This window comes from Euleptes europaea, chromosome 18, assembly GCF_029931775.1.
Source record: "Euleptes europaea isolate rEulEur1 chromosome 18, rEulEur1.hap1, whole genome shotgun sequence".
In the NCBI taxonomy this organism is placed as follows: Eukaryota; Metazoa; Chordata; class Lepidosauria; order Squamata; family Sphaerodactylidae; genus Euleptes; species Euleptes europaea.
The window spans coordinates 24268962-24411840 of NC_079329.1; the positions used below are offsets into that span (position 1 = coordinate 24268962).

Sequence of the window (142879 nt, forward strand, 5' to 3'; positions counted from 1 at the left end):
GTGACCTTTAACTAAGTGCTGCTGTTCATATTTGCGAAATCGAGAATGTGATTTCTGTCTTTGCCCCTGCAGTTTAACTCGTTTTGTAGCCCACACCATAGGGTTGCCAGGTACCTCTTTGCTATTGGTGAGAGGTTTTGGGGGCGGAGCCTGAAGAGGGTGGGGTTTGGGGAGGGGAGGGACTTCGATGCCATAGAGTCCAATTGCCAAAGGTGAGCTGATCTCTATCGGCTGGAGATCAGTTGTAATAGCAGGAGATCGGCAACCCTTCCACACCATCTAGACTAATCCAACTGAGCCTGCAGCACATCCTGTTTTCCGTTTCAAGACTGCAGTTGCAGACTTTGCCACTGTTGTGACCCAATTATCTATAATAAGTCCAATTAAGACAATAAGGAGGAGGTTGGATAAACTACAGCTCTTTATTTTGGCCAAAGTAATAGAAGCTGGGTGCACAGCCTCCAAACCAACAGAGTCGGGAGAATGCCACACCCCAGCAAGGGGCAAGCAGTACTCTTTATAGCCTAAAGGCGTTAACATTCCATTACAAAGATACATTCATTACGATACAAATTCAGTAGCTTCTTATGCGCAAGCGCGTCTAGCCGGCGTTTTGCTATATCGGAGAACAATGCAATCTCTATAACAGGGGTGTCAGTCTGGGCTGGCGAGGCATCACTCGGCCCGAGCAAGTGACATTTATGCCATATCCGGCCCTTGTAACAATTCAGTTTGACATCCCTGCTCTATAAAGTTCAGTGAGTTCTTTGTATGTGTGGACGAGAACGGAGGGAGGGAGTTCCCGTCCTTGAGCAGGATCTGTTTAATCGGGTGATATGTGTGCGTCTTGTGTGTTTCTGCTTTCAGGCACTGTGGTGAATAAGGGTCGGTGGGTGGGTGCTTATTCATACACGTGTATGTATGAATGCTGGGGTTTTTCCATGGGTACACCACCACCATGCCTTGAAACAACTTATTTTATCTTGGTTTTTTGGAGGGGGGGAGGGGAGGACTGAAGAGTTCCAGAGAACCCGAAAGTTTCCACACTTTTTTTGCAATGCAGTTTTCTGGTGTTTTGGGTGGCCTTCATAAGAAGTTATTACACGCTTTCTGTTTTGGGGATTAATCTGTGGCTCAGCCGTCTTTTGCAATGTTCATGAAGCGTCGTTTGTAAAGGCTTATTGTCTTGTCTTTTTTTATATTTCAGAATGAAATGGTCTGTATTATTGTATTAATTTCCAATGACAATAACACAGTAGGAGGTTGAGAGTTTAAAGCAGTTGTTTAATAGGCCCCAATATACATACTGGGTGAGAACTGCCCCAAATGCGCAGGACAATTCACATACAGAACAAAGGATTACAACAACGTTTATAACTTTGGGTCAGGGGTGTTACTATAACGTAGATTCACCGCACATTGGTTGTCTATTTCACTTTAATTAGCATAGCGTATAGATATTGGTCAAAAGCTGTCTCTAAGCAAGCATTAGGTCTTGTGATCTAGAGACCACATTCCTAAGGATGAAGGTAAGACACTGTTTTTCTCTACTGGTGAAAGGCCGTACCAGGCAAGCAATGCAGCTCATAATGGCGTCTGCCAGACTCATGCTAACCCTAATGATTACACATTAGGGTATCTGTTCCAAGGATCAATACTTCGCCCCTTATACCTGGGGCTGCTTGTCAATTACATACATGTGCTCTCACATGGTATTGTGCTAGATGCAAACTCTTATATTTTGGGCTTAGCATCTTTATAAGTGCGAGTATGCAGACTGAGCATAGAAGCATACATTTCCAATACATTTCCCATAGCATATAATGATTCTAGGCATTACAAGAATAATTTTAAAATGAGTCTTCGACATTCCCCAATCCATTCATTTGTTTATATAATACGCAGTCAATGCATGGAAACATGGATCTGGACACTCCTACGGAAGCCGAAACGGCTCATTTGAGGTCAAGGCACGCGACACTCTCCCCGAGCGCCCCGCCCATTTCCCTCCTCGCCTCCATTCGAAGTCCGCGGCGCCGCGTTTTTTTTTCCCGCCGTTCCCGCCCGCCGCCGCGGACTTTGTACGACGCATGCGCAGCGCTTCCACCACCCTTGAGCGAAGGGTGCGTCGTTACGACGTCACGGGAGAGTCCCGGATGTGTCAGGTCAGGGCGCTATGAGGAGACCACAAGGGGATGGCCGCGGCCACTGCGTATCACTATCAGGTGAGGCGGAAGGGCTGATGGATGGTGCTCGCCATATCGCGGGGGGAAAGGGAGGCGCATATAAGGCCAGCGGGCGAAAAGCGGCATAATAATGAGCCAGAAGGCCTGACGCAGGGGGAAGGGGCGGGGCAGAGGAAAAAAGCCTCGGACGAGATGTGCGCATGCGCGGAGTGGTCCCCCCCGGTTGCAGCTAAAGCGCATGTGCCGTCATTCTAGAGACTGCGCAGGCGCCCTGTGTTGGAAGGCGTGTGTAAGGGAGGGACAGGTGAAGTCCGGGGCACGCATGCGATGCAAAAAAGTTTTCTTGCATGCTCACCGTTTGCGCCTGCGCAGAAGCTTCAGCAACAGTCACATCCTGCAGCTTCCTGGCTTCTTTCTCAACCTCCCACCCCTTTCCTGTTGCGCCTGCGCATAACGTTGCTGCAGGGGCCTTGCGGAATAATGATCCTCTGCAGCTGCGCAAGGGGGAAAGGGATGGGAAGAGGGAGACATGCTGCCAAATAGTGAGCTGTGAGTGCTGTGGCCGCTGGGCACAAGGGGACAGGAAGAGGAGGAGGGGACCAGGCATGGTGGTGGAGTGGGGAGGGGCAATTTTTTTAAAAAAATTATCCCCACCCAGTGCACCTGCTTGGGTACCCGGCTTACTCCCCCCTGTCCCGTTAGAGAATAAAGTGGCAGAAGTTACTTGCTGAGGCCAACAGGTAAGATTTACTCCCCCCTCAAACCGACTTCCTTCCTGGAAGGTGATGAAAGTGGGTGGGAGAAATAGGCCTGTATTCACTACAGTAACAACAAAATTGTGGGGTGGTTGCCTGTAAACCTTAAAAGCATAACTGAGGCTAACAGACTAGTGCATAGAGGCTTGAGTTTGGGTCTGAGAGACATGGTGTCAATGGGGAGATGGCTGGGCACCCCTTGGGCTTAGAAACAAAGGCTTTGGCGTCTGTTTCTGTCATCTGTATGCTGGCATTCACCTGTGTTTGTAATGATACACAACATAAGGTCAGGGGGCTGGTAATGGAATGGTTGTGCCTTGTAATGGAGGTTGGGAGGGTAGAATGCTTTTGGGTTTCTTCCAACCACTGTGGTACTAAAACTTTATCCCTAGCAAAGTTTATTCCGGTTGTGGAATATATATTCCTTTTAATTTATATTGGAACGTTTAAAGCATTTGAGATGGTTCTGGTTAGGAATTTAGTTGGTCTAGAATAGAAACCCAGTTTCTCTCTCCTTGCTGTTTCATCAAGTGTTTCTGTAAAGATTGTGGAATGTAGAAATCATTCCCTGTGAAGAGAGAATTGAGTGGGATGCCCCAAGTCTGATTTTGAGAGAGAAGGAGAATTGAAGGTGTCAGGCACTCTGCTGTTTGCTCTGCCACATACTTAGCAATGGTCCACACTGAAGTATAGGTGGAACGACTTGATTCAATTTATGATGGGGCTGTTGTATAGGAAGGAGAATTTTTCTCAGGTGCAGCTTCACTGGTCATGAAGCACTACAGTAATGGGAAAAGACATATCTGCTGATTCTCTGCTTTGCCGTACAATTATTGAAGGCATAGGAGCCTCTTCTGAATAGAATCTGATAATATCTTCAAATATAGGAGGAGATCACTCTTGTCACTGATGCATTTGTGAATACATATTTCTAGGTAATGGCTTGGTAGCATATGTGCAGATTAACCATATCACTGAACCATAGGGCGGAAGCACTGGTAAGAATCCAGTCCACCGGTGGGAGGGGAATGGAGTTGGCTCTGACAATTAAGAGGCTTTATCTGGCTTCTTAACTCAGCTCATTCCTGGAGGCTCAGATGTACAACAATTTAAAACCAGTAAATTGTTATTTAGAGTGTAACACAACAGAATACTGCTAAAAGAACATCCCTTACTTACCCATGACCAATCGTCTAAACAGAACTGTGTGTCACTTCCTAAGTATATCGAGGCTTGAACTGTGGTGTGTATTGTGAGTGGGGAAGAAGTCTTTTAGGGGAGTGAAACCTTCCTGAATACTCTTGTTGTTAGTTCTGTGGCACAGAGTGATCATAATAACTATAGGGAAAGAGGTCAGAGGTTCAGGGAGCTCTGCTAGGCCAATTGTTAATCAGTATTTTCAGTAAATACATGTACTGGAAGTTGATGGGCAGGTGAGAAAATTAGGAAGGAAGCATAGAAAGGAAGCATTGCAAGGATTGGAACAGTAATGGTGGGCTAGCGACATGTCATATCACCCTCTCAGTTGTTTCACTGGGCTGGGAGGAAACTACTAGGTGACTCTCCACTACATCCGGTGGGTACTAGGGGGCCATGGCTCAGTGGTAGAGCATCTTCTTGGCATGCAGATGGTCCCAGATTCAATCCCCGGCATCTCCAGTTAAAGGGACTAGGCAGGTAGGTGATGTGAAAGACCCCTGCCTGAGATCCTGGACAGCCGCTCCAGTCTGAGTAGACAATGCTGACTTTGATAGGCCAAGGGTCTGATTCAGTATAAGGCAGCTTTATGTGTTGGTGTATGTGTTCAAAACATGTAGGGTGAAGGTGGTAGTGACAGGCCAAGGGTCTGATTCAGTATAAGGCAGCTTTATGTGTTGGTGTATGTGTTCAAAACATGTAGGGTGAAGGTGGTAGTGACAGACTAAAAGCGAGCTTGTAAATGTCTTCTCACTTGGTTACCTGTGGCAAGTGACTAGTGGGGAAGTTTTTGCCACTTTTTTTCCTTGCTAAAACAACCGGTCATCTATCAAGCAGCCAGTCTTGAGGTTGTGGAATTTTCTTCCATTGAAATCTGAGGTGAATGCCAAGTGGGATGCTGCAACCCGCGACTTCCAGCAGCTACTCCAGGTCTGCCAGAAGATTGTGGGCCACTTTTCGTGCATTGTGAAAGGAACCTTCAGACTGCATGCAAAGCAGGTGCAGTGAGAAAAGGGGGTGACTTTCAGGGAAGCTTTAACTTGGGGTTGTGGATTGTATTGTTATCAGCTGTTTGGATGATCCTAAGTGTAATAGAGCATGATGTAATGAAAGCCACTTGGTTTGGTGAGGACCTCTCATCATCCAGAAACTCTGAAAGAGAAGAATGGGAACAGAGCAAGTTTTGAGCTGCCTGGAGTAGATACAGTTTCCCCTTTAACATGTGATAGCAAGAGTTGAAACAGACATATGATGTAGTACTTCTGTCTCTTGTGGGGCTATGCCATTTAAGATTGCGGATAGGGATCAAATGTGTGAATTCTTTCCTATCTAAAATGCTTACTGCACCGTCAAACAGTATGCTGTGAGGAAATATCCTCCCTGCTCTCTTTGTTTGGGATGTGCATGGAGAACATTTGATCTTCACGTGCAGTCTAACGCAGTACAGATTGAGTATTCCTTATGCAGACATCCAATATCCAGACTGATCTGAAAACCGGACATCCAATATCCAGACTGATCTGAAAACCAGACCTTTTGAGCTGACATGCAGGCCTTACTCACTGCGCCACTGATGGTTCAGTGTACACAAAATTATTAAAAAATATTGTTTCAAATTACATTCAGACTATGTGTATAAAGTATATATAAAACATAAATGAATTTCGTGTTTAGACTTGGGTCCCATCCCCAAGATATCTCATTACGTATATGCAAAAAATCCAAAATATTCCAAAATACGGAAAGATCCAAAATGTGGACGTCTTCTGGTTCCAAGCAGTTCGGATAAGGGATTCTCAACCTTAGTCCAACAGCAGATGCATCAAGTGAGGCTTCTGCCTATCTATTTTAACTCTGATGATTGTATAAGGAGCAAAGCATTCTCCTTTACAGAAAGTAGGATGTGGAAAGGCTTCTTTCTAGTCTGATCAGAACATTCTAAAGAGATTTGGAGAGGCACCTGCATTTGCAAGAAGTTGTGCCTCCCAAGAAAGGTCTGCCTCACAGTCTGAGAACTACTGTTTCAGTTGCCTTGGTTTAAAGATCCTTTACTTTGTTCCACAGAGTCCACTAGAATCTAAACTGATCACACTTTGAGTTACCCTCCTCATTCATCTCGAATGTTTATGAATGTTGTGTGCACCACAGTGCTTTGTGCAATTGCTAGAGGCAGTTTGTAGGCAGTTGAGTCTTCAAATGCACAGTAACATGTATGACATGGAAGAGACTTTGATTTTGCTCTCAAACCATTAATGTGGCAGAAATGATGTGAGAAATGTGGTTAAACATTTTGATGAGCTCCCAGTGTACTTACAAGTACAAGCCTTGCAGATAACACATTTCCTTTTTACTTTGGTGCTTTTATCTAAATCTCCAGTGGATGTTGGGCCTGTTATTTAAAACATTCATCCTTTCTGTTATATCAATAGATCTAATTCTCACCATGGCCCCATCTGTGGAATCTTAAAGCTAGAGATTGGAGTCATGAACAGGCAAGACTGAAAAAAGCCCAAGGTTTGCAGAAAACTCTAAAAAAAAGTACACTGGGGGGTTAACCCCTCCCCCCAAATAATAGAAGCTGCACCTGTGCTTTTAAGAAGGGAGAGGTCAGTGGCAGGGGGAGGTTTAAGCTCAAAGCCAGTGTGGTGTAGTGGTTAGAGCGTTGATCTAGGATTTGGGAAATCCAGGTTCAAATCCCCATTCTTCCATGGATGCTTTCTGGGTAGCTGTTGGCCAGTCGCACCCTCTTAGCTTAACCTACTTCACAAGGTTGTTGATGAGGATAAAAGGTAAGAGAGGAGAATAAAAGGAGAATGATGTGCACTGCTTTGGGTCCCTAGGTAGGGTATAAGTAAATAAATATTTCAGGCTGATTCTCGGTGCCCCTTTAAATTTGGAAAACATTACCCTAGACTACTGCAGCATCTCTAAGGCAGTCTTGTCTCACTGGAAAAGCAGAATGCATGCTCTTTCAATCATCTGGGGGGAGGGGAATCTTCATCAGGTGTTTGTGTGTGTGTGGGGGTCTGTTGTGACTGTCTTTAGCCCCTCCCCAGCATAACAGTGATTCCGTGGCAGAGGCCAGCATGCCTAGGGATTATATGTATTCCCACCCCTAAATATGCCACATTGAAGCGATCTAATAACTAGTATTGCTCATAATGAATTTGTAAAATAATAATAAAATGTGGGGCTTGTAATTGTTTTTTTGAGAGTAAATTAGGACCCCTGTGAAGTACAAACAGTAAATAGATTTGGTATAAATTAATGACCTTTTAGAGCTAGCAGCTTCTAACGTTTTGAAAAACAGCTTTGGTAAGTTGGTTTAATCATTGTATAATGGACAGAGGTGTGGGGTGGAAAACTTTCAAAATCAAAAATTGTCTTGTACTGTAGTTTTCTATGGAAATTTTTTCCATTTCTAAAGATTTGTTTCATAAACAATGAATGTATGCCAATACAATATTAGGCAAGTCTGGCTGTTGATAGCTGTAATTAATGATTTTCAGGTTATTATCCCTGGAAATTGTGTAAGAGTTGTGTAAGTATGTTTCGCTGGCTTGTAAATGGGCAGTGGTTTTTTTTTATGGCACATACATATCATAATCCAAATTAAAAAATAAAGTTATGAGTTCACCTAACTAGGTGTGTTGGTCTAATCAAAGCCAAAGCTAAAATTCTTATTCCCGTGTCTCCTCTCACCATGGTGGAATATTTATATTTATTTCAAATATTTGCGTGCCTGCTTTTCTTCTGACTGAGACAGGACTCAAGGCAGTCTCACCAGTCTGATATGGAACAAATAAGTAATATCATGAAGAGTGATGGTGAAACGGAGAAGCTCCTGTGACCTCTGTGGACGAGAGTTAAATTCCGTTCAAATAGTTGAGTTGACAAAAGCATCCTTTGCATATCGCACACAGTTCTTAATGTTCAAGTATTAGTTGCTGTGTGTGTGTGTAAAATACCACCAAGTCTCAACCGACTTATAGCGACCCCCTGGCGCGGTTTTCAAGGGAAGTGATTAAGCAGAGGTGGTTTGGCATTGACTTTCTCTGTTGCTATTGGAGCATAGTCTTAATACAAGATACTCTTAGAATTTGTTTACTAGGTATGTCAAAATAAACATGCTAAATCGATCCACACATTCGTCGCCAAATAGTTTTTGGGGAAATGTTTTTATTCTGATTTACCTGGAAACTCTGTATTGCTGCTGATGGAACCAGAGGCACAAGAGCAGTGGTGTATGTCTCCCCTCCTAGAGATGGCCCCATCCAGGACTAAGTAAATATCTTTAGATGGCTGTTAGTTACATTTGTCATGGTCTACAAATAAGGCAACATACAAGGCTTCTAAATGGTAGGCACGTTTCAGAACTGTTTGTTATGCTTTCCTTTTGCCTTCCTGTTCTAGTTCGAATAAACATAGAGCATGCCCTTAGATATCCCACCCTTGAACTCATATGTACCTGTGTGTGTGTTACAGTTGCATCTTGCTGTTGGAGTGGTCCTTAGTGCAGACAGAGGGTGGAACTAATCACACGTGCGTATATGCATTAGCAGAATGGGCTGATCAGAAAGCGTGGTGGTTATCATAGCGTGACACTGATGCACCTGAAGTAAAACCCATCCACATTTTTGAGTATAACCTCTATCATCTCCATATGGGGCTATAGCATTCTTTACCTGTCGTCTGTTGCCTGGGACAGATAACGTTATTCCTTCATGGCAAGTCAAACACACAAGCCACCCTTTGACGTGGGTACGTGTGTGTGTGGAGACTGGTATACATCTGATAGGCCACAGTTGGGTTGGTATTTTAAGGTGCACCATTTCTGCTACTCTCAGCTCTCAAATTCACATCTTCAGGCTTTGTTGGTGGCATATGCTTCTGCTCCCTGATTTTAACCAGCAGCAGTTTACCACTTCACCATTTAGCTGATAACCCAATAGCTTCCCATTTCCAATTTGACCCAGGAATGCTATAGGCCAGTGGGACTTACTCTCCTTCTTGCGGAGAGCTGCATGCGCAGTTGCCATCAACCAAAAGAGCCATATTTACTTCCATCCCTGGCATGAGGCCTACGCCTCAGGGAGGCTTGCAGCTTACCCATTCCTCTGGCGACTCTTTAAAGGAGGTAGGAACCACCTGCCAACCACAAGCCCCTCTAGGCAAGAGCCTTACCAGCTTTCCAGAAACATGGGAACAAGTGCTGCATTGGGCAACAGTGCTCAGAAGAGCCATTGGTAGCATGTCAAAGAGCCACTGACTACCAGTGCCCTAGGCATAGCCTGTGAGAAGAAGCTGTGTTACATTTTGTTTTCTTCTCAAACTAGGGGAGGGAAATGTATAGCAGGAGCTTGAAATGGCTGGCTATGTAATTTTGTACTGCAGGGGGAAATGCTTTTGTTGGCCTAGGCCTCTTACAGTCACAGAGTTATGTAGGATCGCTTTATAGTTCTCCCAGATTTGAATTTCCATGTGCAGGTTGCTAGATGGAAAGAGACTCAGAGGGTGGGGGAGATGTACGGGAGAAATAATCTGGATACCAAGTTTGCGATCTCATTAGCTGCTTAATTGTTCACTCATAATACTACCAGTAAATTGTATGCTTGAGGATATGATATGAAATTGAGCAGTGTGTGGCCCTGTGTGGAATTTTTTATGCGTCCTTGAGGCAGTTGTTGGAATTTTGACACTCTGAGCTTTCAGTTAAGGTATTTTTAGCTGTTAGAGCGGCTGGATGTAACTTTTGAAAATATAAAGGTAACAAGTGTTAAAGGGTATGAAAGGTGAAGGCAAATTCAGAAAAGCCTGAAGTATGCTTTTTAACTCTGGGTTTTTCTATCCCAAGAATTTCCACTTTCCACTCCTCAGTACAGTCTGTACCTTGAGTATGAACCGTTCTAATGGAAGAACCCTGTAGGGTTCTTAAACATCATGTAATTTTACCCTTCTGAATGTAAGAACATAAGAAAGAGGCCTACTGGATCAGACCAGTGGTTCATCTAGCCCATCATTCTGTTTCGCACGGCTGCCAAACCAGTTGTGCTGGAAGGCCACATAACTCACAAGTTTTTCCGTGTTGGTCTTGCACTAGAGCCTCACTGGATATTCCTTCCTTGCTCTTTATTCCTTCCTTGCTCTTTGAGAGCCAGCATGGTGTAGTGGTTAAGAGCTTTGGTTTGGAGCGGTGGACTCTGATCCGGAGAACCCGGTTTGATTCCCCACTCCTCCTCATGAGCGGCGGACGCTGATCTGGTGAACTGGATTAGTTTCCCCACTCCTCCACACATGAAGCCAGCTGGGTGACCTTGGGCTAGTCACACTCTCTCAGCCCCACCTACCTCTCAGGATGTCTGTTGTGGGGAGAGGAGGGAAGGTGATTGTAAGCCGGTTTGATTCTTGCTTAAGGAACTACTTCATCATCTCCCACCGAGCACCTGTAGCCGTGAGAATGCAAACGTTTCTGCTGCATTCTCTTCTCTCTTTTCGCATCAAGACTGAAGTAAACGAGGTTCACTCAGATTCTACATTTTCCTTGCAACAAGCCTTGCTGTGTAACTCCTGCTTTCGGAAGGCCTAAACTTTGAATGTTTGTGTAGCTTTGTTCCAGCAATTACTTGCAAAACTGTGCAAAACACTGTTTGGGGTGGGGACTGTAGAAGAACATTGGCTGATGTTCACTTGACTTTTGCCTTTGGCAGTTTTGTCAAGAGTTGTGTTCATTTTGTCAAGAGTTGTGTTCATAATAATGATAATAATAATAATTGGCATTCATTTAGCATCTTTACAGTGTTCCAGGCATTTCACATACATCTGTAATCCTTAACCGCACCCTAAGGCTTGCCTGTCTTATCATGTCCATACGATGCATAGTCACGGACATGAAGGATATACTGAGGGCGTGTAATATAACGGAGGAAAAGCTAAGCAGGGTTGAGCTTTATAAGTGCCTGGATGGGACAGTGCCTGATAGCCCAATATAAGTTGCTTGAAATGGTATAGAAGTCAGGCATTAATGAATTGAATAGAAGCTATTGGCCCTTTAGGCTAGGCCTTGACAAACTTTCTCCAGGTTTGGGAGTCATTCCAAAAATTTAGGAGTTACTTATTTTTCAGCCTTCAGTGTTTTTATATTTTAATGACCATACTTTCTAATTATTGCTACCACTAAACCTAAAACTGAACTCTTCACAGTTGTTTGGGATTTTTTTAAAAAGCTATAAGAAGAGTTTTGTAGCATATAATAAATATGCAGTAATCCTGGTTGTCACCGCAACAAAAAGTTAACGTCTGTCCCTCACCTAAATAAGCTTTGTACTTTTACTGAGAATCACCAAGAGGCCCTTAAAATAAATGTTGAAAATACTAGGCATCATGATGAAACTTCTAGGCTCCTTGGCGCCCTGGCATCTGGGATTTGTCGAGCCCTGCTCTAGACTGTGATGGCAAATAACTCTTCCCTGCTCAGAAAAGCTCATATTTTTGGGATTCTAAGAGGCCCATGCGAAGCATCCAGCTGTGCCAATGGGAATGGGTTGAAGGTCCGTTTCTGACTTTTATTCGCTAAATTCAGTGTTGCTGGTTCTCAGAAGCTTCTGGTGAACTCTCAGTGGCAGTTGCTCACCAAGTGGAGAATATTTCTCTTGTTGATCCTAATTTTGCATGATACATTTGTCCAGTAGCGTGGCAAGTCTGGACAGAAATCCAGTGGAACGGTCAACGCGGAAGCCTTCTTACAGAGCAAGGCAAAATATCCTTGTGTTCCTTTTGAAAACACTGGCTAGCTGTGATGCCTGTCCTAACTCATACTGGTTTCATCCTGGCTAGAAAGCTGGCTGTAAAGAGTGCATGATGAATTCCTACTCTCCTCTTGTTCTGTATTTAGATGCTTCAAATGTTAAAGAGTTTGCTCAAGTTTAGTTTCAAAAGTTTTATAACTGGCATTGGGAGAATCCAGCACGCAATACTTGATTGTTTGGATGTATGGCTCGCCCTGTTCCAAGGACTTGAGCTAGTTGCTGCAACGTTGCACAATATAAAATGAATTTTTGTGTTCTGAAAACTCGCTTTCTAAACTAGAGCCAGGTCTCCCAAGCTCTTGGCAGTGGCTCTACTGTAAATAACTGTCTCACGTCTTAAGTTGGCCCTCCCCGGTTCCACTCCTTCCTGCTAGAATATAAAAAGTGATAAAAGCCCATTTCGTTATCTCTTAATTGTGGTGATAATCCAGAGTGAGAACTGTGATAATGTTTCTTCCCTGGGATGCCAAAGTGGATAGTCCCTTGGTAAGTACCAGTTAGCAGTCAGCCGGAACAAATGCTATTTAATTTAGATTAACTTATTCAACTGTGAGGGCTTAAGCTCAGGTAATGGCACTTAAAGTAAAGCCCAGACATAAAATAAAGTCCCCTCTCATCTAGCCAGCTGTAGACTCCTAGTTGGCCTTCCTTCCTGCTGTATTTTCCTTTCCTCCAGTCAATTTAGAATGTTTCTCTTAAATTCAGCTTTCTCTTTTTGCCGTGATTTATGTATCCATTTAAAACGTAAACCTGTAAACATGACAATCCATATCACAAATAAAAATACTAGCCAATGCTATTTATTTATTGTTTCATTTATTGTTTCATGGCCTTTTCTCCCCATGGTGATCCAAAGCAGCCGCCGTTGTTCTCTTCTCCATTTTATCCTTAAAGCAGCTCTGTGAGGCTGAGAATGTGTGACTGGCCCAAGGTCACCCAACGAGTTCTCCTTGGCCGAGTGGCGATTCACACCTGAGGAGCATTCCTGTGATAGTAGGTGCTGTGGATCACAGGCAGGATGCCGCTGCAGTTGTCTTGTTTGTAGGCTTCCTAGAGGCACCGGTTGGCCACTGCGTGAACAGACCGCTGTAGTTGACAGGTTTTGGTCTGATCCTGCATGGCTTCTCTTATGTTCTTATGAGTCTTCCAGATCATAGTCTAGCCCCTTCACTGGCTCTCCATGCAATGAAAACAGCTGCATCACAAAAAGGACTCCACAAATGAACACATGAAGCTGCCTTATACCGAATCAGACCCTTGGTCCATCAGAGTCAGTATTGTCTACTCAGACTGGCAGCGGCTCTCCAGGGTGTCAGGCAGGGATCTTTCCCATTGCCTACCTGCCCGGTCCTTTTAACTGTAGTTGCCGGGGATTGAATGTGGGACTTTCTGCATGCCGAGCAGAGGCTCTACCACTGAGCCACGGCCTTCTTAAAAACTCTTGCCCCAAGTTGCCCAATAACAAACCGTCTGAGCCTACTGTATTCTGTGCCCTCTTGCACAGCCCCAAATGCCTTCCTGTGCAAACAAAAAAAAAGGACATCAAGATGAGCCCCTTCCTCTATTAGAATGCTGTTCCTCAGTGGAAGTGCAGCTACTGAAAATGACTGCAAAGGAGCAGCAGTGGATTACACACAACTTTGTGTGTGTGTGGAGGGGTGGCATAGAAAAAAGGCATTGCTGAGCAGAGCTGCAACACCGGTACCTAAAGGGAGAGGAAGTCCTTCAGATATGGGGGTCGAAGGCCATGAAAGATAAAGATAAGCCCCACTTTAAATTGGACCCAGAAACAAATTGGTAATTAATGCCAGGATTGCCAAATGGGATTCATACGCTCCTGGCAGCCAGCCTTATAACAAGCCCTTTCTGTTGTGTCTTTGTACCAACTGAAATTGATCTTGCCCCTCTTCCAAGGAGCTTGGGGTGGCATATTCTTGCTTCTTCCTGCCTCCTCCATTGTATCCATGCAGCCACCCTGTGAGGTAGCTCAGGCCAGCAAGCTTCATGGCCGAGTGGGGATTTGACCCCCGGTTTATTCAATCCTAGTGCGGCACTCTAACCACTATCCCATACAGGCTGTAAGTGTGCCGCGCACCCTCTTGGTTCTTCTTCCCGTGGTTCTTCACGTGCTTGAAAATCATCTGCCATTTCTTTCAGTCTGCTTCTGCCTTCCCCTTCATCCGCTTCTTTACCAAAATCTTTTTTTAACAACTTGAGCCTTGCCTTAATTTTCTTCCTCCGCTGCCCCCCTGAATCTTCTCCCCCAGCCTTTTCTACACTCTTATCTGTCTGTGATTTCTCCCATCTGCCTCTCCCTTGTCTGACATAATAGATTGTAAGCTCTTTTGTCAAGGACTGTGTTCCCTATACTAAGGAGCCGCCTGTCTCTGAATAAATCTGTAGTAGTAGTAATAGGTTATAACATCTCTGCATTCTCCGCAGATAGACAAGTGGCAATTTTGCACTATTCGTTTTGCAACATGCGAAGAGCATGCAAATGATCTCTTTCCACCACCTTTTTCTTCCACCCCTTCCCTTACGTAAGCCTCGACAGCGGGACCTGTCTTTATTTATGTGCAGCACCTGCCACCACAATTGTATATCGAATTTTAAGCTGCTCTGGGAGGCAAGTTGTGCTTGAAGAATAGGCTAAAAATATAGTGAGAATGAATTGACTACATTCAGCCAAGCAGGTTAGCCCTGCGTTGAAATGTATATGAGGGCACAGGTTAAAACCTACCCTACCGGTGCGGTCATCTTCAGGGCTGTTTCCAGCATGGTGAGAGCTGGTGTGATGTAGTGGTTAAGAGCAGTGGACTCTAATCTGGAGAACTGGGCTTGATTCCCCACTCCTCCACATGAGCGGTAGACTCTAAGCTGGTGAACCGGGTTGGTTTCTCCACTCTTCCACATGAAGCCAGCTGGGTGACCTTGGGCTACTCACAGTTCTCTGAACTCTCTCAGCCCCACCAACCTCACAAGGTGTCTGTTGTGGGGAGAGGAAGGGAAGGAGATTGTGAACCGGTTTGATTCTCCTCAAAAGGTAGAGAAAGTCAGCTTATAAAAACCAACTCTTCTTCTTCTTCCCACTCCATCTGGCGCTTGATGGGTGGCAACTTGAGAACAGGCCATCTGAGGCTAGATGAGTGGCAGCCTTTCTTGGTCATGGCACCCAATTTATGAAATTCCCTCCTCAGGGAAATTCATCTGCCCCCTCTGAGCATCCTCCTCCTCCAGCGGGCGAAGACTTCTGTTTTGTTCGTTCCTTCACTGGCCCTCCTCCCTGTTCGCATATTTGTTCAGTTGTTTTGCGTTCAATTGTTTTTATGTGTTAACAGTGTGTACTTTTAAAAACCTGTTGCGATGCTTTTTATTGTTTGCCCCCTTGGGGATCGTAAGGTGGGTGGGAACTGGCGTAAAAGTTTTAAACAAAGCAGAAGGCTTCGTGCTGTAGTCTGAGCACTGGAGAGGCAATGGGGAAGTACTGGTGTGAAGCAGAGCAGCAGGTTGCCCTGGATTAAGGCACACTGGAAAACCCACTGGAGCCTGGTAGGAGTTATAAACTGATGTGGAGGGACTTGGTGGAATTCCCTGCTGAAGGTTTTAAATACCCATCAGACTACACGCTTGCCAGTCACAGCCTGACAGTGTCTGTACCTTCAAACTTGGGAACATTTAAAGGGCTCGCAAGGAATATCAACTTTCTATGGCTACATTGCCAACCTCTGCCCTTATTCATGGCAGAACAAAGGTTTGGATCCAGAATAAACGGACAGTTGTCTCCTTCTCACTGCATACCACCCTCATGTCATTCCTTAGGGTCCCCTGTCTCCCAGAAGCTGCATTTCGCAGAGATCAGAGAGCCAGCGTGGCGTAGTGGTTCAGAGCAGTGGACTCTAATCTGGAGAACTGGATTGGTTTCCCCATTCCTCCACATGAAGCCAGCTGGGTGACCTTGGGCTAGTCACAGCTCTTAGAGCTCTCTCAGCCTCATCTACCTCATGGGGTGTCTGTTGTGGGAAGGGGAAGGTGATTGTAAGCCGGTTTGATTCTTAAGTGGTAGAGAAAATAGGCATATAAAAACCAACTCTTCTTCTGCAGAGGGGGAGGCAGGAAAGGTCCATCCTGCTATCAGAAAATCTAGGCTGGATTCAGCCCATAGTCTGGATGCTGCAGTTTGCAAAGCAGCCAGTGAGAGAAAGAGCACTTAACCTCTTCCTTCATTCACTGCTTTTGGAACTCTTCTCCACCCCCAGCTGTCCAGAACCCTTTTTTTCTCCAGCCAGTGTTCCAGGAGTGGGTGTTAGCTGAAAACAAATTTCTGAATGTGGAAGTTCTCTTTCTTCATTTGCTTAGCTAACTTGCATCCCTAAAGAAACAGCGCGTGCATAATCTTCTTTTTGATGTAAAGATTGGCAATACTCAGAAGAGGGAGCAAGGGGGTAGCCAAAGCCCTGTTTTCTGCTCTTGGAAATGCCCTCCAGCCAAGGCTGGTTACTCCAGATGCTCCACACCCTCTCTTCTTCCAGGCTTGGCAAGAAAGGTGCAATGTAGCCCCTTGTGGGATGAAGGTTTCTGACTTGCTGCAACTGTCTATACACCCCTCCAAGAACCCTGTTTCACATAAACACATGAATCTGCCTTGTTCTGAATCAGACCCTTGGTCCATCAAAGTCAGTATTGTCTACTCAGACCGGCAGCAGCTCTTCAGGGTCTCAGGCAGAGGTGTTTCACATCACCTACTCGCCTAGTCCCTTTCATTGGAGATGCCGGGGATTGAACCTAGGACCTTCTGCTTGCCAAGCAGATGTTCTGCCACTGAGCCGCAGCCTCCTGGGCGAACTCGCAATTTGCTGTGAGAGGATGGAATTGGTGAAAATTACTCCCTCCTTTTCCAGTGGTAGAAGTCAGAAGAAAACATAGTTAAGAGCCAAGCCTATATTGCTAGAAAAATGTGTTTGTTAGTAAATACGATGAAAAAGTATAAAAAAGTAACTTCTAGCCCCTTGTCCAAAACTAGTGTTTCCAGAGGAACTGCCTGCTTTTGAACGGGCGTCACTGAATCTTAACTGACTTGAGGAAGCTGTTTTATAAGCTCCCATGGATCCCAGGCCTGTCACCTTAGCAACTTAACTCCAGGTGCTGAGCATGTTACTGTTGAAAATCTAGAAGCCAAAGTATGCCCCCCTTTTCTGTTAGCCTCGACCCAACAGCTTTTGGGGCACGCGCATGAACCTGCAGTGCTCCACATATCAAGGACTGCTGTTTTATTCAGTGAGGGGGCAGCCCCTGCTGAGGCCGAGTTCTTTGTATGCTGAGTTTCTGCCAAGCTCTGTTTTGGGGCCTGTGTTTAATTATGCACTCCATAACCACTTTGGTGCCAGAGCAATGCATTGCTTGTGACAGCTGAGCGTTCATTTCTTGTGCACCATTTATTGTCTTTTTCTGTTGAGCTGGAGCTTGTCCTATTACGCACCTTTAAATTGTCTCCTCCCCTCCCTGGGCTGCTGATTTTTTTTTTTTTTGCTTTATAATGCTAAAATCTTTTCTTTTTATATATGTTCTGGAAGTAATTGTGGGGTGCTTCTCTAAAGGATTCATATCTAATGGTGAATATTAAACGCGGCACTATTGAGGTAATGGACATTATGCTTCTGAAGATCTGTCAGCTTGTCAAAAGGCTGTGGGAAGCGTGCTTTTTCCTGGGGTGTTCTGTCTCTCCAGAGAGATCCTCCTCCTGCTGTGAAAAAAGTATGTTTGTTTAAAAATATGCCCGCCTTTCTTCCAAGCATCTCAAGTACCACTGCAGGGTCCTTCTTTCCTAATGATCAGTGTTTAAAAAAAAGTCTCAAATTCGTAATGCTATTTAGGCAGGATGTAGGCTTGCTGCTACTGCCTTCAACCTGTTGGTTTGGTTTATTCTTCCCCTCCTTCATGACTCACTTTACTTGGACTATCCCCTCTCTTGAAGAAAGGCAAGCTGTGCCAGTATAATCTAACCACCAGTATTCCAGACCTGCCAAAGCATGAGAGCCATGTAATGGTTAAGAGTGGCGGACTCTAATCTGGAGAACCGGGTTCGATTCCCCGCTCCCCCGCTTGAAGCCTGCTGGGTGACCTTGCGGCCCCCCCTTCTCTCAGAACTCTCTCAGCCCCGCCTACCTCACAAGGTGTCTGTTCTAGGGAGGGGAAGAGAAGGGAATATGACTAAGCCGCTTTGAGACTCCTGATAATAGAGGAAAGCGGGGTATAAAAATGAACCCTCCAGCCGCTGCTGGATTCTGTGGTAGTTACTTTCATAGAGAAATGAAAGGGTATATCTAGGTATTGTTTTACCCACATGCATGTGCACACGCACACTTCTATTTTTTTGTGTGTGTGGAGTTACTTGTGTCTCATTCTAAGGTGGCAGCAGCTCTCTCCTAAAGGACACGACTCCAGTAATGTTAAAGGAAAGCATTAGCGGCAAATTTCCTTTCTGGCCTGGTAAATAATCTGTCTTGCAAATGGCCCGGTGGTCTTTTCAGCGTGTTGTTTTCCTTTGGCTTCTTTCATAGTTTGATGCTCAGACTCCTTGCCCCCTTTTTATCTGTGCGCATCATTCCCCTAATTACGTACCGAGCCTCTTGCTTCTGCTTTACTGGTTCCATTGTCTGTTTCCCATTAGCGCCTTTGCACTGTCCCATTATCCATAGAATGTACCATCTCTCATTTCTTGTGTATTCTTTTTCCCTCCAAGTCTACTAACACCTATTTATTTTATCAAGGGTTTCATGTGATAGGTAATTTCTTTGTCTTTAGAGTAGACAGATCGCACATCCTTTCCTTCCTTGCTGGTGTTTGGTGGGCCCAGCTATCGGAGGTCTGCTTATTTGTTTTGTTCCCATCTCAGAAGCTTGGTCTCTCAGACTAGATTTAAACTGGAAATTGTACGTAATGCATTAAAATTACATTCCAGACGGTAATGGTTTCTTCTGACTGCTTCGCCACCAGTTGAGTTATAAGATTTGCCATATCTTGGGGGGAGGACATTATGTATTTTGAGTCAAGCTGCAGGGGTGATAATTGAGAATAAGTGTGAAAATTATGAGGGGTGAGTTGCCTTGTGGTGACCGTTACATGTCAGAAATGAGTGGAAAGCAAATGTACTGAAGTTTGAATTACAGCAAGCAACCAAGGTGAAGGAAGTTGCACAGCCAACTGCTAATTATGCCTTACTGTACCCTTTAGTAATATTAGGGGTGCGTCTAGTCATGTCAAGCTGACATAATGTCTCTTAACATCGCAGTGGGATGAAAGAAGGTAATCTAAGGTCTGCAGACCTCTGACCTTGACTTAGTATCACACTGTGTATTTACCGTCAGCACCTGTGGCTGCTTTGGCATCTGGAGAGAAGACCCTCAAAACAGATCCACATATCTAGACATCTTGAAAACATTTGTTTTGAGAATTTGCTCTGCCCCTTCCTAATTTGAGCATAGCAGAGCCAGAAGGGAGATATCTGATTGCTCAGTCCATCCATTGGGAGTGAGATGCACTCCTTTTCCTGCCCTTCTTTTCTACTTTACCCAGCTGGGCTGGGATTCCCCATTTGTAGACTTTTTAAGGGCATCAGAGCTGAAGACATCTCCTATTTCATCTCAAAACTCACAGAAAAATTCCAGTATTAAATCAGTGATTGGTACAATGAACCCATATGTGCCTTCTGTGCCAAGACTAAGCCCTGGGATATGTGTAGTAACAATAGGCGAATGCTTCTGTGTATATACTGAATTGATTCCGTTACCACTGGGTAATTACGGCTAGCCCCTCAGATCTTCTGGGACTTGAGAGAAGGGTTTCCAGGTCAGTGTGCCTTCCAAGCAGGCTTCAGCTACAGAAACTTCTCATTTTAGAAATGAAACACTCCTGCCCTCCTCCATCTTTATTCATTTTCTAACAGTTCTCTCTGACTTTTTAGTTGACATACAGACATGTGTAGCCTCCACTAAAAGATATTCTATCCAGTATTTTTGCATAAATCCAGGGGACAGCATAGCAGATTGCACATTGGCCTTTTGGTTAATGGAGAAAAAGTGCTCCTTTTGCCAGCTTCTCATTGGATCTGTCGGATGGAAATGTATTTGTGTGCTATGGATATAGAATTTGCAGCCATGAAATATGGAATACTGAACTAGTTTGTATTTGTGTTGTATGTTAAGACAGGGCGGTCTCTCAGACATTTTCAGATGCAATTTCTTTCCTGCAAGGATCTAAGGCAGTGATGGCGAACCTTTTAGAGACCGAGTGCCCAAACTGCAACCCAAAACCCACTTATTTATCGCAAAGTGCCAACACGGCAATTTAACCTGAATACTGAAGTTTTAGTTTAGAAAAAACAACTCATACATTAATTAATTAATGATATTAATTTGTCCAATCCCCTCTTAAAGGCATCTAGGCTAGATGCCATCACCACATCCTGTGGCAAGGAGTTCCACAGGTTAGTTACATGCTGGGTAAGTGGGTGTTCTTCTTTTAGTAGGATTTCACTGAAAGGTGGGAGGCGCCGCAAAGCCCCCGCTGTGGCCCCAGCTCTCTGCTCCCCTCCAGCTATGCCACGCTGTGAGCTATGCTCCCCTCCAACCTAGCTCCTCTCCAGCCCCACCACGGGAATCACCTTCACTACAGACTCCACAGGCTGCCGTCCATGCCGCACCCTCATGCCACATATGAGCCACCCTGCCGCATGTGATGGGAGGGAAGAAGTGCTCCCATTGGGCTGCTGTGCAGAGGGGCGGGTGATGTGAGAAATGCCCTCAGGCGCATGTGGAGAGGGAGGGGAGCAGCCTGGCCCCACATACCTCTGGCTTTCTAGTAACGAACTCAGGCAAACTCTATGCTGGGGCGATGGCGCACGTGCCCACAGAGAGGGCTCTGAGTGCCCCCTCTGGCACGCGTGCCATAGGTTCACCACCACTGATCTAAGGTAATATCTGTGGGCCTTACAGGTTGGTTCTTGTATGGGAAAATGTAGCATGGAACACAATCCACAAACCACAGGGAGGGGCCATAGCTCAGTGGCAGAGCATCTGCTTGGCACGCAGAAGGTCCCAGGTTCAATCCCTGGCATCTCCAGTTAAAAGGGACTAGGCAAGTAGGTGATGTGAAAGACCTCTGCCTGAGACCCTGGAGAGCCGCTGCCAGTCTGAGTAAACAATACTGACTTTGATGGACCAAGGGTCTGATTCAGTATAAGGCAGCTTCATGTGTTCAACCATGGATGAAAATGTTTAGGTGTAATTAACAGGCTTAATTCTCTTTATGAAGTCTGGATGTAATTAAAGTCAGTGAAGGTAAACACAAAGCCAAAAGGATGCCGGTGGGATTAAATACTGGTAGCTGTTCCAAAAAGGCAAGAGGGCTTTGTTTCAAAATTCTTGCCAGTGAACTGTGGCTCACGAAAGCTCATACTCTGCCAGAAATTTTGTTAGTCTTTTTAGATTTTTAATGGCTGTGTCACCTTTAAAATTCTTATCTGGAAGCTGCCTCGAGTGCTCTTGGGAGTAAAAGGCAGGGTAGAAATCTCAAATACGTTGAAACAGTAGCTATTTCTCTTAAATGACATGAGAAGCAGGAAATGACCCAGAGCGTCTCCAGATGTAAATTAATTGTCAGTCTCTCCAGATGTAAATTAATTGTCAGTCTTAAGGTTTATTTTTCCTGTTTAGGCATGCTGGTGTTTGGAGAGATGCCTCATAATGGAAGTTGAATTTAAGGCTAGGAAGTAGAGCCATCTCAAGAGTTTGATTCCTGTAAGAAGTGTTTGTCTAGAACCTGTGCTACGTTTTTTCTGCTTCACTGAGTAACATGTCACCTGTTATAAAAATGAATATATTAAAGTGGGTCATGAAGGAAGGCTTAAATATGTGATATGTGAAGGAGCTGGGTATGTTTAGCCTGAAGAGGAGAAGACTGAGAGGGGATATGATAACCAACTTCAAGTACTTGAAGGGCTGCCATAGAGAGGAGGGTGCCGAGTTGTTTTCTGTTGCCCCAGAAGGTCAGACCAGAACCAACGGGTTAAAATTAAATCACAAGAGTTTCCTTCAAGACATTAGGAAGAATTTTCTAACAGAGCGGTTCCTCAGTGGAACAGGCTTCCTCGGGAGGTGGTAAGTGCTCCTTCCCTTGGAGGTTTTTAAGCAGAGGCTAAGATGGCCATCTGTCAGCAATACTGATTCTATGACCTTAGGTAATTCATGAGAGTGAGGTCATCTTGGCCATCGTTTGGTCATGGAGTAGGAGTTGCTGGGTGTGTGTGGGGGAGGTAGTTGTGAATTTCCTGCATTGTGCAGGGGGTTGGACTAGATGACCCTGGTGGTCCCTTCCAACTCTGATTCTGTGATTCTATATCGTGACAATCAGCCTCTGCACTGAAGGACTGGAAGGTGGTCAGTTTAACACAAGTTGAGAAATAGTAGGAGAATGGCATGTGGCATGGATGTGGTCTGTTCGAGAATCATAAAACATCCTTTGGGTATGCCGGCATCTGGGCTTCAATAAACTAGTTGTACACTTCTTGGGATCTCTGCAGAGCTGGCCTGCCCAAATGGAAGAATTGTCTCAACAGCCATTAAGACGTAGATGTGTCTACAATAGGGTTGCCAACCTCCAGGTAATAGCTGGATATCTCCTGCTATTACAGCTGATCTCCAGCCGAAAGAGATCAGTTCACCTGGAGAAAATGGCTACTTGGGCAATTGGACTCTATTGCATTGAAGTCCCTCCCCTCCTCAGGTTCCGCCCCAAAAACCTCCCACAGGTGGCAAAGAGGGACCTGGCAACCCTAGTCTACAAACTTCTGAGTCTGAGGCAAACTTACTGCTTGCTTCCTCCACACCATTGTTTGGGCAGCTGACCCCTTACTTTCCCTTCCTTCCTTTATTCGAATTAGCCATGAGATCCAGTGTGGTGCAGTAGTTCAGAGTATCAGATCCAGGTTCAAATTTACAGTCTGTCATCTTTGTTGCACCATATTTAACAGCTATCACCTTCTCTAAATACCGATGGGCTTTCTCTCTCTCTCTGTGTGTGTGTGTAAAGTGCCTTCAAGTCGCAGCCGACTTATGGCGACCCCTTTTGGGGTGCAATAAACTGAGGGCTTTCTCTAGACCTCAGTTTAATGCATTTCCATCAGCCCTGCTTAGTGGAAGATTCCAACGCTGGCCTATGGAGGCATGGCTATGCCTCTGCAGTGCAAATGCAACTGAGTCAGTTGTTCATATTTTACTGAACTGTGAATTTTTATAGGGATCCCAGTAATCACCTAATTGGAAAACTGAAGCTTTTGCCAAAATTAAAAAGCTCATTTAAGAGCTTGATTATAACAGCACTACTTTTCGTGCTCACCGCGTTTATTCATCTCAGTTTTTCGGGATACCACCACCCTGCGGTTTGCCTGCTTATACTTATTATTTGACAACTCCTCTTTCTAGAGCCTTCTGTTTAGCTAGACTGAATGCTAACCCCTCTACGGTTATGCAAGGCAGCCATACCCAGACAGGACCTGTCCTTGCTCTTCTGGCTCTATTGATTCATTAGCTCATGCCATTTTGGAATGCCGCTTTTATGAGGAACTTAGATCACGTTATATCCCTCCCCTTTTAACATATAAATCTAATGCCTCTGTGTCTGACATAATGCCTTTTTTATTAAGTGACAGGGATCCCAAGGCTACATTGTCAGTGGCAAGATTTTTTTTAGTCCTCATATCCCTCAAACATTAGATTTAAAATCATGCTGCTCAAGATCAATGGATCAAGGAGCTTCTAAGGGATAAAGGAAAGAAAGAAATCACCGAATCTCACCTCTGCTGTCCAGGTTCCCTGGATACACTAGCCACTCCAGTCATGGTAGTGTTTTAATGGTGAATTTTCAACTTGGAGACAAGAATCCCACCGTCTCACAGTGGCAAAGTTTTGCTATATTGCCACCAGAATACAGAGATCATTGTTGCAGTGTGAAACAGCTCGTTAATTATACTATTGTATGATTGTGTACTATTGTGATTGCTTTTTTATTTTCATGCTGGTCAATGATTATATTTAATCTTATCTAGATCTCGGCAGTCTGCCATGTTGTCATCTTCAGCTGCTTTCTACCCTTCAGCTTAGCCAACCTCACACAATCGTTGAGGGTAAATTTGGGGAGAGGGATAATTGTGAATGCTGGGTGAGGTAAAATCAAATTTTTGAAAAAAGAAACCCTTTTACAGAGTGAAGTGGTCACAGAGGCACTGAATCATAACTGGAAGCGACGCAGTAGACTTTCGAGAAGACTTCCACTAAGCCCTTAACATATATTTCCAAGAAAAATTAATATGCTATCAGAGGACAGGTCCTTTTATGCATCGATAAACTGACCTCATGAAGCTGAGGATGGGAATAAACTGCGACAGTCTTAGCAAGGGACAGGAACAAGCAATGAGAGTGCTTAATGATCTGTCTTGGGCCAGTGCTGTTGGCTCGTGCAACTGCGAGCAGATGAACACACTAAGGGGGCCCAGGGAAAAGATGCTGGGAAAAGTTTGCTCTACTTACTGTGCTAAGGAAGTAAAATTAGCAACACAGTGCTAGAAATTAATAGGAAAAGGACTGAAAATAAAGTGGCACATACCAGCATGGTGTAGTGGTTAAGAACGGTGGTTTAGAGCGGTGGACTCTGATCTGGAGAACCAGGTTTGATTCCCCACTCCTCCACATGAAGCCAGCTGGGTGACCTTGGGCAAGTCACTCTCTCTTAGCTCCACCTATCTCACCGGGTGTCTGTTGTGGGGAGGGGAAGGGAAGGTGATTGTAAGCCGGTTTGAGTCTCTCTTAAGTGGTAGAGAAAGTCGGCATATAAAAACCAACTCTTCTTCTTCTACCTCAGTAGCGTATAATTCAGTTGGCCCAACAAGACTAGGGTGCAGCTGCTGTCACTCATAAAATAATGAAAATTGATTTGGAAAGTTAAGGTAGAGAAGAAGGCAAATATAACGGCCTGGTATTGGAGGCCCTCTAAGTCACAAGAGGCAGGAGCCCCATGGCGCAGAGTGGTAAGTTGCAGTACTGCAGTCCAAGCTCTGAGTTTGATCCCGACGGAAGTTGGTTTCAGGTAGCCAGCTCAAGGTTGGCTCAGCCTTCCATCCTTCGAGGTCGGTAAAACGAGTACCCAGCTTGCTGGGGGTAAAGAGATGACTGGAGAAGGCACTGGCAAACCACCCCGTAAACAAAGTCTGCCTAGGAAATGTCGGGATGTGACGCCACCCCATGGGTCAGGAATGACCCTGTGCTTGCACAGGAAACCTTTACCTTTTACTTAAGTCGCAAGCAGGGTGTTTTGCCAGAGGCTGTTTTTGCCTGAGGCAAGGTTATTTTTTTAATGCAGGGGTCCCCAACCTTTTTTGAGTCTGTGGGCACCTTTGGAATTCAGACATAGCGTGGTGGGCACAGTCACAAAGTGGGTGCCGCAAGCTTAACTTCAGTCACACTGCGAAGATTCTTGTGCTGCGGTGGCAGCTGCTGCCAAAGCAGTGTTTTTAAAAATCTGCACAGCCAGTCAGATCTCCAGATCTGATTCTGGTGGTCCCTTCCAATTCTATGATTCTACAAAAAGTCATTCAGATGCCTTGCTGTGCCGAAGTTCCACCTGGCCTCGCCCACTCTCTAAAAACACTTGGTGGGCACCAGAAAAGGTTTTGGTGGATGCCACGGTGACCATGGGCATTAAGTTTGGGACCCCCGTTTTAATAGATTTGGGTGGTCAGAGAAGCTCAATGAGGCAAGATACCCTGGCAACACAAATATACTTTAATTACAGAAACAAGCCACAATACACATAGGCCATTTATGCAGGGTTATTTACTTCGCAGTCCCTGCTGGACTTCTTTGATGCTTCTTTTGCATGATTCATGGTTTTACCGACCTTCAGATGTGACTTCGCCCTGGCCTCGTTCTTTCTCTGCAGTTCCAGGATCCTGTTCTAGGACGAATTTAAATCCTGCTTCGAGGCAAGAGTAACGCTAATTCCCCCTGTTTCCATGCATAGCTCTTAACCGGGTTTCTCTCCCCATGCCCATTTTGGCTTCTCCCATGTGACTGTCCCTCCCATACAACCCCTTTCCGCAAAGCACAAAAGAGGGAGTTAAACCTTCATGAAATGCGCAGGAAGACACCAAAGAGAGGCTGCAAAGATAATAAGGCAGCTTCCTGCAGGGAGCTGTTGAAGCAAGGTGGCGAGGAATGCCCAGCAAAAGCACACACAGTCCCTTTAAGAGCTGACCTGCCGCCCCCAAGTTAAGTGCAACAAGGCTGTGTTTCGGGGCGGGCGGGGGACACGACTCAGAAGCTCCGTGATTCACTGGGGATGCCTAATTAATCACAAGGTACTCCTGTAATTGGGGGGGGGGGAGAGAATCCCTGATGCATATGATGTTTGAGAATTCGGAGCAGAAAACTGTGCAGCAAACATAAATGACCATAAAGACAGTTTTATGTCCCTTTGGTCTCTAGGGGCTTCCTGCAGCGATAACTATTCCTAGCAGTTCCAGGGAAGCCCCCTTGCTGCGGCTTCCTCTTTCATACTTTTTCAGTCTGGATAGTGCAGCCTGCCAGTATGAGTATCACCAGGCAATCAAGTCTGAGTCATGCCATCTTGGTTCTAGTGCTTGCACCTGGCTTTCCCTTATTAGGAAGGCCGAAGTCTAGGAGGAAGTAATCTTGCAGCCGCTTTGGTGATGGGACCTAGCTGCCTATATGCTCGAAGCCAGAATAAGGTCACCCGACAACGCCATTCCCTAATCCTCCTTGGGGAGGGGGGAGGGTGTCTTCCGTGTTGGCGCTACAAGTGGCTAAGGATTATGGAACATTTTAAAGGTTAGAATAAAGGGTAACAAAGGGTAGATGGGACAGAGTCAAAACTATTGTGATTAGCCTGGAAAGGGAGTGACCGTTCTGTCTTGGAAGAATAGAACTTGAGGGGTCTTCCAGTGAAACCAGCATTAGGTTTAGGAGAAACAGTCACATCTGTTCAAGGAATACAGGACAAACTTATGAAATCTGGTACTAAAAGTTGAGGTGATAGCCCCTAGAAGTTTTTGGTTAAAGTTTGCTGACTCCTGAAATCCAAAATACGTTTGGAGAGCCAGCATGGTGTAGTGGTTAAGTGCAGTGGACTCTAATCTGGAGAAAGTGGGTTTGATTCCCCACTCCTCCACATGCAGCCTGCTGGGTGACCTTGGGCTATTCACAGTTCTCTCTGAACTCTTATCAGCCTCACCTACCTCACAAGGTGCCTGTTTGTGTGTGTGTGTGGAAAGTGATTGTAAGCCGTTTTGAGACTCCTTATGGTAGAGAAAAGCGGGGTATAAAAACCAACTCTTGTACTTTTGGTTCTGTGTTTCTAACAGGCCATTTGACACGGTACAGATGTTTGCAGCTGTGGCTGTTAGAATGACTCAGTTAAGTCTTTTCTTCTCTGAGGAATTGGAATAACATTGCGTAGGAGTCGTTAGTGCAGTAGCCTTGTGGCTGCGGAGTTTCTGGAAAAGGTGCGGCACCTCTTTATTGACATTCAGGAAACACCATAAGGCCCATCTGTTCAGGTAGGCCTTGAAGATATGAGCCACAGTAGCACATCAGCAGGGTCTGCTTTAATGGAATTACATTTCTGATTTTAGTTACGCTTGTAAGCAGTCTTGAATGGGTAAAGGTGAAGAATAAATCTTCCTAAATGAATTGGAATTTGCACTTGAAAGAACAAGCCATTGCTTGTGAGTAATGAGACTGTTTTTGCCCCCATGCAATCCAGATTGGCGTCCAATCCTCGAGGATGATGCAGAGGGGCTACGTATTGTCAAAGACATCGTTTAAGCAAAAGGGAAAGTGGCTATAGGTAGCTGCATTGGTCTAAAGCAGGGGTGTCAAGCGTAAGGCCCGTGGACTGGATCCGTCCCCTTCGAAGCTCTTATCCGGCCCCTTAGGCAGCCATTCCCCCCCCCCCCCAGTCCTGATCTGGGCTGGCGAGGCATGGTCCGGCCTAACCAAGTGACATTTATGTCATATCCAGCCCTCATAACAATTGAGTTCGACAACCTTGGTCAAAAGCAAAACCCAAAAGCCATGTAATACCTTATATTTGGAGGCCAGTGAAAAAAGCGCAAAACTGTGCAAGCTTTCAAGATCTGTAGACCTCTTCATCAGGCTGGTTGTTAAAAGGGGGAGGCAATGTCTCAAGTCATGTTTTTAAGGCCTTGCCAGCATCCTACTCAGCATTTTACACAGGGTGATGAGAAAACAAGGCCTTAAAAGCGTGGCCTGAAATCTCTCCCCCCCCACTTTTGTTTTTGACATCGAGTCTAATGAAGAGTTCTGTAGAACTCATAAGCTTGCACATGGTTTCATGCCATTTTGGTTGGTCCTAATATTACAACTTTTTTCTTTTGATATTTGAGCCGCATGGTGTTGTTTTTGAGCGTCCTCTTTCACTTGACAGAAGGGGCCGTGGCCCAGTGGTAGAGCATTTGCTTGGCACGCAGAAGGTCCCAGGTTCAATCCCCGGCATCTCCAGTTAAAGGGACCAGGCAAGTAGGTGATGTGACAGAGCTGTGCCTGAGACCCTGGAGAGCTGCTGCCGGTCTGAGTAGGCAATACTGACTTTGATGGACCCAGGGTGTGATTCAGTATAAGGCAGCTTCCTGTGTTCAAGTAGGGACAGAGTAGTGAATGAACCACCCGCCCAGTCCTGGAATCTCTCTTTAGCCCTTTTCCTGCTGCTGCTCTTGTGTGCGAATAGCAAACCAGTCAGGATCCCAAAGCTCCATTGCCTTAGCATCTCTCCAGAAAATGTCTTTGAGACCTCCAGGGGCAGCCATCCTGTCTGAAGAACAGCAGGGGGAGGGAGAGCTTTTGTCTTTCCTGTTGCTCCTCTCCCCCCCCCCCCCCGCACAAGCTGGTGGGAGAAAGAAGCGGCAGCCCTTGCTTTAGGATTCACATGCTCGAGCTTTCTTTGTTAGCTGTGCTGACATCTGCTCTCTGGGAACAACCAGAGAGCGGCGGATGGGACTTGGGGAGGAACGCAGAGGTTCAAGGCGGGCATTTGACGGGCAGTTTAGCATGAAGTGTTGACGTCCAAATAAAAACAGAGGACCAGGCATCGAGGGTCACACGGAGAGCCGCAGGAGCTGGCAAGGAGCAGGCCAGGCAGCCTCACCAGTCCCCTGCGCAAAGCCGCCTTACCGTATATTCTGTCACCGTCCCGCTCTCTCTGTCAGATATAAACCAACAGCCTTTGTTCCCCGGAGACCGCTGGAATTGGCTCACAAAGCTAAAGCCGAGTAATCTACACTTTGGTCGCGCAGACTGTTCACAACTGCCAGACTCGTTCTCTGAGCGATTAGAAGTGCCCTCTGCGAAAGCCTGAATAAGGAAGCTCAGTGGGCGCAGTCGCCCTTCTGATTGGGTCTTAGCCTTAAAGATCCAGCCTCACGGGTGTCTGCCTTAATGTGAAGAGCTCTCACAGTAAGACCCATCCCACGAGCACAGGGGAACAAATTAGTCAAATATTCTGGGTGTAGAACAGCCTGGAATTTGGCTCTTTCTTACTTTCCTTTCATGTTCTGTGCTTATACTTCATAGCAGTGTTCTCTGAGCTACAATCCTGCCGACTTAACGGTAACCCCTGTATGGTTTTCTAGGCAGGAGATGAACAGAGATGGTTTGCCATTGCCTGCCTCTGCGTAGCAACCCTGGATTTCCTTAGCAGTCTCCCATCCAAGCTTCTGATGTGTTTGAAAAGATTGTAGCTTTTATAGTGGTGGCCAAAGGTTTAGATGTGGGCCAGGGAGATCCTTAGGTGACCTCGAGTCAGTCACTCTTTCTAGCCTAGCCCTACCTCACAGGATTATTGTGAGGCAGGGGAGAACCATTTACGCTGTCCCAAGCTCCTTTTAGGAAAGCAAGATAACAAGGAAATACATTTGTTTGTTTTCCTCTGTTGTTGGCTCGCATTTGGTTAGTAGTTTATTTGATTTTTAAATCTTCCTGGGGGCAAAACTGCTTTTGTTTTTCTAATGGCTGTATTGCCTTTGATATCCTCTCTGACTGTGCTGTTTAACCATACTGGCATCCTTCTGGTATTGTTTATGCTTCTTTCCCCTATGGTATATGTGTCATTTTGAGCCTTGATTAGTGTGGCTTCAAATACCCTCCAAGCTTTTGGCAGTTATTTAGGCTTTTTAATTATACTTTTCAGCTGCCTTTTATCTTTATGTCCTCTTGTCAATTCTATGACTTTGTTCCATAACACAATCACTTATTGTCTTTGTTATGATACAAAACTACTTTTATCCAGCTAGTGGGAGTAGTTGAAGTCAGTTATTATTTTTTTTGTCTGCCTGTGTTTGTTTTTTTATCTCCAGATCATAATCAGACTCTTGTCAGTGGGTAATACTAGGTATCTCATACAGTATTTTCTGGTCTTCTTTCCATAATTCTGTGTGTGTGTGTTAAGTGCTGTCAAGTCGCTTCTGACACATGGCAACCCTATGACTCGGTGTCCTCCAAAACATCCTATCAAAACGCAAGAACCAGGAGTTCACCAATTTGGCTAGCCTGGTCATTTGTGTCCGTACCTCCTTTTTCTCTTCTGACTCTGCAGGAGGGATAGTAGTCCAGATTCATGGGTTCTAGCACCGCATTTTGCAGTCCCTATTTCACTCAATCTTTATTAAAAACAGTCATAGACCAGCACAGCTCTTCACAATTTCCCACCAGAAACTCTAACCACACATGAAGCTGCCTTATACTGAATCAGACCCTTGGTCCATCAAAGTCAGTATTGTCTACTCAGACCAGCAGCGGCTCTCCAGGGTCTCAGGTAGAGGTCTATTCCCATCACTTACGGTACTTGCCTAGTCCCTTTAACTGGAGATGCCGGGGATTGAACCTGGGAGCTTTTGCCTGCCAAACAGATGCTCTACTACCAAGCCACAGCCCCTCCCACGGGTTTACACAAATTATGAATTAGTTATTTGCACATAGTTATCTGGTCAGATTCAGATTTATTAATACAGCATAGACCAGTAAAAACACATGTGTCCTTTATACAAAAGGTAAAAAATTTCAGCAGTTCAACCAAAAAACATTCCTAATTAAAATTTCCAAATAATTTATAATAGACTAAAATTGAGCACATAGTTATTGTAACTACTTGTTGTAAACTAAGTATGCTACACATTAAAATTGTTGGCATACTGGTGTTCTCATCAGCGTCTGACGGATTCTACAGGTCGCCACACCGAACTTTGCCGTTCCTGCTGTAACCTGTGGGTTTTCATCTGTGAGCAGCATTTTAGTATACCCCAGACCTGAATGGCCGGGATGCCTGCTAAGCCAGGGGGAGATAAACTTTGCAGTCCCTGTAGTTGCTTTGGGCTCTGGAGGCGATCGGGACTAGTGATGTCCCACTGCTTCAGAGTGCCTCTGAAGCCCAGCACAAGGTCAGAGACTACCCCTCCCACCTATTTCATGCTTTCTGTTGATCTCGAAAGTGCTCGTAAGAAGAAGAAGAGTTCGTTTTTATATGCCGACTTTCTCTGCCACTTAAGGAAGACTCAAACCGGCTTACAATCACCTTCGCCTTCCCACAACAGACACCCTGTTAGGTAGGTGAGGCTGAGAGAGCTCTAAGAGAACTGTATCTAGCCCATGTTAACCCAGCTGGCTTTGTGTGTAGGAGTGGGGAAACAAGTCCAGTTCACCAGATCAGCCTCCACCGCTCACGTGGAGGAGTGGGGAATCAAACCCGGTTCTCCAGATCAGACTACACCGCTCCAAACCACCACTCTTAACCAATACACCACACTGGCTCTCAGGTTAAAAGAAGCTTGGGTAATCCTATTTGTGGACCTTGGATCGAAAACTTCGCAATGTAAAATCCTTTCATCCACCTCCCTGTCCCCACTGTGAGCATAAGAAGAGCTCTGCTGGTCCACCCAGTGCAGCATCCGGTCTGACGCAGTGGCCAACCAGTTACCTTGGAGGGCCAAGGATATGGCGTAGAGTCCAGGACCTTCCCCCAATGTTGCCTCCTAGCCCTGGTATTCAGAGGTTTTCTTCCTCTGTCAGTTCCCTTTAGCCATCCTGGCCAGTAGCCAGCGATGGATCTCTCCTCCACGAATTGGCACTAATTGTCTTTTAAAGTAAGATGTGCTTGTGGCTCTCCCTACAAGTGAAGAAGAAGGAGGTTAGTTTTTATAAGCCAACTTTCTCTACCACTTAAGGAAGAATCAGACCAGCTTACAATCACCTTCCCTTCCCCTCCCCACAACAGACACCCTGTGAGGTAGCTCTAAGAGAGCTGCGACTAGCCCAGATCACCCAGCTGGCTTAATGTAGAGGAGTGGGGAAACCAACCCGGTTCACCAGATTAGCCTCCGCCGCACATGTGGAGGGGTGGGGGAATCAAACCTGGCTCTCCAGATTAGAGTCTTCCGCTCCAAGCCACCACTCTTAACCGCTACACCACTCCTGGTCCCTCGCCACACTGCCTTCTTTGCACCTTAGAATAGACTCGACCACTTCAGGCTGCAGTTGGAGGCTCACATTTCTGAATGCTGTTGAAAGTATCCCACAAGTGGCAAAACAGCACAGCAGGCAAAGCGGGTGTGTGTGTGTGTCTGATGTGGTGTTGTTGTTTTTAATTTGCATGGTGTTCTTTATGCAAAGGGACATTCAAATCTGGAACCCACCCTGCGGTGGGAAGCGTTTCCATCCTTTCTGCCACCTCAGGGCTCTCTGCCCTCTTCATCGCCACCCCATTTTCACGCCTGTTCCGTGCAGACCTCCTGTGAGCAGCCAGCCATCCTGCAGAGGGAGCTGGAACAAGGCTGCAGTTGGAGTAACGCTCGTTTTCTGCCGCTGTTGCCGTGTTAGATCTCGGTAGTACCGTTTTATTCTTTTATTGCTGCGAGCTACCTTGTTCCGTTTCCCCCCCCCCCAAAACCGTGGGGTACAAATATCTTACTGTGCAATCGTAAGCAAAGCTACAACCTTCTAAGTCCATTGAAGTCCGCTTGCTTTGAAGAGTGTAACTTGGCTTATGACTGCGCTGTCAGTCACCTTTAAAAAAATGAAATCAAGACATATTTTCCTTGTGCCAGTGTCAAAATTTATAGTAGTCCAGGTGATCAGGTATGTAGGGTATTTTTAGCCCTGTGCTAATGAGTGTGCATATTTAGGGTTTTACCATTTTAGGATATTAGCATTTTAGCATTTTTAGGAGTTAGTATTTTAGGGTAGGGGAAAAGGTATTAAGCATGGACAAAATTGAACCAGTACCCCAAATTTCTGGATGCCAGCTTCACCTATTTAGGACTCTGGCTAACAAGGCGCATGGGAGTTCTTTGAACGCTGTTGTCTTTTAGCCCGAAGCAGGTGACCGTGTAGTTAAAGAAAGGAAGTGAACCAGCAGTGAAGAATTCAGCAGAGAGCAACTGCGGCATGGTTAGGATGTAAGTCAGGGATGTGATCTGTGTTCAGAGCTGGGGGCCATGTTGGAAATATTAGCAGGAGGCCAGTTATCAATTTTTTTTCCAGAGGAAGCAAAACAACACGCAAAGCAAGCATGAAAACCGGGAATAATGTCCGCTAGAACTGTCAACCCGCAAAGCAGGGCAGTGGTTTCCTTGGGTTGGGGAAAATCCCAGTTGCCTGGATCTCTAGGACCCGGATGCTGGCTGGTGCCTCTGTGCATGTGTAAAGTGCCATCAAGTCACAGCCGACCAGCAAGGGGTATTCAAGGCAAGCGATTAAGCCAAGGTGGTTTGCCATTGCCTTCCTCTGCAAAGTCTTCCTTGGCAGTCTCCCATCCAAGTACTGACTCCTTTTAGCTTCCGGGATCTGATGAGGTTGGTCTATATGATACCATTCCACATCCTGGCCAGTGCCTAAAACTTGGGAAAGTTTTTTTCCCAACTTTGCTTACTCACGTGCTGGTAACATCAGTGGTGCCTGCTGAAGAGACACAGTGGCCCCATTGAGAGAGCCAGTGTGGTGCAGTGGTTAAGAGCAGTGGTTTGGAGCGGTGGAGTCTGATCTGGAGTTGATTCCCCACTCCTCCACATAAGTGGTGGAGGCTAATCTGGTGAACTGGATTTGTTTCTCCACTCCTACACACGAAGCCAGCTGGGTGACCTTGGGCAAGTCATGCTCTCTCAGCCTCACCTACCTCACAGGGTGTCTGTTGTGGGAAGGGGAAGGGAAGGTGATTGTAAGCTGGTTTGATTCTGCCTTAAGTGGTAGAGAAAGTCGGCATGTAAAAACCAACTCTTCTTCTTTGCAACTGCTTGTGTCTCTTTATGGCAGCCTGTCTTGACCTTTGAATTTTAAAATCTTGCCTCTTTGTTTCAATTTTTTTCTTAACAACAAACAAATCATACCGGTCTGTCCAGGAGCTATAGGTTCGGTTTCTTCTCACTTTTGACATTTGGATTTTTGTACGTGTGCTCAAAGTTGCATCTTTTCTGTTCTACATCAAGGAAAAACCTTTCTAATAGTTTGATGATTATACTCGCTTACTGAGCTTCTGTGAGCCAGGTTTTCAGACAATGTAGATTGGGGGGGGGGCAGTAGTAGGAGAAATAGAAGGGTATGCAAGTTAGCTATCGGTTAACAGTAAGGGCCTTGGATAAAGAAATGAGAGCTGCAAGGTGGGTGGAGAGGCAGAGAACGGATAGAAAGGAGCTGCCCCTAGCTCTAGCATTTGGGTTCAGCATGTGCCCTCTTCTCCTATATCTGAGGTTTTCCCAGACTTCTTTGCAGCTTTCAGAACTAGAAATATATTTTAAGAATAAAGATATATTTTAAGAATAAAGGAGAACAGTTTTGACTTGCAGAATTATTTTGCATCACTGCTGTGATGGATGCTGCTCAGTTTCCCCATTGTTTTCCCCCTTCCTTGTCTTGAAAAGCATCCAAAGTTATTCCCACCTGTGCTTTTAGAGGGGCTCCTGGTGATTCCCTTCAGAATACAATTTTGTTCCATGTTCCCCATGCTTTTTTTTTTTTTTAAAAAAAACACATTGCCTTTAAATTGGTTTTAGATGTGGTTTTTATTTGTGCATTTCTGTGCAGAGCCCTCTGCTTCAAATGGCAGGGTATGTGAGTTGCACAGTAAAAATTCTATTCTTTGAAGGACAAAATTGTGACTGTGCTAAAAACACACAGCATACTTGTTGTAAAAAGGCAAACCTGCTGTTTTACCCTGTAAACCAACCATATAAACAGAGTGTGTGTACATGCCAGGTACTTGGGACATACTTCATGGAAATCTGCCTTTCAGCCTCCCCTCTAAACAGGCCTTCCGTCTTTAGGGGCAAGATGAAACCCACACAAAATCGCCAGGAGTGCTAGTGGAAGAGGTCCTGAGGCTCAGTTCCGTCTTGAGCATCCGGCCATCTCCTCCACCATAGCCTGGGGATTCGTGTTGACATGTTCTTTTCGAGTTCCCCCTACTGATACCACCAAAGCTTTCCCTTAAGGTCATGCAAAGCTGACCATGCTACACCTCCATAACGTTACCCAGAGGAATTCCGGAGACTTGTGTTATTTGTGTGAGCCTCTTGGTGGCTGGTCTTAATTCCAGCCAAGGCTTAAACCCAGAGCCTGTTTTCAGTGCTATACTTAGACCTTAGGTTTTTGTGGCTGTGTTCAGGAAGGGCCTTCTGTTAGAAGAAGGCAATCTAAAGGCCCTGCTGGGAATTGCCCCGGGCCTTCCGGCTCTCGTTCTATTGCACATGCACAAAACATAGAAAGAATCTGGAGAGCCAGCGTGGTATAGTTAAGAGCGGTGGTTTGGAGCGGTTGACTCTGATCTGGAGAACCAGGTTTGATTCCCCACTCCTCCACATGAGCGGCAGAGGCTAATCTGGTGAACCAGGTTGGTTTCCCCACTCCTACACATGAAGCCTGCTGGGTGTCCTTGGGCTAGTCACAGTTCTCTCAGAGCTCTCTCAGCCCCACCTACCTCACAGGGTGTCTGTTGTGGGAGGGGAAGGGAAGGTGGTTGTAAGCCGGTTTGATTCTGCCTTAAGTGGTAGAGAAAGTCAGCATATGAAAACCAACTCTTCTCCTCCTCCTCCTTGCCCCACTTGGGACGTCTCAGAATAAGCCGTGCTTTTAGGTTGTTAATATATTTATAATGAATAAATGAAAATGAAGTGCCGCCTTGGTTCTCAAGTGATGGGTTTGTATCTGGAATCTGGTTTAGGAACCAGAACTTGATTTCAGGATCTCCCACGTCACATAGTCGTAACCATAGTCCTATCTCTAGTGCTGGTAAATTTGGTTCTGGTGCCGAGAAGTGTTTCCCAGCCCTGATTGAGAATTCTCTTTTTCCGGTACTTTAGAAGTCTGGCAGGACAGGAAGGTACCTCTGAACCCGTGCAGAGTTCCCTTCTTCCGCCAGTGAGTCTCATCAAGCTTCCATGGATCTTAAAAGGTAAAGGTAGTCCCCTGTGCAAGCACCGGGTCATTCCTGACCCATGGGGTGCCGTCACATCCCAGCGTTTACTAGACAGACTTTGTTTACGGGGTGCTTTGCCAGTGCCTTCCCCAGTCATCTTCCCTGTATCCCCAGCAAGCTGGGTACTCATTTTACTGATTGAAGGCCGAGTCAACCTTGAGCCGGCTACCTGAAAACTGACTTTCGTTGGGATCGAACTCAGGTCATGAGCAGAGCTTTTGGCTGCAGTACTGCAGCTTACCCCTCTGCGCCACGGGGCTCCTTGGATCTAGTGGTGTCAAAAGGGTATGTAAAAGGCTGAGAAGTTGATGCCCGTGGAGAGTCCCTTGCCGCAGGAGGAGTCGAGTTAATGGCTCATTCCAAGCGGTAATTTGATGCCCTGGCATGGCGATGTGTGCAATCTTCTTTTCGTAGAGGAGCAGCGTGGCAGGTAATCTCTCTGTGCCAGGCTAATCTCGATATCTGCTGTGTTTCTGAAAGCTTTGTTGCCTTTTGAAAAATCTATTTAATTTTCTCCCGGCGATTCAGAACTGTGTTGATAATGCTCTTATCAGCTTGCCTTAAGCCAGACTTGTATGGCGTGTGTAGATTTGTCTGCTTGTGGGGTGTGTTTTTAACATCTTCCACACTAGTCACTTCTAATCCACACACACATACCCTTGCACATCACTGAGAGAAAAATCTTTCCAGTTTCCTTTTAGGGGGTTAAGGTGCAAGTTGGAGATTAGGGGCGAAAGTAACTGATAAGGCTTGGATGTGTTAGGCAAATATTTTTCCTTTATCTTCATAACATGATGTAAATTTACCTCGAGTCTCCCCATCAGCCTGTCTCCTCAGGTACTCCAGGCTTGGGTCCACATCTGCTGGCAGGAGGGTGGGATTGGGGTAAGGGTGTTGGGCTGACGAAAAGCAGCTGCTTCTCAGTGAAGGAAATAAGGGCTGATGAGGGTGTACGTAAAGGTGAAGAGCTGGTGATGGAGAGCTGGATTCTAGTCTTAACCCCTCAAACGTTAGATTTACGCTGCTCAAGATCAATGGATCAAGGAGCTTCTAAGGGATAAAGGAAAGGATTCTAGTCTTAAGTCTGGCCGCAAGTCCCTTTTCTTCCTTTGAACTCAAAAGCGTAGCCCTCCTCGTAGGCATAGCTTCTTTTTTGTCCAATGGGAATAATGAGCTACCCTTCATATTTATTTTATTAATTGTATCTCCTGCCCTCCCCAGCAAGAAGCCGGGCTCAAACAAGTGCAAATCGTACAATAAAAACTTGATTAAAAACCTGCTCCATAAATCAACAAATAAAAAACTATATCATATATCAAATGGTGTACTTTGCTATATATCCGCCCCAGTAGGGCCTGCCCTATTCTTACCCCCATAAGAATATAATTTTGAACAAAAGGGGAGGGGGAGGGCATTGTAGGGAGGCCAGCACATGATGGAGAAGGAACAGTAGCTGGCCTCAACCATAGGACATGGTGGAATAGCTCTGTAAGGTCCCGCAGTGCCCTGGTTTCATTAGAGAAACTCTTCCGGGGCAGAGAAGGCCCAGGCCCTGGTTGAGGCCATACAGACACTCTTCATAGGGTTGTTGTGAAAGTGAGCGTAATAAGCTTGGCCAAGCTCTGTGCAAAAGTCTGGTCACGTGTGTTGGGTCTTGCAGCTGTGTCACACTTGGCAATTTTGGGGGGGCTGTCAAGTCACCACTGATTTATGACCACCCCGTAGGGTTTTCAAGGCAAGAGGCGTTGGGAGCTGGTTTGCCATTGCCTGCCTCCGCCTCACCCTGGTATTCCTTGGAGGTCTCCCATCCAAATACTAGCCCAGGGACAGGGCTGAGAGTGAATCACCGGCCCCAAGGACACCCAGCAAGCTTCCATGGCGCGGGTGGGGATTTGAACCTGGGTTTCCCAGGTCCTGGTGTGACACCTTAACCGCTACACCATGCTGGCTGTCGCTTGGTAATACCAAGCTGTAAATTGGCCACTTGGAAGGGAAGGCTGCTTCTTGTCTTCGTCACAGACTGCCTGAGGCATCTCAGCATTGACGAGCACATGGTTGTCTGGCAATTGAGAATGTAGCTCTGATTCTTCTGTCCCAGGGATTCTTCTGTGCCTCATAAGGACTAGAAACTTAAACATAAGTGAATGTTCTTAGGCCATCAGCTGCCTTGTTCTCTGTGGACTGTGTTCAGTCTAGGCCTAAGCTGTTACTGATACTTGGTAGTGTTAACTGATCTTGACTTTAATGATTAATAGGACAGTTTTGGTAGTTAATTTTATTTTATTTACCTCATTTATACCCTGCTTTTCTTCCCAATGAAGAAGAAGAGTTGGTTTTTATATGCCGACTTTCTCTGCCACTTAAGGGAGAATCAAACCGGCTTCCAATCACCTTCCCTTCCCCTCCCCACAACAGACACCCTGTGAGGGAGGTGGGGCTGAGAAAGCTCTAAGAGAACTGTGACTAGCCCAAGGTCACCCAGCTGGCTTCGTGTGTAGGAGTGGGGAAACAAATCCAGTTCACCAGATTAACCTCCGCCGCTCATGTGGAGGAGTGGGGAATCAAACCTGGTTCTCCGGATCAGACTCCACCGCTCTTAACCACTACACCATGCTGGCTGTCTCAGTGGGGACCCAAAACTGCCTACATCGGTCTCCTGTCCCTAAAACAGCCCTGTAAGGTTGGTTATTCTGGGAGTGTGCAAATGGCGGACCTGTGTGACTGGTTGTGGGATCTGTTTATATTATCCATACTATGACAGAACAGTGACTGGTGGACCAGTTGTCAAGAAAGCTTATATGTGGTGGATTGCTGGGGGTGGGGGGGGGAATGACATTTGTCCAACCCATTCTCAGGTTGATACTCTCTCTTCATTCTCTGTGCCAAGGAGGTGGCATGAGCAGGCCGGAAGACTTCCCGTGGGGTATATATATATATCAGGCCTAATATCGTTAAACATTATAAAAGGCTATATAAATTCTCTTCCTACTGCCTTTTCAAAAACGAGCTTATTCCTTAGAGTAAAGGTTTTGTGGAGGGTTGCATTCATTCTTTTGTCATCCTTTAAGGTTGTGAAAAATAATAAAGAGGAACAAATATCTCATAACTCGATGGCTGCACATCTGTGTTTTTTAAAAGAGGTGGTGTCAATTTTTCCACTTGCCTCGGATAAAGGATGTGTTTATATCTCAGGAGCCCTGCGAGCTAGCAAGCCTCTGAAAATCGTATCAGGAAAGGTAATGAGAACTTGAAACTCGTGTCGGTTTTGATGAGATTGGTTTGACTTTTTTTTTTCCAGTTTGCTTTCCAAAATTGACATTTTTTTATTTCTCTCCCCACCTCCCGTCTGCAGTGCTGTGAGAACATCTGTTTTTTTTCCCTTCGCTTATCTCTCACACCTCTACTGTTAGTAGCAGGGTTTTTGTATTTTAGTTTTTGCCAGGCTGGCGGAACGCACATGTTTTCCAACAGCTGCTGGCAGTCAAGTGTGTTAGGGAGTCACCGGGGATAGGAAGCGAGGGTGTCGTTCGCCAGGTCCCACAGGACCGTGCCTGTTAGCTGTGTATATCTTTGCACGGCAGGCGATGGTGCCTCGCTCTGCAAGTGTGGTCCGATAAGGCTGGCTGCGGGGCATGGGAGGGGGGTGTCTAACAAGTTGCGGCATGCTGAACTGGGGTTTGGCAAATCCCAGGAGCCAGGCCGCCGTGGCACCTAGACCAGGGGTGTCAAACTTAAGGCCCAAGGGAGGGATCCTGCCCCTCAAGAGTTCTTATCTGGCCCACGAGCCAGACCCCCCCCCCCACTCTCGGTCTGGGCTGGCAAGGCCGGGCCCAGACCGACCAAGTGACATTTATGTCATATCCGGCCCTCGTAACAATTGAGTTCAACACCCTTGACCTAGATGCTTCATTGTAGCACCTAATATTTTCAGCAGTGATCTTCTTGTGCTGTCTCTCAGTGCTGCTCCGGAGTACAAAGCTTATCATTTCACATCCAAATCTGTTTTGTGGTATGACATTAAAAAATGCATGTGGGGAAGGGCCGTAGCTCAGTGGTAGAGCGTCTGCTTGGCATGCAGAAGGTCCCAGGTTCAATCCCCGGCCTCTCCAGTTAAAGGGACTAGGCAAGTAGGTGATGTGAAAGACCTCTGCCTGAGACTCTGGAGAGCCGCTGCCAGTCTGAGTAGACAATACTGACTTCGATGGACCAACGGTGTAAGGCAGCTTCATTTGTTCACGTGTGTTCATGTGCATGAAGTCCTTGTCATTGCTGGTTTATATGTTAACTTTATACCTTTTGATAGTGGGAGATACATACCAGCTGCTTTCTGTGCTGGCTGCAATATTCAATTATATGGAGCTTTTAAAAGCAGTTAATGAAATTATGAGAAATTGGAGAGGCTAGGTTAGGGTTAGAGGATAGCTTTTTTGTTGTAGTGATGACAACTTTGGTTACCCTTGTATTTATTTCTGTAGTACAACACTTTGCTCATAGCTTTACTAAAATCACAGGAAACTTTGAAGAAGCTAGGATTAGTTTCCATGGCACCAATAATTAGAAAAATGTGGTCATTCAAAATACAAAACCCTGAAGGTGGAAAAACGCGTCTGACTTCTAAATTTTTGGGCTGTCTCTTCAAGGCAGGGAAAATTTGTCGTGGCCTGTACTAAGAAAGGAACCTGCAGTCTTTTAAAACTTGGGCTGATTTTCTCTGTGTGTGCGTGCACACACGTGTTGCTAGGTGAAGCCTTGAAGAGCAGGTATAAGGTCTGTTATTTTTGCTGTGTCTGTGCGCGCATGTGTTGTCAAGTCACAGCTGACCTGTGGCAACCCCATAGGGTGTTCAAGGTAAGAGGCGTTCAGAGGTGGTTTGCCATCGCCTGCCTCCACATGGGTTGAGAGAGTTCTGAGAGAATCGTGACTGGCCCAAGGTCACCCAGCAGGCTTCATGTGGAGGAGTGGGGAATCGAACCTGGTTCTGCGGGTTACAGCCCACTGCTCTTAATCATCACACCACGCTGGCTCACTGCTATTTTACCCACTTCAAATTAGCTGTGGCATTTGCCACCCATCTGCTTTGCTGGAGCAAAGTGCCAACTATCTCCAAGCCAGAATCCATGTGGCCATCTTCTTCTGCACCATGTGCAACTCAGTCTCCACGACAGCTGCCGAAGGGTGCATATGGATGGGGTGCAGCTTCATTTATTGATTATGTAAAACTTTTCAGTGCTGTCTTTCTGTCCAGTTCAGGCGGCGAACATTAAAACATTTCAGACAACAAAAGGCATATGGAATGCAAATATATATGCAGTGTTTAAAACAAATAAAATATATAAACACGTTAACTCATAAAACACACACAAACAGGGAGGAGGCCAGTTAGCGAGGGAAGATGACAGACTAATCTCCCTGGGGATGGAATTCCAACGTTTTAGTGCCCCAACCAAGAAGGCCCTTTCTCAGGTTGTCACCCACCTAGCCTCAGACAGTAGGGCAAAGTAGGGCCAGTTAGGATGACCAGAGTCCGTGGACGGGTAGGTTCGTATGGGAATGAACGGTCCTTAAATTATACTGGCTGGTGTAGTGGTTATGAGCGGTGGACTCTAATCTGGAGAACTGGGTTCGATTCCCCACTCCTGCACATGAAGCCAACTGGGTGACCTTGGGCTTGTCACAGTTCTCTTCGAGCTCTCTCAGCCTCACCTACCTCACAAGGTGTCTGTTGTGGAGAGAGGAAGGGAAGGAGATTGTAAGCCGGTTTGATTCTCCTTAAAAGGTAGAGAAAATCGGCATATAAAAAACTCCTTCTTCTTTAAAGGCACCTTGAATTGGGTCTGGAAGCAAATGGGGAGACAGAGTGGATGGGACAAGACTGGAGTGGTATGGTCCCTGTGGCCCAATCCAGTCCTCTTTCCAACCACAGCATTCTGTACCAACTGTAGTGTCACAATGGTCCTCAGGGGCTGCCCCACATAGAGTGCATTGCAGTAATCTAATCTGGATGTTACCTTTAGAGATCTAGGAAGATGAGTGCGCTGTGTTTCCGCCATGGGAGGAGCAGGACAGGGTGGACAACCACCATGTCAATTATGCAAGGCCACGTTTCTCAGAGTTTCACATCAGTTGAATTGGCCTGCCTTTCCCTTGGTCTGTTGTCTCACCTGCTAGTGAAAATTCAGTTGTAACATCTTTGGGGCAGGGCCTCCGGGGCGTTGGGTATTTGTGCTTTTGCAGAATGGCTTAAGCAAAAGAGAGTCTTTGCCAAAGAGAGTTCAGCCACTGCTGAACAATAACGGTGTTCCACAGTCTTCCTGAAATGCCAAGTAGGTTGAAGTGTTGGCTCAGTCAATAATAGGATAGGCTGGCTGGCCGATGGAGGGGAGGAAAGACTTTGTCAAACTATCACTTTTTCATTAGATATTTTTAAAGCATTTGCGTTCATTAAAATGGCAAAAAATGTTGCATCAGATATGAACAGGTTTATGCTAATTACAAAAACAAATTTGTTAACTGGTATGAAACAGTGCCATTTATTGTAAGATTGTAATTAATTTTAACAAAATTAGATAAGGTGCCTATAAATCTGAATGATTCACTGAACAGTTCTTTTTGGCTTTGATCCTAGAATAGGAGCCACAGTCTATAGCTACGATTTAAAATAATGAAAGCAAAACAAAAAAATAGCAGCAAGTACTAAAAAAACAACAACCACAAACCCTTCCTAACTACTTCAGTTTTTAAAAGCAGTTGAGCGAAGTAGTGGGCTCTTCTTCCCGTTGGCTGCAAATATTTCTGGTGGTCAGGAGGAGAAGCTTTGCTTTGCCCGGGTGGCTGCCAGCCTGGGGGGCCAGCCAGCCCCGCTGCACCCCCTGCTTACACGAGGCCAGAAACACCCACTTTTTAAGAAGGGCAGGCTACCACCTACATCCTGGCATGCTTGACTCCATGGAACGTTTGACCACGGTCTGTCAGTTGACCGGTATACCAAACAGAGAGCATAGGATTGCATCCAAGGCTGTTAGGGTTTTTGTTGTGTGTTTTTTTGCAATACAACCCGATGCTTCACTTGTTACTGCTATGTCCCAATAGGGGAGTGGTACCCTAAGCACATATACTAAAATTCCACTGTGCAGCTGAATGGTATAAATTATATAATTTAAAAAAGGTGATTTATAATTCCACATATAGACTTATACCATTCACAATAAAAGGTAAAGGTAAAGGTCCCCTGTGCAAGCACCAGGTCATTCCTGACCCATGGGGTGATGTCACATCCCGACGTTTCCTAGGCAGACTTTGTTTACGGGGTGGTTTGCCATTGCCTTCCCCAGTCGTCTACACTTTATCCCCAGCAAGCTGGGTACTCATTTTACCAATCTCAGGATGGAAGGCTGAGTCAGCCTTGAGCCGGCTACCTGAAACCAACTTCCACTGGGATAGAACTCAGGTCATGAGCAGAGCTTGGACTGCAGTACTGCAGCTTACCACTCTGTGCCACGGGGCTCCTTAACATTCACAATACTTATGTCCAAACAATGCAAACTATGCATTACATTGCGAAACCTGGTAACGAATAGTTTGCATTGTTTGAACATAAGTATTGTGAAAGTTATAAGTCTATATGTGGAATTATAAATCACCTTTTTATATTATATAATGTATCCCATTCAGTTGCATAGTGGTATTTTTTTTCTGTATATACGTTACTTGTTACTGCTGGCAGTCTGGAAAGCTTTTCTGGTTCCTAGATTGGACCCGAGCCTCCACAAAACATCAGTTTGCATTTGGGGAAAAAAAAGGATTATAGTGTAACCTGCAGCACTCTATTCCCCCCCCCCAGCCAATTCCTCTACGATTATCCCATTACCCCCCCAATGATTCACTTTTGTAGTCCCCCCCCCCCAAAATGTGCCAGTCCAGGTGCATGTTTCCCATCTGGCTCTTGCTGATTTTCCTTCTTGTTTACATAGTCAGGCACTCTGGAGGAGTTGCAGCTGCCCTTGCGTGGCATGATTGGAAAGCCCGTTTGTTGGGAAAGCTGCAGCACTGATTTGGCCTCCCGCCCTGCCTCGCCGTGTGTGGTCTTTTGCAAATCGTTCTCTCTCCTCTTCAATTCCCCATCTGTAACGTTGAGTCGTGGCGTGGAGATCGAAGGTGGTGGAGATGGGCGCTACTCTAGACGGCAGGGGGAAAAAAATCCCTGCTCCCTCCCGCCTCCCTCAATTAAATATGCGGGAGAAGTCAGCAGGAGGAGGGACGTCGGGTAATGGATAGGGCTGCAGAAAATGTAGGTGTCAAACAACTTGATGCAGACTCCTAGGAATTGAAAATGCTTTCCCAGTGCTGGTGACGGACAGCCTGGTCTTGCCGGGACTTCATTAGGAGTAACACGGTTAACCTAGCACAAAAACATGCCAAATGAAGTATATATTGTAGACGGGGGCGGGGAATGGAGAGGGGCAGATGATGAAGCTGTGAGAAGCAAAACACGGCAAAGCTGAAACTGTAGAATTTTGCTGTGTGGGCACATATGCTGTTCTGGTTTTGTTTTTGTTTTTTTGTTTTTTTTTAATTCTCCTTTTTATCTGGTCCATCAGGGTGAAGACTGTGCATACCGATTTCTTTAACTAACCTGTGAAATCCTGTTTGACCTCCAAACTGGCGATGTCAAGGGTACCGAGTCCACCTCCCCCGGCAGAAATGTCAAGTGGACCTGTTGCGGAGAGCTGGTGTTACACTCAAGTAAGTCTGTGACTTAAGATCCTTTTGGCTTTGCCCTGTCAAAGGGAAAAGACTGTTGAGTAAATGGCCTTTGTACGATCAGTTCATTTGTCCCCTGTCTGAATGGCGCTGGTCCTAAGCAAGCCCTTTGGAGCAGCGTGCAGCAGTCATTTTGCTGCTGAATCCGCCAAGGTCGAATCCTGCTGGTTTTACCTATTACATTGTGAAAGTACGAGATCCCCAACCTTAGGTGGTGGTCCTGCTGTGAATCCCAGGAACCAGCCTATGAAATTATGTTCAGGGCCCCCTACCGGTCCATATCCTGAACTTTTGCAGCGTGTATGCCGTTCTTGCAAGCTCTCTGGAAATTTGTGAGGTGGGAGCTGCATCCCAGTGTATAAAATGCAACACTTTACAACTTGAGTGTTTTTTTTGTAACCCACCCCATCTTTGGGACGTGTAGCACTTCTGGTCTCCTCCCATTAGCTTTGTTTTCTTTTACTCATCCTGTTAGTCATAATTATTCCCATGATTGTGCAAGATCTGCAAGATAACAGTAGACTCCCAGATATCCCCCCCCCAGGTAATTATAGCAGGTTCATAGCCATGGTCATCTCTCCACTGATCTTGTTTCCGAACCCATGTGTCATGGGCCAAAATCTTTTCTTGATCTCTGTGTGAGATCAAGTAGGTGATGTGAAAGACCTCTGCCTGAGACCCTGGAGAGCCATTGCCGGTCTGAGTAGACAATACTGACTTCAATGGACCAAGGTTCTGATTCAGTATCAGGTAGCCTCATGTGTTCATCAATGGGGCGTTTGTGGCAGATTCAAGCTGCCCCACACCAAATTCTCATGAAACACTTTTCACGTTTCTAGAGGATGGCGAATGAAGTACCCTCAATGCCATAATTTTTCCTCAGCCCCTGATACAAATGGAAGGTCGCTTCTCAGATGTTCTTTTGCGTTCTTCCGTTCAAGCATCACATTCTTTGCAACTGTGCATCTGAGCTGTTGGTTAGTCTTGTCAATGTTTTCTTCTAAGATTAAAGTGGTCAAATTCTCCTACATGTGGACCATCAACAACTTCAGTTTTTGCCGGGAGGAAATGGGCGAGGTCATCAAAAGTTCAACCTTTTCATCGGGAGCGAATGATAAATTGAAATGGTAGGTAAGGACTGTCGCAAACACTCAGCTGCAATGTGCAAGTTGGGAATAGCAAGACAAAGCATGTGGTGTTAAATTTGGGATCAGAATCCGAGTTTGGCTGTGGATTAAATGGGAGGCCCCGGACTGGTAACTGCAGCTCAGCTCTAACGCTGCTCTCTGTAAAATGGAGCAATAGTGACCTGACTGGCTGATTCATCATGAGGATGATCAATGAAAAGAGCTGCTGAGCTTTATGGGGAGAGGAAGATCTCAGTTGACCAGCGTGCTTTAGGGCCGTATCTCAGAGCTGTCCCATAAGGTGGCTAAGAAGTTTCATAGGATATATTGGAAGGGGGAGCAAAACACCCTCTCGTCTAAGTGGCCTGCAGCAATCCAGGGCCTTTGACACAGCAATCCAGGCCACAGACACACTGCGAGAACAGATGGCTCAAACAAGTGAAGGCAGCCACATTTGCAGAGGAATGAGGGGAAAGCGAGGGTCCCTGATCAGTCTGCACTGTTAAAAAAAATTCTGTCCTAAATCCCAAAATGTGCGGTCAGTTATAAGTACGCATAAAGCCTGCCCATCAAAGGACCCCAAGGAAAAGCAGATCCATTCTGTATCTGTTCTGGGGCATTAGGGACAATTCAAACTAATGTGCGGAGGTGGGAATTGCGGAGTAGAGAGGCCAAACAAATTTCAAACTCCACAGTCCTTTCTGTTTTGGCACCTGTATGGTGTACCCATGTCTACGGGGTTGCCATTGTCTATGGTACTCTGCCCTGTAAGCCTTTGTGCCCCCACCCCCAGTACAACAGATCTATATATGGAGACTTGGCTTGTGCCAGCTGTTTGGACTCACTGCCTTGGTATGCATGATTGTAAGGTGGGGTAGAGAAGATGAAGCGTGTTTTTCTGCTCTTGCAGGTGTTTGCGTGTGAACCCAAAGGGCTTGGACGAAGAAAGTAAAGATTACCTTTCGCTCTACCTGCTGTTGGTCAGCTGTCCAAAGAGTGAAGTCCGAGCCAAATTCAAGTTCTCCATCTTGAATGCGAAAGGGGAGGAAACGAAAGCAATGGGTATGCGGAGGTGGTGTTTGCGGTACTTTGTGTTTTTTATCGTCTCATTAAAAAAAAAAAAAAACACCTATCCTGTATGTTTTCAGAGAGCCAGAGAGCCTATCGGTTTGTGCAAGGCAAAGACTGGGGATTCAAGAAGTTTATTAGAAGAGATTTTCTCTTGGATGAGGCCAACGGACTCCTTCCAGATGACAAGCTCACTCTCTTCTGTGAGGTAAGGAGAGAAGTGTTGCGAATCGTTCTCTCATCTAAAAAAGGGGGGCCTGGAAAGCAGACACATTTTCGTAAACATCCTCACATTCTTTCCTCCAAAGATTCCCACCTTCTCAGCCCCTTCTGTAGATCCAATCCTTACAATGTTGCATTCTTTATCCTGCCTTTTCTCCAAAGAGAAAAGGGATCCAGTATACATGGTTTTCCCCTCCTCCAATTTATCAGCACAACAACCATGTTGGGAAGATTGGGGGGAGGGGCGGTGGCTCAGTGGTAGAGCATCTGCTTGGCATGCAGAAGGTCCCAGGTTCAATCCCCAGCATCTCCAGTTAAAGAGACTAGGCAAGTAGGTGATGTGAAAGACCTCTGCCGGAGAGCCGCTACCGGTCTGAGTAGACAATACTGACTTCGATGGACCAAGGGTCTGATTCAGTATAAGGCAGCTTCATGTGTTCACGTGTAGGTTCGGCAGAGTGGCTGGGCTAAGTTTTCCTGGTGAGCGTTGTATGGGTGGAGATTTGAACCCAAATTTTAGTTTGGCACACTAACCAGTCTACCACACTGATTTCCTTTTGTTGTTAAAATACCTCTTTCCTGCTATTGGATTGGATCCAGACTAAATTTTCCATCACCATAGGAGAACTTTTCTGTCTCTTCCCTCCCACTGTGCTCCCCAACATGCTGTTGTAGGGAGGCTGCAGCAGCATTGTCCTGCCTGTGTTCCACAGCACCTAATATAATAGGCATGCTCCTGTGATCCTGGAGAGAATAGGTATGCATCATGACTAGTATTCATTGGGACTAGTAGCCATGGATGACCGTATCCTCCGTGAACACGTCCGCTCCCCTCTTAAAGCCTTTCCAGTTGGCAGCCATCACCCCATCCTGGGGCAGGGATTTCCACAATTTAACTATATGTCGTCTGGGGTTGGCTCACTTGCACGAGCTGTCTGGAGTTTATTGCTCTAAGTAGTTTTTCCCCCAGTGCACTTTTCTTGTGGCATTCTGTGAGCTATAGTGCATGAGCTGGCCAACAGAAAGGGCCGTGGGGAATCTGCTGGTTAGGCCAGCCTAGCTTTGCGAAGCTGGTTAGGCAAGGCGGTCTTTCTGTTTCCCCGCAACCCTAAGTGATTCTTCGGTATTCCTCTTGAAATAGAAGGGGTCTTCATAGGCATTTGTTGGGTGGGGAAGACTATGACTCTGGGAAGGCTCAGGAAGCCCAGAGTTGTGCAGAGAGATGAAAAACTTGTACCAGCTTTTGCCAACACAGAGGTTTTCCTGCCATTTGGGTAGGTCTGCTATAAGCTCAGCTAACTTTTTTTCTCATCCTTCATTGGCCACAGGTGCCTGCAGCGGTGTTTCAGTTTAGCAGGAGTAGATGATTACTGGGTGTTTTTTTCCCTCTGTAGATGTTCTCTAAGGACTATGTAACATTTGGTGAACCAAAAGGCTATTGCAGGGGTTACTGTTTCCTTTCAAACTTGAATACCATGGAGGAACAGTGTTTTATGCTGCTCTCTTTCAAAATGTCCCTTCTGTAGCACACACCCCCCCCCATCAACTTGCACAGGCTTGGTAGTCAGGTTTGGAAGGCTTTAAGAGGGGAGTGGACATGTTCATAGAGGAGAGGGCTATCCATGGCTACTAGTCAAAATGAATACTAGTCATGATGCATACCTATTCTCTCCAGGATCACAGGAGCATGCCTATTCTATTAGCAGCTTTGTAACACAGGCAGGACAATGCTGCTGCAGTCGTCTTGTTTGTGGGCCTCCTAGAGGCACTTGGTTGGCCACTGTGTGAACAGACTGCTGGACTTGATGGGCCTTGGTGTGGTCCAGCATGGCTTTTCTTATGTTCTTGTGTTCTTATGGTACTGATCATGTGATCAGTCCACCCTTCTGTGGGACTGCCTACGAAGCTGTATTGGGATCCCGGAGGCATCTGTTTCTGGGGTGGCTGTAGCTGCTGTCCGGGCTCTTGTATGCTGAGGTTGCACTGCAGTGTCAGACACAGATTCCTGAGAAACTTGGTTTTGATTTAATGCAAAGGCAGGGTGTTGTTTTTAGCTCTTAACCACGGCAGAGATACTGTCTGCGATCCCGCTCTCGTTGTTTAAACACATGCTTAATCTTTCTGTTGAAATCATTGAGACAAGAGGTACTTAATGTTAGCTGAGTCATGCTCCAAGCTTTTAGATAAACAGATAGGAGCAGTGGCTGGCGCAGTTCCCAAAAGTCATCGGCTTGCTGAGTAGGCAGTGCAGACTTGCAGAGAAAATCCTCAGAGAGGACACCGAACCCTGGTTTGTAACTGATTGTGTATAGGGATAGTAGTGTAGAAGAAGAAGAGTGGTTTTTATATGCCAACTTTCTCTACCCCTTAAGGAAGAATCAAACTGGCTTACAATCACCTTCCCTTCTCCTCCCCACAACATACACCTTGTGAGATAGGTGGGGCTGAGAAAGCTCTTAAGAGCTGTGACTAGCCCCAGGGTCACCTAGCTGGCTTCGTGTGGTGGAGTGGGGAAACAAATCCAGTTCACCAGATTAGCCTCCGCTGCTCATGTGGAGGAGTGGGAAATCAAACCCGGTTCTCCAGAGAGTCCACCGCTCTTATCCACTACACCACGTTGGCTGTAGCAGGCCTCTGCAATTCGTTGCCTTAGGATTTGTTGCCTTCTGACAAAGATCTCTCTCTCTCTCTCTGAAGGATTAAATGACAGGAAGCTAGTGCCTTCTAGCCAGGAAGGGTAGAATCGTCATGTTTTTAATGGCGCCTGTACATCATAACTATCAAGATGATAAGAGCTTGCAACACATGGCAGAGTTTTCCTTCCTGCCCTGCCTGCGAGTTTCTGATAGAATCAGAGTGATGGACTAGTGGTGCATTCGCATGTGCTGAGCATTTGTCACCTGTGTTTCTTCTCCTGCTTCCTTCCTCTTGACCAGCTCCCTCCTCCTCCTCATTTGAGGGCCAGAGTTGGCACCCCTGGTGGTGGAAAGTGCCATCGAGTTGCTGCTGATTTAAGGTGACTTAGTAGGATTTTCAAGGCAAGAGCCGAACAGTGTTGGTTTGCCATTGCCTGCCTCTGTGTATTCCTTGGAGGTCTCCCGTCCGATTACTAACTATGGTCGACCTGCTTTGCTTCTGAGATCTAATCAGATTGGGCTAGCCTGGGCCATTCAAATTAGTGCTCCTCGGTTTGCGTTGGGCAGTTTCAGGTTAATGTCAAGGTCGTTTCTGATTCTGAAGAGGCTTCGTTTAGGTTCCACTTTGACCACTGTTTAATGCTTTTTCTCACGGAGCAGCCCCCGGAGTGAAAAGGACATGGGATTGTCATGCACCTTTCTATTCAAATGCTGTAGTGAAATGCCTCTGAAGATCCTTCTGGATAAAAAGCTCCCTTCGCTTCTAAGGTTGAAAATCTACTTCCTGGTCTTAAATGAGGCTTGTTCTAAGTATTTGGATTCCCGCAGCGGCTAAACCGGTTCTTTCGTTTGGTTCTGCTGGTGCTTAGGCTGCTATCCACAACTAGGCTCAGAAAAGGAGGTGTTCAGTGGTACAGGGGTGAATACAGAGGGCCATTGTACTGTTGTAATATACCAAAGTGTGTAGGGGGGTATGTAATGCCCTGCCTGAAAAAAGCGAACTTTGCCAAACATTCGCACCTGAGCAAAACTCCGGGCAATCCAGGGATTGGCTTCCCTGGTCTATACACCACGGCAGCCACCACTTAATAAATGGCCACTGACTGCCCCACTGTGAAGTTTTTGCCTTCTGCCGGGATGTGTGGCTTGAAAAATGTTCTTGTGCCATCACAGGCTATGAGGCACTCAATAAGTACCCTTCCTGTGGTGCCCCTGCCATTTGCCTGTGGCACACATTGGATCTCTGGGTTGTGTTGGCTGATCTGTAGGGGGTGGCTGGCCCCTTTGATGGAGGCGAACCACGCAGACTTGTGCAGAATCGGGTGGAATCTAGAGATCCACGTTGGGAGAACCTGTTTCCCTTCCGTTCCCCTGCTCTGTTGTGTTTTAGGTCTGATTTAAAATGACACACACCTGTGTTACATTGCACGGGCCCACTGTCACGTGGAAGGTGGGCCACTGCACCTGTAATCCTGGTATGTGTGTAAAATTAGCATGCTGGTACAATGTCTTCCCACATTACATGTCTTTTTGGTAGCAGCTGTGGGTCCGTTTTGAATGAGTAGAGATTTGCAATATCTCCTTCGTAAGCTTTTCTTGCCTGGCACCGTCAAGGCTTAAATCAGACCTTATTACTTGCGGGGTGGGGGTCCTGCTCTCCTCCCGGAGAAGGGTTGTGGTTTTTGTGGGGGCGGAGTTGGTGGTGGTGACTTCTGTTTTGTCTTTACTGCTGCCTCTCTTCCAGGCTTCCCTCCCCCTTGTGGAACAGGCTCCCTCTCTTCTGTCATTCCACAGAACGTGTAAAACCGAAATGTTTAGGAGGGCATTTTTATAATGGGATCAGAATTGCAATATAATGGGACAATCTAGGGTGGTCCTTTCTTAATGGAATGAGATTATTATTATCTTGCTTTTACTGTGTTGACTTTCACTTTTATAATCCGCTGCCGGCATTCTTTTTTGGCATGACACGCCTTCAGGCATTTATCTACGTGCTGTTCCCTAATTTCTGTAATTCTAGTCCTATTTGCATTGCTTTGGGGCGTCTTGGGCTGTCAGAGCGAATGGTTTTCTATGCTTTGTTCTGCGCCTCGTGCCCCTGGTGAGAAAGGTGGGCTACAAAGGAGCTAATAAACGAAACTGGGACGCTGACCCCTCTCTGCTTCCTTGCAGGTGAGTGTAGTACAGGACTCTGTCAATATCTCCGGCCAGAACTCCATGAACATGGTGAAGGTACCTGAATGCCGCTTGGCCGATGAGTTGGGAGGCCTCTGGGAAAACTCTCGCTTCACAGACTGCTGCCTGTGCGTGGCGGGCCAGGAGTTCCAGGCGCACAAAGCCATATTAGCAGGTCGGTATCGACACGGGCAGGAGGATTAGCCGGATGGCGGATGGACAGATCGTTGGCAGGCCCCAGCCACCTTTAACGCATCTTTTGCAGGTTGTCTCCTGCCAGCATGGTGTAGCGGTGAAGAGCAGTGGTTTAGAGCGGTGGAGTCTGATCTGGAGAGCCTGGTTTGATTCCCCACTCCTCCACATGAGCGGCGGACGCTAATCTGGTGAACTGGATTTGTTTCCCCACTCCTCCGCACTAAGCCAGCTGGGTGACCTTGGGCAAGTCATGCTCTCTCAGCCCCACCCACCTCCCAGGGTGTCTGTTGTGAGGAGGGGAAGTAAGGCAATTGTAAGCCGGTTTGATTCTTCCTTAAGTGGTAGAGAAAGTTGGCATATAAAAACCAACTCTTCTTCTTCCTCCTTCAGAATGGGACTCCGGGTGCATTTTTGCAAAAGGCTGCCGGGGTGTGCGTGTGGAAGAGGCACGGCAGAGTTGTGCCTCAGGAAACATTGCACAGATAGTGAAGGGTATACAAAAAAAAAATTCAAATAATTTAAAAGCCTTCGACAATAATTTAATTTAAAATCTGCTTCCTCAGCGGATTTCTAAGACACTGATATGCACACTGTGTGCTGCGGGGTTGTGTAGAAGTGTCGGCTACCAGATTCAGCTTTCTGTGAAATGTAGCTTTTTCTTTTTTTAATGGCAAGTTTCCAGCTCTAATGGCTGTGGATATACTTGAAGAAATGCAGTCAACACTGGATGAAAGAAGCCGGGGAAGAGGCCAGCTAAGATTTCTGGTTGTGGTTTTTTTGGGGGGGAGGGGGCAGTGTTCGCAGATGTCACAGTTTCCTAGGATTAGCAAAGCCAGAGTAAATTGTGCGAGAGTGTAAAATTTGCTCACTGTTTGCTCACATAATGTATATTTTTAGCAGGAGTCAGCCTTTCTTGGCGTAGTCTTTTTTTACTTTTTGTGTAGCTTGAAGGCCACGCACCCCTGCATGGTGATCTTGATTACAGGGTTATCTGTCTTGGGTTCCTAGTAGATAACCCTTCAGATCTGTAGTGGAAGGGAATGGAGCTGAGGGTCACTAGTTGAGAGCTCGCACAGTGGTAACAGAATACGGAAGCCATGACACTTATTAAAAAAACTTGTTTTTGACTGGGTTGCTATGTGTGTATGTCCTTACACACATTGTCTGTTGGCTTTCTGTCCTGAACATTCCTACAGTTGAGTATCCCTTATCCGGATTTCTGATATCCGGACTGAACCAGACCTTTTGAGCCGGCATGCAGGCATTACCCACAGGCCCTCAGTGGTGCCATTGATGGTTCAATGTACACAAACTTATTAAAAATATTGTTTAAAATTAAATATGTATAAAGTATATATAAAACTAAATGAATTTTGTGTTTAGACTTGGGTCCCATCCCCAAGATATCTCATTATGTATATGCAAAAATTCCAGAAGACGGAAAGATCCGAAATACGGACCGCTTCTTGTCCCAAGCAGCATAATTTAGCTGACCCAGATCAAAGAAGAGCCTTTTTCTTAGCTCGTATGAATGCCATTCCATTGAAGGTCTTACTAGGTAGATTCAGTCACATTCCGTATCAGGAGAGACTCTGCCCCTGTGGTTCAGGATCTCCAGACTCGCTTATGCATGTTATGTTGGAATGTCGTCTGGGTGAGGGCCTTTGTAATTACTGTCTATTAGATCTGCTTGATACTGATTTAGTCAATAATAAAAGCCGAATGTTAACTGCTCTACTGTCCGATGTCAAGCCTGAAACAACTGCCTCAGTTGAAAACTTTTGGTAATGTTACTGAGACGGGGATCTCTGAAGTCTGCCTAATATTTCAAGTTGCTGCTGTGATGTGGTTTATCTAGAGACTGGTCAATGATCATGATTATCATTGTTTATTATATCACAGTCTGGCTGGATGGTTAGATTATTTTAATCCTTTATTTTAACCTTTTGTTTAATTCCAAAATATGGTACATTTTATATATTTTATACTTAATTGTATTGTATACTCTGTAGGGGCCCTGGTTTGTTCACCAGGGATTTGTGTGATCTGTTTTCGATCGTGAGAATCTGTATGAGTTGTCTTTTGTACTATGCCTATTAAAGGTTATTGAATTGAATGGTCCCAAGCAGTCTGGATAAGGGATACTCAACCTGTATTGCTTAGTTTTGGCTTGCCCCTTTTTACAGTGGAGGACATGTTATATTTGCAGGTACAGTTTGTACGCCTCAGATCCTTCTCTGGTGAGGATGGGGGATTACCATTTCATTTTTTAATTGCGTTTGTATGTTTTGTTTTTCCTCCCCAACCCCTCCTTCCCAATCCCTCCATCCCGGCCACAGCACGTTCGCCAGTTTTCAGTGCTATGTTTGAACACGAGATGGAGGAAAGTAAAAAGGTAAGCGGGCATTTTTTTAAAAAGTGGCTTTCTGCTCATGAGTAGTAGCCGGGTATCAATCCACCGAACTGCGAGGTGCTTAAGGAAGTTGAAATGGTTTTCGTTTGAGCCAGCAGATGACTCTGAAAGTCTTGAACGTTTCTGACCTCCACCCACAAAGATCTTCCTTGGGCAGGAGCAGAAATAGAATACATTTTTGTCGTGTATCCAGGCTGATAAAGCGGCTTTCTCTGGGAACGCAAAAAGGAAGACTGCAGCTCAAACAGTTAGGTCTTGACCGGAGGAATGGCTGGGGAGATGACACAGTCCTTGAGAACATAATACTGCTGCAATGGGGCATTGTAGCTTTCCTTTTTTGCGTTTCATGAAACCAGAGCTAAGAACATAAGAGGAACCCTGTTGGGTCAGACCAAATGCTCACCTAGCCCAGAGTCCTGTTCACACAGAGACCAAACAATTGCCCTGGAAAACGAGAATAGAGGGCGTAGAGTCCAAGGTGTTCCCTTGTTGCCGCCTAGTACCTGGATTGAGAGGATTATGGCTTCTGAGTATGAAGGTTCCATTTAGTCATCTTGGCTAGTAGCCACCGATGGACCTTTCCTCCACGATTCTGTTTAGTCTTCCTTTAAAGCCATCTGTGCTTGTAGCCATCGCCATGACAGTGAATTTCACAGTTTAATTACTCGTTGAATAAAGAAGCGTCGAGCGCAGGATATCTTTCTTGCGATTCAAAACTTTGTTTAGCTGTAATTCTTCCTTAGTTGGTGTCTTTGGTCCAACGGATGCAGGCTCAGTGTGCAAGTGAGAGAGAAATCTAGGCCGCAATCCTAAGAACACTTCCTTGGGAGTAAGGCCCCACTGAATAAAATGGGACTTGCTTCTGAGTAGACCTGCTCAGGTTTGATCCCATAGAGGTATATTCTAACCTGCCCCAGGGCAATGACTAGGCAGGAACCTGCACGTGAGAATAGCTGGCGATTAATTGGGAATGCACTCTAGAGGGAGTTAAAAGAGACTGCTGCTGTGCCGGCATTTCGCAGTTGTGCTATTTAAGAGGATGATCGTGTAATGGTAAGTGCCAGTTTCTTCGGTCATTCTCTGAGATGGCATAAAAGCAAGTTTAAAGAGAGAAGATTCAATGCCTCCCTTGTAGCTGGGAAGGGCCAGCAAAGCTGAAACTGTTCTGTGCCTTCTGCACATTCTTTACTATTTGACCCCCCCCCCCCAAAAAAAAGAATTCTCTAGGGCCAGAGAGGGGCAGTTGGGTCTAGGGTTGCCAGCTCCAGTTTGGGAAATACCTGGAGATTTTGGGAGTGGAGTCTGAAGAGGGTGGGGTTTGGAGAGGGGAGGGACTTCAATGCATTAGAGTCCAATTGCCAAAGTAGCCATTTTCTCCTGGGAAACTGGTTTCTATTGCCTGGAGATCGGTTGTAACAGCGGGCGATCTCCAGCTGCCATCTGGAGGTTGGCAACCCTAGTTGGTATGTTTGACCATCAGATGGATAATCATATCTTCCCCCACCCCTTTCTGGTGTAGAATCGAGTCGAAATCAATGATGTGGAGCCGGAAGTTTTTAAAGAAATGATGTGCTTCATTTATACGGGGAAGGCACCCAACCTTGACAAAATGGCGGACGATTTACTTGCAGCTGCTGACAAGGTAAGTGGGCTGCTTGGCGGATCAGCCGGTGGGTTTTTAATTTCCTTCTATTTTAAAAGGACTTGAGACTGAACCAGCCTAGAAACTTTCAGAGGACAGATGGTGATCTACATTTTTGCATATCATGCAAGATAGCTACGCTTTGGTTTGCACCTTCACAGATACTTTTCAACCATTGGTGGCATTTGTCAGGTTCATTCCTTGTTCTCAAGAGGCTTTTCGAACAACTTCCTCCCAAACCAAGCTGCTAGAGGACTTCACTTTCGCAGCCAAGGAGCTTGGAAAGGAAGCGTCCACCCCATCCCAGGGAAAAACAGTTTGCAAGAATTGCAAGGTCTGCAAGAATTGCATACTGCTTCCTCAGCTGGAGGCTCTGAGAATTCTGAGGAGACCCCATTTCTGAAAGAGGTGGCTGTTTGGTTCTTGGAAGCAGCACATGACACACACACACCCATCCTTCGAACCAACACTGCCTTACAAGCATAATGTTACCCTTCTCTTCTGAGGTAAGAGGCTCCCTTACTGAAAAGCCTAGGGGGTGACCTCAGCCCCTCCCCTGGATGATCTTCCTCTCAGGTGACTGCAGGATGGGCCAAGGATAAGCATGGGTGGGGTGTCAGTTCTTTGCAGGTCTATCACTTTGGTGTAGTGGTTAAGAGAGGTGGACTCTAATCTGGAGAACCAGGTTTGATTCCCCACTCCTCTACATGAAGCCAGCTGGGTGACCTTGAGCCAGTCATGGTTCTCTCAGCACTCTCTCAGCCCCACTTACGTCACAAGGTGCCTGTTGCGGGGAGAGGAAAAAGGCAATTAAGCCGGTTTGAGGCTCCTTAAAGGCAGAGAAAATCAGGGTATAAAAAACAATTATTCTTTGTCTTCTTCCTTTGTGTTTGGTTTCTGAGCACATCTCTGGATTCAGAGCTTTTCTTTTGGGTTGCTTGGAGCCAGAAGCTTGGGCAAATAAAGCAGGGCTGAACAGGGTAGACAAAAAGACAATTGACTCCTAGGAGCTAGAAAAAATAATATTTCCAGCCCTGACCAAAGGTAACAGCCGGATTACCAGTTTTAAAAAGTCTTCCACAAGGATGTAAAGTGACAGTGAATTCCTGGTGGACCACCGCACCAAAAGATTTTCTGTATTAGCTAGAAAGAATTTGTCATCATGCAAGCGGTAATGCATCTCCCCCTCTGCACCTTCCTCTAACGCAGTATCTCTTTCTGTCTGCCAGCCGTTCGCTCGATGCCAAGTGGGTCTGTCCCTTTGTACAGCAAAAGCCAGTGAGAACCTCTTTGCCGGTTTATAGTGGGAGGCGAAGCATGAATTCCTCTCCGATGCCCAGCTGTTGGTGGGACAGCAAGGCTGAAGGAGGCTTTCAATGTTTGGGCTTTGTGGCTTTTAATATAGCTCTTTCCTCCCTAAACATCCCCGGGTGTCTTTTTAAAAACAGAAAGCGAAACCTTTTATGGTGGCACATCAAACCTCTTAATATTTGCCCAGGAGGCCTTAGAACAGCTTGTTCTGTCTTCCTGCAGTCTCTTGGGGGAAATACGCGATTATACTATAAACAAAACACAGCACAAGCCCTGAACCCTGGAGATCTGCCACCGGGCTGTTGGGCAAAGGATGCGGTTAGAGGGCTGGCCTTTTTTTCTTCTACAGTGCTGTTGAGGAGGATGGGGGAAGAGGGTGCTGTCCCTGAGAGACCAGAAGATCTTTTTGGTCCTGCTGCATCTATGGGTCTTCTGTGCTGTCTTTGCCCAACCCTCCCAAGGGTCTGTGAGAAGAATAAACGAGTGGGGGTAGGCAGCTGCAAAACATAGTCACGTCATCACCCCACGCGATTCCTCGTGAAGCTGCCTTATGCTGAATCAGACCCTTGGTCCATCGAGGTCAGCATTGCCTTCTCTGACTGGCAGCAGTGCTCCAGGGCAGTGGTTCCCAAACCTTTCAGGCCACCGCCTCCTTGGTTCCACTCAACTCCTTGGTTCAACTCAACCCCAGCGCCCCCTACCTTATCTTATAAAAAGCATTATTCAAAACAGGGGTTTGTAGAATCATAGAATTATAGAGTTGGAAGGGGCCACCAGGGTCATCTAGTTTGTATGACTTGTTAAAGAAAATAATTACAATAAAATTTCAAAACAGTGACAATTAATTGGACGTCTATTCAAAATCAAATTAAAACTTTTTAGTTGAAATTTATTCAACAAAACCGATTAACTTGATCCAGTGGTACCAGCTCTTCAAAGTCTGGGGGGGGGGAATTCTGATAGTTTCCACCAATTTTCCAGCATGGTGCCATAGCTTGATCTATTGTAAATTAGTGAAAAACACAGATGAAGGGGACCACCTCTAGTGCCCCCCTGCTGCCCCCTTGCCTCCATAGTGCCCCCCTAGGTAATCCCTCCGCCCCCCAGGGGGTGGTACTGCCCACTTTGGGAACCACTGCTCTAGGGTCTCAGGCAGAGGTCTCTTCCATCACGTACTACCTGGTCCCTTTCACTGGAGATGCTGGAGATTGAATCTGGGACCCTCTATGTGCCAAGTGGATGCTCTGCCACACAGCCACAGCCTTTCCTTTCCCCAGAGTTCTCCTCTTCCTTCCCGTGCTCCCTCTTGCACATTTCACCTGTCATTTGCCTTCCTAATCATTCTTCCTTTTTTACCCCACTGGACCCCGGTCATTCTCTTTTTGCCGGTCCTCTTGCCTTTAACTTTGGTTTGTTTTTCTACAGACCTGGAATTTCCCCTGGGTTTGCAGAAATCCTCACCAAAACCCTGTGGGGACCTTCCCTGCCCTTGTGGACGTTTTGACCTGCACTGAGAGTGGACATATATTTGTCTATTAGATGTGTGGTTTATGAGGATTAGCAACTTGCTTGTTAGGTTAATTTTTGCATAGTTCTGCTCCTGTTATTCAGGCTTGGCACTGTTTTTTTAATGCTTTTAGTTGAAAAATAAAAGAGTGACAGAGGAAGAACATGGAGACGTTTTCAGATCTTTTCCCCCTCCAAGCCAGAAGGACTGGGAGGCTTTTTGTAATTGTTTATCAGAATATTCAACACTTGTGTGTGGAATTCTAACGTAGGGCCAGAATATACATCCTGCTCCCCGTCCCCAAGATTGCTTTTATGTAGGGCTCTTGAATTTTGTCCTTCAACCATTTGTACTGTGCAACTGGAAATGAATTTTTACTGTGCATCTATTACCTTGCTGTTGTCTTCTGATTACAGTGGGGTTTTTTATTTAACAGCTTGGACAATAAACTAGGGATTCTATCTTCACAGCAGCCTATTAGATAAAGGGTGGGCGAGAGGGTACAGTTGTAAAAAGGCGTGAGATCCAAAATGACGATATGTCAACCACTTGGCTGCAAGAGAGCCAACCTCGGTACCCCGGCCTGTTCGTCGTCCTTCCCCCTCCCATTCACTCTCATCAGCCTCGCGTCTCTTTGTGTGTTTTTGCAGTATGCGCTGGAGCGTTTGAAGGTGATGTGCGAGGATGCTCTGTGTAGCAACCTGTCTGTGGAAAATGCGGCTGAGATCCTTATCCTGGCTGATCTACACAGTGCTGACCAGCTAAAAACTCAGGCAGTCGACTTCATCAACTAGTAAGTAAAGTTTTCCCCTTTGACCCCCGGGAGGGGAAAAAAAATCTGGAAAGGCGCAAATCAGGAGCCAAGTCTCTCCCTCCCCCCATTGCATCTCACTTCTACTAGGTTGTGGCCAGGGTCTTATTTCACTAGCAGAAGTTGGCTGCCAAGAAGCTGCCGCCCTCCCTTTTCTGTGCATCCTCATTGGGGAGAAAAGCAGGATAGAAAGAAGTAAATGGAAATGTAGCCGTTCCCCTTTTGAGCAGTGGTTGTGTCTATCCAAAATCCTTCTCTACTCACGCTTGGGCATCAGCGTGGTGTAGTGGTTAAGAGTGGTGGACTCTAATCTGGAGAACCGGGTTTGATTCCCTACTCCTCCACCTGAAGCTAGCTGGGTGACCTGGGGGTAGTCACAGTTCCCTCTGAACTCTCTGAGCCCCACCTACCTCACGCAGTGTCTGTTGCGGGGAGAGGAAGGGAAGGAGATTGTAAGCTGGTTTGATTCTCCTTAAAAGGTAGAGAAAATCGGCATGTAAAAACCATCTCTTCTTCTTCACTTCTGTTGCTGTTCCCCTCTTTTGCCTTCACACCGAAGACATGTGGCTATCTCTTATTAAATTGAATTGCAGGGAGTACGGAGCAGTTTGCGTAATGTATTTATTTTATTGACATACTGTTTATAGTCCGCCTTTCTCACTGAGGCTCAATGCGGGTTGCATTGTGGAAGTCGATGCAGGGGTGTAGCAGGCAGTCTGCTGATGTCTTCCTTCGGGGTGCTGAACTTCTTCCTGTCATCCAGGTTGCTAATCTTGGGTTTCTTGTTGTTATTCTTCAGCCACGCTTCAGATGTCATGGAGACGTCGGGCTGGAAGTCCATGGTCGTGTCTCACCCTCACCTGGTGGCGGAGGCGTATCGTTCGCTGGCCTCTGCGCAGTGTCCCTTTCTGGGACCACCACGCAAGCGGCTGAAGCAGTCCTAAGGCTCGGACCTCCCATCGCACAACCCCGCGCGTGTGTGTTTGTGGTTTATTTTTTTAAAAAACAAACGGAAATAGCGACAGAAACCGTTGCTTCTCCAACCTTGGCAACCAGGTAGATGACGCAACCTGTGGAGCTTTTTACTCTGTTGTGGGGAGGGGGGGCGGGCGGGGGATAAACAGACTGCTTTGGGACATGCAGACTTTTAAACGAAAAGAAGGGGGGAAAAACAGCACCGAGTAAACTTGGGGGCAAATGCGGGAGGGGTGGACTTTGGGTAAAAGGGGGCTGTTCAACCTACTATATCCCTGTTGCTGCATTGTCTGTGTGTTTCCCTTTGACTTGGCCGAGTAAAGAACTCGAGGGGGTTGGCCAGGGGCTGCCCCGAGACAACAGGTCCAAATGATGATGTAGAATTTTACGGGGGGGAAAAAATAGACACAAATCAAGACAACAAGACGCCTCTGCATTTGACAGCGACGGAACTGCTCGGAGCAAAGAGGGACCCTCTTTGTTTTGGAAACGATTATGCGAGAGAAGGGTGGCGGTCAGATGCCTTGTGGAATGAAGACCACAAACGGGGAGCGCCCTGGGAATTTTCGGTCGAGAGACTTCCGAGGAAGAGAGACTTTCCCACTGTGCCGGAATTCCTGTGTTTGCCACGCGGCCGCAAAGTGACTGGTCTCTCCCAGTAGCACTTGTATCCACGAATTGTGGGAGGGGGGGAGATAAAATTTATCTCTCTCAAAAAAAGGCTACTTTTTAGTGGTGAAGAGGGGGACTGCGGGAGGCCTTTCTGCCTGGAAGACGCAGAGGGGATGGAGGCAGCCATGAGTGGCATTCAGGAACTGTCGCGATTTATTCTTGACTTGGAATCAGCGATCCGAGAACAATTGTTACCTGTTTAGATATCGTGGGGATTTTGTTCTTCTGGTATCTTCCCCCCCCCCTCCCTCTGCTTTAGTTTTGTTTCCTCTTTACTTCCTGTGACTCCTTCACTCCCTCTGAATTTTTTAAAAAAAAGAGAAAAGAAATTTTATTGTTCATGAACACTGTGTCAAAAGTTTTTTCTTCTTTGTCCTGAGTTGGTAAAATGATTCTTATTGAGTGTTTGTATTCAGTTTGCTGATGTGTAGAAGATGGGCCCTGTTCTGTCTAAACCAGTTTTCTTTTACAGGAAGGAAGTTCCAAAGTAGCTGGTAAAAGTTCTCTTCCCCTCTCCTTTTCTTTCTTTTTCTCTTTTTTTAGAAATATAATTACTCTTTTGTACTGTGCGTTCTGTCTTGTTGTCTTCATGGACTTCATTCTTCTTCTTTTAAAGATCTCTTTCCCCCCTTTTAGGATTGGGTTCTGTATTTGTACTTTCATTGCTGCTGATGTGATGCTTTTGAAGGCCAGAAATCATAGCAGCTGTTACTGCGATACTTCATTTCAATATTTCATTAGGAGCCAGTTGTAAGAGTTAGCCTCCCTGGAGTTGTCGAGGAGGGAGCGGATATCTACTTAATTATAAATTATAGCCCACCCGTTCTGCTATATATAACATGCAAAGCGGCATACAAGAAACACTGCGATATATTGTGCAGTACATATAAATATGCAGCATTGATCAAAGATCTGTGAACAGCAGCACAGATAACTGCCAGCCAGCGGTCATAAAAACAAGCTAACAGAATCTGGAGCTGTAAAAACACACAGTTTCAAAAGTCCCCTGGAACAGGAAAGTTTCAACAAAGTGCTTAGGAAGGGCAGGAGGGAAGGGGACAAACCTCTCATAAGGCAAAGATTTCCACTGCTTGAAAACCGAGGGAACAAATTCAAGCTAGCATTATCTCCCCCCCCTCGCCCCAGCATGGTGTAATGGTTAAGAGCGGTGGACTTTTATCCCGAGATCCAGGTTTGATTCCCCACTCCTCCACATGAAGCCAGTGGGATGACCTTGTGCCAGTCACCATTCTCTTAGAGCTCCCTCAGCCCCACCTACCTCACATGGTGTCTGTTGTGGGGAGGGAAAGGGAAGGTGATTATAAGTCGGTTTGATTCTTCCTTACATGGTAGAGAAAGTTGGCATATAAAAACCAACTCCTCCTCCTCCTTCTGCTTCAGTGCTGCTCCAAGAAGGCCAGTCTTGTAAACTGGGGGATCCTCATCAACTGATCTCCAGCCCCAAGCAGGTTCCTGTGCATGGGCTTGATTCCTCCCCTCTTCTGTATAAATTGCACAGCCCACAAGGCAGGGGGCCAGAACACACCTCATTTGTCTCTGTTTTCCTGCAAAAAAAAAAAAGAGCCCTGCGTGGTATGTCTACCCTAGAGCAACTTCGCTTTCGCTTCGAACATCAGGGTACGTTCCCCGGGAAGAAGGGCCTAGCATGGAAAGGGGGAGCAGATACCGGTATCGAAGCATGAATTGTGCAAGTAGCTCCCTTGTCTTTGTTTTCCGTGAGTTGAGTGAAAGATCCATAGGCTTGGCTAAAGGGATGCGAAATCCCTGAAGAGGGGCGTCATTCTAATAGTGCTTTTGTTCAGCATTCCAGGGGATCAAAGGGCCTCTTTCTCCCCCCGCTCCCCAGATTTTCCAGGTTGACCCTTTCTTTCTCACCTACCTCACAGGGTGTCTGTTGTGGGGAGGGGAAGGAAAGGTGATTGTAAGCCAGTTTGATTCTTAAGTGGTAGAGAAAGTCGACATAAAAACCAACTATTCTTCCTCCACTTCTTCCTCTTCCTCGTCCTCTTCTTCCTCTTCCTCCTCCTCCTCCACATGTTGCCAGTCTGGAAATAGCTTTAGAGCTCCTCGCTGCCTTTGTAAAATTGTTGGGGGAATGGTGGAGGACAGAAGTCTTCTTAATTACGTGAGATTCAGATAGACAAACCATGTCTACGCAGGACTTTTAAACACCAAAGTCATGCAATACTCTTCTTTCTTTCTTTCTTTCTTTTTTAGGGCCAGCCCCAAACACCTCCAAGTGTTGTCTGTGTTGCATTAGACTGCCCTATAGGGAGCCTCAGAAATCAATGGTCCATTTAACCGCGACTGGCACCAGCCGTCCCGAATGTCAGAGCAAGGTCTTTCTCAAAGGTCTTTTTAGCGGGACGTCCTGAAAATTGAACAAGCACACGAGCATGTACTGTGGTATTGATTAATGGAGGGTTCCCTTGTAAATGGAACTGTCACCCACAGGAGAGTGGGGCCGGGGGGTGGGGGGAGAGATAATGCTAGCTTGAATTTGTTCCCTCGGTGTTCAGATCTACACAATGTGCTTGCTGTCAAATCCAATAATAAGCTCTTCCAGCAGCCGGGCTTGTTTTCTGTTGAAGGACTACTTTGCATCTTTGCGAGAGCCGACTTAGGAAGAATGACCCACGCGTTGAATGTGCAGAGTGTTCTTGGCATGCAGAAGGTCCCAGGCTCAATCCCCGGCATCTCCAGTTAAAGGGACTAGGCAAGGAGGTGATGTGAAAGACCCCTGCCTGAGACCCTGGAGAGCTGCTGCCGGTCTGAGTAGACAGTACTGACTTTGATGGACCAAGGGTCTGATTCAGTAGAAGGCAGCTTCATGTGTTCATATGCTGACTATCTGTACTACTTAAGGAAGAATCAAACCAGCTTACAATCACCTTCCCTCCCCACAACAGACACCTTGTGAGGTAGGTGGGGCTGAGAGAGTGTGACTAGCCCAAGGTCACCCAGCTGGCTTCATGTGCAGGAATGGGGAAACCAACCTGGTTCACCAGATTAGCGTCCACCATTCATGTGGAGGGAGAAATGGGGTATCAAACCCTGTTCTCCAGGTCAGAGTCCACCGCTCCAAACCACCGCTCTTAACCACTACATCACACTGGCTGAAGTTGACTTGTACTGTGTCATTGGTCCGTTGAGGTCGGTTTTGTCTAGTTTGACTGGCAGCAGTTCTCCAGGTTGTCAGATAGTGATCTTTCACATCTACTACTTCCTTGTTCTTTTAACTGGCGGTGCCGGGGATTGAACCTGGGATCTTCTGCATTCCAAGCAGATGCTGTCCCAGGGAGCCACAGCTTCTCCTGTTGCTGATAGCAAGATCTGTCTGTTTTTATCCCGCCCTGCCCCCAAACAGCTCAGGGTGGTATTCACGGTTCACCAACTTCCAATTTCATCCCCAAAACAACCCTGTGAGGGGGGTCAGCCTGTGTGACTCACCCAAGGTTATCCAACAAGCTTCATGAGATTTGAACCCAGGTCTTGCATCTTTACAACAACACCTTTAGAAGTCAGGGTTGCTGTCAGAAAATAGGAAGGTGTCTGTGAGAAGAAAGAGAGGGTTTATGACGTGCAACAGCCTGATGTAGGTGAGAAAGCAAAATATTAAAAAATTCTAGCTTGGGTGTAGGGAACCAAGAGATAAATGAGCAAGTGAAGGAGAGATTTGTGTCTTAACAGCACCCTGATGGATTATCTCCTCCCATATCCACATACCTGAGCAAACCGTGATCGATGAACAAGACTCGCCTGCGGGAGCCGCCTTGTCTGATGTAAGAGTGGCAGAGATTCAGGGGAAGGGCCTTTTCATCTGATGCCCATCGATTGTAGAACTTATCCCCCCCCACACACGATGTCCTCTGTTCAGTCCTTCTGGAAAAAACCTGGAAACTGATGATGATTCCATGTCTCCTTTTACTGCGTGCTCAGGGTACCCTTATGTTAACTATTTTTAAACGTTTTTAAGTTTTTTTAAAAAGACATCACCTGCTGTAGGACTACAAGTCAGCATGTATATTAAGTAGACAAATTGAAGGCTGGCAAGGATGAGCAGCGGAGAAAAGGTAAGTGCGGAGAAGGAGGAACTGGTATTGGACGCAGGGGTGGACCATTGCATTAAACGTGAGTTGATCTCAAAGTGGGGAAATGCTGAGCCTCAGAGTAACAGTTGAGGATGTGGGCTTTGACCTAAGAAACCTGTGGTTTAAAATCCTCCACTATGAACTCCCCGGATGGCCTTTAGAGAACAGTCGGTTTGTCTTGCTACATTTTTCTTATCCGACCCTTCCTTCAAGCAGCTCAGGGCAATTGCGCTTGATTCTCTCTTCCTCTTATCCTTGCAACAGCCCTATGAGGTAGGCTGAGCAAGAGTGATTGGGCCAGTGAGATCCATGGCGACATGGGAAGCTGACTAAAATATTTCATTTGTTTATAATAAACTAATATGCTGGGTCTCGCTGGCTTCTCTTCCCCACTCTGTTTCCAAGTTGTATGTCCTCTGCTTGAATTTTATAGGCCAGATAACATGGTAGGCCTATTCACAGCAGTTAGCTTAAAAATGGAACCTCCGAAGTTGAAGTTCGTATCTCTTCCTTTTTAACTAAGTAAAGGTAAAAGGTAAAGGTCCCCTGTGCAAGCACCGGGTCATTCCTGATCCATGGGGTGACGTCACATCCCGATGTTTACTAGGCAGACTTTGTTTACGGGGTGGTTTGCCAGTGCCTTCCCCAGTCATCTTCCCTTTACCCCCAGCAACCTGGGTACTCGTTTTACCCACCTTGGAAGGGTGGAAGGCTGAGTCAACCTTGAGCTGGCTACCTGAAACCAACTTCCGTCAAGATCGAACTCAGGTCGTGAGCAGAGCTTGGACTGCAGTACGGCAGCTGACCACTCTACGCCACGGGGCTCCTATTTTAACTAAGTACTGGGCATAAACACCACACTTCGACTTCGAGCTTCTGGAAGGATTTGACCGATTGTTCTCTGAGGCAGAGGAGACCTTTAACTCCAATCTGCCCCAGCAGTTCTTAATGTTGACCATCACTCTGCCAAAAAAGCATGAGCATCTTGTCTTATTTTGGAATAGCCCCTCTGTTCTTTTTACAGCGCTGCCGTCACGGGAGACGCGGATAAGCCACCCTCCAGGTTTAAATGGCGCGCTGAGTTGGAAGTGTGGGGGGGGGGGGAGAGTTGTTTTTGTTTCGCACAAAGGTTTCCTTGTGTCACTTGCGTCGCATCTGCGTCTCTAGGCATGGGCGAGGAGGCTGGCCCAATTATCCCGAGGAGGAAGCCGCGTTGTTTACCGCAAGGGTTGCAGCGGCGTGTCAAAGATTTCGTCCCCGTTGGGTTTGTGGGAGCAGCTCTGTAACTGCTCAGGGACTCTCTCGCCTCGGCCTCTTGCTCCCGGGATGCAGACCGGATTGCAAAGAAGCTAAACGGAGCTTGACATCACCAGCTCTGCTTTTTCTTCTTCAGGGAGGTGCCTGACTGGAAAGCTAGGCTGGTTTTGGCAACCTCCTTCCCTGGAGAAACGAAGGCGTGCGGGCAGGAGAGATCTGTGATCTCTCTCCCTTCCCTTTGAGGATGGAGTAGACCCAGAATTGGGCGTCCCCAGTGGCTTTGTGAAATTCCCCCCCAGGCGAACCGGCGGGTTGATATTTTAGGTTTAGAGCATTATTTCCTTCAAAGGACTGACAAGGGGAGACAAGAGCACAGAAATTAATATAGCAAACAGGCCTTGAGCGGATGGCCTATGTGCAGAGCTCTATGCACACAAAGGCTTCCCGTTCTGACGCAGGGAGTGATCCATGCTCTGCCTACAATGGAGAGTGAATAATTCTCTGCTTGCTGAAGAGGAGGATGGAGAAGCCTCAAACTTGTATTGAACTTTCCCTACTCTGCAAGGCCAAAAAGCCAGCTGGGGTGTGAAGAAGAGTTGGTTTTGATATGCCGACTTTCTCTACCACTTAAGGATCCAACCGGCTTGCAATCGCCTTCCCGTCCCCTCCCCACAACAGACACCCTGTGAGGTAGGGTGGGCTGAGAGCTGTGACTAGCCCGAGGTCACCCAGCTGGCTTCGTGTGGAGGAGAGGGGAAACCAACCCGGTTCACCAGATTGGCGTCCGCCGCCCATGTGGAGGAGCGGGGAATCAAACCCGGTTTTCCAGATCAGAGCCCGCTGCTCTTAACCACTACACCATGTGGGTTGACGTGGTTTCTCAGTGGCTCCTGTCAGGAGGAAAGCTGCAAAAAAAAAAAGTCATGTGTTTCAAAACTGTTTATCTCTTGACATACAGAGCTGGCTGAAATTTTGAATATGGGCAAAACTTCACTGATTCGTGCCATTCTGTTAGGTATGATGGTGCTAGTGAAGTTATTTGATAGGTTCTGCTGCTTCTCAGCACACAGACGGCTGCTCAGTTCTTGCCTCGGTTTTAACTTCACAAGAATCCTGTGACGCTTGAAGGGGTAAGTGAGGCCATCCGGTCAGCCTTTGCCGCTCAGCAGAGCGCCGAAGCTGGGTCTCCTCGTCCAAACATCTAAACATCTGCACTGCCTTGATCTCACCATCAAACACTGTGTTCCTTTCAGAAGGCTGCCTTCTTTCTTTTGTTATCCGAAGCTGCAGTCTTCAAAAGCGGTCCGGGGTGGAAGGTCCAAGCATTATTTTTGGACGCGCGAACAGCCAGTGAGGGTCCCAGGAGCTTTGTGTGATGTGCTGGTCGCAGCTGCCCCTCCCTGATGTTCACCAAAGACGTAGCGCTTTATCAGATCTAATGTGGTGTAACCCAAAGAACCAGGTTCAAATCCCCATCCTGCCCTAAAGCTTTAGTGCTGGTCACTTTTCTTTTGGCTTAACCCTACCTCACAAAGTTGATGAGAATGTTAACATGAAGACAGAGAACCCGTGTATTGCCTTCCCGAGCTCCTTGGAAGAATGGCCAAATCCTTAGGCTGAGATACAAGCTACGTAAGCACCCTGGACCTTGTGCTGTCTGCGTGGTGCAGTGGTTAAGAGCAGTGGTTTGGAGCAGTGGACTCTGATCTGGAGAACCGGGTTTGATTCCCCACTCCTCCACATGGGCTGCAGAGACTTATCTGGTGAACTGGATTTGTTTCCCTGTTCCTCCACATGAAGCAGCTGGGTGACCTTGGGCTAGTCACGCTCTCTCAGCCCCACCTACCTCAGGGTGTCTGCTGTGGGAAGGGGAAGGAAAGTAATTGTAAGCCGGCTTGATTCTTCCTTAAGTGGAATGGGAAAGTCGGCATATAAAAACCAACTCTTCTTGTTCATCTCTGGTATTCATATGTTCCAACTCCTTCGAAAGTTCAAAGGTATCTGCCTTTGGACACTCTTTGCTGGCTTTTTCTGTATTTTCAAAATGCAAATAAGTATTATCTGATGTCAGGGAGAGTGATTGACACCCAGTTCCATTTAAAGTACTGATGGACGGAAGTTGTTTACCTTTATTATTGTTCTCCTGGGTGTTCACCATACATCATTTTACCTGTGAAGTAAGGGAGTATTGTTACCTGTGTTTGGGGGGAGAGGTGAGCCCAAGAAAGCATGCCTCCTTACGCAAGATCGTGGCAGAAATGAGATTTTTGACGTGGTCTTGACCACTCTCCTACACCAGAGCCGTCAGCTGTTTCTGATTTCACCTTACCCCATCTGCATAGAGCATTAACGTTTTTGCCCCTTCATGATAAGATGCGTTGAGTTGTTAGCCTGCCCTCTCCTTGGCCCAAGGTGGGTAAAGGTTTACAAATGTGGTTTCAACCGTTAAAAGGTTTTCTGAATCGGCCATTTGCAGTTAGGGAATGACAACGTTCTGCTCATATAAATCAGCAAGGCCAGTAATTTTTCACTTAAGTATTTCTGTCCCTCTGTTCTTGATGGGGTCTCAAAAGCAGGTGCAGATACACAAAAATATAGTTTAGACCAGTGGTTCCCAAAGTGGGCAGTACCACCCCCTGGGGGGGCGGTGGGCTTACCTAGGGGGGCACTAAGAGGCAAGAGGGCAGCAGGGGGGTGCTAGAGGTGGGCCCCTTCAACTGTGTTGTTCACTAATAGACAATAGCTCAAGCTATGGCACCATGCTGGCAAATCTGGTGGAAACTTGCAAGATTTTTTTCCAGACTTTGAAGAGATGCTACCATTGGATCAAGTTCCTCAGTTCTGTTGAATAAATTTCAACTAAAATTTTTTAATTTGATTTCGAATAGATGTGCAATTAATTGTTACTGTTTTGAAATGTTATTGTTATTATCTTCTTTAGTGAAAACCCCCATTTTGAATAATGCTTTTTATAGGATAAGGTAGGGGGCTCTGGGGTTGAGGTTGTGGAACCAAGGGGGCGGTGGCCCGAAAAGTTTGGGAACCACTGGTTTCAGACAAAGGAAAGAAAAATGCACCGCCTGCTTGGTTAGGTTTCAAGCCACTTGCTAAGGGTCAAGAACCCTTTGGCTTTTGCCGAAAGGCACCTTTGGCCACATCCAGGCATAAATACCCATAACAGTAAGAGAAGACTCCCTGTCCAGACCTTTTCCCAGCCTCTTGAGCAGGAGTCCCCAACCTTTTCCAGCCTGCGGGCACATTTGGAATTCAGACAGCATGGTGGGTGCAGCAACAAAATGGCTGTCACAAAATGGCTGCCTCAGGAGGCGGAGCCAGCCACAAAATGATTGCCGCAGCTTAACTTCAGTAACATAGTGTAGATCCTTATGCTTTTACAAAAATCTGCCCAGCCAATCAGAAACCTTACTGGGCAAAACCCCTACCTGACCCTGGCCACCTCCTAAAAAAAACTTGACGGGCATCAGAAAAGGTGTCAGCGGGCGCCATGGCACTTGAAGAAGAGGTGGCGGTGGTCCAAAGTTGGAGAATGTCAAAGTGTGAAGCTACTTTTGATGAGTAGTAGAGATCATATTAGGGACACATGAAGCTGCTTTATACTGAACTAGACCCTTGGTCCATCAAAGTCAGCATTGCCTACTCAGACCGGCAGCAGCTCTCCAGGGTCTCAGGGAGAGGTCTTTCACATCACCTCCTTGCCTAGTCCCTTTAACTGGAGATGCTGCGGATTGAACCTGGGACCTTCTGCATGCCAAGCAGATGCTCTGCCACTGAGCCATGGCCCCTCCCCAAAGGGACACGAAGAAGGAAGCAGTTTCTAATATAAGTTATGGGCCCTAAACTACGTTAGGCTAAAACTGAATACCCCAAGTTGCATCTGGGAGCTTATAGGAAGCGAGAGCAGACCTTTGCCCTTGACACAACCAGGGACATCTTTCTCGAGGAGCAGATGCACATCTGCACCATCGCCTTTCCCACCCACATCCTGCTCGTTCAACCCCCTTTGAACAGGCCGGCTGCATCTTTAGACATGGGCACCCCTCACCACCCAGAACCGCCGCTTCCACCCAGCCGGTTGGTTGTCCACAATGGGAGAACGGTGACTAATTTTAGCTACTCTGTGTAGAAAAGTGTTAATTCGAAAGGCCTTGGAGAGGGGCAACCTGTTGGTGGTGTTGCTCTTCCTCTTTGCAAGCTAACATCAATTTTTTTTTCCCATGTGGGTTTTTCCTCTCGTTCTCCCCCCATCTTTTATAAACTGTAATTGATACAGCTGAAGCCATCTGGCGATGGTAGGATCAGAGCCGCAGCAGACAGTGTTCATAAAACCTCCCACTAACGTCCCTCCCTCCCTCCTTCCTTCGCAATCCAAACTGCGGCTCTCGTCTGCGACCTGCGCAGTGCTAATGCAGAGAGGCCCGAGCCAGCTGAACAGTTGGGAGAGCTGGATTCGGCAAGGAGGGAAGGGAATATTTATCTACATTTCAAAGAATTAAAAAAAAAAATCCTCTGCAGTCCAAATGGAAGCATTGAGTGCGTTGGGCTTGGCTCAGAGTGCTGGTTTTGACTGTGATTTTAAGGGGTCCCTAAATCTTCCACCCTGGGAGCCCCGTGGCGCAGGGGGATAAGCTGCAGTCCAAGCTCTGCTCACGACCTGAGTTCGATCCCGATGGAAGTTGGTTTCAGGTAGCCGGCTCAAGGTTGACTCCGCCTTCCATCCTTCCGAGGTCGGTAAAACGAGTACCCAGCATTCTGGGGGTAAAGGGAAGATGACTGGGGAAGGCACTGGCAAACCACCCCGTAAACAAAATCTCCCTAGTAAATGTCGGGATGTGATGTCACCCCATGGGTCAGGAATGACCCGGTGCTTGCACAGGGGACCTTTACCTTTTTAAATCTTCCACCAATCCTGTCATTGGAGTGTCCTTGTGTGTGTGATAACTTGTTTTCTCCTCCCTGAAACGTGAATGGTTTCAAAGCTGAGAATTTGAACTTCAGGGCTTACCATTTAAAACGTGTGTGTGTGCTGTCAAGTCACTGCTGACTTACAGAGACCTCGTTGGGTTTACAGGAGACGTTTGGAGGTGGTTTGCCATTGCCTGCCTCCGGGCGGGCTGAGAAAGTTCTGAGAGAACCGTGACTGGCCCACGGTCACCCAGCAGGCTTCATGTGGAGGAGTGGGGATCAAAGCCGGTTCTCCAGATTAGAGTCCACCGCTCTTAACCACTACGCCACGCTGGCTCCTCAGCATTTCAAATAAAGAGCAGCCAATTCGGGGCTTGCATTTGCAAGTGCTGATATTCTGCTTTAAAAAAACATGCTGGTGGGGAGGACCAAAACTGTCAAGAGCTGACGTGGGCCCCCAGACAAAGATTCCCTCTGCCTCTGCTATCCAAACCTGAGCCAAGCATCTTACAGAAACCAAACAAATGACTTGCTTAGTTTCAGTGACTCTCAAGTTGAGTAGGGTCTTTGGAATGTCGCCCCCGCCTGGCAGCCTTGGGGAAGGCCAGCTCCTAGTTGACAATTAAGAAACGTTGGTATGACATTGAGTTTTGCACCAGCTCCTTGATTCCCAGCCCCCATAAGCATTGGAATTAAGATTTTATTTAAATACAAATTGAGATTTTTATTTTATTTAAAGGTTTTATTGATTTATATATAGGATACAAAAGGAAAAAGGGGAAGTGGGTAAACAGGAACGGATCCATCTGCAGATAAAACCAAAGAAAAACAACGTTAGTGTCACGACAAATCTTCCAAATTGATCAGGCAGATTACATCACATGTTAACATTTGACACTGTGATTTTGCTAAAACTTTGGTATGTTTAAGAAATGTATTATCCTAAATATCTACAGCTGAGTATTTAGTTTTCTTATTCTCTTATATCCATCTTATAGGTATACAACATTTATTACTTGATATTATTTAACTTAACCTTCTGCCTCCATGTATTCATAGAACAGCTTCCATTTATTGTTAAATTGTTCAACAGTCTCCTTGAACTGAGATTTTTTGTGGTGTTTCCTCTGATGGACAGCAGCAGTTAGTCTCCTGGAGCCAATTTTTTTTAAGGGTCTCGCACATCTAAAATCCTGCCGGATAAATTGTGGGGCGAGTTTTTTTTTTTTTTTTTTTTGAGGCCGTGGGGCTACTATTTGTTTTTGGACTCTGCCTTTGCTCTAGCATCGGATAAGGACCATATGCTGGGGTTGTCTCTCACAACCGGCTAACATGCAAAATTGTGTGCGCTATAACCATGATTTTGCACCCTGAGCTCAGCATTTGAGCTGCCCTTGCGGCAACAGGAAAAACTTGAGAACTGAGAAGAGAGCGTTCAGTGTAGTCGGAATTGGCACAGGTTTCCATTGAGTAAAGGCGTATAGCTCTCTTGTCAGGTTTTACCTTTCTTTCATGGGTCCTGCCCTCTGTCTCCCTACAACGTTCCTATACCCATCTATACTGACAGAAAAAGTCTTGTAATACCTCTCATTAGGAGAGTTTCTAGGAAGCCAGAGCAGACATTTGCCCTTCATCCAGTGAAGGACATCGGTGTTCAGGAACTGATATGTATCTGCACATTCGCCCTCCCCACCGATGACATCCTCATCTGAGCGGCGAGCACCTCCGTAGCTCAGTCGTTTCTTCATCATTAAAACGTTTGTATTCCATTTTTCTTTGTGGTTCCTAACTTCGTAGTAACACAGAACAGAGTGCAAAGTTCTGAAATAACTCGGCTAGATTCCACAGAGTGGACGTTCTTAGGCCTCCATTTTCCGCCCCTTTTGCAAGGTTGTGTCTCCTCTGCCCCCGATGCGATCCCGTCTCTCGCCTCCACTGCGCCTCGCTCCCTGTTCTCTGCCGGGGCTCAGCTTTTGCCTTTCCCCTTGGTCTCCTTCTCCCACTCCCATCTGTTCCTTCTGCCGTTCTGCCCGCTGTGGCCGCCTCCTCTCTTCAGAATGTGTCTTTGCTTCTTAAGGCCCACTCTGCTCTGGCACAGCAAATCCTGGCTGCCCATTACAAGGTATTTAGCATACAATTTACCTGTTATGGAGAGCAGACTTTATGGGTCTGCAGTTATTGGGGAGTAAACTATTACCCTTCTTATATATTGGAATAAGGTCCGCATTGGTCCATCCATCTGGGGTTTGCCCAGTTTTATCAACAGCTGTGAACAGTTCGGCCAAAAGAGGGGCCCACCAGTCTGGGAAGGTTTTAACAATTTCAAGGATGATTGCATCTGGTCCTGCTGCCTTTCTTGGTATTAACTGGGGAGCCAGCATGGCGTAGTGGTTAAGAGCGGTGGTTTGGAGCGGTGGAGTCTGATCTGGAGAACCAAGTTCGATTCCCTACTCCTCCACATGAGCGACAGAGGCTAATCTGGTGAACTGGATTTGTTTCCCCACTCCTACACACAAAGCCAGCTGGGTGACCTTGGGCCAGTCGTGCTCTCTCAGCCCCACCTACCTCACAGAGTGTCTGTTGTGGGGAGGGGAAGGTGATTGTAAGCCAGTTTGATTCTGCCTTAAGTGGTAGAGAAAGTCAGCATATAAAAACCAACTCATTCTTCTTCTACCTCCTCTGCTATAACCGGGGGCCACTCCACCACATCTTCTAATCTGATTTCTGATCATTCTGTAGTGTTCACTCTATCTTCATGGAAAACTTTAAGAAAATATTCATGCCATGTCTGTGCTGTGATGGCCACATTAGGGGGTGTTTTCCCCCTAGTGCCCTCTGTCACTAAAGCCCAGAATTTCCTAGAGTCTCGGGAGTTCGTAGCCTGAATGATCCTCTCCCACTGCATCTCCAAGAAAGCTTTTTGTTTGCTTTTATATAGTTGAGTCGCCTGGGTTTTTATGTTAAAATATTCCTCCGGGATGGTCAGAGACCATTATGTGTCCCTTCCACCTGATTCTTTGCTGTTCTGTCTCTTCCCCACTCACACGTTCATCGTTCCCTTTTCCCTCTGTAGTGTAGGCTGCAAACGGGTAAGGCTGAATTTTGAAAGCTGCCCTGGTTGAAGGGCTGTGGCTTGGTGGTAGAGTTCATTGCCCATAGAAGGCTCAGTCCCTGGCATCTGCACTGAAGGGGTCTTGGGTAACAACTGTGGGGAAAGACCTGACACCCTAGACAGGTGCTGCCAATCAGAGTAGACCGTACTGAGCTATACAGACTATGGGCATACCTCTGAGATATTGCGGGTTCGGTTCCAGGCCACCGCAAAAAATTGAATATCGCAATAAAGCGAGTCACACTTAAGAACATAAGAAAGGCCTTGCTGGATCAGACCATGGCCCATCAAATCCAGCAGTCTGTTCACACAGTGGCCAACCAGGTGCCTCTAGGAAGCCCGCAAACAAGACGACTGCGCCAGCATTATCCTGCCTGTGTTCCACAGCACCTAGTATAATAGGCATGCTCCTCTGAGACTGGAGAGAAGGAAGGTGGGATGGAGGGAAGGAAGAAAGATAAGAACAGCCCTGCTGGATCCGACCAAGCCCCATCAAGTCCAGCAGTCTGTACACACAGTGGGCAACCAGGTGCCTCTAGGAAGCCCACTAACAAGCTGACTGCAGCAGCAGCATCCTGCCTTTGTTCCACAGCACCTAATACAATAGGCATGCTCCTCTGATACTGGAGAGAATAGGTATGCATCATGACTAGTCTTCATAAGAACATAAGAAAAGCCTTGCTGGATCAGACTAAGGCCCATCAAGCCCAGCAGAGAGAATCGATATGCAGCATGACTAGTATCCATTCTAACTAATAGCCATGAATACCCCTCTCCTCCATGAATATGTCCACTCCCCTCTTAAAACCTTCCAAGCTGGCAGCCATCACCACAGCCTGGGGCAGGGAGTTCCACAATTTAACTGTGCATTGTGTGAAACTATGCGTTCTCCCCATTAGGGATTTAAAGCAGCTTACAACATCATTCGTTCCTCCTCGATTTTATCTTCCCAGCAACAACCCTGTGAGGTAGATGAGGCTGACCCAGGGTCACCCAGTAAGTTTCCATAGGATTCAAACCTGGATCTCCCTGATCCTAGTCTAACACTAAGCCACTGAGGGACCTTGGCTCAGTTTGTAGAGCATCTGCTTGACATGCAGAAGGCCTCAGGTTCAGTCACCAGCATCTCCAGTTAAAGGGACTAGGCAAGTAGGCAATGTAAAAGACCTCTGTCTGAGACCCTGGAGAGCTGCTGCCGGCCTGAGTAGACAATACTGACTTTGATGGACAAAGGGTCTGATTCAGCAAAAGGCAGCTTAATGTGTTCACCCCACCATGTGTGTGTGTTCCATCAAGTCACAGCTGACTTAGAGCCACCCTGTAGGGTTTTCAAGGCAAGATACGATGTTCAGAGGGGGGTTGCCATTGCCTGCCTCCACGCCATGACCCTGGTAGTCCTTGGAGGTACCCAGCCAAATTCTAACCAAGGCCAACCCTGCTTCCCTTCGGAGGTCTGACGAGATCTAGCTATCTAAGTCAGGCTATCCACCCCGCCACACTGACAATGAAAAGGAGGGGCTGTGGCTCAGTGGTAGAGCATCTGATTGGCATGCAGAAGGTCCCAGGTTCAATCCCCCAGCATCTCCAGTGAAAGGGACTAGGCAAGCAGGTGATGTGAAAGACCGCAACCTGAGACCCTGGAGAGCCGCTGCCGGTCTGAGTAGACAATACTGACTTTGATGGACCAAGAGTCTGATTCAGTATAAGGCAGCTTCATGTGTTAATGAAGAAAATGGAAACCTACAATGTACAAAATCAAAAAGAAAACTTAATGTCTGTTACCGGCTTCTCCTTTGTTGCAAAACCTTGTCGGGTACAGCATGTGGCTTGGTGTTATATTAATGCTTCCCACTGCAGATTTTTATCTGCTCAATTTGTGTAACTTCAGAAGGTTTTATCGGTATAGAGGTGGGATTTTTTTCCATTTGCTTGGAGGTATGTGTCAGAGCACACACAACCCCTGTCAACATACCTGAATCCCCTTCTTGAAGGTTTTTGGTCTTCTCCGTTCTGGCGAAATGAAGAACTGCCGTGAATCCGTTGTCTCCTTCAGGCAAACAATAAATGTCGGCAGCAAACTTCAAACCCCAGAAGCTTTGTGGAGCGCTTCCAGTGATCAGTGGCAACGGCAGAACCTAAACCCTTATTGGCAAAAGAGATTTTTCACCCCTGCCTCCCTTGAGCTTTAAATTATTATTGGTGGATTCTGCCGAGGCATTTCTCTGATTTTATTGCGGGAGACTATATTTTACTCTTTCTTTTTGGTTCTTACTCCCTTTCTGTGAAAGACAACAGCTTGTCCATTTGCACACAAAACCAACCAACCAAGCAGGGGGAGCTGCTGCTCTTTGCAAACTCTTCGGCTTTTTTGTTCTGGCGTTTCTAAAAAAGAATGCTTCTTATATGTCTACGTTGAGTCTGCATATGGGGAAAATCTGTTATCTCCTTTTGTTTCTCTTTGTTTTCAGAAGAGTGTTTGGTGTCTTTGACAATGACTCCCTTGCTAAACTAATTACCTCGGCTTTTTAAAAAATACATTAAAAATCAGATTAGGCCCTGCATGTTTTTCTTGTGTGATTGCAACATCAGACCTATGCAACTAGTTGGCTGCTAATGGCCCTTTCTTTAAAAAAAAAAAGTTTAAAAACCAGTAAGACGCAAAAACAGCACTCCTAATGAGGCAGCTTTATACAGGTATACTTATGGTACGTGCATACAATACACAGGTCATGGGCATAGATTCAAAGAGAGCCAAGCGTCGAGTGGTTAAGAGCAGTGGACTCAAATCTGGAGAACCGGGCTTGATTCCCCACTCCTCCACATGAAGCCGGCTGAGTGACCTTGGGCTAGTCACAGTTCTCTCTGAACTCTCTCAGCCCCACCTATCTCACAAGGTGTCTGTTGTGGGGAGAAGAAGGGCAGGAGATTGCAAGCTGGTTTGATTCTCCTTAAAAAGTAGAAACAGTTGGCATATAAAAACAGACTTTTCTTCCTCTTCTTCCTCCTCCTCCTCTTCACCTTCCTCAGCCAACTCCTTATTCTTAAACTGGATTCCTGAGGGCCTGGAGCAAACATCGAATCATAGAGTTGGAAGGGGCCATACAGGCCATCTAGTCCAACCCCCTGCTCAATGCAGGATCAGCCTAGAGCATCCCCGACAAGTGACCGTCCAACCGCTGCTTGACGGTTGCCAGAGAGTGGGAGCTACCCATATCTAAGAATTAAGCCAGGCTTAATTCAGACTTCAGATTAACTTTCCCAACATCATGTAAACCTCTGGGAAACAAACCTATAAAAGCAGATTATAGGGACTTGGCAAAACTCTGCCTTATGCCATTTTTTCTTTCATTCTGTCCCTTTCCCTGAAAGCTAGTTGGTCTGCCCACAAGTTGAATCTGCCTCAAACCCCATAGGCAGCTGCCTGCTGAGTTGCCTGTGGCTTTCTGAGGCTATCAGATCAGCAAGCTTTGGCTACCTGGCCTTAGTCAGGAAACAGTTATCCGAAACCCCGATGACAGATTTAGCTTGTGTTGTTGGGTTGTTGCAAAGCAGAAGCTAAATGTGTTTTGTTAATTCCTAAGAGGCTAAGTTGGTCTCGAGATTGAGGTGCATCAACAGAGCCATAACATCCAAGTCGCAAGATGTCATAGTTCCACTGTACACTGCTCAGGCAGCACCTGGAGTATTGTGTGCAGTTCTGGAGGCCTCACTTCAAAAAGGATATATGGGCAGAATCAAGCGGGTGCAGAGGAAAGTGAGGAGGATGATCAGGGGCCTGGAGACCAAGCCCTACGAGGGAAAGGCTGAGGGAGTTGGGAATGGCCATTTATGCATGGGATGTTTTGCCTTGGATTTGCCTCTCTCTAAATGCACAATTTCCCCATCCGAATTCTCAAAATTCTGCATGGGGGCTTATTGTCAAGTTTTGAGAATTTGGATGGGGGAAATGTGCGTCTAGAGAGCGGCAAATCCAAGGCAAAACCTCCCATGCATAAGTGGCCAATATTTTGTCTGGAGGAGATTGAGGGGGGGCATGATTGCTCTCTTTAAGTATATGAAGGGCAGTCACTTAGAGGAGGGCAGGGAGCTGTTCCTGTTGGCAGCAGAGGATAGGACACACGATAATGGGTTTAAACTGCAGGTGGAAAGGTACCAGCTGGATAGTAGGATTTTTTTTTTACAGCAATAGTGGTTCGACAGTGGAATCAGCTACCTAGGGAGGTGGTGAGCTCCCCCCCTTACTGGCAGTCTTTAACCAGAGGCTGGACAAACATTTGCCAGGGATGCTCTAGGCCAGGGGTGAGGAACCTTTTTTCTGCCAAGAGCCATTTGGATATTTATAACAGCATTCGTGGGCCATACAAAATTATCATATATATTTAGTCAAACATTTAGCCAAGAGGCAAACAAGAGACAGCTCCGAGTGTCTCCCACATAGGCGACTCACGTTTGAGCTCTCCTGTCCCCAGCTGGGCCCAAGAGATTCAGGCAGGGCAGCGTTCAGTTCAGTTCAGTTCAGTTCAGATACCTTTATTGGCATATCCAACATCCGAGTACAGTAAAAACGTAACATAACATTAAAAGAGCAAATTGCCATCACACCAACAAAAAAATTAGCCACAATTTCTATGATTTTAGGGTCCTGGTTATTAAGAAGGGTGAGAACCTTTGAACAGTTAGAAAGTCCCTCCATCTGACTCAAACTAGGATTTAAGAGTTTTAATCGTAATCTTTTATACAAGGGGCACCGAAGGAGAACATGTTGTATGGTTTCTGTCTCTTCCATAGAGCAAGGGCACAGTCTATCGGGAAGGGGGACACCAGTATAACGGCAGGGCAGCATCCTTCTGAGCTAAAGATCTGCCAGGACCCATGAAGGGCCAGACCAAATGATTTTGCGGGCCTTATACAGCCCCCGGGCCTGATGTTCCCCACCCCTGCTCTAGGCTGATCCTTCATTGAGCAGGGGGTTGGACTAGATGGCCTGTGTGGCCCCTTCCAACTCTATAGTTCTATACAAGGATGCTTTGTATTTCAAAAGCAGCTGGACAGGTTTTCTGGGGTGGAAGAATGCAAGGCCCAGTCATGCCTGTGGGGTGTGGGATCGATAAGACTCTTCCCGCCTCCATTCTGGAATGCCTAATGTATGCGCTCGGTGTGTGTGTGTGTTTAAAAAGACTTTTGCAAAAGGCAGCCCAGCTGATGACAGCATGACATGGTATTTTAAAAAGACTAATATTGGTGTGCTGCTTGTGTGTGTGTGTGCACGTGCGCATACCTTGGATGGAAGAAGCGGGAATGCCCGGCTGTTACAGTTTTCCTGCCTTCTCTAACCTTTAGATAATGCCCATATTCTAAAAATGCAAAGTGTTGGGTTCCAAAATTCCCCTGAGCTTTCCTTTTTTAATTGCAGAGGTACTGTAGGTAGGGCTGGCTTTGATTACTCTGTGATCAAGGGAATGCAGTTTCTTTGTGCTGGCGCCGCTGTTCTCTTTCCCACTGCAGAAACTCAGCTTTTTTTTTTTTGGAGCAACTGCTAAGTTTCTAGCTCTCATGGTGGCTGAGAAGCGCATGAGTGGCACCTGCTGAAGCCTCAAAAGGTAGAGATTCCAGGACAATGGGCAGGGGCTTTAGCATCCTTAAAGTCCTCTAGGCCTCTCCATGGCTAGTAACATAAAGTTTATTCAGTTTGCACAATTCAGCTTTTCTTGCTTTGGAATTTGGATTTGGGAGGGGGGCAGATGCAACAGTAAGGACACATCTCTCTCTTGGTGGTGTACAAACAGCACAGGTGTGTTCATTACCCTAATACTGTTGCACTCTGTGCAAACTAAACCCTGAATCTAAACCCTGCCTTTAAACAGTCACATCCTTTGTCTGTGTAACTTGGCATTGTTTCCTACCTATCACATTTCCTACCTATCATGCTTCCTTCAAGAAGTTCCTGTTCTCTCCTCCAGGATTCTGTTACTGCGTGGTGTAGTGGTTAAGAGTGGTGGTTTGGAGCAGTGGACTCTTATCTGAAAAGCCGGGTTTGATTCCCCACTCCTCCACATGAGCGGCGGAAGCTAATCTGGTGAATTGGATTTGTTTCACCACTCCTACACATGAAGCCATGGGCTAGTCACACTCTCTCAGCCCCACCTACCTCACAGGGTGTCTGTTGTGGCGAGGGGAAGGGATGATGATTCTAAGCTGGTTTGATTCTTCCTTAAGTGGTAAAGTCTGCATATAAAAACCAACTACTTTTCTTCCTCCTCCTCTTCTTCCTCCTCCTCCTCCTCCTCCTCTTCTTTTTCCTCCTCTTCCTCCTCCTCTTCTTCTTCCTCTTCTTCTTCCTGTTCCTCCTCCTCCTAAATTAAGATTAAGCTGAGAGTGAGTGACTGGCCCAAAGTCATCTAGTGAGCTTCAGGGCAGAATGGGGGTTTGAACCTGAGCTGCTCTGGTCCTAATTGGACACTAATTGTTACACAGCTCTGGCTCTTCTCCCTTCTGCCCGTGAGTTTTGGACCATGTTGCCAGGTAAGCCTTGGTAATGTTCTGGGTTAAGAGAGGGGAGGCAATTGAAGGGGCCCTGGCCTGGTTGGTGCAGCAGGCATTCTCCTAGATCTAGGGCAGCTGATTCATCGCTGGTCTATCAAGGGATTGACTGCTCTGAGTGGTGGCATCTCTCCAGGGTTTCGGGTAGCACCCCTTTACATCACCTTCTTCCCGATCCTTTGAACGGAAGATGCTGGGGATTGAACTTGGGACATTCTGAAGCAAAGCAGATGTTCTACCACTGAACCACACCCCCACCCTGACAGGTGATGTAAAGGGGGAAGAAGGTGATGTAAAGGGGTGCTACCCGAAACCCTGGAGAGATGCCACCACTCAGAGCTGTCAATCCCTTGATGGACCAGAGCTCTGCTTTGGCATCAGGCCACTTCATTTGTCTCTAGGGGTCCAAACGTTTTTCTGATCATTTGTCATCTTTTTATTGGTCTCTGAGTGGTGGACTCTAATCCAGAGAACCGGGTTTGATTCCCCGCTCCTCCACATGAGCGGTGGAGGCTAATCTGGTGAAGTGGATTTGTTTCCCCACTCCTACACACGAAGCCAGCTGGGTGACCTTGGGCAAGTTACAGCTCTGTTAGAGCTCTCTCAGCCCCACCTACCTCACAGGGTGTCTATTGTAGGGAGGGGAAGGGAAGGTGATTGTAAGCTGGTTTGGGTTGCCCTTAAGTGGTAGAGAAAGTTGGCATATATAAACCAGCTCTCCTTCTCCTCCTCCTCCAACACCTCCTCCTCCTCCTTCTTCCTTCTTCTTCCTCTTCCTCCTTCTTTCTTCCTTCTTCTTTTTTCCCCCTGGGTCATCAAAGCACCAAGCTCCCAGGGATCAGGGCAAATGTTCTTCCTTCTGGCTGTAAGGAAAAAGAACCTCCCCTAGAAAAATCAAGAGCTCGCAGCTCTTGGTTCGTAAGGATTCTACCCTCCATGCCAGAGGGTTCTGGGGCACAGGCATCCTTAGAAGTAAACCTTTGTAGCCCGAAAGCCGTGCCGCCCAGCCCATTGTAGGGTCTTGGTGGATGTGTTTTCCTTTTGCATTTATGGTGACAGATAATATGTGTGAGAAAAATTAATACATCGCGTAGCCGATACGGAAACAATGGCCTTTCCCCTGATAATATGCTACCGTTACTTTAGCGGCGGTTGGAAGATTTATGACTGTTTCTAAACTCATTTCTCCCCACTATTTTATCTAAATAATTCAATAACCCCTAGGATGGGATTGCGAGGGGCTTTAGTACTGGTAGCTTGCGCTATAGAAAACAAGAAGTGTCAGATATATGCTTTGGGTTCCGGGTCTAGCTTGTCCCTGGTACGTGGGCTCAAGGAGGGATAGTCTCCCAGGCAAAACCAACTGGTCAGGAAATGTGTCTGCATGTGCGAGAATCTTTCTCTCCCCCTGCCCTTTCCTTCCCACACGACATGAGGCTTGGCTCATTTGCCTAAGTCAGCTGGAGCTCATAGCTGACTTCCAAACAGAAACTTGGTGAAATGTTCTGCACTGTTACAATTGCCCCTCTCTAACAAACCAAGGCTCAGAGAACACCCAGAATGTTTTCGTCTTCTGCAATGTTGCGGGGCTTGGATCGCTTGCTTGAGCCATCTGGTTCTATTTGCAGACACCCTCCTGCAAGTGTACACAGGCTGCTTAAAAAATAATAATAATGAAGCAGTCCCCAGCTCCCCAGGTCTTGCCTGGTGTTCTGCCAGAGGTATTGGCTGACGGATGGTCCCTCTCTGTGACAGAGGAATTGGGTTTCTTCCCTTCTGGTTCTGCGATCTTCTGTTCAGGAAGAGCTGAGGCCAGCTTGCTGAGCTGTTGCCTGCGCATTTGGTAGCAGGAGAGGAATTAGGAAACAGCGAGCGCTGTATTTGTTGAACGGCTGCAGAAGACATTGCTTTTGGAACACCCGCTCTTCATTTATATGCAACTCGATATTTCATACGGTCGCGGTCCCCTGGCGGCAGCGCAAAGCCCTGGCCATCTGTTGGGCTGCTGAGCGACTTCTGGAGAACAACGTGGTGGTCTTTGCTGCTGACAGATATATCTGCATCCCCCAAGAGACCACCACAGCTGCCACGAAGTGTCTGCTTTTGTCAATGCTTTCGGGGGCTTGTTCGCACAAACGGGGGTTGCAGAGATCCTTAATAAGCTTTACCCTGTTGTGCTCACTGTGGTGTTTTTTTTTGGGGGGGGGGTTGTATGTTAGGAAAGGGGTGTTTGTAGGATTGAGGAGACAAAGAAGAAGAAGAAGAGTGTTTTTTTATATGCCGACTTTCTCTACCAGTTAAGGGAGACTCAAACCGGCTTACAATCACCTTCACTTCCCCTCCCTGTAACAGACACTCTGTGAGGTAGGTGGGGCTGAGAGAGCTCTAAGAGAGCTGTGACTAGCCCAAGGTCACCCAGCTGGCTTTGTGTGTGGGAGTGGGGAAACAAATCCAGTTCAGCAGATTAGCCTCCGCCGCTCGTGTGGAGGAGTGGGGAATCAAACCCGGTTCTCCGGATTAGAGTCCACCGCTCCAAACCACCGCTCTTAACCACTACACCACTCTGAAAGAGAACAGAACTATGGAAAACTCAGAAGCAAACCGAATTGGCCATCCACAGCCACCACATGTTTGTACCAGTGTGGTGTAGTGGTTAAGAGCGGTGGTTTGGAGTGGTGGACTCTGATCTGGAGAACCGGGTTTGATTCCCCACTCCTCCACATGAGTGGCGGAGGCTAATCTAGTGAATTGGATTTTGTTTCCCCACTCCTCCACATGAAGCCAGCTGGGTGGCCTTGGGCAAGTCACTCTCTCTCAGCTCCACCTATCTCACCGGGTGTCTGTTGTGGGGAGGGGAGGGGAAGGTGATTGTTTGGTTCTTCCTTAAGTGATAGAGAAAGTCGGCATATAAAAACCAACTATTCTCCTCCTCCTCCTCCTCCCCTCTTGCAGGAGAAGCCCTGTTCTTATAGGTTGCTAAGCACGAACTGCCTTCTTAAATTAAGTGAAGGAGAAAATGATTATCACCAAAGTTCCTTAGTGCAGTGTGGTTGTATTGTGCTCCTCTTTCCACTTAGTCTTCTTGGGTGGGACTATGTGTGGTTGACATCTGGAAAACTAAGGAAGTTGGGCTAGAAGTACAGCTTGCTCTCTTTGCATGGCCTCTGTCGATATTGAAACATTGGGCGAGAGCGCATGGCCGCTTTAGCCTCCTTTATTTCCTGTTTGAGCCAGGATTCAGCCAGGATTGAACGCATGTTCGGCAAAACGCATGCGTTCAATCCTGGCTGAATCCTGGCTGAACCAGGAAATAAAGGAGGCTAAAGCGACCATGCGTTTTCGCCCAGGGACTCCTGCAGTACTCCAGATTGTACAGATAACCGGGGTGAAAGCAGTGATCTGGAAGCCGGCCTCTGATTCCCAAGTCCTTTGCCTATTGGTGTCCCTGACCTCGAGCAGTCCCTGACTCAGAGGAAGCTGCATTGGGAAGTCCACACAATCCAAGGGAAATAACGGTAGCTCCATCAGAGGCGAAGCAGACTATGGACCCTCAGATGGAGGGGAAACTCACACCGGGTGATTCATAATGCGAATTGGCTAAGTGAGCAGTTCAAACCATGCAACAACTATACATGTCAATTGGCCAGGATCCTGTATTTAAAGGGATTTAAACCCAGGCTTGAATCCCCACTCTATAATATAATGGTACAAAACTGGAATACCCTTATGCTACAATGTAACCTAAATAAGAATAGACAGCATAAGTCAAGAAGGTTCAATATCTGTCTGTCTGTCTGTCTATCTCTAAATCATAAAATATACGACAATTACATGTATTCTCAGACACAGTAGTGAACAACCATACATAAACAGAGTAACGAACAACCATACAACATATTCCTTGGGTCTTTAGACTAACACATAGTATTTTCTGTATCTCTTGCAGGAGATGTGAGAAGCGAATGCATCACAGGAAAAGGTGAGTAGAAATACAGTTGAACATATGTCTTGAAGTTACCTGCAAAGATAATGAAAGAAACACAAGCTTCAAGACATATGGTTAACTGTATTTCTACTCACCTTTTCCTGTGATGCATTTGTTTCTCACATCTCCTGCAAGAGATACAGAAAATACTATGTGTTAGTCTAAAGACCCATGGAATATGTTGTATGGTTGTTCATTACTGTGTCTGAGAATACATGTAATTGTCATATATTTTTATGATTTAGGTACTGCTAGATAGATAGATGCCCTGACCTGGATGGCCCAGGCTTGCCTGATCTCGTGAGATCTCAGAAGCTAAGTAGGGTCAGCCCTGGTTAGTATTTGGATGGGAGATCACCAAGGAATACCAGGGTTGCTGTGCAGAGGAAGGCACTGGCAAACCATCTCTGTTAGTCTCTTGGCATGAAAACCCCAATAAGGGGTCGCCATAAGTCGGCTGCGACTTGAGGGCACTTCACACACACACACTTAGATAGATAGATAGATAGATAGATAGATGATAGATAGATAGATGTTGCACCTTCTTGACTTATACTGTCTGTTCTTATTTCGAATCTCCACTCTGCCATGAAAACTTGCTGGGTGACCTTGGGCCAGTCACACACTCTCAGCCTCGACCCTGGCAAGTATTTGGATGGGAATTCTATAAAGGCAATGGCAAACTACCTCTGAATGTCTCTTGCCTTGAGAATCCTACGGGATTGCCATAAGTCAGCTGTGACTTGAAGGCCACACACACACACACACATACTGCAAGTTGCTGGATAGTGTAATGCTCCAGGCATGGCATAGCGTGACATTCTCTCTGTGGAACTCAATGGCTAGCCAGGAAAAGCTCTCCAGCAACCTTGGAGCTGTCCATGGTCCTGATTGTCCTATTTCTGTTCAAAACTCTTTTGTTTGCTCCACAGTTAAAACCACCTGCTTCTCCTAAACGTCGGTGTCCCATCCCACTGCACAGGACTTTGCATACTTTTTAAGGGTCCCACTGGCAACCAATGTAGATGTTTGTTGGGCGCATTTGGCTCATGTGGAAATGAAGGGTTGGTAGAAGAAGAAGAGTTGGTTTTTATATGCCGACTTTCTCTACCACTTAAGGGAGACTCAAACCGGCTTACAATCACCTTCCCTTCCCCACAACAGACACCCTGTGAGGTAGGTGGGGCTGAGAGAGCTGTGAATAGCCCAAGGTCACCCATCTGGCTTTGTGTGTAGGAGTGGGGAAACAAATCCAGTTCAGCAGATTAGCCTCTGCCGCTCATGTGGAGGAGTGGGGAATCAAACCCGGTTCTCCAGATCAGACTCCACCCCTCCAAACCACCACTCTTAACCACTACACCACGCTGGCATCCTTTAGGTTGATGTGTTTCTTGTCTGCTTGTCCTTCTTGGCAAATCATAGAATCATAGAGTTGGAAGGTACCACCAGGTTCATCTATTCCAACCCCCTGCACAATGCAGGAAATTCACAACTACCTCCCCACCCCCACCCCAGTGCCCCCATACTCCATGCCCAGAAGATGGCCAAATATGTGGTTATATTTTCTGAAATAACCGGAATGTGTAGGAAACAGGCCACTTAGAAGGGACAACTGGCAACACTCTCCCTCCTGTTGATTCTAGCTGTGCCCCATCAGCCGAATAGCATCTTGACTCTAGCAAGGCCCAGTCAGATGCCCTTGGGAGGACTGCCAGTAGGACCCCATGGCAAAAGCTCTCACTTGCCAACTGCTCCCCAATATCTGACAATCGCAGGCATTCTGCTCTTGAACCCAGAAATCCTATTGCGCTATCATGGCTAATAGCTGGTGGCTACAATGGACTAGCATGGCTGTTCCTCTGGAATTATTATGGCAGGGGCTGCAGTTAGCTGTACCGAGTGAGAATCGATCAACCTCATGATAAATATTTCAAAAATGATTTCCTTTCCACGGCATTTGGGTGCTGACTTCATGAAAGCTCATGCTGGAATAAATGTTGTTAGTCTTTAAGGTATAGTAAGGTATAATAAGGTATAGTAACTACAAAGGGGGGAGGACCTTAACCCTAAAAAAACTAGAATAAGGTACCCAAAAGGTAAGGAATAAACACAAAATCCTGTGCTAATATTGATACAAGTGATTTTGTGAAATTCATTACAAACACAACATTAATATAAATATAAACCACTTGTATGTAGCCCTGTTCTAGCCTCTATGTATCTGTGCTGAACATGCCAAATAAACATAAAAACACAACATTACAACAGTATGACAATGTGCCCAAACAATATCACAGCTCAGACCATACGCGTTTCGGCTGTGAAGCCGCCTTCAGTTGTCTTAATAACACAATTCTATGCCATTTTGAAAGTGCATGAATGTATAAGCAAATTGCAATCCTTAGACTGAGTAAGCTGACATTTGTAAGTTGTAAAGTCTAAAATTTGTTTATGCATATTTCATCCAGAGTTGCCTTTGTAATCTTAGGCTCCTATAGAAGTATTCCTTTCACAGTACTCAGTCATCAAGTTATATTGAAAAAATGGGTGGCCCATCAGCCACTGGACTTCTGTTTTATTTTATTTAGACTGGACTTCTGTTTTATTTAGAAGACTCATCCAGCATAAATTTATCATTTCTCCCTCTCTTTTAAATCCACCTAAGCCAGCGGTCATCTCCACATCTCATTGCAGATTAAGTGTGTCCCCAAGTGAATTTGCCTGACTAAGGTCCCCTCCGGTCAGGCTCGCTTCTGATTTTGGAGTCTGGTTGGGATGGGGACAATTTAAAATGGCAGGCCATTGGCGATGGATGAAGTGTGTCGGCTAATGCCCTGCCAATGTCCCTAATGCCCCCCTTTGTAACATCATGAGGCGGACACTTTATTGGGATATCTGTTCCTTGTGACACCTAATTCTTGCCCTTGAGGCAGATTTGTGTAAGTCTACCTAGAGAACTGTTGAGGGATTTCTCTTCTGTGATGCCACTCAAAAGCAGTCTGCAGTTCTGACAGGATTGAGATGTGGTTTCCTTGGCTATTCAGGATATTAAAATATTTATAACTCATTCTTCTTCCCAATGTGCAGAGACCCTCCTTCTCCCACACCCCACTAAAGCACTGCTGAAAGAGCCCATGGTTAAAGTGTTGGGTGGGGGCAGTCCTGGTTCAAATCTCTACTCAGGCAAGAAGTTCACCGGCAATGCCATCTTAAACCAAGAAGAAGAATTGGTTTTTATATGCCGACTTTCTCTACCACTTAAGGAAGAATCAAGCCGGCTTACAATCACCTTCCCTTCCCCTCCCCACAACAGGTAGGTGGGGCTGAGAGAGTGTGACTAGCCCAAGGTCACCCAGCTGGTTTCATGTGTAGGAGTGGGGAAACAAACCCGATTCTCTAGATCAGAGTCCACCACTCCAAACCACCGCTCTTAACCACTACACCACGCTGGCTCCCAAGTTATCCATTTTCAAGCCCATAGAACTCTATGGGCTTAGAAGGGTATAACTTGCCTTAGGATGGCACTGAGGGTGGCCTTAGGCCAAACCTACCTCACAGAGTGGTTGTTAGGAGAAAATGAGGAAGGGGAGAATCTTGTATGCGGCTCTGAGCTGCTTAGAGGATGGGATATAATGTAATGGAATTTCAGGTACCGGGGTTGTAGCTGGGCTGGATAGTGGTTTAGGTTGGCTAGGAAAACCAGATGACTACCTCAAATAAAATGTTGGGGTTGTAAATTTTGAAGCCAGAGTTCCTTTTCATTGGATTTCTGTCAGATTTTAATTTTATTTTTTCCTCCATAATCATGATGACTAGAAATGGGGGAGAGGTATTTCTTTCCTCATTTATTGAAAAATCAATTTTTGCGGTTCTGGGGTCCCTACTTTTTTTTTGTACTTGTGGTTGAGAATAATTATCAAATGTCTGTAGCAAGCCCATCCATTACCAGCATCGCCAGCCTGGTGTGGGGGATGGAGTGCTGGCCTAAGATCTGAAAGACCTGGGTTCAAATCTCTGCTACTCTGCTGTGTGACCTTGTGCCAGTCATTCTGTCTGCCTAACCTACCTCATAAGGTTGTTGTGAGAGTAAAACAGGAGGGGAGAACGAGGTACACCACCCAAAGCTCCTTGGAAGAAGAGTGGGATAAAAATTTAATAGATATATGTGCCGATGAGGTTTCTTATTTCTTGTGCCTTTCCCAGGGTTGAGCCCCGTGGCGCAGTGTGTTAAGCTGCAGTACTGCAGTCCAAGCTCTGCTCACGACCTGAGTTCGATTCCCACGGAAGTTGGTTCTAGTTAGCCGGCTCAAGGTTGACTCAGCCTTCCATCCTTCCGAGGTCGGTAAAATGAGTACCCAGGTTGCTGGGAGTAAAGGGAAGATGACTGGGGAGGGCACTGGCAAACCACCCCATAAAACAAAGTCTGCCTAGAAAATGTCAGGATGTGACGTCACCTTATGGGTCAGGAATGACCTGGTGCTTGCACAGGGGACCTTTACCTTTTTCCCAGGGTTGAGATTTTTGATTGTAAGCTCCTTCTGACAGAACCTTTTCCTCCCCCTTTGGAGACTGTGTAATACAAGGTGAACATAGATGGGGCTTTGTTAACGTTAAGAAATAATAAGAATATCTGCCGCTAGTATATCGAGCCCGCAGTAGACTATTCTTAAAATCATCTCCTGTTTTGCAGCTTATTGCTGACAAAGCGACGTTATTGTAGATAACTGATTTTAAGGAACGGGGGGAGAGAAAGAAACTGGACACAGGTGGAGGTCTTATTATCATAGGTAATTAAAGTATACTAATTAAATTAAGACTCCATCTGTCTGAGTTGAGCAAGCCAGCCGAGTCCTTTAATTAAGATACCGTGTTTACCATAATGGAGGCTGGGAGCAGAAGGCTTGACTACAGCGGGGATAAGCAAACAGCATCCAGCCAATGAGAGCGTGCCAAGGAATGGATCCCTGAAGTTGCAGAAACGATTTAACGAAGAAGGGAGGGGAAGAAAAAAAAAAAAACCTGAGGCAGGAGGCTTAAAATAAACCTTTGCTTACAGAGGCCCATGGGGAAACGCATTAGGGCTGCATTCTGGAGTTTGAACGTACAAAGCTGCTTTGTACTGAGTCAGACCGCCGGCCTGTTTAACCCGATATTTAACTGCTCGCGAAGAGCCCCATCTCATCTATACGCTTTTATCTAATCCTTCCTCCAAAGAGCTCAGGGAAGCAGAGGTGGTTCTTCTAAGGTTGCCAACCTCCAGGTAGTGCTGTATAAATATCGGCACTATCAATACAGCACTATTGTCTGTTGTTGTTTGCCTAGTTTGCATTAAACCTCCAGGTAGTAGCTGGAGATCTCCTGCTATTACAACTGATCTCCAGCTGATAGAGATCAGTTCCCCTGGAGAAAATGGCCGCTTTGGCAATTGGACTCTATGGCATTGAAGTCCCCTCTCCCCTCAAACCCTGCCCTCCTCAGGCTCCGTCCCAAAAACCACCCGCCGGTGGCAAAGAGGGACCTGGCAACCCTAGGTTCTCCACCCTCCTGTTTTCTCCTCACAACAACCCTGGGAGGTAGGCCGGGCTAGGCTGAGAGAGAATGACCAGCCCCGGGTCAACCTGAGAGCTTTCTTGAGGATTTGCACCTGTGTCCTAGTCATCACTCTAACCATGACACAGTACTGGCTCTACCTTTAACTGGAGGTGCCAGGAGGAGGATTGGATTCCCCCTTTTTGCTCCACTGTGGGGTGGGGATAAAAGCTTTCAGCAGGCTAGAATGGGACAGGGGTGTCAAATTCAATTGTTACAAGGGCCGGATATGACATAAATGTCACTTGGCTGGGCTATGCCTAGGGTTGCCAGGTCCCTCTTCGCCACCGGCAGGAGGTTTTGGGGGTGGAGCCTGAAGAGGGGAGGGTTTGGGGAGGGGAGGGACTTCGATGCCATAGAGTCCAATGCCCAAAGCGGCCATTTTCTCCAGGTGAACTGATCTGTATCGGCTGGAGATCAGATGTAATAGCAGGAGATCTCCAGCTAGTACCTGGAGGATGGAGAAGAAAAAGGCACCACTGTACCAATATCTAAAGATAAGGAACTTAGTACAGGAGCGAAACATACAACAAAGTGCAAAAGTACAAACTTTATATGCTACAGCAATTATCCAAAAGTGACAAGGTGTCTATATAAATGATACACCAACAATAAAGACAAACGAAGTGGCTATGTACAAGAAAAAAGAATTGTTCATGAAGTAAAGTAGTTTTCTCATAACAAGTCTTTCTATGGTAGATGGGTAGCCTCCAAACGTGAGGGATCCATAAAGAAGAAGAAACTTCACAATAAGGAGACGATCGTTTCGAGTTCCACAAAGTAACTCTTCACCAGTCCTTCAAAAATCTCTTGTACAATCATATGTTGAAATGCATTCCCTTTCCGGGTAAAGTTTCAAACCGCCAAGTTTGTATAGCTTCCCCAGAGGGATAAGAGCCGGCAGAATCCCACTAAGGGTAAGAATTGAAGTGTAGCCACTTCATTTGTCTTTATTGTTGGTGTATCATTTATATAGACACCTTGTCACTTTTGGATAATTGTTGTAGCATATAAAGTTTGTACTTTTGCACTTTGTTGTATGTTTCGCTCCTGTACTAAGTACCTGGAGGATGGCAACCCTACACTCAGAATTAGAATCACCTCCAAGTTCAATTCAATTCCTCCCACTTTCTGAGGCTGCATTGGTGGGCGAGGGAGGATGGAGATAGGTGGCTGGTGAGAGAACACCTCAAGTTGCCGGGCAGCCAGCCGGCTGGAGCAGTGATATTGGAGGTTGGCAACCCTAGCTATGCTTTGCCAGCCCAGATTGAGAGTGGGGTAGTGGTGGCTGGCTTGCGGGCCAGATAAGAGCTCTCAAGGGGCTGGATCCGGCCCACGGGCCTTATGTTTGACACCCCTGGCCTAGACAGATGTTTTCTAGTTCAGTGATCTAACTGGATGCAGTGTGGGAGATTAGCGAGCGGGACACCAAAGTCTGATATGTTTCTGAGAGAGAGTGAATGACCAGAAGAGCAGCAGATGTCTTTAGGGGAAGGGAGTTTCGTAGCTAGGAATGACTGCCTCGCCCCAATTCTCCTGTAGCTAGAAAGAACCTCTCCCCCTTATCCCATAATACTAAATCTTGGGGGTGGGAGTTGTTTATAGAGTTGAAGACAGATTTGTAAAGCTTTGTATCCAGCTTTCTTTTTTTACTTAATACATTTTTTATTTTTATTTTTAAAAAAGGAAACTTGAGGGGGAAACACCACGATGGGCAATAGATTCCAGACGGACAAAAGGAAGCAATTCCTTTATTCGATAAAGAATTAAATTGTGGAGCTCACTGCTGGTGGATGTAGTAACGTAAATGACTTTAAAAGGCAGATTTTTGGAAGAGAGGTCCATCCATGGCTACCAGCCATGGTGACTAAAGGGAACCTCCTCATTCAGAGGCAGTAAACCTCTGAATACCAGAGCTAGGAGGGAGTGTCAAGGGAGGCCTTTGGCTTCTATGACCTGTTTGTTGGCTCTCCAGGGCAACTGGTTAAGAAGAAGAGTTGGTTTTTATATGCCAACTTTCTCTACCAGTTAAGGGAGACTCAAACCGGCTGACAATCACCTTCCCTTCCCCTCCCCACAACAGGCACCCTGTGAGGTAGGTGGAGCTGAGAGAGCTCTAAGAGAGCTGTGACTTGCCCAAGGTCACCCAGCTGGCTTCGTGTGGAGGAGTGGGGAAACAAATCCAGTTCACCAGCTTAGCCTCCTCCGCTCACGTGGAGGAGAGGGGAATCAAACCTGGTTCTCCAGATCAGAGTCCACCACTCCAAACCACCGCTCTTAACCACTACACCACGCTGGTACCACTTGGTGAAATGATGCTGGACTAAACGGATCACTGTTCTGATCCAGCACAGCGCCTCAATGTCCCTGTCTTGGCGTGTGATGTGATAACCTCAAGGGGGTGCTGTGCCCCCCTTTAAAAAGCAGAAAGGGGATGGGTGGGCTTATGGGCTCCATGTCACTGTGGGGTTTTGAGATCCAAGCCTGAAGGGAATGGAAGCCAGAGTAGGCGCTGGGTTGTCGATCTCCAGGTGGAGCTTGAAGTTTTAGAACTACTGAAGATCTAGATCTGTTCCCCTGGAGGAAATGGAAGCTTCAGAGGACGGCTTCCCTGGCGTCATATCCTCACTGAGCTCCTTCCCTAGGGTTGCCAACCTCCAGGTACTAGCTGGAGATCTCCCGCTATTGCAACTGATCTCCGGCCAATAGAGATCAGTTCCCCTGGAGAAAATGACCGCTTCGGCCATTGGACTCTGTGGAATTGAAGTCCCTCCCCTCCCCAAACCCCGCCCTCCTCAGGCTCCGTCCCCAAAACCTCCCGCCGGTGGCGAAGAGGGACCTGGCAACCCTATTCCCCAGGCACTGCCCCCAATTCTCCAGGGATGGAGTCGACAACCCCATGAGCTCTGGGACAGCGAACACCTGGCAACTCCGTGAGCTGCTGTGGGTGCAGTCACATCTGCCAAAACCTATTGCCTGTGATTTGGAGACGGGGGTGTGGGCTGCACCGTTTGGTTCTTTTTTGCTCTTAAAATTGCAGGGCAGATGGAGGTGGGGAAGGAAGGAAGGAAGGCACTGCGGGGCCTGCTTCTCTCTGTGTGTGTCCCCCCCTCCCTCTTTGGTCCCAGGAGAGGGGAGAGGCTGGTAGGAGAGCAGATGGGCAATCGGAGAGAAATGTATCATGTGGGGAAACAGGCCTCTCTCCGCCCAGTAGGAGGGTTCCAGCTTCATCTTCAGGACACCATGTTCGCAGCACAGCACCCCTGTGGGAATAAAGGCCCCATCCCCTTTTGGGCTTTTGGCCCAGAGCTACAGCGCAGCCGAGTTGACTGACAGTGTTTAACTACCGAGTTTCCCCGCTCTTTCCTGCCTTCTGCTAGATTTAGGCTTCTTTAGCCATCTCCCTATTGACCCTTCAGCATCGTGTATGGCGGACGTTCTTGCCCGTGCCTGCATTTGTTTCCTTGTGCTCAGCATTTCATGATGCGGTGCCTAATTTGTCGAATAGCAGATGCTGCCGCTCAAGGCAGCCTGAGCAACCTACCGTCTGACCTGGGTTTTCTCCCAAAACTAAAGGCAGCTGTAATAATTCACTGCTGATGGAAACTAACAAAAAGGTCATATTGAAATAAATGTTGTTATTCTTTAAGGTGCCGCTGGACTTTTCGTTTTATTTTGGATGGGCTGTAGCACTCCTGACTGCAAAGGCAGGATGCTGTTCTTAAATATTCTTCCATGTTAAAAAAAAATCTGTTAAAAAAATGCCCTATCTTATCAAGAAGAAGAAGAAGAGTTGGTTTTTATATGCCAGCTTTCTCTACCACTTAAGGAAGAATCAAACCGGCTGACAATCACCTTCCCTTCCCCTCCCCGCAACAGACACCTTGTGAGGTAGGTGGGGCTGAGAGAGTTCTGAAAGAGCTGTGACTAGCCCAAGGTCACCAGGCAGGCTTCATGTGTAGGAGTGGGGAAACCAGCCCGGTTCACCAGATTAGTGTCCGCCGCTCATGAGGAGGAGTGGGGAATCAAACCCGGTTCTCTAGATCAGAGTCCACCGCTCCAAACCACCACTCTTAACCACTACACCACGCCATATCAGTCTGGAGAGCCAGCATGTTGTAGTGGTTAAGAGCAGTGGTTTGGAGAGGTGGACTCTGATCTGGAGAACCGGGTTTGATTCCCCCCTCCTCCACATGAGCTGCGGAGGCTAATCTGGTGAACTGGATTTGTTTCCCCACTCCTACACACGAAGCTAGTTGGGTGACCTTGGGCTAGTCACATTCTCTCAGCCCTACCTACCTCACAGGGTGTCTGTTGTAGGGAGGGGAAGGGAAGGCGATTGTAAGCCGGTTTGAGTCTCCCATAAGTGGTAGAGAAAGTGGGCATATAAAAACCATCTGTTCTTCTTCTTCCCCTGGTATATTTATTACCTTCTTAATTATATTTATTATGTTACCTTTCTACCTTGTCCTTTCTTGAAGGCTCTCAGGGTTTACATACATGCATGGGTTTACCCTCCTCCATTTTATCCTGACAACCACCCTGGGAGGTAAGTTAGGCTGACAGAGTATAACTAAAACAAAGCAGAAGTCCAGTGGCACCTGAAGGACTTAACCACATTCATTCCAGTACGAGATTTTATGAGACAGCTCTTGCTTCTCCAGAAGAGTCATGGAAGCTCATTCTGCAAGAAATGTAACCCAGGTTCCACAGGACTTCTGTTTTGCTTTGCTACAATAGACTAACACAGTAACCCACTGGAGTTACTGGGGAGAGCATGACTAGCCGAAGCTCTTTCAATGAGCTTCACCCCTGCAGATGTGACATTGCTTCTTCCAAGTCAAACTCTGTAACCGCTGCGTAACACTGCCTTAACACCTCATCCTGCGGCCTGCATTAACTAGACTGGTGTCAACTTGCCTTAGGATGGGCTGTAATATTCCAGACCGTAGGTGGAGAAAGTCAAGTTTGTAATCCTCCCTCATGTAAAAAAACCTCCCTGAAGCTTTGTCTGTCTTTTAAATTGAGGGACGAGGAAGAGAACACCTCACCTCGCTATTGGCACGTTGTGCTGAATTTAATAAAGAATACAAGGAAATGTTATTGAAGGAAAACTTCAACAAATGGAACCCCTTGCTTGTAACATTACAATGCATTCCACCACCTCAGCCCTATGTCAGTATGTTTACACCCCTCTCCATGGTGGAAACCCAACACGTATCTCTTTTTATTATTGTGAACTCAGGGGGTGAGGAATACATCGGTACAAAGCTTGCTCAAATAGTTATTTTAAAAAATGGATTTATCATTTTTTCTCCCCTGTGGGGACTGATAAGGCGGAAACGCATGGTCGCTTTATCTTCCTTTAATCCCTGTTTCAGCCAGGATCGAACACATGCAGTTCGCCTAATGTGCGTTCGATCCTGGCTAGAACAGGGATTAAAGGAGGATAAAGCGACCATAGTGGCTTACAACAGTGTTCTCTTCCCCCTTCATCCGTTTTATCCTCACAGCGACAGCCCTATGAGGTAGGTGAGGTTGAGAGAGTGTGACTGGCCCGAGGTCACCCAGTGAGCAGAGAAGAGATTCAGATATGAACACATGAAGCTGCCTTATACTGAACTAGACCCTTGGTCCATCAAAGTCAGTATTGTTTACTCAGACCGGCAGCAGCTCTCCAGGGTCTCAGGCAGAGGTCTTTCACATCTCCTTCTTGCTTAGTCCCTTTAACTGGAGATGCCGGGGATTGAACCTGGGACCTTCTGCATACCAAGCAGATGCTCTACCACTGAGCCACGGCCCCTCAGGTCCTGTTCCAACACCCCAGCTGTTATACTGCAGTTACCTCTTTAAAAGACTCTTTTTTTATGGTTTTGCTTTGGATCTCTTGTGTGTCTCGGGAGGGATTTTTCCCGTTCATCTTCAAGAATGGCCTTCTCCTGTGAAATGCACCGTTGCCTTAACTTAATTCCAGCTCTCAGCATGGGGCTTTGGCTGTGATCGTTTGACTCGGGGAATGAGGAAAAGCAATCTCCAGAAGCGCCAGCTCTTATTATGGGATGTGCGTATGGCAGGGTGCAAGTTGAAAGCTCCTCGGACTCCGCTGCCGGTCAACTTAAAGCCTCCTTTTGGATTTCTTTGCCATTGTGTGTGGCTTTGCCCGTGTAGGCTTATTAGAGACCAACTGTCTGTCTTCTCTCCCCCCCCCCACCCCCAGCCGCCTTTAAAAATCCACTGTCCCATTTCCCAATTCCAGCTCCAATATGAGAGGTCGGCGCCGGTGGACGCTCGGAGCAGAGGCAATCTTCACGGTCCTCTTTTAATTATATTTTTACTGGTGGAAGCTGCCTTGTTCTGTTTCATTCTGTTTACTTTTATGTCTGCGAGGGGAAGAGAACTGGGAATAGAGCGAGAGGAAGAAAACCCAGCAGGGAAGAGAGGGTTGTGGGCTATAAATTCTGACTAAAGGGGCCCATTATCCAGATTGCCTAATGCATATTAGGGACCTGCTAGGGCTCTGTCTTGCTCGGAGGGTTCAGGATGGATTTTCACCCTTTCCGTGCAAGCTTTTGACAGAAGGGGAATTCTAGCCTTTCAGTGTATTCTGTAGGGAACCTGCTAGAGGGGACAACTGCAGGGTGTGTGTGTGTTATCCCTCAGTGGTCCTACTCTCCCACCCCTGAGGGTTGCCAACCTCCAGATACTAGCTGGAGATCTCCTGCTATTACAACTTATCTCCAGCCGATAGAGTTCAGTTCACCTGGAGAAAATGGCCACTTGGGCAATTGGACTCTATGGCATTGAAGTCCCTCCCCTCCCCAAACCCCGTCCTCCTCAGGCTCCACCCTAAAAACCTCCCGTCAGTGATGAAGAGGGACCTGGCAACCCTACTGTCCCTGTAGAAGGACATTGGTTGGTAGGGTTGCCAGGTCCCTCTTTGCCACCGGCGGGATGATTTTTGGGGTGGAGCCTGAGGAGGGCGGGGTTTGGGGAGGGGAGGGACTTCAATGCCATAGAGTGCAATTGCCAAAGCAGCCATTTTCTCTTGGTGATCTGATCTCTATCGGCTGGAGATCAGTTGTAATAGCAGGAGATCTCCAGCTAGTACCTGGAGGTTGCCAACCCTATTGGTTGGACAGAGTAGGCCTCCAACCAGGGCAAGTTGTTTTGTCATCCAAAAAGAGGGAAATTAGGGACATTTGGGGGAAGAATTGTTGCTATGGAGTTTAACTGATTTTAGCACCTCTTGCTTTTATGGCCTTGAAGCTGCATGAAACCTGGTTCTTCTTTGGCTGCTAGATGATGAGGTCTTAAAAATTATAACCTGAAGAATCTGGTTTTCGCCCTCTTTTAAACATTTTTATAACATTCGGCCTGATGAAAAATTCTGGTGAACTTGAAAGATCGCACTGTTGTATGTTGTTAGGTTGGTCCTGACAGAAGGTATTACATGAAGCTGCTTTCTACTGAGCCAGACCCTCGGTCCATCAAAGTCAGTATTGACTACTCGGACCCGCTGCTGCTCTCCAGGGTCTCAGGCAGAGGTCTTTCACATCACCTACTTGCCTGGTCCCTTTAACTGGAGATGCTGGGGATTGAACCTGGGACCTTCTGCATGCCAAGCAGTTGCTCTGCCACTGAGCCACAGCCCCTCCCCATAGATTGTGCATCTTGGCTTCTTGAACCAGGAGCCTCACAGCCAGAGTCTGGGCAGACCACGGCCTCCTAAACTGCCCAAGATGGTGTGTGCTCAGGCCTCAGAGTGCTCTTCAGTTGCAGGGGCTGTGGCTCTGTGGTTTCCCCAACAGGTCCAGTAGCACCGATCCTCCAACCTGCCTCAGGCTGGGACCTCAGGATGAGTTTGCAAAAGCCAAAATAAGTAAAAAGCACTTAGAGGTGGCAGCTAACCACTTCCACCCTCTGCAGTGTAATCTTGGTCTTGTCAATTTAGAGGCATGTTCAGGCACCCACCCACTGTCCTGCTCTTTCTTGGCCTTTACACAGAAATAGACCCAGATGTGGAGGCGGATTTTTCCCCCTTTCGCAGTATGACATATCTTAATGCAGCAGCTTTTTGTTTAGCAAGTAGCTCATTTAAGAATTGCCTTTTTGGATCAGACAAACGGTTCCTGTAGTCTTGCACGCAGCCGCCAGATAGCAAGCAGCCAGGCGCCCTCTGAGATGCTACGAAGGAAGATATAAGGAAGAGAAATATTCCTTGACCCAGCATCTTATAATTAGAGATACGCTGCTCCTGAACATGGGAGTTCCACTTTCATCAGCGCTAAGCTTATAAGCTTGTGACAGTAAAATAATAAGGTAGAAGAAGAAGAGTTGGTTTTTATATGCCGACTTTCTCTACCACTTAAGGGAGACTCAAACCGACTTACAATCACCTTCCCTTCCCCTCCCCACAACAGTCACCCTGTGAGGTAAGTGGGGCTGAGAGAGTGTGACTGGCCCAAGGTCACCCAGCTGGCTTCGTGTGTAGGAGTGGGGAAACAAATCCACCAGATTAGCCTCCGCCGCTCAGGTAGAGGAGCGAGGGATCAAATGCGGTTCTCCAAATCAGATTCCACCGCTCCAAACCCCCACTCTTAACCACTACACCATGCTGGCTCCAACTTCGAAGATAAATTAATCAAAGCTTTAGTTGATTAATCAGTTAAGAGTTGATTTTAGTCCCCAGGAATGGAGAATCGAAAGTGTTGGGTTCTGGTTATCGAAACAGTGAAGGGAAAAAAGAAAATGTTAAAGGGGCCCATCTAAGAATGAACAGTATCTTCTGTCTGCTAAAATTGTAACTTCTTGTAGTCATGTTATGTATGTACATAGTTAGGTGATATGCAGGGGGAAACTTAGGAGCTTGAGTCCCGGACGAAGGATCCTAGACCTTGCATGCGCCATTGGCCCTAAGCCGGCATGCACCATTGGCAACCCGGGGTTGTTTCCCCCCTATCACGGATCGGAGGGAGGAGGGATTGGCCGCGGGCGGCCAGGGGGGCATTTAAGCAGGGCCGTTTGCACTGTGTTCTTTAGTTCTGTTCTTCACTACAATAAAGCGTTGTTGTTGGAACTCCATCTCGACCTCGTGTGTCCTCCCCACGCGGACTTAACAGTTCGATTTCTCAAAAAGGTACCTATATTGAGGTTTAATCCAGATGGGTAGCCATGTTATTTGCAAGACCTGAGCGAGGCTTTTAAAGATTTTGGAGGACATTGATTCTTAGGGTCGCCATGAGTCGGAAGCGACTTGACGGCACTTAACACAGACACAGCCATGTTACTCTGTATCAGCAAAATAAAACGGGAGTCCAGTACATTCGAGTGCAACTGACGAAGTGGCTCTGACTCATAAAAGCGGATGCTGGAACAAATTTTGTTGTTCTTTAAGGTACCGCTGGATTCCTGTTTTATATTGAGGCTTGGCAATGTTTGAGTTTATTTTCAATTTAATCAACAAACTAATTGGTTAGCAGGCAGATGGTCGATCAATGAAAAATTCTTCATTCAGCGGAAAGCTCTTTGTGCATAAATTCTGGGCAATTTAATCTGTCTCTTCTCGCGCCCTGCCCTCCCATATATAAAATCTTGACATTTCGCTCTTGAATCCTGTTAGCTAGCCTTCTGGCTTGAAGACCGGACCAGATACAGTCGATTACATTTTCAGGCTTAACATACGCAACCACAGGGACTAGAAACTTGCCCTTTTAAAAAATGAAAGCGGCGATCTTTCAGATCCCGGATTCTGCGCCATGTAACCGAAATGTACAGGCAGAATTCACACCACCCCAGCGTCACCAGCACATAGACAGAGAGAATAAAATGGGTGCTCAACCGTTCAGAGGGAAGGATTTTATTCTCTTCCTGGGAACACACGTACGCTCAGCTGTTGTCCGCTAGCAAACATCTTTCTGATTTGGTCTCCTGGTTGCTTCTGATTTCTGTTCCTCCCGCCTTGTCCTTTTGTGCAGGGTTCAGCCAGGCAGATGGCTGCAGCGTAGGCAGCTGTGTTAGTGCTTCCCCCCCACCTCCCGTTAACAGCTAAGCATGGTAGATTTGACTGGGGTGTTTGTTCTGAGCGGCTGGTTTTCTGGATGTGCGGGAGCAAAGGTTACTGGAGGCTCAAGCTTTAGAGGCTCATTAAATTTAAATTAGAAGAGGTTCTCCGCCCCCCCTTCTTCCTCTTCCAATTTCTGATGCAAAGAGGGAATCTATTTATTAGCTAACTGGCAAGCATCGTGTTGTGGAGATGGGAGTAAATTCGCCCCCTGCTTATGTGCGATCAGAGCAGCAGAGCGGGCGTCCGAGCAGTGACATTTTCTCTCTCTCTCTCTCTTGGAGACCAAATTCTTTGCTTCTCCCACCGCTTAGCACCACCCACCACCCGAATACTCCTTGCTGGTTTTGCAGCGCAGTCTTTTGCCTTGATCGTGACGCCTGAATCAAGACTTCCTGCCTTGTCACCTCTTCTCAGTTGGCCTGTTGGCTATGCCCATTTAAAAGATGGGCATAGCCAACCCATCAACATTCAACTGGGACTCACAGTGCTGATGGAAGAATTCATAGAATCATAGAGCTGGAAGAGACCACCGGGGTCATCTAGTCCAACCCCCTGCACAACACATGAAATTCACAACTACTTCCCCCCCACACCGCCAGTGACCCCTACTCCATGCCCAGAAGATGGCCAAGATGCCCTCCCTCTCATGATCTGCCTAAAGTAATTGAATCAGCATTGCTGATAGTTGGCCATCTAGCCTCTGCTTAAAATTTTTTAGAGGCACTCTGTGCCAACTGGCAATAGCAAGAGAGTCTGGGGGGGGGGGCACTTGCGAATGCCTGCCCTTGCTAACATTGGAAGCTAAACCTGGGGATTAAAAATGCTCTAAACTTATTTTTCCTCTCTGCTTGCCTTTCTCATTTTATTATCACAGCGTGGCATAGTGGTTAAGAGCAGTGGACTCTGATCTGGAGAACTGGGTTTGATTCCCCACTCCTCCACATGAGCAGCGGAGGCTAATCTGGTGAACCGGGTTGGTTTCCCCACTCCTCCACATAAAGCCAGCTGGGTGACCTTGGGCTAGTCACAGTTCTCCTAGAGCTCTCTCAGCCCCACCTACCTTACAGGGTGTCTGATGTGGGGAGAGGAAGGGAAGGAGATTGTAAGATGGTTTAAGTCTCCTAAAACAAAGTAGAGAAAATCGGCTTATAAAAACCAGCTCTTCTTCTTTATCATAGAATCATAGAGTTGGAACGGACCACCAGGGGCATCTAGTCCAGCACAATGCAAGAAATTTACATCTTCATTATCCCCATCTTTCTTCCATCCTGGACTCAAGGCAGCATCTCCCATCTGGGCCAGAGGCAGATCTACTGTGAAACTAATGAAGCTTAAGCTTCAGGGCCCCTAATCCCAGAGGGGCCCCCTGAAGCAACTTTTTTTAATGAGTGAATTTCTCAACAAAATCAATGGAGTTTTTTAGTGATAGAATCATAAGCCAATGGGTTGAAGTACTTAATATTGACTTTAGAATATGCTCTAATACCCATTTCATGTGGCCTGAAAATGTTCCTGTAATTGGTCAAATTTCAAAATTTTCTCGGGGGCTCGCAGAGCTCGAACCCCCCAGCTGTAAGGGTTCACTGAACTCGCCAGAATCTATTCACAGCCTACATTTTGGCAGCTGGATCCTCAAATCCTTCGTTGGTGCACAGCTTAATAGTTCTGTGGTTTTATTTCGTCACTGTATGACCCATTTTCAAGGACTCTATCCCACCTCCCTGTTCTCCACCACTTCAGACTCGAGGTCCTTGCAAGGGCAGCCAGGCCCTTTGGACCTTGTTGGATGATGCCCTATTGTTGCTGGTTGCGAAGGGGCCCCCATAGCAGTTCATGCTTCAGGGCCCCAAAAATGTAGGTCTGCCACTGATCTGGGCGTTGCCCATACCTGGATCTGCTTCATCAAGAAGGCGGCATCGCTGAACCCTCAGAGTGGTCCTGATGTTGGTCTGCCAATGTTAAATTGGCAGAGTGGCTTTACCTTTTGCTGTTCGAGGATCTGGCCAGCAATTCATGTGTATTAGGGCTGTCAATTTGGTTCGGCCCGAACTGAAAATCAGCCAAATTTCCCCTGATTCGGTGGTTTTTAGTTCGGGAGGAACCGAACTCAAAACTGGCAACCGGGGGGGCCGAATTCAGCGAGTTCGGGAGTTCGCGAATAAATTCAGCAAATTCGGCCGTCAGTAAGCAGCATAACCGTCAGTAAGCAGCATTCTCCTCCCCCGCCAATCGGTGGGCAAGCTGGGTCTTCTTCTGGCCAATCAGTCAGGATTGAGTACTGGAGGAATCAGCTGATGTGCGGCCCGGCCAGGGAGAGAGAGCGAGAGAGCGAAATCCTCGTGTGTGTGTGTGGGGTGCTTGTGCACATTCGCTCCTTTCTGTGGCTGCAGGGGGCGTATTTTTTGGGGTACAGACACAAAACTTTCACTGGAGTTTCAGACCAGTGTCCTTAAGATACCCCCCCAAGTTTTGTAAACATTGGGTCAGGGGGTCCCGAGATATGGGCTCTCCCCCTTTTCCCTCCCCCCTTTTTCCATTTATGTGGCTGCAGGGGGCGCTTTTTTGGGGATATAGCCCCCAAACTTTTAGCATAGCTTCAGTCAATTATTCTTAAGATACTACCCAAGTTTTGTAAAGATGGGTTCAGTGGGGGCAGAAATATTGCCTCCCCCCTTTTCTCTTTCCATGGCTGCAGGGGGTGCATTTTTGGGGGTGCAGATCCCAAACTTTGAACGGAGTTTCAGACCAGTGTTCTTAAGATACCCCCCAAGTTTTGTGAACATTGGGTCAGGGGGTCCCGAGATATGGGCTTTCCCCCTTTTCCCTCCCCTCCTTTTTCCATTTATGTGGCTGCAGGGGGCGCTTTTTTGGGGATATAGCCCCCAAACTTTTAGCATAGCTTCAGTCAATTATTCTTAAGATACTACCCAAGTTTTGTAAAGATGGGTTCAGTGGGGGCAGAAATATCGCCTCCCCCCTTTTCTCTTTCCATGGCTGCAGGGGGCGCATTTTTGGGGGTGCAGATCCCAAACTTTGAGCGGAGTTTCAGACCAGTGTTCTTAAGATACCCCCCAAGTTTTGTGAACATTGGGACAGGGGGTCCCGAGATATGGGCTTTCCCCCTTTTCCCTCCCCTCCTTTTTCCATTTATGTGGCTGCAGGGGGCGCTTTTTTGGGGATATAGCCCCCAAACTTTTAGCATAGCTTCAGTCAATTATTCTTAAGATACTACCCAAGTTTTGTAAAGATGGGTTCAGTGGGGGCAGAAATATCGCCTCCCCCCTTTTCTCTTTCCATGGCTGCAGGGGGCGCATTTTTGGGGGTGCAGATCCCAAACTTTGAGCGGAGTTTCAGACCAGTGTTCTTAAGATACCCCCCAAGTTTTGTGAACATTGGGACAGGGGGTCCCGAGATATGGGCTTTCCCCTTTCCCCTTTCCCCTATTGGGATGAATGGATCAGCCGATCCTGTGCATCTCCAGAGCAAAACGTCCCGTGCCTAATTGGAATCATCTTGGATTACAAATCCTCTTCAGCCCCTCTTGATGGAACAGAAGGCAGCCACAGTAAGACCCCTTTGGGGGCTTTAATCTATAATTTTTCTCCTGTGTATGTGTGTGTGTGTGGGGAAAGCAGAGTCTGTGTGTGTGGGGGGAGGGAGCAGTTTCTGTGGGTGGGGGGGAAGCCAAAGGGGGCTTTCGTCGGTTCTGCCTGGGGTGTGTGTTCCCCCTCGAGTCTCTCGCTCCCTGGTTTGAGGGGGGAGGTTTCAGTTGTGTGTTGCAAAGGTGTTGTTTAACAAGGTTGTGTTGTTTTGCAGTTGTTTTGCAAATTTCTCAGCTGTTGTCGGGGCTGGGAGCTTTGTGCATGGGCGGCAAGCTCTGCTGAGAGATGCACATTAAGGGTGGGGGGACCCCTTTCAGGGCCCATATCTCAGCCCCCCCTGACCCAATCTTTACAAAACTTGGGGAGTCTTTCAATAAACGTCCTTTGAAGCTCTGCCGAAAGTTTGGGACCTCTAACCCCAAAAATGCCCCCCCCAGAGTCTCGGAAAGGCGCAATTGTGTTTTTAATGGCTTTATTCGGCCGAATTTTTTCCTGAACTTTGAATTCCCCCCGAATTGAACGGATCCGAAGTGGGGGAGTTCGGACTTCGGCACGTACCAAACCCACAAGGGCCAAATTCAGCCGAATCCGAACTGTACCGAATTTTTTTTTTGACAGCCCTAATGTGTACCATTAAGGGTCTCATGGCAACAGCCTTCTCTTGCCCCCCCCCATAACTATCTGTAGCCACCCTCCAGTGGCTGGCCCCTCAAGGTGGAGGCTTTTCTTTTAGGGGTTAGATCACGATGACTAGCTGTGTTAGTCTGTCTGTAGCAGTAGAAAAGAGCAACAGTCCCGTAGCACCTTAAAGACTAACAAAATTTCTGGTAGTGTGTGAGCTTGCGTGAGTCACAGCTCACTTCTTCTGGTATCTTTGGTCCCCATTCCTTCTTCAGGTAGCACCTTAAAGACGTTAGCACAGTTCAGGTAGCCCCTTAAAGACTTCTTCACATACTGAAGAAGTGAGCTGTGACTCACAAAAGCTCATACCCTGCCAGAAATGTTGTTTGTCTTTAAGGTGCTACTGGATTCTTGCGCTTTTCCTACTCTTTCAGGGACTGTTTCAGTTAATAGACCTTGTTATTTTGAGAGCCGTCCTTGCGCTAGCAGCCGCTGCAGCATCTTATGTCAATAAATTCCACATGTTAAATGCTTCCTTTTGTTTCTTTGTGTTAATCTGCTACCTATCAAGCTCAATTCCTTGTTTTTAGTGGTAACGATTTCTCCTTTTCTTGTTCTCTCTGCATTGTTCACCGTTTCCGATCCAGCACGATTACATTCTTTCAACAGCCTGCTGTGTTTGTGTCCCTGTGTGCTGACAACAGACTGCATCCAACAGTGGGGTGTGTGTGTGTGCATAATCCCACTGATCTCCATCACTGTGTGGCCGTCTTTGATTGCTTGTGCAAGTTTAGGGGCCCGGCTCTGCAGCTGCAGAAAGTTATTTTATTTATTTCCTTGATCCTCCAATGGGGACCAAAGGAGCTTACAACATTCGCTGCTCTTCCATGTTATCCCCACAGCATCAACCCTGTGAGGTAGATTAGGCTGAGGTTGTGTGACTGGCCCAACAGAGCCAGAGTGGTGTATTGGTTCAGAGCAGCGGACTCTAATCTGGAGAACCAGGTTTGATTCCCCACTCCTCTACATGAGCAGCAGACTCTAATTTGGTGTACTGGGTTGGTTTCCACACTCCTCCACAGGAAGCCAGCTGGGTGACCGTGGGCTAGTCACAGTTCTCCTAGAGTTTTCCCAGCCCCACCTACCTCACAGGGTGTCTGTTGTGGGGAGAGGAAGGGAACGAGATTGTAAGTCGGTTTAAGTCTCTTTAAAACAGTGGTTCCCAACCTTTTTTTGACCAGGGACCACTAGGACTTTTTTGTTCGGTGCAGGGACCCCAAGGTTCAAAATAAAAATTCTGAGAATTTGAAAATAAACTTTAATCATAACTGTTAGTTAAACATTAAACTTAGAATAATATTTGAATATATATTTTTATAACAGAGAACTTTTAATTGAAAATATTAATTTATTATGGGTTTATAACTTTATTTCGCGGACCTTAATTTAGTTCTCGCAGACCCCTGGGGGTCCACGGACCCCTGGTTGGGAACCAGTGCTTTAAAAGGTAGGGAAAGTCGGCATATAAAAACCAACTCTTCTTCTTCAAGGTCACCCAGCGAGTTTCTGTGGCTTTCTGTCCTGCCAGCGTGGTGTAGTGGTTAAGAGTGGTGGTTTGGAGTGGTGGACTCTGATCTGGAGAACCAGGTTTGATTCCCCACTCCTCCACATGAGTGGAGGAAGCTAATCTGGGGAACTGGATTTGTTTCCCCACTCCTCCACATGAAGCCAGCTGGGTGACCTTGGGCAAGTCACAGCTCTCTTAGAGCTCTCTCAGCCCCACCTACCTCACAGGGTGTCTGTTGTGGGGAGGGGAAGGGAAGGTGATTGTAAGCTGGTTTGATTCCTCCTTAAGTGGTAGAGAAAGTCTTCATATAAAAACCAACGCTTCTTCTTTTTCTCCTTCTCCTTTTCTCTGGAAGTGGGTGGGGACACTGCTCTTACAAATAATCTCGTTTCCCTTTATGTTCCCCTCCAGCCAATGATCTTTTCTCACTATCTCTACCCCCCACCCCCGTGCCCCAGTCTCTGCCAGTCTCTGCCAGCTATGGACTTTGAGCAAGCTGCACAGTTCTTATGCACCGTCTCTAAAATAATGTATCCCAAAGACCTGGGATCACGCAGCCGTGTCCCAGAGAGTAGCATGTTCTAGTTAATTTTCCTTTATGGCAGCTGCCAAAGGGAGTTGTCGCTCAAATGGCATATCTGATATTCAGATAAACTCTTCTGGAAGGCTCAAGTCTGATCTAGCGACCGATCCCTCAGCAAACCCATCTGGCCGAGGCTTTCTTTATCTGGAGGCTGTCTGATGAGTTTTCTCTGGCAACATCTGAGCCGTTCAGTTTTTGGGAAGCTTTGCCAAGGAACACTTGGAGGGCTTCGGGCCACTTGAGCCAAGTTGGTGCAGGGGCAGATTCTAGGGCTGCATCTGAGTAGCCGTGATTCAGACTCAGATTCATTTATTAATACGGCAAATGCCATTAAAAGCACTCATATCAGTTGTGTGTGTGTGTGTGTTAAGTGCCGTCAAGTCGCTTCCGACTCATGGCGACCCTATGATTCAATGTCCTCCAAAATGTCCTGTCTTTGACAGCCTGGCTCAGATCTTGCAAATTGAGGGCTGTGGCTTCCTTTACTGAGTCAATCCATCTCTTGTTGGGTCTTCCTCTTTTCCTGCTGCCCTCAGCTTTTCCTAGCACGACTGTCTTTTCTAGTGACTCTTGCCTTCTCATAATGTGACCAAAATACGATAGCCCAGGTTTAGTCATTTTAGCTTCTAGGGTCAGTTCAGGCTTGATTTGATCTATAACCCACTGATTTGGTTTTTTTTTGGCAGTCCACAATATCCGTAGCACCCTCCTCCAACACCACATTTCAAAGGAGTCTACTTTCTTCCTGTCAGCTTTCATATCAGTTACAGAATTAAAATAGGAGAATATACAGTAACTAAAACTATAGGATATATGATTCATAGACAGTTTATATAATTTAAACAGACCTCTAATTAATAAAACATTCTCCATTTTAAGTTAAGCTACCAAGCCCCAGCTTTGCCTGACGGATCTTATATATTGCGGCACAGAATTTAGCTACTTGCTTCACCCTCTGGTCTGACCCTTCCCATAGGAGACTCCTCGGTCTCCCTTCCTTGGAGCTATCCTTTAGTAGATTCAGGAGAGGGGAAATTAGCTTGGACTTCCTGATAGAATGAGCCCCTGAAAAAGACATGCGCAGTAGATTCAACTTCACCCGACTTGCAGGGACATCCCCAGTCTGAGCCGTGATTCTCTGTTGTATATTTATTGCAGAAGCATTCGCAGCAGCAACGGAGCATCCAGGCAGGATTTTTTTTTTGCTACCCTTTCCTCAGTCATTCTCTCGTGGCTTCTATTTCCTCCCACCCCTCCACCCTCTAGTTTGTTCATCATCTGGGAGAACTTTTAACACTCAAGGAGGAATTATTAACGGTATGCCTCATATTAACCCATGGGGGAGGCAATTTAACCCACTCAGAAACAAGCACCTCTGTAAGTTATTATCAGAAAACAGAAACTTGACAACAAAATCAGAAACCTGCTCCTTATTCTTCCCCCTCTTTAATTCAGAGGGTATCTTTATTCTTCACTTCAAGGACAGTATTAAAAATAAATACGTGATACAAGGAGACGCGCCCGCCGTTCTTATCAGAGAAACAGAGAATACAGAGCAAACTGGAGGGGCAGAGGAAGGGTTTGTCTGGCCCAGGAGAATGGGGGGGATCTCCTGGAGAGAAGGGAAAGTTGGAGGGGAGACGAGAGAGAAGCGTGGAAATTTGGGGAAGGAGGGGAGAGAGAGGATCGTTTCCCAAACCAGCTGTATTGCGTTGGGTGCTCTATCATCCCGATCCATCCACACCGCAACCCTTTGAGGTAGGCCCTTCATGGTTCCCTTTCACAGGTGGGGAACTGCGAATCAGTGGGCTGTAGTGGAAGGGAGGGAGGCAGGGAAATCCCTTCACCCTTTAGAAAATTTAGCTTATCTGTGTGTGTGTGTGTGGGGGGGCAATAATGGCTACACTCTGTGGACATGCAGTCAATGCTGGAAAGTATTTTGTGTCTCTGGAATTTTGGCCATCTTTGGCAACGTATCCCAGAGTGGGAGCATTTGCAGTTGATTTCCAAGCACAATAAAATCCATTTTGGAAGTTGTCGTTGTTGAGCTACAGCGCAGGCTTGAGGGACCTGAGGCTGCGTCCACACAACGAGATTCTCCACACTGCTTTCATTGCCACTATCAATCCAGAGGCATTCGCATTGGCATTGGAGAATCCACACGGGAGCTTTCTGCACACTTTCCACCGTCAGCTGCCATTTTCCCAGCCGTGAAACAGAAGGGCTTTTAAAAAAATAAGTCAGCAACTGCTATAGCATTATAGCACAGTAGCAATTACCATTTTTAAAAAAGCTCTTTGAAAAGATGAGCTTTCTCATCCCGGTGGCATGCTAACAGCGTAGACTGCGTAGTTTCCAAAAAGATTGTAATACAGAAGGTTGAAGGAAAAGAGTACTGAGGGCAGGAAAAACCTGGAAAGTGGCTATTAATGTTGTGTGGATGCCCCCTCCAACAGAGCTTCGGTTTGGAAGCAAAAGCAGAGGAAAAAGTCCATGTGGAAACCATCTGGGAGAGATTTCTTGCCATCAGAATGTAATCTGATTGAAAACCCACTGAAAATGTGCTTTGAGGAGGCAAACCTCAAAATAGGGCAAGGAAGAGTAGACCAGCGTTGAAGAATTTTAGGAGGAGGGAACAGTTTGGAAGTCCTAGCCCTTCTGGTCCCACTTCCTTTTGAGGTTTCCATAAACTCTCAAGGGCTTCGGCCAGCTAGGCCCACCTCCTTTCCCCCTTTGAGTGACAGCTGCTCTCAACATTCCTTCTCTCCCAGAGCATGCTTAGGCCCTAGCAAGACCTTTTCCAGGGGAGCAGGGCTATTTCGTTGTTTTACCATTTTGTGTGTGTGCATCCCCAGGGAATCCCTTGAGTAGGTAGAGACCCTTGCCCTGTAGATGGGCAGCCTGGTTTTGTCATTCACACAAGGATCACCTGCTCAGTTGTTAGAAACAATGATGGTGTGTGTGTGGGGTGTTCCCTTTGTATCCCATTATATTCCTTTGAGCTCCCCATAGAAGCTTCCTTGCGCTTTACCGGACTATAAGTGTTCAGGGCAGGACTGTTGCATCCAATGCCTATCACCATCTGGTTTAAACCCTTAGAGGTTGCCTCGTCCCTCTTGTGTTCCCTTAGAATTAGAGGCGCCAACTCTGGCTTGGGAAAGTCCTGGAGATTTGAGGGCAATGCCTGGGGAGGGTGGAGCTTTGGGAGTGGAGGGAGCTCGGTGGGGAAGTGATGTCATAGAGTTTACCCTGAAAGCTACCGTTTCCTCCAAACGAACTGGAGAGATCAGTTGTAATTCCAGGAGGGCTCCAGACCCCTCCTTGAGGTTGGTAACCCTACTTGCGATCTTTAAGTTCCAACAGAAGATGCTGCCTTTTGTACCGCCTGTCCGGCCAAGTCTGAACACACAGATAGGTATATTCCCAATATCTGTGGCATTCCCTTCCTCTTGAGACTCTCCCATTGGAGGAAGTCCCCTTAGTCTGGTGGAAGACTTTAAATCTCACTGAATGGAGTGGTTAGGATACTGGCTGTTGCATTTGGGTTTGCTAGCATTAAACAAACGGGTAGAATTGTAATACATTTTCAGCATAGCGTATTCTGTTTGAATAAGCATTTTGTACAGCTGTGACATTTAGTCGGTCGGCTCAATCGATAGATAAAAAAACCCTTTTGCTCAATGAAACATCCCCAAATTCAGCAAACTTTTTTTTAAATTCAAGCACTGATGAAAACAGTCCCTGAACTAGAGGCTGGACAACTGGCACCCTGTTAAGGAGAGGCATTCCTGCTCACACAGAGCTGGGAACGCCTCTTCTAAGATGATTCCTGATGCAATGTTTGCGGGTATCTGTGTGGCAACGGAAGAGGTATCCAGCTAGCGCGTGCGAGGAGGAATGCCTCTTCTAACAACCTCTTCTAACTGCTGGCATTGTATCCATGCACGTATCAGTGTGTGGCAACGGAAGAGGTATTCCAGCCAGCGTGTGTGAGGAGGAATGCCTCTTCTAACAACCTCTGCTAACTGCTGGCATTGTGAGCTGAGGCAGAAGCAGGTACTAGCATGCAGCTCTTTGCCATTATTGTTATGAAGGCCAGCTCCATGGTTTTCCAGATAGAACTGTTAGAACTCCCCAAACTCAATTCTGCCGGTTGAGGTCCTTACCATGACCCCAGCATAAATTCTGTGCCCCCACCAGGCTTATGTACATTCAACCAGTTCTTTTACAATTAAATAACATTTTTGGCAATAGTCCTAGTCTTTTGAGTTGGGTCAGATTGCAGTCATTTTCAGGGGTGCTCCCTACTTTGATCCCTCGGTGCTTGGTAAAGGTAGTCCCCTGTGCAACACGGGGTCATTCCTGACCCATGGGGAGATGTCACATCATGACATTTACTAGGCAGATTCTGTTTACGGGGTGGTTTGCCATCACCTTCCCCAATCGTCTACACTTTACCCCCAGCAAGCCGGGTACTCGTTTTACTGACCTCGGAAGGATGGAAGGCTGAGTCAACCTTGAGCCGGCTACCTGAAACCGACTTCCGCCGGGATCGAACTCAGGTCGTGAGCAGAGCTTTTGACTGCAGTACTGCAGCTTACCACTCTGCGCCACGGGGCTCCTTTGTTAAGGATACTGTAGAAATAAGAATCATCTTGTCTGTGTCCCTTAAACCCTTGAGACAGGCTTTGCTAACCCCTTTAGGATGCTGCTAGGGGCTGGCTAGACCAGAAGCAGACCATGTTGGGTTAGGGAATGATGCAACTGAATGGAGTGAAGGAACCATTATGGTCAGGGACCACAGTTCTCCAACTTTTGTTTCAGGGAGACGAGGGCATGCAAGTGACAATATGGTGGCCCTTAGGACTCCCTAATAATTCCATTGGTTCAATCCACTTTTCTCTTTGTTTTTTTTCTCCCAAAACAGATCAAAGATTCTAAGGGCTCTACCATAAGGCAAGGTGACACATCTGGTGGTGGATTATAGACGTCATGAAATGTGACTGCGAGATCTGACCCAAGAGGCTCAACTCAGCAAGATGTTCTCCTGTGGAAACCCCATTCAGGCTTGAACATGAGAAAATCATGGTTTGTTTTAGCCCCACGTTAGTTTTTTTGGGTGTGGGGGAGAAAAGCACCAAAGAGATTTTTCCACAGAGCACCAAAATACCTTGGTCTGGCTCCAAGTGCAACCCCCCACCCTCCCAAATAGAATGAGGGCAAATTGATCCAAGGATAGTATGTTTGTTCTCTTTCTCTTGAACTCTTCCTGAACCGATTGTCTTCAGCAAAGACAAGGCGCTTCTTAGTTTGTCTGGCATCAAAGAGGCGTCACTTGTCCATCTCCTTACGGGCTGCCTCCGTTTTGTTTCTTGACCCAAACCCCACATCGAGATGGACTTTGGGCTACTTCAGAGACCAAAGAGGTATGTTGTCACCCAGAGGGGTAATAAGGAACATTGCTGTGGTAGTTGTAGTCTGGACACACTTTCTGGACAAGCCTGTAGTCTATGCTGTAGAAGGTTATGTAGATACAGATGACCTTAAATGGCTTGGAGCAAACCCAAGAGACTTGGCTTTGTGTATGATTGAGGAAACAGGTTTTGGAAGGGTCATAGGTGCAGAGGGTGGTCTTCTTTGCCTTGTCCACTTTCTCGTATTCCACCCGGCAGTTGAAGATCTTGGATTCTTTTGCCTCGATGAAGATTTGCTGCTCAAGGTCAAACTCCACCGCTTTGTTGGGTGGTACTAGGCTGACTGAGATATTCCCGTGTCCGGTGGAGTTGTGTCTGAAGAACACGTTGACTGTGCCATTTCTGTGGTCGACCACTTTCCCTGTAATCAAGAGGTTCAACTTGACTGTCTTGATGTTAGAGTAGAAGTCACCCCAGCCAAATATCTTCTTAAGTCGACCTGGGTTGCCGACGAGGTCCCTTCGGCCTCGGGGTTGCCCGACTTGATCCTGTTTGGACAAGCTATCTAAGATGTTCCAGAACTCTTGTGAGTTGGTGGAGGCCAACTCCAGCAGAGACGTGTTGTGAAAGTGAGCTTGGGGTGAGGACTTCAAGGAGAGTTGGCCTTTTTTCTTTTGTAGCCGGGACCGTTGTTGCTCTTTGGATGGTTTTCCGCTCTCCTCCTCCTCCTCTTCTGTCGCTTCGTCTTGTCCACAGATCACCTACATAAAACAAGAAGAGGTCATGACCATGTTGTTCAAATGTCTCATTTCACCTTTAATCTGGACTCTAATCTGGAGAACCGGGTTTGATTCCTCACTCTTAGAAGAAGAGTTGGTTGTTATATGCCAACTTTCTCTACCACTTAAGGAAGAATCAAAATGGCTTACAATCGCCTTCCCTTCCCCTCCCCACAACACACACCCTGTGAGGTAGGTGGGACTGAGAAAGCTCTAAGAGAGCTGTGACTAGCCCAAGGTCACACGGCTGGCTTCAAGTGTGGGAGTGGGGAAACAAATCCAGTTCACCAGATTAGCTCATGTGGAGGAGTGGGGAATCAAACCTGGTACTACACGTGAAGCCTTTTGGGTGACCTTGGGCTAGTCACAGTTCCGCCAAACTCTCTCAGCCCCACCTACCTCACTAGGTGTCTGTTGTGGGGAAGGGAAGGGAAGGTGATTGTAAGCCAGTTTGATTCTTCCTTAATGGGGTTGCCAATTGCCAGGTAGTAGCAGGAGATATCCTGCTAATTCAACTCCAGCAGATAGAGATCAGATCACATGGAGAAAAATGGCCGCTTTGGCAATTGAACTCTATGCCATTGAAGTCCCTCCCCTCCCCAAACCTCGCCCTCCTCAGGCTCCGCCCCAAAAATCTCCCGCCGGTGGCGAAGAGGGACCTGGCAACCCTATTCCATAAGTGGTAGAGAAAGACAGCAGATAAAAACCAACTCTTCTCTTCTTCTCCTTAACTCTAGAGTAGTGGTCCCAACCATGGTGTCCGCCAGTGTGTTTTCTGGTAGCTCTATGCTTCTTTGGCAAAGCATCCATTTCTCAAAACAAAGAGCCAATCTTGGCTTTCCTCTACCTTACTGGAGTAAGCGGTACTATAGAAGAAACCAGAATGTATTGCCCCTTTGCCCACAAGGAGCACCAGTTCAAAAACAGCTGCCTCCATCATAGGAGAGAACTTGGTTTGCAACCTCCCAACATTGTGTGAGTATGTCCACACCCCATGGCAGCCATTTGGTGTACCCCCCGCCCCCGGTAACAGTCATTTTGTGGTGGCACCCACTCCTCATCCTCAAAATTGCAAAAATGCCCCCAAGTTGAACACAGCATGGATAGCTGGACGTTACTCCCAAACACCACGGGCCTCTCGCCTATGTATCTGTGCGGCCGCTCCAGAGGACCTAACTGATTACACCTTATTCTGTCCTCTTTACAAAGAGCCCAGGCTTAAATTCTTCGGAGCGATTCTAAAGGGACTAAATCTTTCTCCAGATCCAGAGAAGCTGCTCTTTCTCCTTTCAGACGCCAATCCTGGTGTTTCCCACAAAGGGTAACTCTTTGCTTTAGCAGCTAAGAAAATCCGAGCGAAAGCTGTTTCTAATCATGGAACTTAACATATTTAAATACCAGTTTCTTGTGGGTCAGACTGTTTTAAAGTTATCTTAATGTTATTGTATGATATTTTTATGTTATTTTAATGTTTTGTATGGTGGATTGTGATGGCAGACAATAAACTTTATCACCCCAAGTTAACAATAACCCTACTCTTGAGCATCTGTCTCGTCATGACTACATCCTGCAGGGAGAGACCTTTGGGGGGGTGTTTGGAGGGTTTTTTTTGTAATCAGTTCATGGAAATTGTTCAGTGTGTGCACAATCGAGCCCTTGTGTGGAGAACAGCTCAGGCAAGTGACGCCGAAAGTTGCTTCTTAAGCTATACACGATTAATACGTAATCAATAAATCTTTAATTTTAGACTAAGCGAGGCTTGCGACAAGCTGAAACTGCTGAACATGGGGAATATCGAAGGGCTCCCGGTGTGTGGGTCATCTCACCAGGACATCGCCTGCCTCTCTTTGCCAAATATGTCTTTATCAATGGACACGACAAATCCTGTAGAACGAGGCGGCAAAAGATAGGCTTCTGCCCCAAGGAGCTTACAGTGGGAGCTTCAACAGACTGGAGAGGCGCCAGGCTAAATGGGTGAGTTGCTCGTTATTGGGTTTTCTTTTTTCAGCAGGGGATGGGGGTCAGCAGGTTGAGCTGAAGTCTTCATGGGAAAGTTGGATGGATTTGGAAGAGGGGGTTGCACTGCAGGGATAAGGGGTTTAGATCAAAACTTATTTCCCCCCTGCTTGGTAAATTCCCTGAAGAGTCAGTTGAGCTTTTGGCAAAGAAGCTCCTATTGGGAGAAGACGCTCAGCTTACGCTCCAAACTGCCAAGTTCTGCGCTGTTGCTGTTAAAATACGCAGAACTTTATTAGAGAATGATCGTTAGAATATTTTACAATTTTATCAATTTTAAGGTGATAATTTTAATCAGGGGTTGTTTTATTGATCTTACGCCTTTATTTGTACGGGCAGTCTGTGATTCTGCGGTGCAAAACGATTGTGTCTGGAAATTTTGATGGGTTGGCACGTTATTGGTCAGTTGACCGTATTACCTGAGATTTATTATTACGGCATTAGCCAGAAAAGTTGACCGTATTAATAAATTTGATTTGATTTGATACAGGGATAAGGGGAAGCAATGGAGAACTGACATGTAAAAGAGATGGGTATTGCTTCAGGAGTGAAGGTATTGAGCAGGGACTCATGGCCTGGAACTAAATCTTTCCTTTCCCGTCAGATACTGTGTGCCGTTCTGCGAGAACCGTCTGCAGTCTGTCTTCTGACAATGGCACTTATTGCAAATCAGTAGCAACCTACCTTTGGGAAAAAACCCAGCATGTTCCAAAAGGACGGATGTGTCTGCAGTTTGACACTCTTCTGGGCGTAATGTGCTACTAGGGAATGTTCCCTACCCCAGGTGGGATGAAAAAGGGAAATGTTCCTTCTGCCAGCAGGCGGTAGTTTTTGTTTGTTTAAACTGTCACGCTTAAAGAGAAACTGCTGCCTTTGTTCAAGAGCCTTGGAGTGGTCTGCCATTTTTAACATGCTCCTGGCAAGAGCTCTCTTATTCAGTTAAGCAGCCTGACAAGTTATTGAAAGAAGTCTGCATGGCTGAAAACTCTCAATTGAATAAAATAGAACAGAAACATTATTTATACCCCGCCCTTCCCGGCGAAACTGGGCTCAAGGCAGCTAACATCATAGGTAGGGTTGCCAACCTCCAGGGAGTAGCAGGAGATCTCCTGCTATTACAACTTATCTCCAACCGATAGAGATCAGTTCACTTGGAGAAAATGGCCACTTTGGAAATTGGACTCTATGGCATCGAAGTCCCTCCCCTCCCCAAACCCCACCCTCCTCAGGCTCGCCCCAAAAACCTCCTGCTGGTGGCGAAGAGGGAACTGGCAACCCTAATCATAGGTTTACATACATAAAAACAATTAAAAAACATTAAAACAATGCTGAAATTAATACATTTATCTATAAATGGCACCATGTTTATTATTTCCCTGCAAAAAGAGATGTTATTACGGTGGCTATCACTAGGGTTGCCAACCTCCAGGTACTAGCTGGAGATCTGCTATTACAATTGATCTCCAGCCAATAGAGATCACTTCTCCTGGAGAAAATGGCCGCTTTGGCAATTGGACTCTATGGCATTGAAGTCCCTCCCCTCCCCAAACCCCGCCCTCCTCGGGCTCCACCCCAAAACCTCCCACCAATGGTGAAGAGGGACCTGGCAATCCTAGCTATCACCCAACCGTTCAGTTTGGTGTCATACCTCAAAGTGGAGGAGATGGACAACAAAGAGACAAGCGAAAAGAAAGGAAACGGCAGGGGGGGAAAGGGAGGAAAGAAAGGTGAAGGGAGATGGTCAGGAAGAAGGGAAGGTAAAAAGGGGAAAGGAGGCCAGCTTAAAGATGGATACCGCCGCTGCCCTCAACCATAGGCCAAGAACACGACGGGTTGGGTCCTGCCAGCTACTCTACTGGACAAAAAGTGAAGTGGGATTCCCCTTTGGCCTCCAGAAAGTCTATTTTGGGGATCCTGGGTCTACATAGACAAAAGCCGTCTCTGCCGGGGGCTTAGGGTTGCCAGGTCCCTCTTCGCCAGTGGCGGGAGGTTTTTGGGGCAGAGCCTAAGCAGAGCGGGGTTTGGAGAGGGGAGGGACTTCAACACCATACAGTCTAATTGCCAAAGCGGCCATTTTCTCCAGGTGAACTGATCTCTATCGGCTGGAGATAAGTTGTAATAGCAGGAGATCTCCAGCTAGTACCTGGAGGTTGGCAGCCCTATGAAGGCTATCGTGTGGAGGGGAATTGGGCAAGACTATGCATGTCCCGTCAAATAACCGCAATCAGACATACTCCCAAACAAAAACGATATTTAAGGAATGAGCTAAAACACAGTTTGAGAATATTCACTCCAGAATTAGTATATTGTAGGTTTAAGTGGAATGTGCTCATCAGCTGCCCTCTAGATTCCCACCATGTGTTTGTATATAATACTATCGAAGGCACTAACATCTTATTGGTAGAATATGCTCATTAGATCTGTTGCTCTAAGACAGACGTGGGGAACGTCAGGCCCGGGGGCCGTTTAAGGCCCGCGAAATCATTTGGTCTGGCCCTTCATGGGTCCTGGCAGATCTCTAGTTCAGAAGGATCTAAGACTGGCGATCCGCCCCCTCCCGCAAACAGGAATAGCCTTAATTCAAGCTGGATGTGAGTTTGTTGTGCCGAGCAAAGGAACCTTTTTTCCCCCCTTGCAGAAGAGTCGTTAGCTATGGAGCTGCTAGGACCGCCCAAGAAACTGTGTTAACCCTTTCCCACCCGAGCTGTGGAGCAACGTATTTCCTCTGTGCTACAAGAGGGCTGGGGGCGGAAGTGGCGACAATGGAGGGGTTAAAGGGGGCAGGGCCAGAACGCACGGCCCGCAAATGATGTTATAAATATCCAAATGGCCCTTGGCAGAAAAAAAAGTTCCCCACCCCGCCTGTTCTTTTTTTATATATATATTTTTATTTTTCTTCATTTAATATATCCATAAAAACAATATAATAATACTAATAAAGAGAAAAACAAATAGTATTTCTAATTTGACAATCAAATGACTTCCCCCTCTCCCTCTTCCATCTAAAATTAAATTGTATAATCTTTTGCTAACGGAACTAATCCAAATTTGTTTTAATTAATCTGTTCTTATCATATCCAACATTATGAAATCAATACCTAATATAAAAATTAATACAAAGTATGAATAAGGGATTAGATCAATGAGTATCCTTTAAATGGTCCCGTTAAAAAATAATTTTCACAGTACATTCTCCACCCCTGTTCTGATATAAAAATGGTAGTGGGCAGATGTCAGCCGGGGGCTCAAGTCTACTTGGAAGTTCAGGGCTGTTGACAGGATGACTAAAAACAAGATAATGTTTTATTCACTGTTTCCCTTAGAGCACCCTTTTAAAATTCATCTATCTGTATCGTGCCCTTCCCTCCGGAAGCTCAGAGTGGTGTTTTTAATGGCTTCAGAACCAAACAGGCATTTGAACCTGGGTTTTCAACACTTTTGACTCTGCACCACACTGGAGAAAATAAAAGGGGGAGAAAAAAAACTCTGACTCGGCCTTAGTCGTCCATCTGTAAAACAGGCACATTATTAGCTTACCTCTCAGCGTGGGACTATGGAGGCAAAAGTTACGAAGCAGTTCGCTGGAGAGAGCCAGCATGGAGTAGTGGTTAAGAGCGGTGGTTTGGAGCGGTGGACTCTGATCTGGAGAACCGGGTTTGATTCCCCACTCCTCCACATGAGTGGTGGACGCTAATCTGGTAAACTGGATTTATTTCCCCATTCCTACACATGTTCCCAGCTGGGTGATGTTGGGCTAGTCACATCTCTCCCAGCCCCACCTGCCTCACAGGGTGTCTGTTGTGGGGAGGGGAAGGGAAGGCGATTGTAAGCCGGTTTAATTCTCTCTTAAGTGGTAGAGAAAGTCAGCATATAAAAACCAAACTCTTCTTCAATTGTGTACCTATAATGAATTAGGAATACCAAAGGCTTTCTTTAAAATGCCCTACACTGACTTGGCCATCAAAAATAAAATAAAAAATCCCATTCCCCCTAATGGTGGATCCTTCATCTGGTGGAAGAGGAGTGGTATATTTGCCGGAGTGGGAGTGGGCTATACCGTTAGTGAAACAGAGCCTTTGGATCCAACCCTATGGGTTGAATTAAAACAACTCCTTTGCACATTTGGCAATTAACCTGACTTGAGCCTGCTGCTCACCCCTTCATCTACCTTCCAGGGTTGTTGTGAGGATAAAATAGGATAGCGCACTAAGTAATAATGAGGAAGTAAAGCTTGCTTCCTAATAACATTTGCTGTGGGATGGTAGGTTTGAACATGTTTAGACATGGATTTTGATCCCAGGTGATATTACTTGATGATGGAGAGTGTGTGGCCGTTCTCCCAGGTAGCTTGAGACACCTGCTGGAGTCAGTTGCCATCCTGTGGCTGTTATCTGGGCCAAATAGAGCCTCCATGATTAAAGGCACTGTATCTCTGGCTGTTTCAGAGAAGCAGGAACGGGCACTTGCACGAAGAAGAAGTAGAGTTGGCTTTTATGCGCCGGCTTTCTCTACCACTTAAGGCAGAATCAAACCAGCTTACAATCTCCTTCCCTTCCCCCTCCCCACAACAGACACCCAGGTGGGGCTGAGAGAGCTTTAAGAGAGCTGTGACTAGCCCAAGGTCACCCAGCGGGCTTCATGTGGAGGAGCGGGGAGACCAACCTGGTTCACCAGATTGGAGTCTGCCAGTCATGTGGAAGGAGTGGGGAATCGAACCCGGTTCTCCAGATCAGAGTCCGCCGCTCCAAACCACCGCTCTTAACCACTGCACCATGCTGGCTCTCCAATGCTGCGAGCTTCCCATGGCTGGCCGCCTCCAGAGGCAGGACATTGTACAGGATTGACTATTCGTATGCTTTTTTACATTCAGCCGGCTGTGATGTGTCATTCCATGGCCTGCCTTTGGGGAAAGAGGGAGAGGCTGATATGACCTTGGTGACAGGAAGGGTGTGAAAAAGACAGCCAGTGTTCCCCCGCTGTTGTGCGAGAGAGCCAGAAGACCTAGGGGAAGACGAGGTCAGCGGACGATCAGGAGGGGGGGAACCTGTCCAGCCTATCTTTTTTTGCTTTTCCATCCCCTTCTTCTCTGCATCCAAGCAATAAATATAAAGCAACGATCCAAAACGAAAAAGAAAATGCAGAATGTTTCATCACGACACAACAAGGACATATTTTAGGCACCTTCGGGAAGAATCCAAACCTTGCGTTGCCTTCTACAAGCGGGCAAGGGCAGACTGAAGTGGGAACTGCTCGGAGAGGGAACTCCGCAGGAAAGGGATCTCCACCGTATCGATCCGCCTGCCCTGTTTTCTGATTATACTTTTTTTTTTGATAGAGTGTGCCTGGCACAGGGCCCTCCCACTAAGGTCAGGAGGGGCAAAGGGGCTTGGACGGATCGGGCTAGATTTTATATCCCCTCCGACCAAGTGGGCTCTGCCTCCGGAAGCTTACGCTGGCAGAAAACTGTTGCCAGCCTGAAAGGTGCTGCTAGATTCCTTGCTTATATTTGCTGCGAAGGATTAACATGGCTACCCCTCTGGATTTCGCACAGAATCCTAGCCGTGGCTCAACGGCAGAGCGTCTGCTTTGCCTGCAGAAGGTCCTGTGTTCAATCCCTAGCATTTCCAGTTTAAAACCATCTCAAGGAGCAGGTGCTAGGGAAGAGCTCTCTTCCTCTGCTTGAGACCTGAAGAGCTACTTCCAGTCGGAGCAATACCGGGCTGGATGGACCAATGCCCTGATTTAGTATAAGGAAACTTCTTGTTATTTATGGCTTCTTCTGGCTCTTTCCAGCTCTGGTTCAATGATTCTAAGGAGCAAACAGCGGCTCCTGCTTTTAAGGCTCCAAGGACGACAATCTGCCTCTTTTTCTCTCGTCTGATTTATTTAAATAACCCACAGGCAGGCAGGATAAGTGTTTGATAAAACAGAGGACGGGGGAGGAAGCCCCTGGACCCTCCCTGATAAACCCACCCAAGTCACCCCACTTCCAAACCATCCAGCTACCGACCCCTTTGCCTGCGGCATTCGGAGGGAGATGTATCCGTGCCGGATCCACAGGGATTACAGGCGCTCGGCTTGCCGGAGAAAACTCTGGGCTCATTTCCCCGTGGACTTGAAATGTTTTCTGTGCACAGAACAACAGAACAGCTGGGGAGAAGGGCAAGAGGCGTTCGGATCCAGGGGCACGCATGCACAAAGAGCAGGCAGGTTTCCAACAGCCACGATCCTTTTCAGGGTTCACAGGCGCTACCTGTAAGCACCAGCAATTCCAGCGAGACACCTTCTGTTTTGCAGAGATTAAATACCGGGAGGGGAGAAGGTCGAGGCTTTTGCCATTGAGGCAGAGATTATCTTTCCCATTCATGCCGGTCCAGCCCAACCCAAGCCATCGCCCCAAACACAAGCTCAAAAATTAAACACTGTTTGCAAAAGTCTCAGAATATTATCTCTCGTCCGCATTTCTGTCTCTAGGGAAATTGTGTAAGTTGCCACTCTTTGAAGACCCATCTCTGTTAGTCCATGCTGGTCACCCGAATTGTGAATAGTGTCACTCGAACTCAGAACTCCAGAAAAAAACTCCTTTTAAATCTACCGTGCATTCGGATAGCAACTGACAGGAATGCCTTCTCTCTTGATAAGCACACAACACTGCTAAGGCCGATGCGGCCATCTTCCTGATCTGGGTTCCTAAGGCCTCTTTGGGTGAACGGCAGAAATGGCTTAAAAGCCGGCGGTTGGTGAGTTTGTGCATTTTGCAGAGGATGCCTGAAAATTGTTAGTTTTTTTAACAAGCAAATCACTGATTTGGTTCAGCGTGAGATCGGAATATGTGTTTGAATCTCTATACAGTCAAGGACCACATTGGGTGGCTTTGTGGGAGTGTCTATATTTCGTTATCTGCTCAGTTGCCTCCTTTTCTGTTCTGTTCAGTTACCGGAATTTTTCTCTCCCATATGAGTTATTCTTCCCCTTCCCCAGAAATAAAGGGTTGCTACGATCTCGTCAGATCTCAGAAGCTAAGCAGGGTCAGCCCTGGTTAGTATTTGGATGGGAGACCACCAAGGAATACCAGGGGTGCTGTGCAGAGGAAGGCACTGGAAAACCACCTCTGTTAGTCTCTTGCCATGAAAACCCCGAAAGGTTTTAAGTCGGCAGTGATTTGAAGCCACTTTACACACACACAAACACACACACACACAAACTGAGAAAGGATGCTTGGTGGCCTTCAGATTTTCATCAGGACGGGTTTTGCTCATGTTCAGGATCTGACTGCTCGCCACAGGAAAGAATCCCCTCTCTGCACTGCCTGATTGACTGGATATCACAGAGATAAAATATTTTCTTGTGCAGCTGGTTTATTTACAGCTTGGCTCACTTGCTTGAGTTATCTGGAGCCGTTTGCCTTGCAGGCACCTTTCAAAGGCATACCTGTCTTCTCCTTATGCTACACTCAAGGCTACATATTGCTCCAGCTGACTCAAACAAGCAAGCCAAGTTGCAAGTAAACCAACCACAAATCAAGCAAGCAAGCAAGCAAACAAAAAATCATTCCTATGCTACCAAGGCAATCTGGGGGGGGGGTTGGGGTTGAATTGATTCCTGCAGTCACTGTCCCTTGGGGGGGAAGTTATCCGCTCCCCAAGCTTTTTAACAACACAAAGAAATTTAGCGGGAGAAACTTTCCATTGCAGGGGACAAAAGCAATGGGGGGGAGGGGAAGCTGGTTTTTCATGCGGTGAATAAAGTGCCGGAGCAGAAGCCATCCCCCAAACAACGGCAACTTCCTTCTAAAAGTGGCCCATCCTGCTTTTTGCACAGGCAGGGGGCTGGACTAGATGGCCTTTGGAGTATCCCCTCCAGGTCAGGGGTGCCATAACCCGCCTTGCAAAGTTGATGCGAGGATAATTGAGAGCAGGCGAGCCCCGGCGCATGCTAAAAAGTGCCAGAGAAACAGCAGAGCATCAAAACTGCTTGATCATACTAATTTCAGGCGCCGGCTGCCCCTTAGCTCTCCTTTTAGGCATCCCCGCAAGGGCCCGTCCCAGCCATCCCCCTTCCCCTCCAGCCTGGCCCGGTCCAGCGGTCACTCACCAATAGATAGATGCTCCCCTGGATGAGGAATATGAAGCAGCACCGAGTCAGCTGCATCTTTCTCCCCGCAGCCTCGTTCTTCCTATCGATTTCCTGCAAAAATCTGTTCTGCCTGCTCGATGTTGCTTGTTACACCCTGGCCTCTGGCCTCCTAGGATCCCCCCATGCCAGGCTCGCTTTGGCAGCCTCTTTCCAGCCAGACATGGGGGTGGGGGGTGAAGGCAGCTGGCTCACCCACTGCAGCTGGAGACTTCCATGTGTCTGACTACCGGCTGTTCCCTGCTTTGCTGGAGACTCTGGTAAAACTCATTCCAGTCCCTCGCTCTGCTCTCCTCTAGCTCCCTCCCACTGATAGGTGCCACCACTGGAGCAGCGAGCCTCGCCTTAACCCTTGCCTGCCTGCCTGCCTGCCAACTTGGGAAGTCGGCACCATGCTGGAAAACTTGACCTTGTGGTTGGGGGGGAGGCAGAGGAGGCCCCCTTAGAGTTAGGCCAGGACCCACAAAAGAAGGCTGCATGTGGTTTTTAAAAAGAAGCTGTGTTGAATGTCAAGATGGATTTTGTTTCTTTATGTTTCGGATTTATGTTAGAAGACGAAAGCAGGGCACTTGGGGGTCTGGATAGGGCTGAACGTGAGCACATAAGGAAAGCCATGCTGGATCAGACCAAGGCCCATCAAGTCATGAACACATGAAGCTGCCTTATACTCAATCAGACCTTTGGTCCATCAAAGTCAATATTGTCTACTCAGGCAGCGGCTCTCCAGGGTCTCAGGTGGAGGTCTTTCACTTCACCTACTTGCCTAGCCCCTTTAACTGGAGATGCCGGGGATTGAACCTGGGGCCCTTCTTCATGCCAAGCAGATGCTCTACCACTGAGCCACAGCCCCTCCCAGTCTAGCAGTCCGTTCACACAGTGGCCAACCAGGTGCCTCTAGGAAGCCCACAAACAAGACAACTGCAGCAGCACCATCCTGCCTCTGTTCCCCAGCACCTAATATAATAGGCATGCTTCTCTGATACTGGAGAGAATAGGTAAGCATCATGACTAGTATCCATTTTGACTAGTAGCCATGGATAGCCCTCTCCTCTGTGAACATGTCCACTCCCCTCTTAAAGCTGTCCAGGTTGGCAGCCATCACCACATCCTGGGGCAGGAAGTTCCACAATTTGACTATGCGTGTGAAGAAATACTTCCTTTTATCTGTTTTGAATCTCTCACCCTCCAGCTTCAGCAGATGACCCCGCGTTCTGGTATTGTGAGAGAGGGAGAAAAGGTTCTGCTTGAGGCAGGGCTGAGCTGAAGAAACTGTTTCCGAGACCATGGCTAGAATTTAAGGCTCTCTCTATTAATCTTTTCAGGGTATCTCTCTGTGAAAGGGCAGACTCAGAATGACTTCACTGCACCACACCACTAGCAGAACTAGTTGCTACACATGTGGGTTTAAGGCCCTCCCTGCCCTTTCTGATCATGAATTTCCTGAGCTCCAATATTCTCATTTTAGAACCAAGAACTTAAAATTAAAAAAAAAAATTAACCGGATGAAAAAGAATGGGAATAGAGTCATGGCAATCCTAAACAGATTTCCACCCTTTTAAGAGCATTGAAGCCATCAGGTGTAATTCTTCTTAGGATTGCACTGTAATATTACATGCGTCTGGACTCCCAAGGTGACATCCAGTGACCGTCGGTCCAAATGGTACCTTCTATGCTCTACGATAGGAAGAAAGTAGATTCTTTTGAAAGGTGGTGTTGGAAGAGAATGTTACAGATACTGTGGACTGCCAAAACAACAGCAACAAATCAGTGGGTTCTAGATCAAATCAAGCCTGAACTGATCCTAGAAGCTAAAATGTCTAATCTGAGGCTGTCGAACTTTGGTCACATTATGAGAAGACAAGAGTCACTGGAAAAGACAGTCAAGCTAGGAAAAGTTGAAGGAAGCAGGAAAAGAGGAAGACCCAACAAGAGATGGATGGGCTCGATAATGGAAGCCACGGCCCTCAATTGGCAAGATCTGAGCAAGGTTGTTAAGGATAGGATGCTTTGGAGGACATTGATTCATAGGGTCGCCATGAGTCGGAAGTCACTTGACAGCATATCTCTCTCTCTCCCCCCCCCCCCATACTAATATAGGGTCCAATCCACCGGGATGTTTTCCTGTGAAAGCCTTATTGAAATGAATAGTGTTCTTACCTAGCTCCTTCGAAGGATGATTTTGCAGGACAGCTGCTGGGTGGGTTAAGCCACGACTGTCTCTCCATCTGCTGTATTTGACAGAGGTGACCCCACCATATACCACCTTGCTTTGTGGTATGATGACCCCTGGCACTCGATTTTCCTCGCACCATTTACCTGTGACAACCAGCCCGTGGATGGGGTCCACACGGCTCACTTGTCATTCTCCAGTGATTTAGCAAGGGAACCCACTCACCAAGCCCTGTTCGGTGGGAACATCACTGTACCTCCTCTCTCCCTACCAAGAGACCAGCCCTCAGAGTTTGAAGAAGAAAGGTGGTGAGAGATAGACACTGTTCAGGGCCGAATTGGCCATGTGAACAGTATCATTAAAGTAAAGTAAGCTGGTGATAGAAGAAAATAAATTTATGGCTTAAGGGTAGGGTTGGCAGGTCCCTCTTCGCCACCGGTGGGAGGTTTTGGGGGCAAAGCCTGAGGAGGGCGGAGTTTGGGGAGGGGAGGGCCTTCAATGCCATAGAGTCCAATTGCCAAAGCGGCCATTTTCTCCAGGGGAACTGATCTCTATCGGCCGGAGATCAGTTGTAATAGCAGGAGATCTCCAGCCACCACCTGGAAGTTGGCAACCCTACTTAAGGGTCATTGTTTTGAGAAAGCTGCTGTATCTAAGAGTTAGACAGGAGGGAGAATTTGGGCTGGTACAGCTTTTCCTATCAGAGAGATCAGAAATGGTCTACCACAGGGCTTTCTTCCCTTTGAAACAGTCCTTCACGGGCACGGGGGTCCTCCCAGGTTTTGGAGCAGACAATTCAGGGCTGCTCCTTTTTATGGAAGCTGCTCGTCCCACTTTCCAAACAGAGGTTTGATGATATAGTAAGGAAAGTCAGGCACCGATGGGGTCCTTAAATGGGGAGTTCATATCAGTGCTTTCAAGTAGATGATCGGTGTCCGTTGGCAACTAGAAAAGGAAGCATGGAGAAGTCTTTGCCAGAGCCTTTTAATGTAAGAGACTTTGGACCAAACCACACAATGTGTGCCCGATCGTGCTGGGGTCATGTGGAGCCAGACACACCCACAGGTCAGGTGAAGTCAGAGGAAAGGGGCAAACGGCTCACCCTGCTGCCTTTTCCACTGGCGAAAGCGGGGTGGCAGGGAAACCAGAAACTCTTTCTCCCCTCCTTGCAGTGCCAACCAGATGAGCACTGTTCAAGGTGAGTTCCCCCGATGAACTGTGAGCCAGGTGGCGCACCATGCATCATGCGTTTTGGCCTTTAGGGGATTGTCAAGTCTTTCCTTGGCAGAGGCTCTGTGCCTTTTTATAGCCACATTACAGACACAGATTTCAACAGGTGCTGCCTCCTTCAGAGTGGGAATGAAAGATGCCCCGGTTGGATTTCTGCCTCATGTTACTGTTAAAAGCACAGGAGCCTAGACTAGAAAAAGAGTTGGCAATCCTAGAGGGGAAAAATGCAGAAACGTTTATACTCTAATTAATTAACTAAAATGGAATTGATTTTTAAAAAAAGATCCTGCTTTTCCATTTGAAATAAATGTTGAAGGCAGCCAGAAGGGAAATGGCTGAATGTTTTAAATGACTCCGTTGCTCAGTAAAGATGTTATTTTTTAAAAGAGGTTAGTCAAGTCATATTTTACTGTATGGCCCAAAGCCATGGCAATATTACATGAAGGTAATCAGTCAAAAGAGAGAGATCAATAAAACAGGAACAAAAGCTAATTTGACCTGTACCAAATCAAACCTGTTCATTTTTCAAATAAAACCTCCCCTTTCACTAAATCCTGGAACTCTGCAGTATGAATTGGACAGATTAAAAAAATGGAATGAAACCAATGCTTTCAGAGTCCACAATTTAAAAGGGGGCACATTCTTGTTCGGAAAACTCTTTCCCATAATTCCAGGCGCTCGTGTGTGAATTAAAAGGGGCTGAAAGGGTTTGATCAGGAAGGATTGCAAAGATGCTCTGCACGTGCTCAGAGGTAGCTTGATTCACAAGTGCCCTTAGAAAAAGATTGGAGGTGGAATCATGCAAATCCAAAGGCAAAGCCTCATGATGGACTGGCCTTTTGGGAAGAATGTTCTCCGTACATTTCAGCAGAGAGGTGATCCCATCTCTGTGTGCTTTCAGATATGCCATTCTTTTACCTGGTAAATGCTATCTCTTAATGTACCTTAAGTAACTTCCTTCTTCTTTCTTCTCCTGAAATCCTTCCCACCTCTCTTGGCTTGCGCTTGCCTTCCGTCTTTAGTGGCTAAACTCAGGATTTTCTTCAAAGCACACTGGTTTTTTAAAAGCTCCATATATTTTGTTAACCAACCCAAGAGGTTCCCTTCCAGAGTGGTGTAGTGGTTAACAGCGGTGGTCTGGAGTGGTGGACTCATATCTGGAGAGCCGGGTTTGATTCCCCACTCCTCCACATGAGCGGCGGACACTAATCTGGTGAACTAGATTTGTTTCCCCACTCCTACACATGAAGCCAACTGGGTGACCTTGGGCTAGTCACAGCTCTCTTAGAGCTCTCTCAGCCCCACCTACCTCACAGGGTGTCTGTTGTGGGGAAGGGAGGAGAAGGTGATTGTGAGACGGTTTGATTCTGCCTTAAGTGATAAAGTCGGCATATAAAAATCAATTCTCATCCTCCTCTTCCTCCTCCTCCTCCTCCTCCTCTTTCTCCTCCTCCTCGGAAACAAATTACGTATGGAACTTGATAAGCATACACACACACAGCAAACCACAGTTGTCTTCTAAGGTCTACAAACCCATTTCCTTATTAATTACAAAGTTTTTTAAAAAATGTTAACAACAATGCATTTTTTTCCAGTTTAGTTTAAACTAGTGTGTCATTGAACATCTGAAAGGATGCCCATTCTGTAAAGCCGGTGTGGTGTAGTGATTAAAGTGCTGGAGACTTGGGTTCAAGTCCCCGTTCTGCCATCAAGTACGTTAGGTGACTTTGGACCAGTCACTCAGCCTAACCTACTTTGCAGAGTTGTTGTGGGGATAAAATCCTTGGAGGAAGGGTGGGATAAAAAGCGTGTTAGATCAAATAGATTTATGGGGATTTGCCGCAGCTTGTGTGAGCTGTACAACAAACACCTAGTACATTCATTTATTAAGTGGTCTATTTTTATCGCACTTCTCCTCCAGGGAAATCAAGGCAGTGTCTGCTGTCCTTCAGTCCTCCAGAACACCCCTATAAGGTAGTGTAGACTGGGAGAGAGAAAGAGATTGAGTGACTGGCCCAGGATCACCCAGTGAATGTTTAGGGTAGGGTTGCCAGGACCCTCTTCACCACCGGCAGGAGGATTTTGGGGCAGAGCCTGAGGAGGGTGGGGTTTGGGGAGGGGAGGAACTTCAATGCCATAGTGTCCAATTGCCAAAGCAGCCATTTTCTCCAGGGGAACTTCTCTCTATTGGCTGGAGATCAGTTGTAATAGCAGGAGATCTCCAGCTAGTACCTGGAGGTTGGCAACCCTAGTTTAGGGTAACTAGGAGCCCCTTGGCGCAGAGTGGTCAGCTGCAGTACTGCAGTCCAAGCTCTGCTCACAACCTGAGTTTGATCCCGACGGAAGTTGGTTTCAGGTAGCCGGTTCAAGATTGACTCAGCCTTCCATCCTTCCGAGGTCGGTAAAATGAGCACCCAGCTGACTGGGGGTAAAGGGAAGATGACTGGGGAAGGCACTGGCAAACCACCCCGTAAGTCTGCCTAGTAAACGTCGGGATGTGACGTCACCCCATGGCTCAGGAATGACCCGATGCTTGCACAGGGGACCTTTACTGGTACCTTTTAGAGATTTTAGAGATTGGAACCTGGGTCTCCCTGGTCCTAGTCTCAATGATCTAGCCACTCCACTATATTGGCTCTCTTTAGTTAGCATTAAACAAAATCTTCAGCACTGGTAACAAAAGCAATTCAACAGTCCTGTGAATTGTTGGTGAAACTAGGAATGGAAGGGATATTTTCCATAGTCCGTGGCGATCTTTCAATCAAGTTCCTTAAGCAGGTTTCCCGGTCCCAAAAGGCTTGCGTCTTAATACTTCCCTTCTGAGAAAGAAATACCATCCAGCCGTGTATCTTCGTAACATTTCCCAGCCCCCACACCGCTTCTGCGCATTATGGGCAGAACAGAACTGGGGTCAGGCGGACATCTTCGCGACGAACAAAGATTCATTCCAGCAGAAGCTTACGTGAGTCAGAGCCCACTTCCTACAATGCACGGGAGTGTAAACCCATCAGGCGGAATTTATACACAGGATGGGAAAGTGTGTGCGCGCATGGGAGAGATGTCACAAAGAGAGGCCGGCTCACAGCAGGACCCAATGCAAAGAGTGAGTTTGCACAGCGTGGGTGCAAAACGCTCCCAGCTGTTAGCAGATAGGCAAAACGTGAAGCCCGGTGCAGGAGGAAATTGGATAAGCAGAAGCGATTGGAAGTTACAGAGGCGTCGCTGAAATAATTATCATCTGTATGGGGATATGATATGCAGGACCCCAAGATTACCTATAGTAAGTTGGGAATTTCAGGTCCCTGTTAAACTGGATGTGTGTGTGTCATTGTCTTCAATTTGATCCTGGAGTCTGATTCAGCAATTTCTCCCATGGGTTCTCCCTTCGACGTTTCCTTCGTAAGGGAACTGTAACTTTTCGCTCAGAAGCCAGCAGAAGCTCAACAGGTGAAGCTTTCGCCTCCAGCCGGAAAACTGTCCTTGGAGGGATTTCCACTTTCCCAAAGGGCTGTAAAGTAAAGAAAAGTTGCAAGCCTGCCCGCTGTGAAGGTCACCACTCCAGATAGTCCCCAGTTCATGTGCCCCCCTCCCCAAAGAACCTTGTCCGGTTTGGAATTGCACTGAAAAAAGTCCATCAGCTGTGGCTTTCCCCATCACGAGAAGGAAAGCCAGCACAGTATAGTGGTTAAGAGCGGCAGACTGTAATCTGGAGAACCGGGTTTGTTTCCCTATTCCTACAAATGAAGCCTGCTGGGTGACCTTGGGCCAGTTACAGTTCTCCCAGAACTCTCTCAGCCCCACCTACCTCACAGAGTGCCTGTTGTGGGGAGGGGAAGGCAATTGTGAGCCACTTTGAGACTCCTCGCGGCAGAGAAAAGGGTATAAAAACCAACACTTCTTCATGTTGGGAAAAGTTGCATTGGGTGAAATTTCTCCCCTATTCAACTCTGATGAAGAAGAAGAAGAAGAAAAGTTGGTTTTTATATGCCGACTTTCTCTACCACTTAAGGCAGAATCAAACCGGCTTACACCTTCCCTTCCCCACAACAGACACCCTGTGAGGTAGGTGGGGCTGAGAGAGTGTGACTGGCCCAAGGTCACCCAGCTTGCTACATGTGTGTAGGAGTGGGGAAACAAATCCAGTTCACCAGATTAGCCTCCACCGCTGATGTGGAGGAGTGGGGAATCAAACCCGGTTCTCCAGATCAGACTCCACCGCTCCAAACCACGGCTCTTAACCACTACACCACGCAGTGTAAGGGCCCTCTCTGGGCTTCAGCCCTGCGACTCTGCTTTATTAAAAAGGCTGCTGCCTTTTCAATGGCCCCGACCCTCTGCCTTTTAACAGACTCCCCACCTGCAGCGAGGGAGTGGGGGAAGCTTTTCCTAGCCCTGAGATCAATGAATGCGAAAAACACCCGCCAAATCCAGTAGTCGGGAAAAGGAGCCAGGAGCCGGGCCGAGAGAAATGCCAGTGCGTCAATTTAGGAAGGATTTAAAAATAAAACTGCAGTGCAGGAGGCAGCCTTTTCAATCAACTGACCTTGGCAAGAGTCTCTTCGTTTGCCGGCAAATAGGTGCCAGGTTTACTTTATTTTAAGCTTTCAGCCGAGTTTGGCGCAGCCACGGAAATAAACGCACGAAATACCTGTCGCCGTTTTTAGCTGAACTGCCCGGCCTCTCGCACCTGCTGCTCTTTCCCCCGTACGCCCCCCCGGGACGCCTTGGAAAAGTCACAAGCGACACTCGGGCTGGTGCAATATTACATCACAAACCACGGGGGTGGGGGGCTTAAGAGCGGTTTTAAAACCCCTTCGGCTTTGCAGAATGTTCAGAGGACACCTGGCACAGGTGAGCGCTTTCAGCCGGATGATGATTCTTTTTTTTCATAATTTTTTTATTGCTTTTTTATAATTAGACAAAAAATAATCAAAAATAAAACCAATACAAACAAAAAAAACCCATAAAAAATACAAAATCACACAAAGAGCACTATGATTATTTTTTAAAAAGGATGTTTTGGTTGTTACCCAAAGCCAATACATTGCCAAATATGGGAGGAAAAAAACAATTAATTGTTTTTTTAAAAATGAACTGTTGGCAATGGTCTGTGTGCATGTAAAGCGCCATCCGGTTGCAACCAACTTATGGTGACTCCAGCCAAGGTAGGGTTGCCAGCCTCCAGGTACTAGCTTTAGATCTCCTGCTATTACAACTGATCTCCAGCAGATAAGAGATTGGTTCCCCTGGAGAAAATGGCTGCTTTGGCAATTGGACTCTATGGCATTGAAGTCCCTCCCCTCCCCAAACTCCTCCCTCCTCAGGCTCCGCCCCAAAAACCTCTGCCGATGGCAAAGAGGGACCTGCCAACCCTAAGCCAGGGGCTTTCAAGTGAGAAGCTAGGTGGTGGGCCATTGCCTTCCTCCGCAGAGTCTTCCTTGGTGCCTCAGCGATTCTTGAGGGTAGATTTACAGGTTTACCATCTAAAGCAAAGCTTCTTAAACTGTCGTGAACCCATATGGGGTTGTGTAACTGAATGTGGGGGTCGCGAAAAATTTGGCAACAGGGCTTAATTCTTTATGTAAAAATAAACAAGCACATCTGTCTCATTGGTATGCAAATTTGCTTTCATCTTTAATAAATGGCAAAATTATATGTATACCAAAGAATGGTTTTAAAATTTATTTATGATTTATTATCAGTAAATGTTTGATTTGTATCCCTATTTTATATACCTATATACCTGGGGGCACGTAAAAATTTCTTGGGCAAAAAGGGACCACGAGTAGAAAAAGTTTAAGAAGCCCTGATCTAAAGAATGCGTATGGTTATGTGATGGGAATATCGAGACCCTAGAGCATATCTTTTTTGATTGTAAGATCTATAGTCATATTAGGGAAACCCCATAATTTCCCATCATCCCGGCAAAAATAGAAGGACTCTTCTCTCAGTTATGCTAGCAGATAAGAATCAAGAGATCCCTTTCAAAGCCGCCAAATTTGGATGGATAGTCTATAAGACTAGGAAAACTTGGGTAAACCATATATAAGCTTTTTAGCTATAATTTTCATAAAGATAATTTATAATTCTGTGAATTTATAATTTTAAAAAGTTTCTTTTCTCAAAGGTTAGTTGATATACTGGAAGTTTGAATTATTATATTGATTCTATATTTATTGGTCTCGGACTGTATTAAATAAATTTATTTATTTATGAGTCTTCCTTGGTGATCCCCCTTCCAAATACCGACCCTGCTTAGCTTCTGAGATCTGATGAGATCGGGCTATACCACACCACCTTCCCTCCCATTGGCAACTGTATGCTGCCTGAAACCTTTAAATTCTAGATACGTAAGGGCAGCTTTTCAGTGAGTTGAAAGAAATACTCTGTGCATACTCAGAGGCACGGCTGTCCTCACTGTTGTTGAACACTGCAGGTTTTTTGGTTCTTGTAGGTTATCCGGGCTGTGTAACCGTGGTCTTGGAATTTTCTTTCCTGATGTTTCACCAGCAGCTGTGGCAGGCATCTTCAGAGCTGCTGGCGAAACGTCAGGAAAGAAAATTCCAAGACCATGGTTACACAGCCCGGATAACCTACAAGAACCAATGAACTCTGACCGTGAAAGCCTTCGACAATATACTGCAGGTTTTTCTTTAAAAGGTAAATGTCTCCTGTGCAAGCATTGGGTCATTCCTGACCCATGGGGTGGTGTCACATCCTGATGTTTCCTAGGCAGACTTTGTTTACGGGGTGGTTTGCCAGTGCCTTCCCCAGTCATCTTCCCTTTACCCCCAGCAAGCTGGGTACTCATTTTCCCGACCTTGGAAGGATGGACGACTGAGTCAACCTTGAGCCGGCTACCTGGAACCGACTTCCGTCGGGACCGAACTCAGGTCGTGAGCAGAGCTTGGACTGCAGTACTGCAGCTGACCACTCTGCGCCACGGGGCTCCTAGGTTTTTCTTACTCCCCACAAAAAAAAAAAAACTGATCTCTGACATTAGCAGCAGCTCCCGAACAGGGGTTTTGTGGTAGGGCTGATCTCCAACTGCAACTGGCAGCATTAGCTGGTCATCTTTTAGGAAGACGGGCTCTGTTCATCTACCTCCTGACAGGTTGACTTTCACAAAGATAATCTGCAAGGCAAAAAACGCAGTCGGATCCTGTCCAAAAGACCCTTCCCACCCAGATCAGGCGCACCCCTCCAGCGTTAGGGTTTAACAGACCTTTCCAGACAGAAATTCAGCTGGGCTGGACACCCCCGTCTGAGAACAGCTATACCTGTTGAATTTTTACACTGCTCTGCTAGGTTGATACCTGCACACATAGTATATGAGAGACATATACTAACCAGTATTACAACTAGAACCAATCTGACCAGGTGTTTGAGTAACTGGTAATAGATTTTACAACCTATACACATGCCTGGTTGGGTTTGAACTGTTTGTATATTTATTTATTTATTTATTTATTTCTGTAAATGCGTGCAGGCTTAACATGGGTTTTAATTAACCATTGTTGAAGACCCAATAGGCTGAAACACATTTGGTATGTGGTTACAGAGATCAACCCTAGGAAAACGCTAATTGTGAATTTCCTGCATTGTGCAGGGGGTTGGACTAGATGACCCTGGTGGTCCCAACTCTATGATTCTATGATTCTAAATGCCATTGTGCTATTTTAATGTTTTAAAATATTTTTAACCTTTACTTAGCGCTGCTAATAAATTATATTTTAGTCTGTCTGTCTGTCTATCTATCTATCTATCTATCTGTCTGTCTGTCTGTCTGTCTGTCTGTCTGTCTGTCTGTCTGTCTATCTACCCAACCTTGAGTACCCAGAATTTTGTTGCTCACCATAAAGCTGCTTAAAGCCCCAAATCCGGCAGGTTCAGGGGGAAACATACCTGAGGGGGGGGGGTCAGACACCAGCCTCACCCTTGCCTGAATCCATCCCACGTGCTGACCAACCTGAGGGAGAAAAACCCAGCTGGTTGCAAAAAATGTGCTTTTCAGGGTGCACTTCTGCCTCGCACAGTTATTGCAGCTGAAGGGTCCTACCTGCTTCCAGGAGAACGGGTTGGGCTTCTTTGAGCTAGTCTTCAGCGGCTACCAAAGGAGGTCAATTCTGCGCCGTGTTTCATCTACAAAGCCTGGTTGAGGCTTTCCATGTAGGAGGAGAGGCAGGTGGTTGTTTCCTATGCCTTCAGGGTGGGCTAGGGTTGCCAGTTTCCCCCCGGCCACCAGCAGGGGATGGGTGGTTGCCAGGGGATGGGTGGTTGCCAGACCCAAGTTGGGACAATTTTGGAGATTTGGGGATGGAGCCTGGGACCCCAGTGGGGTACAATGCCATACAGTCCACCCTCCAAAGCATCCATGTTCTCCAGGAGAACTGATCTCTGTAGTCTGGAGTTGAGGTGTAATTAGGCTTGCCAACCTCCAGGTACTAGCTGGAGATCTCCTGCTATTACAACCGATCTCCAGCCGATAGAGATCAGTTCCCCTGGAGAAAATGGCCGCTTTGGCAACTGGACTCCATGGCATTGAAGTCCCTCCCCTCCCCAAACCTCACCCTCCTCAGGCTCCGCCCCCAAATCTCCAAGTATTTCCCAATCCAGAGCTGGCAACCCTAGGTGTAATTCTGGAGGATCCCCAGGTCCCACCTGGAAGCTGGCATTCCTAGGGTGGGTGTGGCCTATCAGGGACCTGGTAGGTCTGGCTTCTGTCCAGTGTGGCAATCCCATATGGGCTGATCCTTGGTAGGGAACTGTAGGGTACACCTTACCCTACACCACCAGCATGGTGTAGTGGTTAAGAGCGGTGGTTTGGAGCAGTGGAGTCTGGTCTGGAGAACCGGGTTTGATTCCCCACTCCTCCACATGAGCGGCGGAGGCTAATCTGGTGAACTGGATTGGTTTCCCCTCTCCTCCACATGAAGCCAGCTACATGACCTTGGGCTAGTCACACTTTCTCAGCCCCACCTACTTCACACGGTGTGTGTTGTGGGGAAGGGAAGGTGATTGTGAGCCTGTTTGAGTCTCTCTTAAGTGGTACAGAAAGTCAGCATATAAAAAACCAACTCTTCTTCTTCTCTCTCTTTCTTGTGTTATTCCTGTCCCTGTTGCAAAGGCTTTAAAAAATTGTTCCTTCGAATGCTAATTTGTGCAGGGCCTCGCCTTCGGAAGCTGTTTTGAGTGATGCTTGCCCCCGGGGTGGAAGCATTTGTGAATGAGAACAGGCAGGATGCATTTTCTGAAATGACTGCTGCCAGCCTTTGGGGGTAGAAGGTGGGGCTTCTGTCGAGGGTTGAGGCCCAGACGTTATCTCAAACGCATGGTTGCTTTAGCCTCCTTTATTCCTTCTTTCAGCCAGGATTCAGCCAGGATCGAGCGCATGCGTTTCGCCAAACATGCGTTCAATCCTGGTTGAATCCTGGCTGAAACAGGGAATAAAGGTGGCTAAAGCGACCGTGCGTTTTTGCTTTTTCTCCCCTTTTAATAACAACAAACTGGAGTTTGTTTATGTGGCAGGGAAGGATGCCAATGCTGGGTTGTGAATTTTTTGGAAATATGGGAAGGGGACTGGGGAAGGCAGAGTCTGGGAAGGGTAGGGTTGCTGGGTCCCTCTTTGCCACCAGCAGGAGGTTTTTGGGATGGAGCTTGAGGAGGGCGGGGTTTGGGGATGAGAGGGACTTCAATGCCATACAGTCCAACTGCCAAATCAGTGGGGATGCCAACCACCAGAGATAGGGTCGCCAGCCTCCAGGTACTAACTGGAGATCTCCTGCTATTACAACTGATCTCCAGCAGATAGAGATCAGTTCACCTGGAGAAAAATGGCCTCTTTGGCAATTGGACTCTATGGCATTGAAGTCCCTCCCCTCCCCAAACCACGCCCTCTGGTTATGTGATGCTGTGGCATCAAAAGATCACCATAAGTCCTGCCCCCACCAGTCTCCTGGGACTTGGCAGCCTTATAGCGCGATGAACCAAACTGAAGTCACTGGCCGTTTATGCTTGGTAATTAGAAGCGCGTTCCAGGCTGAAGTGCCCCGCATATTTTTTTTTATTTCTTCACGCTGAACCATCATTTCAGACGTCACTGCGAAGCCGGCACAGACCTGTTTCACATTTCTTAAGAGCCCCTTTAACACGACCTTTTGTATTTGCTCTGCCCCCGCATCGAAGCATTCACTGAAGGAAGCATGCAGAATCCCAGCCACAAACGAAGGAACGAAGGAGCAGGTGAGTGGGGGCGGGGATGGAATTTGTTTGACTTTCTCCTCTTGCACCAGGACCATGAATAGTTATTTTAAAGGGCGGATTTAAAAAATCAGCGTTGAGCGAGGAACAAAATCGACCCTGCGTGAATGGCCACTGAGAACTTTCACACTTGGAAAAACATTCATTCCTTGAAGAAGGCATTTGAAGATGGCTACTAATTCCTCAGTTATGAATTTCTTTCCTTTCTTGGAGTGTGTTAATGTGTGTTGGGGAATGCTTTGCTTTAGAGAAGCAACAGTTAGGCCCACGATTGTCCCTTTCTTCCCGATTCTCTGACTCTCCTAAGCAGAAAATACTACCAAAAGCAATTAGTAGCTAATTGGTTTGTTGCGGTCGGGCCTTTTATGGGCGAGACTCTGTGGTCAGATGCATGAAGTAGACTCAGAAGGCTGCTGGCTGTTTTGAGGGACACAGAGTGAATAATACCCCTAGAATGATAGAATCCTAGAGTTGGAAGGGACCTTCAGGGTCACCTAGTCTTAATGCGGCTTAGCTATGCAAATAGGGCTGCCACGTCCTTCTTCACCACCAGCGGGAGGTTTTTGGGGCAGAGCCTGAGGAGGACAAGGTTTGGGGAGGGGAAGGACTCCAATGCCATAGAGTCCAATTGCCAAAGTGGCCACTTTCTCCAGGTGAATTGATCTTTATCGGCTGAAGATCAGTTGTAATAGCAGCAGATCTCCAGCTACTACCTGGAGGTTGGCAACCCTATATACAAATGACCATTGCCAATGGCTATGCAAACGAAGGAGCGAAGGAGCAGGTGAGTGGAATGTCCTCTTTTTGCATCGGGACCGTGAATAGGCATTTTAAAGGTCGCATTTAAAAAAAGAGCAAGCATCAAAACTGACCGTGCACAAATGGCCCGTGCAAACTGGCAAAGTCCATTTGGAAACAATTGTTAAGGTGCAGTGAAAATGCATTATTTGGCTGTGGGAAAGTGCCTGGTGAACTGCTTATTGGGATAAGGCAGGTGTGTTCAGCTTCCATGTTTTTGGATGGTCCGAATGACACAAAGGCGGCAGCGTAAGAAAGGGAGGGTGCCCATGTTTAGAATCTCCCTGTAGCCTTTCGCACAGTCTCCGCTGCCTGTTCTGTTAGGAATGGCTCCTGGTTCTCTGCTTGGCCTCTGCTTTGCTTTATCAAGGCCACCACTGCCTACTCTGACTAGCTGTGGTTCCAGAAGCTCAGGCAGAGCTTTTTTTGTTTTTAAATATGACCCGCTACCCGATTCTTTAGCTGGAGATGGCAGGGATTGAACCGGGGACCTCCTGCGTGCAAAGCAGGGGCTCTGCCACTGAAACGCCGCACACCTGGCGGTACTTTTCCTTCTGTGCGAGATCAGAGCACGAAAGGAATGAGAGAACGATGACATAAGTGGGTAGGATGACTTAGCAAATGGCTGCTGACGAGGATTTTGGAGGCCGGCCCGAGTGTGATAGACTTCGAACTTGGCAGGCTTCTTGCAAAGTGGTCCGAGAGATTTCCAGGGGTTGCTTGTTTCTTAGGTCTGTGCCGCCCTCTAGTGGGCAAATATGGTGAAAAGCAGATTTAAGCCTTCACAGGGATAACGTTCTGGATGAGTTGGAGCTATTTTGCTGCTGGATTTCTCTGGAAAGCCCTTGCTAACTCCTCTGTTGTATTTATTTATTTTTAAAAGGAAAATCCTTTATATGATTAATAAATATTTTATGGATTTGGATTCTCTGTGTTTATTAGACGTGCATATTGTTTGATAGTATCTTTTTTTTTTTTTTAAGTTGCTTTGGGTGGCACCGTGTTCTAGAGAAGGTGACGTATTTTCACTTAGGCCATTTATGCATGGCTGTTTCCTCACGGTCACCCTGCTGACTACATCAGGGCTTTTCTTTGATTGTGCTTGTTTTTTCCGACCTCACTCTCCCTGCATGTTGTTGCACGTTTTGCCCACGTTTTCTGAATTTGTGTTTATCCAGCATTCAGAAAACACGGGGGAAATGCGCGAAAATGTGCGGGAAGAGCGAGGTGACCTCTGACGGTTGGAAAATGCAAGCATAATCAAAGCAAAACCCCAAAGTAGTTGGTGGGGTGACCGTGAGGAAACAGCCATGCATAAATGGCCAAACACTCTGCTTTTTCTTCATATGCGTAGCTAGGGAGCAAACCAGATGTCTGGTGCTAAGTAGTTTATACCCTTCTAAATCCATTTATGGAAATGGACTTAGAAATGTATAGCCTTGCTTGGAATGGTACCGTTCATCACCCAAAGCCATAGTTAAGACTGCTGGTTGTCATTAATTAACTTGACATCAAGTTGCAGCTGATTTTTGGCAACCTCTCATGGGCCATTTATGCTTGGTAATTAGCAGTGTGTTCCAGGCTGAAGTGCCCCACAGCTTTTTTTGGGGGGGGGGTTCACGCTGAACCGTCATTCAGGAAGTGATTGCGAAGCCGACGCATACCTGCTTTGCATTTCTTAAGAGCCCCTTGTTTGCTCCGCCCCCGCCTTGAAGAATCCCCTCAAGGAAGCGTGCAAAAATCAAAGCTGTGCATTACTTATGCAAACTGTGGTCCCTAATGGAAGGAATGAAGGAGCAGGTGAGTGGGCGGGTGGAATTTCTCCTTTTGCGTCAGGACCGTGAATAGGCATTTTAAAGGTTGCATTTTAAAAAAGAGCTTTGAGCGAGCATCAAAATTGACCCTGCATAAATGGCCATAGAGTTTTCAAGGCACAAGATGAGTGGAGGTGGTTTGCCATTGCCTTTCTCTGCATAGCAACCCTGGTCTTCTTTGAAGGCTTGCCATCCAAATAACCAGGGCCAATCCTGCTTAGTTTCTGAGCTCTGACTAAGCTCAGGCTAGTTTGGATTATTCCGGTTACTAACACAACTTCAAACCTCCTGTTTCAGATCTTTGTTTGACAGACCTGCACTAACTACGGTTAGTGTAACGGCCTGCCCTCAATCGCACTAACCTCAGTTGGTTTAACAGAAAGCTCATTTGGCATGTCTGAACCGAGCCGCTAGTCAGCGAAAACATCAGATGGTAGCAATCTGCAAACTCCACCGAATGCAATCTGCAACTAGAAAAAAACACACACAAACAAAACAACTTGTCTGCGAAGACGGCATAGTACCTGCAAATGCTGCTCTTTGTGGTTTCCCAGATCGGAATGTGGTTGCTTTTAACAATTCTCAACAAGTGCAATTATTCCTCTTCCATGAAAAGTGGGGATGGGTGTGTGTGCAATGCTGTTACGGGCACCTATCGGATAATCGTACTGCTTTGAATGCCCAGAATTTGGAAAAAATACACCTACTTTTTAAATTAAAAAAAAAGCAGTGTGTTTGTCTGTTTCAGGGTTCACAATCACATCCCCAGTATTTTTTTTAAAGAAGAAGAAGAGTTGGTTTTTATATACTGACTTTCTCTACCACTTAAGGGAAACTCAGACCGGCTTACAATCACCTTCCCCTCTCCACAACAGACACACTGTGAGGCAGGTGGGGCTGAGAGAGCTCTAACAGAGCCGTAACTTGCCCAAGGTCACGCAGCTGGCTTCGTGTGTAGGAGCGGGGAAACCAACCCTGTTTGCCAGATTAGCCTCCGACGCTCATGTGGAGGAGTGGGGGAATCAAACCCGGTTCTCCAGATCAGAGTCCTCCACTCCAAACCACCGCTCTTAACCACTACACCACGCTGAGTTTCCCCCAGTTGGTCTGCAGCACCAAGATAGCCTGCTCACCATGAGTTATGCACACTGGTTTGGTTTGGTGTGGAGATTCCCTAAAGGCAGAGAAAAAGTGTGATATAAAACCCAACTCCTCCTCCTCTTCTTCGTTTGTCATCTTTGCTGCTATAGGGATATCCTTATTCCCGCTGATATGGATAGGACCGTGTTTCAGTCTTGCATGAATATTTTGTCCCCTGTATTCCCATAGCCTCCTGTCTTTCTTGACCTGTCTTTCTTAACCTGATTCCAGGGCACAGAGCAACGTGATGACTAGACTTCCCTTCAACAGGAGTCATGCATCAGATTGCAGGTGGCAGGACCTGGATACTTGAATGGGGTTGTATGAAGCCAAGATGTCATGTAATACCAGTGCAGCAACCCAACATCGCCGCTTTTGCTCTGTAGCAATCGTTTGTAACTGGATTGGATTGTACACAAAGGAAAACCTGTGAATGATCACTGTTGTGCAATATCCAGAAACATGTGGATGCAGCCCTGGAGACAGACAGACAGACAGACAGATAGATAGTCAAAAAGGGCAAGAGTCCAGTAGCACCTTAAAGACTAACAAAAATATTTTCTGGTAGGGTATGACAGATAGATAGATAGATTTTAAAGGATGAACAGGGAGCCCCGTGGCACAGAGTGGAAAACTGCATTAGTGCAGTCAAAAGCTCTGCTCATGACCTGAGTTCGATCCCGACGGAAGTCAGTTTCAGATAGCCGGCTCAAGGTTGACTCAGCCTTCCATCCTTCCGAGGTCAGTAAAATGAGTACCCAGCTTGCTGGGGGTAAAGGGAAGACGACTGGGGAAGGCACTGGCAAACCATCCTGTAAACCTAGTCTGCCTAGTAAACGTCAGGATGTGATGTCACTCCATGGGTCAGGAATGACCCGGTGCTTGCACAGGGAACTACCTTTACCTTTAAAGGATGATCAGGGGCCTGGAGAACAAGCCCCGTGAGAAAAGGCAGAGGGAGTTGGGAATATTCAGTCTGGAGAAGAGGAGGTTGAGGGGGGACATGATTGCTCTCTTTAAGTATTTGAAGGGCTGTCACTTAGAGGAGGGCAGGGAGCTGTTCCTGTTGGCAGCAGAGGATAGGACTCGCACTAATGGGTTTAAATTGAGGGCAGAAAGGTACCGCCTGGATATTAGGAAAATGTTTTTTACAGTAAGAGTTGTTTGACAG

General features: G+C 46.8%; 2 protein-coding genes across 3 annotated transcripts; one reads left to right on the forward strand and one right to left on the reverse strand.

Annotated features, from left to right (window-relative positions):
• The first annotated feature begins 2114 nt into the window (after positions 1–2114).
• SPOP (speckle type BTB/POZ protein) lies at positions 2115–61352 on the forward strand. Of its 2 annotated transcripts, none has more exons than XM_056863263.1 (10): positions 2115–2225; positions 45084–45228; positions 46252–46373; positions 47284–47435; positions 47522–47649; positions 52472–52649; positions 55009–55064; positions 56602–56724; positions 60193–60335; positions 61153–61352. In XM_056863263.1, the coding sequence occupies exons 2-10, from the start codon at positions 45151–45153 to the stop codon at positions 61295–61297; spliced, it is 1125 nt and encodes a 374-aa protein (XP_056719241.1). In that variant the 5' UTR covers positions 2115–2225; positions 45084–45150; the 3' UTR covers positions 61298–61352. The 2 variants fall into 2 exon arrangements, with proteins under 2 accessions (XP_056719241.1, XP_056719240.1); XM_056863262.1 differs by lacking the exon at positions 2115–2225 and adding an exon at positions 2704–2735.
• A 51936-nt stretch (positions 61353–113288) lies between these two features.
• NXPH3 (neurexophilin 3) lies at positions 113289–124520 on the reverse strand. Its single transcript, XM_056863676.1, has 2 exons — positions 124258–124520; positions 113289–114129 (listed from the first exon to the last, which is right to left on the reverse strand). Exons 1-2 carry the CDS (start codon positions 124312–124314, stop codon positions 113389–113391), a joined length of 798 nt encoding a protein of 265 aa, XP_056719654.1. The 5' UTR covers positions 124315–124520; the 3' UTR covers positions 113289–113388.
• Positions 124521–142879: the final 18359 nt, after the last annotated feature.

Bases quoted from the DNA above. Each gene is read 5' to 3' on its own strand.
- SPOP (XM_056863263.1), top strand. From the start codon at position 45,151: ATGTCAAGGGTACCGAGTCCACCTCCCCCGGCAGAAATGTCAAGTGGA. The intron at 45,229-46,251 runs GTAAGTCTGTGA...TTTTCTTCTAAG, and splicing joins AGAGCTGGTGTTACACTCAA to ATTAAAGTGGTCAAATTCTC. The intron at 47,436-47,521 runs GTATGCGGAGGT...GTATGTTTTCAG, and splicing joins GGAGGAAACGAAAGCAATGG to AGAGCCAGAGAGCCTATCGG.
- NXPH3 (XM_056863676.1), bottom strand. From the start codon at position 124,314: ATGCAGCTGACTCGGTGCTGCTTCATATTCCTCATCCAGGGGAGCATC. The intron at 114,130-124,257 runs GTGAGTGACCGC...TGTTTTATGTAG, and splicing joins AGGGGAGCATCTATCTATTG to GTGATCTGTGGACAAGACGA.